At 38.6% G+C, this 144179-nt stretch overlaps 1 protein-coding gene across 5 annotated transcripts; it reads right to left on the bottom strand.

Annotated features, from left to right (window-relative positions):
* Positions 1-40701: 40701 nt before the first annotated feature.
* On the bottom strand, positions 40702-123323 carry shisal1b (shisa like 1b). 5 transcript variants are annotated; one of them, XR_009808944.1, is made up of 8 exons: positions 123048-123323; positions 97678-97867; positions 94906-95119; positions 64587-64748; positions 54697-54869; positions 48454-52711; positions 42686-43009; positions 40702-42402 (listed from the first exon to the last, which is right to left on the bottom strand). XR_009808944.1 is itself a non-coding variant. In XM_061916734.1 (5 exons), exons 2-5 carry the CDS (start codon positions 97727-97729, stop codon positions 54680-54682), a joined length of 618 nt encoding a protein of 205 aa, XP_061772718.1. In that variant the 5' UTR covers positions 97730-97867; positions 123048-123323; the 3' UTR covers positions 54339-54679. The 5 variants fall into 5 exon arrangements, 3 of the variants coding, with proteins under 3 accessions (XP_061772718.1, XP_061772720.1, XP_061772719.1); XM_061916734.1 differs by lacking the exons at positions 40702-42402; positions 42686-43009; positions 48454-52711 and having other exon boundaries at positions 54339-54869; XM_061916736.1 differs by lacking the exons at positions 40702-42402; positions 42686-43009; positions 48454-52711; positions 54697-54869 and adding an exon at positions 80401-80703 and having other exon boundaries at positions 59012-64748; positions 123048-123322.
* Between the last annotated feature and the right edge of the window lie 20856 nt (positions 123324-144179).

Genomic DNA, 144179 nt, shown 5'->3' with positions numbered 1-144179 from the left:
AACAACACATGCAAAATGGCTAATAATGCCTAGAGATATGTATTTTTGTTAGTAGTACTAGAAAAATGATCTTTTGTAAGGTTTCTAAAGACACAAGTTAGTTTTTTTATTCAATATAACAGAGTGACTGTCAACCTAAATATGAAAGGTTTATAATCATAACTCCAAAACCAAACATGAAATTTGTCTAAAAAAGCCTGTAATATTGAATTTATGTGAGTTTGACCTGAATCAGGTATTTTGGAAAGGTTCAAAAATACAAAAATCAGGTTTTACTGGCCTCATATTGGTCAAACTCAAAATGTCAGTTTATGAAACATAACTCCAAAAATACACATGCAATATGTCTAATAATGCCTGAAGAAATGCATCTTTGAGAGTTTTCCTGAAAAAAAAACATTTGTTACCGTTTGCAAAAACAAAAAGTAATGTTTTACTCAATTTGACAGTAATGTACTTAGAATCCTGAGATAATGCGAATAAAGCAATAAAAATGTATTCCAAAATAATTCCTAATCCAAACGTGCAAAGTGTCTAAAAATGCCTGTGATATTGAATACATCTGAGTTTTAGTAGATACAGTTGTTTTTCTATGGTTTGCAAATACAAAAATGAGGTATTACTCAATATGACTGTATACTGTAACACTCAATATGACAGTTATTTAAACATAACTCCTACACCACACATGGAAAATGGCTAATAATGCCTGAAATAATGCATCTTTGGGAGTTTTACTCGAAACATATGCTTTTTTAAATCTTGCAAATGCAAAAAGTAGTTTTTTACTCAATATGACTATAATGCTCTTAGAATCCTGAGATAATGCGAAAAAAGCAATAAAAATGTATTCAAACATAACTTCTAAACAACACATGCAAAATGGCTAATAATGCCTAGAGATATGTATTTTTGTTAGTAGTACTAGAAAAATCATCTTTTGTAAGGTTTCTAAAGACACATGTTAGTTTTTTTATTCAATATAACAGTGTGACTGTCAACCTAAATATGAAAGGTTTATAATCATAACTCCAAAACCAAACATGAAATTTGTCTAAAAAAGCCTGTAATATTGAATTTATGTGAGTTTGACCTGAATCAGGTATTTTGGAAAGGTTCAAAAATACAAAAATCAGGTTTTACTGGCCTCATATTGGTCAAACTCAAAATGTCAGTTTATGAAACATAACTCCAAAAATACACATGCAATATGTCTAATAATGCCTGAAGAAATGCATCTTTGAGAGTTTTCCTGAAAAAAAAACATTTGTTACCGTTTGCAAAAACAAAAAGTAATGTTTTACTCAATTTGACAGTAATGTACTTAGAATCCTGAGATAATGCGAATAAAGCAATAAAAATGTATTCCAAAATAATTCCTAATCCAAACGTGCAAAGTGTCTAAAAATGCCTGTGATATTGAATACATCTGAGTTTTAGTAGATACAGTTGTTTTTCTATGGTTTGCAAATACAAAAATGAGGTATTACTCAATATGACTGTATACTGTAACACTCAATATGACAGTTATTTAAACATAACTCCTACACCACACATGGAAAATGGCTAATAATGCCTGAAATAATGCATCTTTGGGAGTTTTACTCGAAACATATGCTTTTTTAAATCTTGCAAATGCAAAAAGTAGTTTTTTACTCAATATGACTATAATGCTCTTAGAATCCTGAGATAATGCGAAAAAAGCAATAAAAATGTATTCAAACATAACTTCTAAACAACACATGCAAAATGGCTAATAATGCCTAGAGATATGTATTTTTGTTAGTAGTACTAGAAAAATCATCTTTTGTAAGGTTTCTAAAGACACATGTTAGTTTTTTTATTCAATATAACAGTGTGACTGTCAACCTAAATATGAAAGGTTTATAATCATAACTCCAAAACCAAACATGAAATTTGTCTAAAAAAGCCTGTAATATTGAATTTATGTGAGTTTGACCTGAATCAGGTATTTTGGAAAGGTTCAAAAATACAAAAATCAGGTTTTACTGGCCTCATATTGGTCAAACTCAAAATGTCAGTTTATGAAACATAACTCCAAAAATACACATGCAATATGTCTAATAATGCCTGAAGAAATGCATCTTTGAGAATTTCCCTGAAAAAAAAAACATTTGGTACCGTTTGCAAAAACAAAAAGTAATGTTTTACTCAATTTGACAGTAATGTAATTAGAATCCTGAGATAATGCGAATAAAGCAATAAAAATGTCTTCCAACATAATTCCTAATCCAAACGTGCAAAGTGTCTAAAAATGCCTTTGGTATTGAATACATCTGAGTTTTACTAGATACAGTTGTTTTTCTATGGTTTGCAAATACAAAAATGAGGTATTACTCAATATGACTGTATACTGTAACACTCAATATGACAGTTATTTAAACATAACTCCTACACCACACATGGAAAATGGCTAATAAGGCCTGAAATAATGCATCTTTGGGAGTTTTACTCGAAACATATGCTTTTTTAAATCTTGCAAATGCAAAAAGTAGTTTTTTACTCAATATGACTATAATGTTCTTAGAATCCTGAGATAATGCGAAAAAAGCAATAAAAATGTATTCAAACATAACTTCTAAACAACACATGCAAAATGGCTAATAATGCCTAGAGATATGTATTTTTGGTAGTAGTACTAGAAAAATGATCTTTTGTAAGGTTTCTAAAGACACAAGTTAGTTTTTTTATTCAATATAACAGTGTGACTGTCAACCTAAACATGAAAGGTTTATAATCATAACTCCAAAACCAAACATGAACTTTGTCTAAAAAAGCCTGTAATATTGAATTTATGTGAGTTTGACCTGAATCAGGTATTTTGGAAAGGTTCAAAAATACAAAAATCAGGTTTTACTGGCCTCATATTGGTCAAACTCAAAATGTCAGTTTATGAAACATAACTCCAAAAATAAACATGCAATATGTCTAATAATGCCTGAAGAAATGCATCTTTGAGTGTTTCCCTGAAAAAAAAACATTTGGTACCGTTTGCAAAAACAAAAAGTAATGTTTTTCTCAATTTGATAGTAATGTACTTAGAATCCTGAGATAATGCGAATAAAGCAATAAAAATGTATTCAAACATAACTTCTAAACAACACATGCAAAATGGCTAATAATGCCTAGAGATATGTATTTTTGTTAGTAGTACTAGAAAAATGATCTTTTGTAAGGTTTCTAAAGACACAAGTTAGTTTTTTTATTCAATATAACAGTGTGACTGTCAACCTAAACATGAAAGGTTTTTAACCATAAATCCAAAACCAAACATGAACTTTGTCTAAAAAAGCCTGTAATATTGAATTTATGTGAGTTTGACCTGAATCAGGTATTTTGGAAAGGTTCAAAAATACAAAAATCAGGTTTTACTGGCCTCATATTGGTCAAACTCAAAATGTCAGTTTATGAAACATAACTCCAAAAATACACATGCAATATGTCTAATAATGCCTGAAGAAATGCATCTTTGAGTGTTTCCCTGAAAAAAAAACATTTGGTACCGTTTGCAAAAACAAAAAGTAATGTTTTACTCAATTTGACAGTAATGTACTTAGAATCCTGAGATAATGCGAATAAAGCAATAAAAATGTATTCCAACATAATTCCTAATCCAAACGTGCAAAGTGTCTAAAAATGCCTGTGATATTGAATACATGTGAGTTTTACTAGATACAGTTGTTTTTCTATGCTTTGCAAATACAAAAATGAGGTATTACTCAATATGACTGTATACTGTAACACTCAATATGACAGTTATTTAAACATAACTCCTACACCACACATGGAAAATGGCTAATAATTCCTGAAATAATGCATCTTTGGGAGTTTTACTCGAAACATATGCTTTTTTAAATCTTGCAAATGCGAAAAGTAGTTTTTTACTCAATATGACTATAATGTTCTTAGAATCCTGAGATAATGCGAAAAAAGCAATAAAAATGTATTCAAACATAACTTCTAAACAACACATGCAAAATGGCTAATAATGCCTAGAGATATGTATTTTTGTTAATAGTACTAGAAAAATGATCTTTTGTAAGGTTTCTAAAGACACAAGTTAGTTTTTTTTATTCAATATAACAGTGTGACTGTCAACCTAAACATGAAAGGTTTATAATCATAACTCCAAAACCAAACATGAACTTTGTCTAAAAAAGCCTGTAATATTGAATTTATGTGAGTTTGACCTGAATCAGGTATTTTGGAAAGGTTCAAAAATACAAAAATCAGGTTTTACTGGCCTCATATTGGTCAAACTCAAAATGTCAGTTTATGAAACATAACTCCAAAAATACACATGCAATATGTCTAATAATGCCTGAAGAAATGCATCTTTGAGTGTTTCCCTGAAAAAAAAACATTTGGTACCGTTTGCAAAAACAAAAAGTAATGTTTTACTCAATTTGACAGTAATGTACTTAGAATCCTGAGATAATGCGAATAAAGCAATAAAAATGTATTCCAACATAATTCCTAATCCAAACGTGCAAAGTGTCTAAAAATGCCTGTGATATTGAATACATGTGAGTTTTACTAGATACAGTTGTTTTTCTATGCTTTGCAAATACAAAAATGAGGTATTACTCTATATGACTGTATACTGTAACACTCAATATGACAGTTATTTAAACATAACTCCTACACCACACATGGAAAATGGCTAATAATTCCTGAAATAATGCATCTTTGGGAGTTTTACTCGAAACATATGCTTTTTTAAATCTTGCAAATGCGAAAAGTAGTTTTTTACTCAATATGACTATGTTCTTAGAATCCTGAGATAATGCGAAAAAAGCAATAAAAATGTATTCAAACATAACTTCTAAACAACACATGCAAAATGGCTAATAATGCCTAGAGATATGTATTTTTGTTAGTAGTACTAGAAAAACGATCTTTTGTAAGGTTTCTAAAGACACAAGTTAGTTTTTTATTCAATATAACAGTGTGACTGTCAACCTAAATATGAAAGGTTTATAATCATAACTCCAAAACCAAACATGAAATTTGTCTAAAAAAGCCTGTAATATTGAATTTATGTGAGTTTGACCTGAATCAGGTATTTTGGAGAGGTTCAAAAATACAAAAATCAGGTTTTACTGGCCTCATATTGGTCAAACTCAAAATGTCAGTTTATGAAACATAACTCCAAAAATACACATGCAATATGTCTAATAATGCCTGAAGAAATGCATCTTTGAGAGTTTTCCTGAAAAAAAAACATTTGGTACCGTTTGCAAAAACAAAAAGTAATGTTTTACTCAATTTGACAGTAATGTAATTAGAATCCTGAGATAATGCGAATAAAGCAATAAAAATGTCTTCCAACATAATTCCTAATCCAAACGTGCAAAGTGTCTAAAAATGCCTGTGGTATTGAATACATCTGAGTTTTACTAGATACAGTTGTTTTTCTATGGTTTGCAAATACAAAAATGAGGTATTACTCAATATGACTGTATACTGTAACACTCAATATGACAGTTATTTAAACATAACTCCTACACCACACATGGAAAATGGCTAATAATTCCTGAAATAATGCATCTTTGGGAGTTTTACTCGAAACATATGCTTTTTTAAATCTTGCAAATGCAAAAAGTAGTTTTTTACTCAATATGACTATAATGTTCTTAGAATCCTGAGATAATGCGAAAAAAGCAATAAAATGTATTCAAACATAACTTCTAAACAACACATGCAAAATGGCTAATAATGCCTAGAGATATGTATTTTTGTTAGTAGTACTAGAAAAATGATCTTTTGTAAGGTTTCTAAAGACACAAGTTAGTTTTTTTATTCAATATAACAGAGTGACTGTCAACCTAAATATGAAAGGTTTATAATCATAACTCCAAAACCAAACATGAACTTTGTCTAAAAAAGCCTGTAATATTGAATTTATGTGAGTTTGACCTGAATCAGGTATTTTGGAAAGGTTCAAAAATACAAAAATCAGGTTTTACTGGCCTCATATTGGTCAAACTCAAAATGTCAGTTTATGAAACATAACTCCAAAAATACACATGCAATATGTCTAATAATGCCTGAAGAAATGCATCTTTGAGAGTTTTCCTGAAAAAAAAACATTTGGTACTGTTTGCAAAAACAAAAAGTAATGTTTTACTCAATTTGACAGTAATGTACTTAGAATCCTGAGATAATGCGAATAAAGCAATAAAAATGTATTCCAACATAATTCCTAATCCAAACGTGCAAAGTGTCTAAAAATGCCTGTGATATTGAATACATGTGAGTTTTACTAGATACAGTTGTTTTTCTATGGTTTGCAAATACAAAAATGAGGTATTACTCAATATGACTGTATACTGTAACACTCAATATGACAGTTATTTAAACATAACTCCTACACCACATATGGAAAATGGCTAATAATGCCTGAAATAATGCATCTTTGGGAGTTTTACTCGAAACATATGCTTTTTTAAATCTTGCAAATGCAAAAAGTAGTTTTTTACTCAATATGACTATAATGTTCTTAGAATCCTGAGATAATGCGAAAAAAGCAATAAAAATGTATTCAAACATAACTTCTAAACAACACATGCAAAATGGCTAATAATGCCTAGAGATATGTATTTTTGTTAGTAGTACTAGAAAAATGATCTTTTGTAAGGTTTCTAAAGACACAAGTTAGTTTTTTTATTCAATATAACAGAATGACTGTCAACCTAAATATGAAAGGTTTATAATCATAACTCCAAAACCAAACATGAACTTTGTATAAAAAAGCCTGTAATATTGAATTTATGTGAGTTTGACCTGAATCAGGTATTTTGGAAAGGTTCAAAAATACAAAAATCAGGTTTTACTGGCCTCATATTGGTCAAACTCAAAATGTCAGTTTATGAAACATAACTCCAAAAATACACATGCAATATGTCTAATAATGCCTGAAGAAATGCATCTTTGAGTGTTTCCCTGAAAAAAAAACATTTGGTACCGTTTGCAAAAACAAAAAGTAATGTTTTACTCAATTTGACAGTAATGTACTTAGAATCCTGAGATAATGCGAATAAAGCAATAAAAATGTATTCCAACATAATTCCTAATCCAAACGTGCAAAGTGTCTAAAAATGCCTGTGATATTGAATACATGTGAGTTTTACTAGATACAGTTGTTTTTCTATGCTTTGCAAATACAAAAATGAGGTATTACTCAATATGACTGTATACTGTAACACTCAATATGACAGTTATTTAAACATAACTCCTACACCACACATGGAAAATGGCTAATAATTCCTGAAATAATGCATCTTTGGGAGTTTTACTCGAAACATATGCTTTTTTAAATCTTGCAAATGCGAAAAGTATTTTTTTACTCAATATGACTATAATGTTCTTAGAATCCTGAGATAATGCGAAAAAAGCAATAAAAATGTATTCAAACATAACTTCTAAACAACACATGCAAAATGGCTAATAATGCCTAGAGATATGTATTTTTGTTAATAGTACTAGAAAAATGATCTTTTGTAAGGTTTCTAAAGACACAAGTTAGTTTTTTTTATTCAATATAACAGTGTGACTGTCAACCTAAACATGAAAGGTTTATAATCATAACTCCAAAACCAAACATGAACTTTGTCTAAAAAAGCCTGTAATATTGAATTTATGTGAGTTTGACCTGAATCAGGTATTTTGGAAAGGTTCAAAAATACAAAAATCAGGTTTTACTGGCCTCATATTGGTCAAAATCAAAATGTCAGTTTATGAAACATGACTCCAAAAATACACATGCAATATGTCTAATAATGCCTGAAGAAATGCATCTTTGAGTGTTTCCCTGAAAAAAAAAACATTTGGTACCGTTTGCAAAAACAAAAAGTAATGTTTTACTCAATTTGACAGTAATGTACTAAGAATCCTGAGATAATGCGAATAAAGCAATAAAAATGTATTCCAACATAATTCCTAATCCAAACGTGCAAAGTGTCTAAAAATGCCTGTGATATTGAATACATGTGAGTTTTACTAGATACAGTTGTTTTTCTATGGTTTGCAAATACAAAAATTAGGTATTACTCAATATGACTGTATACTGTAACACTCAATATGACAGTTATTTAAACATAACTCCTACACCACACATGGAAAATGGCTAATAATGCCTGAAATAATGCATCTTTGGGAGTTTTACTCGAAACATATGCTTTTTTAAATCTTGCAAATGCAAAAAGTAGTTTTTTACTCAATATGACTATAATGTTCTAGAATCCTGAGATAATGCGAAAAAAGCAATAAAAATGTATTCAAACATAACTTCTAAACAACACATGCAAAATGGCTAATAATGCCTAGAGATATGTATTTTTGTTAGTAGTACTAGAAAAATGATCTTTTGTAAGGTTTCTAAAGACACAAGTTAGTTTTTTTATTCAATATAACAGTGTGACTGTCAACCTAAATATGAAAGGTTTATAATCATAACTCCAAAACCAAACATGAAATTTGTCTAAAAAAGCCTGTAATATTGAATTTATGTGAGTTTGACCTCAATCAGGTATTTTGGAGAGGTTCAAAAATACAAAAATCAGGTTTTACTGGCCTCATATTGGTCAAACTCAAAATGTCAGTTTATGAAACATAACTCCTAAAATACACATGCAATATGTCTAATAATGCCTGAAGAAATGCATCTTTGAGTGTTTCCCTGAAAAAAAAACATTTGGTACCGTTTGCAAAAACAAAAAGTAATGTTTTACTCAATTTCACAGTAATGTACTTAGAATCCTGAGATAATGCGAATAAAGCAATAAAAATGTATTCCAACATAATTCCTAATCCAAACGTGCAAAGTGTCTAAAAATGCCTGTGATATTGAATACATCTGAGTTTTACTAGATACAGTTGTTTTTCTATGGTTTGCAAATACAAAAATGAGGTATTACTCAATATGACTGTATACTGTAACACTCAATATGACAGCTATTTAAACATAACTCCTACACCACACATGGAAAATGGCTAATAATGCCTGAAATAATGCATCTTTGGGAGTTTTACTCGAAACATATGCTTTTTTAAATCTTGCAAATGCAAAAAGTAGTTTTTTACTCAATATGACTATAATGTTCTTAGAATCCTGAGATAATGCGAAAAAAGCAATAAAAATGTATTCAAACATAACTTCTAAACAACACATGCAAAATGGCTAATAATGCCTAGAGATATGTATTTTTGTTAGTAGTACTAGAAAAATGATCTTTTGTAAGGTTTCTAAAGACACAAGTTAGTTTTTTATTCAATATAACAGTGTGACTGTCAACCTAAATATGAAAGGTTTATAATCATAACTCCAAAACCAAACATGAACTTTGTCTAAAAAAGCCTGTAATATTGAATTTATGTGAGTTTGACCTGAATCAGGTATTTTGGAAAGGTTCAAAAATACAAAAATCAGGTTTTACTGGCCTCATATTGGTCAAACTCAAAATGTCAGTTTATGAAACATAACTCCAAAAATACACATGCAATATGTCTAATAATGCCTGAAGAAATGCATCTTTGAGAGTTTTCCTGAAAAAAAAACATTTGGTACTGTTTGCAAAAACAAAAAGTAATGTTTTACTCAATTTGACAGTAATGTACTTAGAATCCTGAGATAATGCGAATAAAGCAATAAAAATGTATTCCAACATAATTCCTAATCCAAACGTGCAAAGTGTCTAAAAATGCCTGTGATATTGAATACATGTGAGTTTTACTAGATACAGTTGTTTTTCTATGGTTTGCAAATACAAAATTGAGGTATTACTCAATATGACTGTATACTGTAACACTCAATATGACAGTTATTTAAACATAACTCCTACACCACACATGGAAAATGGCTAATAATTCCTGAAATAATGCATCTTTGGGAGTTTTACTCGAAACATATGCTTTTTTAAATCTTGCAAATGCAAAAAGTAGTTTTTTACTCAATATGACTATAATGTTCTTAGAATCCTGAGATAATGCGAAAAAAGCAATAAAATGTATTCAAACATAACTTCTAAACAACACATGCAAAATGGCTAATAATGCCTAGAGATATGTATTTTTGTTAGTAGTACTAGAAAAATGATCTTTTGTAAGGTTTCTAAAGACACAAGTTAGTTTTTTTATTCAATATAACAGAGTGACTGTCAACCTAAATATGAAAGGTTTATAATCATAACTCCAAAACCAAACATGAACTTTGTCTAAAAAAGCCTGTAATATTGAATTTATGTGAGTTTGACCTGAATCAGGTATTTTGGAAAGGTTCAAAAATACAAAAATCAGGTTTTACTGGCCTCATATTGGTCAAACTCAAAATGTCAGTTTATGAAACATAACTCCAAAAATACACATGCAATATGTCTAATAATGCCTGAAGAAATGCATCTTTGAGAGTTTTCCTGAAAAAAAAACATTTGGTACCGTTTGCAAAAACAAAAAGTAATGTTTTACTCAATTTGACAGTAATGTACTTAGAATCCTGAGATAATGCGAATAAAGCAATAAAAATGTATTCCAACATAATTCCTAATCCAAACGTGCAAAGTGTCTAAAAATGCCTGTGATATTGAATACATGTGAGTTTTACTAGATACAGTTGTTTTTCTATGGTTTGCAAATACAAAAATGAGGTATTACTCAATATGACTGTATACTGTAACACTCAATATGACAGTTATTTAAACATAACTCCTACACCACACATGGAAAATGGCTAATAATGCCTGAAATAATGCATCTTTGGGAGTTTTACTCGAAACATATGCTTTTTTAAATCTTGCAAATGCGAAAAGTATTTTTTTACTCAATATGACTATAATGTTCTTAGAATCCTGAGATAATGCGAAAAAAGCAATTAAAATGTATTCAAACATAACTTCTAAACAACACATGCAAAATGGCTAATAATGCCTAGAGATATGTATTTTTGTTAATAGTACTAGAAAAATGATCTTTTGTAAGGTTTCTAAAGACACAAGTTAGTTTTTTTTATTCAATATAACAGTGTGACTGTCAACCTAAACATGAAAGGTTTATAATCATAACTCCAAAACCAAACATGAACTTTGTCTAAAAAAGCCTGTAATATTGAATTTATGTGAGTTTGACCTGAATCAGGTATTTTGGAAAGGTTCAAAAATACAAAAATCAGGTTTTACTGGCCTCATATTGGTCAAAATCAAAATGTCAGTGTATGAAACATGACTCCAAAAATACACATGCAATATGTCTAATAATGCCTGAAGAAATGCATCTTTGAGTGTTTCCCTGAAAAAAAAAACATTTGGTACCGTTTGCAAAAACAAAAAGTAATGTTTTACTCAATTTGACAGTAATGTACTTAGAATCCTGAGATAATGCGAATAAAGCAATAAAAATGTATTCCAACATAATTCCTAATCCAAACGTGCAAAGTGTCTAAAAATGCCTGTGATATTGAATACATGTGAGTTTTACTAGCTACAGTTGTTTTTCTATGGTTTGCAAATACAAAAATTAGGTATTACTCAATATGACTGTATACTGTAACACTCAATATGACAGTTATTTAAACATAACTCCTACACCACACATGGAAAATGGCTAATAATGCCTGAAATAATGCATCTTTGGGAGTTTTACTCGAAACATATGCTTTTTTAAATCTTGCAAATGCAAAAAGTAGTTTTTTACTCAATATGACTATAATGTTCTTAGAATCCTGAGATAATGCGAAAAAAGCAATAAAAATGTATTCAAACATAACTTCTAAACAACACATGCAAAATGGCTAATAATGCCTAGAGATATGTATTTTTGTTAGTAGTACTAGAAAAATGATCTTTTGTAAGGTTTCTAAAGACACAAGTTAGTTTTTTTATTCAATATAACAGTGTGACTGTCAACCTAAATATGAAAGGTTTATAATCATAACTCCAAAACCAAACATGAAATTTGTCTAAAAAAGCCTGTAATATTGAATTTATGTGAGTTTGACCTGAATCAGGTATTTTGGAGAGGTTCAAAAATACAAAAATCAGGTTTTACTGGCCTCATATTGGTCAAACTCAAAATGTCAGTTTATGAAACATAACTCCTAAAATACACATGCAATATGTCTAATAATGCCTGAAGAAATGCATCTTTGAGTGTTTCCCTGAAAAAAAAACATTTGGTACCGTTTGCAAAAACAAAAAGTAATGTTTTACTCAATTTCACAGTAATGTACTTAGAATCCTGAGATAATGCGAATAAAGCAATAAAAATGTATTCCAACATAATTCCTAATCCAAACGTGCAAAGTGTCTAAAAATGCCTGTGATATTGAATACATCTGAGTTTTACTAGATACAGTTGTTTTTCTATGGTTTGCAAATACAAAAATGAGGTATTACTCAATATGACTGTATACTGTAACACTCAATATGACAGCTATTTAAACATAACTCCTACACCACACATGGAAAATGGCTAATAATGCCTGAAATAATGCATCTTTGGGAGTTTTACTCGAAACATATGCTTTTTTAAATCTTGCAAATGCAAAAAGTAGTTTTTTACTCAATATGACTATAATGTTCTTAGAATCCTGAGATAATGCGAAAAAAGCAATAAAAATGTATTCAAACATAACTTCTAAACAACACATGCAAAATGGCTAATAATGCCTAGAGATATGTATTTTTGTTAGTAGTACTAGAAAAATGATCTTTTGTAAGGTTTCTAAAGACACAAGTTAGTTTTTTATTCAATATAACAGGTGACTGTCAACCTAAATATGAAAGGTTTATAATCATAACTCCAAAACCAAACATGAAATTTGTCTAAAAAAGCCTGTAATATTGAATTTATGTGAGTTTGACCTGAATCAGGTATTTTGGAGAGGTTCAAAAATACAAAAATCAGGTTTTACTGGCCTCATATTGGTCAAACTCAAAATGTCAGTTTATGAAACATAACTCCAAAAATACACATGCAATATGTCTAATAATGCCTGAAGAAATGCATCTTTGAGAGTTTTCCTGAAAAAAAAACATTTGGTACCGTTTGCAAAAACAAAAAGTAATGTTTTACTCAATTTGACAGTTATGTACTTAGAATCCTGAGATAATGCGAATAAAGCAATAAAAATGTATTCCAACATAATTCCTAATCCAAACGTGCAAAGTGTCTAAAAATGCCTGTGATATTGAATACATGTGAGTTTTACTAGATACAGTTGTTTTTCTATGGTTTGCAAATACAAAATTGAGGTATTACTCAATATGACTGTATACTGTAACACTCAATATGACAGTTATTTAAACATAACTCCTACACCACACATGGAAAATGGCTAATAATTCCTGAAATAATGCATCTTTGGGAGTTTTACTCGAAACATATGCTTTTTTAAATCTTGCAAATGCAAAAAGTAGTTTTTTACTCAATATGACTATAATGTTCTTAGAATCCTGAGATAATGCGAAAAAAGCAATAAAATGTATTCAAACATAACTTCTAAACAACACATGCAAAATGGCTAATAATGCCTAGAGATATGTATTTTTGTTAGTAGTACTAGAAAAATGATCTTTTGTAAGGTTTCTAAAGACACAAGTTAGTTTTTTTATTCAATATAACAGAGTGACTGTCAACCTAAATATGAAAGGTTTATAATCATAACTCCAAAACCAAACATGAACTTTGTCTAAAAAAGCCTGTAATATTGAATTTATGTGAGTTTGACCTGAATCAGGTATTTTGGAAAGGTTCAAAAATACAAAAATCAGGTTTTACTGGCCTCATATTGGTCAAACTCAAAATGTCAGTTTATGAAACATAACTCCAAAAATACACATGCAATATGTCTAATAATGCCTGAAGAAATGCATCTTTGAGAGTTTTCCTGAAAAAAAAACATTTGGTACTGTTTGCAAAAACAAAAAGTAATGTTTTACTCAATTTGACAGTAATGTACTTAGAATCCTGAGATAATGCGAATAAAGCAATAAAAATGTATTCCAACATAATTCCTAATCCAAACGTGCAAAGTGTCTAAAAATGCCTGTGATATTGAATACATGTGAGTTTTACTAGATACAGTTGTTTTTCTATGGTTTGCAAATACAAAAATGAGGTATTACTCAATATGACTGTATACTGTAACACTCAATATGACAGTTATTTAAACATAACTCCTACACCACATATGGAAAATGGCTAATAATGCCTGAAATAATGCATCTTTGGGAGTTTTACTCGAAACATATGCTTTTTTAAATCTTGCAAATGCAAAAAGTAGTTTTTTACTCAATATGACTATAATGTTCTTAGAATCCTGAGATAATGCGAAAAAAGCAATAAAAATGTATTCAAACATAACTTCTAAACAACACATGCAAAATGGCTAATAATGCCTAGAGATATGTATTTTTGTTAGTAGTACTAGAAAAATTATCTTTTGTAAGGTTTCTAAAGACACAAGTTAGTTTTTTTATTCAATATAACAGAATGACTGTCAACCTAAATATGAAAGGTTTATAATCATAACTCCAAAACCAAACATGAACTTTGTATAAAAAAGCCTGTAATATTGAATTTATGTGAGTTTGACCTGAATCAGGTATTTTGGAAAGGTTCAAAAATACAAAAATCAGGTTTTACTGGCCTCATATTGGTCAAACTCAAAATGTCAGTTTATGAAACATAACTCCAAAAATACACATGCAATATGTCTAATAATGCCTGAAGAAATGCATCTTTGAGTGTTTCCCTGAAAAAAAAACATTTGGTACCGTTTGCAAAAACAAAAAGTAATGTTTTACTCAATTTGACAGTAATGTACTTAGAATCCTGAGATAATGCGAATAAAGCAATAAAAATGTATTCCAACATAATTCCTAATCCAAACGTGCAAAGTGTCTAAAAATGCCTGTGATATTGAATACATGTGAGTTTTACTAGATACAGTTGTTTTTCTACGCTTTGCAAATACAAAAATGAGGTATTACTCAATATGACTGTATACTGTAACACTCAATATGACAGTTATTTAAACATAACTCCTACACCACACATGGAAAATGGCTAATAATTCCTGAAATAATGCATCTTTGGGAGTTTTACTCGAAACATATGCTTTTTTAAATCTTGCAAATGCGAAAAGTATTTTTTTACTCAATATGACTATAATGTTCTTAGAATCCTGAGATAATGCGAAAAAAGCAATAAAAATGTATTCAAACATAACTTCTAAACAACACATGCAAAATGGCTAATAATGCCTAGAGATATGTATTTTTGTTAATAGTACTAGAAAAATGATCTTTTGTAAGGTTTCTAAAGACACAAGTTAGTTTTTTTTATTCAATATAACAGTGTGACTGTCAACCTAAACATGAAAGGTTTATAATCATAACTCCAAAACCAAACATGAACTTTGTCTAAAAAAGCCTGTAATATTGAATTTATGTGAGTTTGACCTGAATCAGGTATTTTGGAAAGGTTCAAAAATACAAAAATCAGGTTTTACTGGCCTCATATTGGTCAAAATCAAAATGTCAGTTTATGAAACATGACTCCAAAAATACACATGCAATATGTCTAATAATGCCTGAAGAAATGCATCTTTGAGTGTTTCCCTGAAAAAAAAAACATTTGGTACCGTTTGCAAAAACAAAAAGTAATGTTTTACTCAATTTGACAGTAATGTACTAAGAATCCTGAGATAATGCGAATAAAGCAATAAAAATGTATTCCAACATAATTCCTAATCCAAACGTGCAAAGTGTCTAAAAATGCCTGTGATATTGAATACATGTGAGTTTTACTAGATACAGTTGTTTTTCTATGGTTTGCAAATACAAAAATTAGGTATTACTCAATATGACTGTATACTGTAACACTCAATATGACAGTTATTTAAACATAACTCCTACACCACATATGGAAAATGGCTAATAATGCCTGAAATAATGCATCTTTGGGAGTTTTACTCGAAACATATGCTTTTTTAAATCTTGCAAATGCAAAAAGTAGTTTTTTACTCAATATGACTATAATGTTCTTAGAATCCTGAGATAATGCGAAAAAAGCAATAAAAATGTATTCAAACATAACTTCTAAACAACACATGCAAAATGGCTAATAATGCCTAGAGATATGTATTTTTGTTAGTAGTACTAGAAAAATGATCTTTTGTAAGGTTTCTAAAGACACAAGTTAGTTGTTTTATTCAATATAACAGTGTGACTGTCAACCTAAATATGAAAGGTTTATAATCATAACTCCAAAACCAAACATGAAATTTGTCTAAAAAAGCCTGTAATATTGAATTTATGTGAGTTTGACCTGAATCAGGTATTTTGGAAAGGTTCAAAAATACAAAAATCAGGTTTTACTGGCCTCATATTGGTCAAACTCAAAATGTCAGTTTATGAAACATAACTCCAAAAATACACATACAATATGTCTAATAATGCCTGAAGAAATGCATCTTTGAGTGTTTCCCTGAAAAAAAAACATTTGGTACCGTTTGCAAAAACAAAAAGTATTGTTTTACTCAATTTGACAGTAATGTACTTAGAATCCTGAGATAATGCGAATAAAGCAATAAAAATGTATTCCAACATAATTCCTAATCCAAACGTGCAAAGTGTCTAAAAATGCCTGTGATATTGAATACATGTGAGTTTTACTAGATACAGTTGTTTTTCTATGGTTTGCAAATACAAAAATGAGGTATTACTCAATATGACTGTATACTGTAACACTCAATATGACAGTTATTTAAACATAACTCCTACACCACACATGGAAAATGGCTAATAATTCCTGAAATAATGCATCTTTGGGAGTTTTACTTGAAACATATGCTTTTTTAAATCTCGCAAATGCAAAAAGTAGTTTTTTACTCAATATGACTATAATGTTCTTAGAATCCTGAGATAATGCAAAAAAAGCAATAAAAATGTATTCAAACATAACTTCTAAACAACACATGCAAAATGGCTAATAATGCCTAGAGATATGTATTTTTGTTAGTAGTATCGAAAAATGATCTTTTGTAAGGTTTCTAAAGACACAAGTTAGTTTTTTTATTCAATATAACAGTGTCACTGTCAACCTAAACATGAAAGGTTTATAACCATAAATCCAAAACCAAACATGAACTTTGTCTAAAAAAGCCTGTAATATTGAATTTATGTGAGTTTGACCTGAATCAGGTATTTTGGAAAGGTTCAAAAATACAAAAATCAGGTTTTACTGGCCTCATATTGGTCAAACTCAAAATGTCAGTTTATGAAACATAACTCCAAAAATACACATGCAATATGTCTAATAATGCCTGAAGAAATGCATCTTTGAGAGTTTTCCTGAAAAAAAAAACATTTGGTACCGTTTGCAAAAAAAAAGTAATGTTTTACTCAATTTGACAGTAATGTACTTAGAATCCTGAGATAATGCGAATAAAGCAATAAAAATGTATTCCAACATAATTCCTAATCCAAACGTGCAAAGTGTCTAAAAATGCCTGTGATATTGAATACATGTGAGTTTTACTAGATACAGTTGTTTTTCTATGGTTTGCAAATACAAAAATTAGGTATTACTCAATATGACTGTATACTGTAACACTCAATATGACAGTTATTTAAACATAACTCCTACACCACATATGGAAAATGGCTAATAATGCCTGAAATAATGCATCTTTGGGAGTTTTACTCGAAACATATGCTTTTTTAAATCTTGCAAATGCAAAAAGTAGTTTTTTACTCAATATGACTATAATGTTCTTAGAATCCTGAGATAATGCGAAAAAAGCAATAAAAATGTATTCAAACATAACTTCTAAACAACACATGCAAAATGGCTAATAATGCCTAGAGATATGTATTTTTGTTAGTAGTACTAGAAAAATGATCTTTTGTAAGGTTTCTAAAGACACAAGTTAGTTGTTTTATTCAATATAACAGTGTGACTGTCAACCTAAATATGAAAGGTTTATAATCATAACTCCAAAACCAAACATGAAATTTGTCTAAAAAAGCCTGTAATATTGAATTTATGTGAGTTTGACCTGAATCAGGTATTTTGGAAAGGTTCAAAAATACAAAAATCAGGTTTTACTGGCCTCATATTGGTCAAACTCAAAATGTCAGTTTATGAAACATAACTCCAAAAATACACATACAATATGTCTAATAATGCCTGAAGAAATGCATCTTTGAGTGTTTCCCTGAAAAAAAAACATTTGGTACCGTTTGCAAAAACAAAAAGTATTGTTTTACTCAATTTGACAGTAATGTACTTAGAATCCTGAGATAATGCGAATAAAGCAATAAAAATGTATTCCAACATAATTCCTAATCCAAACGTGCAAAGTGTCTAAAAATGCCTGTGATATTGAATACATGTGAGTTTTACTAGATACAGTTGTTTTTCTATGGTTTGCAAATACAAAAATGAGGTATTACTCAATATGACTGTATACTGTAACACTCAATATGACAGTTATTTAAACATAACTCCTACACCACACATGGAAAATGGCTAATAATTCCTGAAATAATGCATCGTTGGGAGTTTTACTTGAAACATATGCTTTTTTAAATCTCGCAAATGCAAAAAGTAGTTTTTTACTCAATATGACTATAATGTTCTTAGAATCCTGAGATAATGCAAAAAAAGCAATAAAAATGTATTCAAACATAACTTCTAAACAACACATGCAAAATGGCTAATAATGCCTAGAGATATGTATTTTTGTTAGTAGTATCGAAAAATGATCTTTTGTAAGGTTTCTAAAGACACAAGTTAGTTTTTTTATTCAATATAACAGTGTCACTGTCAACCTAAACATGAAAGGTTTATAACCATAAATCCAAAACCAAACATGAACTTTGTCTAAAAAAGCCTGTAATATTGAATTTATGTGAGTTTGACCTGAATCAGGTATTTTGGAAAGGTTCAAAAATACAAAAATCAGGTTTTACTGGCCTCATATTGGTCAAACTCAAAATGTCAGTTTATGAAACATAACTCCAAAAATACACATGCAATATGTCTAATAATGCCTGAAGAAATGCATCTTTGAGAGTTTTCCTGAAAAAAAAAACATTTGGTACCGTTTGCAAAAAAAAAAGTAATGTTTTACTCAATTTGACAGTAATGTACTTAGAATCCTGAGATAATGCGAATAAAGCAATAAAAATGTATTCCAACATAATTCCTAATCCAAACGTGCAAAGTTTCTAAAAATGCCTGTGATATTGAATACATGTGAGTTTTACTAGATACAGTTGTTTTTCTATGGTTTGCAAATACAAAAATGAGGTATTACTCAATATGACTGTATACTGTAACACTCAATATGACAGTTATTTAAACATAACTCCTACACCACATATGGAAAATGGCTAATAATGCCTGAAATAATGCATCTTTGGGAGTTTTACTCGAAACATATGCTTTTTTAAATCTTGCAAATGCAAAAAGTAGTTTTTTACTCAATATGACTATAATGTTCTTAGAATCCTGAGATAATGCGAAAAAAGCAATAAAAATGTATTCAAACATAACTTCTAAACAACACATGCAAAATGGCTAATAATGCCTAGAGATATGTATTTTTGTTAGTAGTACTAGAAAAATTATCTTTTGTAAGGTTTCTAAAGACACAAGTTAGTTTTTTTATTCAATATAACAGTGTGACTGTCAACCTAAACATGAAAGGTTTATAATCATAACTCCAAAACCAAACATGAACTTTGTCTAAAAAAGCTTGTAATATTGAATTTATGTGAGTTTGACCTGAATCAGGTATTTTGGAAAGGTTCAAAAATACAAAAATCAGGTTTTACTGGCCTCATATTGGTCAATCTCAAAATGTCAGTTTATGAAACATAACTCCTAAAATACACATGCAATATGTCTAATAATGCCTGAAGAAATGCATCTTTGAGAGTTTCCCTGAAAAAAAACATTTGGTACCGTTTGCAAAAACAAAAAGTAATGTTTTACTCAATTTGACAGTTATGTACTTAGAATCCTGAGATAATGCGAATAAAGCAATAAAAATGTATTCCAACATAATTCCTAATCCAAACGTGCAAAGTGTCTAAAAATGCCTGTGATATTGAATACATGTGAGTTTTACTAGATACAGTTGTTTTTCTATGGTTTGCAAATACAAAATTGAGGTATTACTCAAAATAACTGTATACTGTAACACTCAATATGACAGTTATTTAAATATAACTCCTACACCACACATGGAAAATGGCTAATAATTCCTGAAATAATGCATCTTTGGGAGTTTTACTCGAAACATATGCTTTTTTAAATCTTGCAAATGCAAAAAGTAGTTTTTTACTCAATATGACTATAATGTTCTTAGAATCCTGAGATAATGCGAAAAAAGCAATAAAAATGTATTCAAACATAACTTCTAAACAACACATGCAAAAAGGCTAATAATGCCTACAGATATGTATTTTTGTTAGTAGTACTAAAAAAATTATCTTTTGTAAGGTTTCTAAAGACACAAGTTAGTTTTTTTATTCAATATAACAGAATGACTGTCAACGTAAATATGAAAGGTTTATAATCATAACTCCAAAACCAAACATGAACTTTGTATAAAAAAGCCTGTAATATTGAATTTATGTGAGTTTGACCTGAATCAGGTATTTTGGAAAGGTTCAAAAATACAAAAATCAGGTTTTACTGGCCTCATATTGGTCAAACTCAAAATGTCAGTTTATGAAACATAACTCCAAAAATACACATGCAATATGTCTAATAATGCCTGAAGAAATGCATCTTTGAGAGTTTTCCTGAAAAAAAAAACATTTGGTACCGTTTGCAAAAAAAAAAGTAATGTTTTACTCAATTTGACAGTAATGTACTTAGAATCCTGAGATAATGCGAATAAAGCAATAAAAATGTATTCCAACATAATTCCTAATCCAAACGTGCAAAGTGTCTAAAAATGCCTGTGATATTGAATACATGTGAGTTTTACTAGATACAGTTGTTTTTCTATGGTTTGCAAATACAAAAATGAGGTATTACTCAATATGACTGTATACTGTAACACTCAATATGACAGTTATTTAAACATAACTCCTACACCACACATGGAAAATGGCTAATAATGCCTGAAATAATGCATCTTTGGGAGATTTACTCGAAACATATGCTTTTTTAAATCTTGCAAATGCAAAAAGTAGTTTTTTACTCAATATGACTATAATGTTCTTAGAATCCTGAGATAATGCGAAAAAAGCAATAAAAATGTATTCAAACATAACTTCTAAACAACACATGCAAAATGGCTAATAATGCCTAGAGTTATGTATTTTTGTTAGTAGTTCTAGAAAAATTATCTTTTGTAAGGTTTCTAAAGACACAAGTTAGTTTTTTTATTCAATATAACAGTGTGACTGTCAACCTAAACATGAAAGGTTTATAATCAAAACTCCAAAACCAAACATGAACTTTGTCTAAAAAAGCTTGTAATATTGAATTTATGTGAGTTTGACCTGAATCAGGTATTTTGGAAAGGTTCAAAAATACAAAAATCAGGTTTTACTGGCCTCATATTGGTCAAACTCAAAATGTCAGTTTATGAAACATAACTCCAAAAATACACATGCAATATGTCTAATAATGCCTGAAGAAATGCATCTTTGAGTGTTTCCCTGAAAAAAAAACATTTGGTACCGTTTGCAAAAACAAAAAGTATTGTTTTACTCAATTTGACAGTAATGTACTTAGAATCCTGAGATAATGCGAATAAAGCAATAAAAATGTATTCCAACATAATTCCTAATCCAAACGTAAAAGTGTCTAAAAATGCCTGTGATATTGAATACATGTGAGTTTTACTAGATACAGTTGTTTTTCTATGGTTTGCAAATACAAAAATGAGGTATTACTCAATATGACTGTATACTGTAACACTCAATATGACAGTTATTTAAACATAACTCCTACACCACACATGGAAAATGGCTAATAATTCCTGAAATAATGCATCTTTGGGAGTTTTACTCGAAACATATGCTTTTTTAAATCTTGCAAATGCAAAAAGTAGTTTTTTACTCAATATGACTATAATGTTCTTAGAATCCTGAGATAATGCAAAAAAAGCAATAAAAATGTATTCAAACATAACTTCTAAACAACACATGCAAAATGGCTAATAATGCCTAGAGATATGTATTTTTGTTAGTAGTACTAGAAAAATGATCTTTTGTAAGGTTTCTAAAGACACAAGTTAGTTTTTTTATTCAATATAACAGTGTCACTGTCAACCTAAACATGAAAGGTTTATAACCATAAATCCAAAACCAAACATGAACTTTGTCTAAAAAAGCCTGCAATATTGAATTTATGTGAGTTTGACCTGAATCAGGTATTTTGGAAAGGTTCAAAAATACAAAAATCAGGTTTTACTGGCCTCATATTGGTCAAACTCAAAATGTCAGTTTATGAAACATAACTCCAAAAATACACATGCAATATGTCTAATAATGCCTGAAGAAATGCATCTTTGAGAGTTTTCCTGAAAAAAAAAACATTTGGTACCGTTTGCAAAAAAAAAAAGTAATGTTTTACTCAATTTGACAGTAATGTACTTAGAATCCTGAGATAATGCGAATAAAGCAATAAAAATGTATTCCAACATAATTCCTAATCCAAACGTGCAAAGTGTCTAAAAATGCCTGTGATATTGAATACATGTGAGTTTTACTAGATACAGTTGTTTTTCTATGGTTTGCAAATACAAAAATGAGGTATTACTCAATATGACTGTATACTGTAACACTCAATATGACAGTTATTTAAACATAACTCCTACACCACACATGGAAAATGGCTAATAATGCCTGAAATAATGCATCTTTGGGAGTTTTACTCGAAACATATGCTTTTTTAAATCTTGCAAATGCAAAAAGTAGTTTTTTACTCAATATGACTTGGTTCAAAAATACAAAAATCAGGTTTTACTGGCCTCATATTGGTCAAACTCAAAATGTCAGTTTATGAAACATAACTCCAAAAATACACATGCAATATGTCTAATAATGCCTGAAGAAATGCATCTTTGAGAGTTTTCCTGAAAAAAAAAAAACATTTGGTACCGTTTGCAAAAACAAAAAGTAATGTTTTACTCAATTTAACAGTAATGTACTTAGAATCCTGAGATAATGCGAATAAAGCAATAAAAATGTATTCCAACATAATTCCTAATCCAAACGTGCAAAGTGTCTAAAAATGCCTGTGATATTGAATACATGTGAGTTTTACTAGATACAGTTGTTTTTCTATGGTTTGCAAATACAAAAATGAGGTATTACTCAATATGACTGTATACTGTAACACTCAATATGACAGTTATTTAAACATAACTCCTACACCACACATGGAAAATGGCTAATAATGCCTGAAATAATGCATCTTTGGGAGTTTTACTCGAAACATATGCTTTTTTAAATCTTGCAAATGCAAAAAGTAGTTTTTTACTCAATATGACTATAATGTTCTTAGAATCCTAAGATAATGCGAAAAAAGCAATAAAAATGTATTCAAATATAACTTCTAAACAACACATGCAAAATGGCTAATAATGCCTAGAGATATGTATTTTTGTTAGTAGTACTAGAAAAATGATCTTTTGTAAGGTTTCTAAAGACACAAGTTAGTTTTTTTATTCAATATAACAGTGTGACTGTCAACCTAAACATGAAAGGTTTATAATCATAACTCCAAAACCAAACATGAACTTTGTCTAAAAAAAGCCTGTAATATTGATTTTATGTGAGTTTGACCTGAATCAGGTATTTTGGAAAGGTTCAAAAATACAAAAATCAGGTTTTACTGGCCTCATATTGGTCAAACTCAAAATGTCAGTTTATGAAACATAACTCCAAAAATACACATGCAATATGTCTAATAATGCCTGAAGAAATGCATCTTTGAGTGTTTCCCTGAAAAAAAAACATTTGGTACCGTTTGCAAAAACAAAAAGTAATGTTTTACTCAATTTGACAGTAATGTACTTAGAATCCTGAGATAATGCGAATAAAGCAATAAAAATGTATTCCAACATAATTCCTAATCCAAACGTGCAAAGTGTCTAAAAATGCCTGTGATATTGAATACATGTGAGTTTTACTAGATACAGTTGTTTTTCTATGGTTTGCAAATACAAAAATGAGGTATTACTCAATATGACTGTATACTGTAACACTCAATATGACAGTTATTTAAACATAACTCCTACACCACACATGGAAAATGGCTAATAATGCCTGAAATAATGCATCTTTGGGAGTTTTACTCGAAACATATGCTTTTTTAAATCTTGCAAATGCAAAAAGTAGTTTTTTACTCAATATGACTATAATGTTCTTAGAATCCTGAGATAATGCGAAAAAAGCAATAAAAATGTATTCAAACATAACTTCTAAACAACACATGCAAAATGGCTAATAATGCCTAGAGATATGTATTTTTGTTAATAGTACTAGAAAAATTATCTTTTGTAAGGTTTCTAAAGACACAAGTTAGTTTTTTTTTATTCAATATAACAGTGTGACTGTCAACCTAAACATGAAAGGTTTATAATCATAACTCCAAAACCAAACATGAACTTTGTCTAAAAAAGCCTGTAATATTGAATTTATGTGAGTTTGACCTGAATCAGGTATTTTGGAAAGGTTCAAAAATACAAAAATCAGGTTTTACTGGCCTCATATTGGTCAAACTCAAAATGTCAGTTTATGAAACATAACTCCAAAAATAAACATGCAATATGTCTAATAATGCCTGAAGAAATGCATCTTTGAGTGTTTCCCTGAAAAAAAAACATTTGGTACCGTTTGCAAAAACAAAAAGTAATGTTTTACTCAATTTGACAGTAATGTACTTAGAATCCTGAGATAATGCGAATAAAGCAATAAAAATGTATTCCAACATAATTCCTAATCCAAACGTGCAAAGTGTCTAAAAATGCCTGTGATATTGAATACATGTGAGTTTTACTAGATACAGTTGTTTTTCTATGGTTTGCAAATACAAAAATGAGGTATTACTCAATATGACTGTATACTGTAACACTCAATATGACAGTTATTTAAACATAACTCCTACACCACACATGGAAAATGGCTAATAATGCCTGAAATAATGCATCTTTGGGAGTTTTGCTCGAAACATATGCTTTTTTAAATCTTGCAAATGCAAAAAGTAGTTTTTTACTCAATATGACTATAATGTTCTTAGAATCCTGAGATAATGCGAAAAAAGCAATACAAATGTATTCAAACATAACTTCTAAACAACACATGCAAAATGGCTAATAATGCCTAGAGATATGTATTTTTGTTAGTAGTACTAGGAAAATGATCTTTTGTAAGGTTTCTAAAGACACAAGTTAGTTTTTTTATTCAATATAACAGTGTGACTGTCAACCTAAATATGAAAGGTTTATAATCATAACTCCAAAACCAAACATGAAATTTGTCTAAAAAAGCCTGTAATATTGAATTTATGTTAGTTTGACCTGAATCAGGTATTTTGGAAAGGTTCAAAAATACAAAAATCAGGTTTTACTGGCCTCATATTGGTCAAACTCAAAATGTCAGTTTATGAAACTTAACTCCTACAATACACATGCAATATGTCTAATAATGCCTGAAGAAATGCATCTTTGAGTGTTTCCCTGAAAAAAAAACATTTGGTACCGTTTGCAAAAACAAAAAGTAATGTTTTACTCAATTTGACAGTAATGTACTTAGAATCCTGAGATAATGCGAATAAAGCAATAAAAATGTATTCCAACATAATTCCTAATCCAAACGTGCAAAGTGTCTAAAAATGCCTGTGATATCGAATACATGTGAGTTTTACTAGATACAGTGGTTTTTCTATGCTTTGCAAATACAAAAATGAGGTATTACTCAATATGACTGTATACTGTAACACTCAATATGACAGTTATTTAAACATAACTCCTACACCACACATGGAAAATGGCTAATAATGCCTGAAATAATGCATCTTTGGGAGTTTTACTCGAAACATATGCTTTTTTAAATCTTGCAAATGCAAAAAGTAGTTTTTTACTCAATATGACTATAATGTTCTTAGAATCCTAAGATAATGCGAAAAAAGCAATAAAAATGTATTCAAATATAACTTCTAAACAACACATGCAAAATGGCTAATAATGCCTAGAGATATGTATTTTTGTTAGTAGTACTAGAAAAATGATCTTTTGTAAGGTTTCTAAAGACACAAGTTAGTTTTTTTATTCAATATAACAGTGTGACTGTCAACCTAAACATGAAAGGTTTATAATCATAACTCCAAAACCAAACATGAACTTTGTCTAAAAAAAGCCTGTAATATTGATTTTATGTGAGTTTGACCTGAATCAGGTATTTTGGAAAGGTTCAAAAATACAAAAATCAGGTTTTACTGGCCTCATATTGGTCAAACTCAAAATGTCAGTTTATGAAACATAACTCCAAAAATACACATGCAATATGTCTAATAATGCCTGAAGAAATGCATCTTTGAGTGTTTCCCTGAAAAAAAAACATTTGGTACCGTTTGCAAAAACAAAAAGTAATGTTTTACTCAATTTGACAGTAATGTACTTAGAATCCTGAGATAATGCGAATAAAGCAATAAAAATTTATTCCAACATAATTCCTAATCCAAACGTGCAAAGTGTCTAAAAATGCCTGTGATATTGAATACATGTGAGTTTTACTAGATACAGTTGTTTTTCTATGGTTTGCAAATACAAAAATGAGGTATTACTCAATATGACTGTATAGTGTAACACTCAATATGACAGTTATTTAAACATAACTCCTACACCACACATGGAAAATGGCTAATAATGCCTGAAATAATGCATCTTTGGGAGTTTTACTCGAAACATATGCTTTTTTAAATCTTGCAAATGCAAAAAGTAGTTTTTTACTCAATATGACTATAATGTTCTTAGAATCCTGAGATAATGCGAAAAAAGCAATAAAAATGTATTCAAACATAACTTCTAAACAACACATGCAAAATGGCTAATAATGCCTAGAGATATGTATTTTTGTTAATAGTACTAGAAAAATTATCTTTTGTAAGGTTTCTAAAGACACAAGTTAGTTTTTTTTTATTCAATATAACAGTGTGACTGTCAACCTAAACATGAAAGGTTTATAATCATAACTCCAAAACCAAACATGAACTTTGTCTAAAAAAGCCTGTAATATTGAATTTATGTGAGTTTGACCGTAATCAGGTATTTTGGAGAGGTTCAAAAATACAAAAATCAGGTTTTACTGGCCTCATATTGGTCAAAATCAAAATGTCAGTTTATGAAACATAACTCCAAAAATACCCATGCAATATGTCTAATAATGCCTGAAGAAATGCATCTTTGAGTGTTTCCCTGAAAAAAAAACATTTGGTACCGTTTGCAAAAACAAAAAGTAATGTTTTACTCAATTTGACAGTAATGTACTTAGAATCCTGAGATAATGCGAATAAAGCAATAAAAATGTATTCCAACATAATTCCTAATCCAAACGTGCAAAGTGTCTAAAAATGCCTGTGATATTGAATACATGTGAGTTTTACTAGATACAGTTGTTTTTCTATGGTTTGCAAATACAAAAATGAGGTATTACTCAATATGACTGTATACTGTAACACTCAATATGACAGTTATTTAAACATAACTCCTACACCACACATGGAAAATGGCTAATAATGCCTGAAATAATGCATCTTTGGGAGTTTTGCTCGAAACATATGCTTTTTTAAATCTTGCAAATGCAAAAAGTAGTTTTTTACTCAATATGACTATAATGTTCTTTGAATCCTGAGATAATGCGAAAAAAGCAATACAAATGTATTCAAACATAACTTCTAAACAACACATGCAAAATGGCTAATAATGCCTAGAGATATGTATTTTTGTTAGTAGTACTAGGAAAATGATCTTTTGTAAGGTTTCTAAAGACACAAGTTAGTTTTTTTATTCAATATAACAGTGTGACTGTCAACCTAAATATGAAAGGTTTATAATCATAACTCCAAAACCAAACATGAAATTTGTCTAAAAAAGCCTGTAATATTGAATTTATGTTAGTTTGACCTGAATCAGGTATTTTGGAAAGGTTCAAAAATACAAAAATCAGGTTTTACTGGCCTCATATTGGTCAAACTCAAAATGTCAGTTTATGAAACTTAACTCCTACAATACACATGCAATATGTCTAATAATGCCTGAAGAAATGCATCTTTGAGTGTTTCCCTGAAAAAAAAACATTTGGTACCGTTTGCAAAAACAAAAAGTAATGTTTTACTCAATTTGACAGTAATGTACTTAGAATCCTGAGATAATGCGAATAAAGCAATAAAAATGTATTCCAACATAATTCCTAATCCAAACGTGCAAAGTGTTTAAAAATGCCTGTGATATCGAATACATGTGAGTTTTACTAGATACAGTGGTTTTTCTATGGTTTGCAAATACAAAAATGAGGTATTACTCAATATGACTGTATACTGTAACACTCAATATGACAGTTATTTAAACATAACTCCTACACCACACATGGAAAATGGCTAATAATGCCTGAAATAATGCATCTTTGGGAGTTTTACTCGAAACATATGCTTTTTTAAATCTTGCAAATGCAAAAAGTAGTTTTTTACTCAATATGACTATAATGTTCTTAGAATCCTGAGATAATGCGAAAAAAGCAATAAAAATGTATTCAAACATAACTTCTAAACAACACATGCAAAATGGCTAATAATGCCTAGAGATATGTATTTTTGTTAATAGTACTAGAAAAATGATCTTTTGTAAGGTTTCTAAAGACACAAGTTAGTTTTTTTTATTCAATATAACAGTGTGACTGTCAACCTAAACATGAAAGGTTTATAATCATAACTCCAAAACCAAACATGAACTTTGTCTAAAAAAGCCTGTAATATTGAATTTATGTGAGTTTGACCAAAATCAGGTATTTTGGAAAGGTTCAAAAATACAAAAATCAGGTTTTACTGGCCTCATATTGGTCAAACTCAAAATGTCAGTTTATGAAACATAACTCCAAAAATACACATGCAATATGTCTAATAATGCCTGAAGAAATGCATCTTTGAGAGTTTTCCTGAAAAAAAAAACATTTGGTACCGTTTGCAAAAACAAAAAGTAATGTTTTACTCAATTTGACAGTAATGTACTTAGAATCCTGAGATAATGCGAATAAAGCAATAAAAATGTATTCCAACATAATTCCTAATTCAAACGTGCAAAGTGTCTAAAAATGCCTGTGATATTGAATACATGTGAGTTTTACTAGATACAGTTGTTTTTCTATGGTTTGCAAATACAAAAATGAGGTATTACTCAATATGACTGTATACTGTAACACTCAATATGACAGTTATTTAAACATAACTCCTACACCACACATGGAAAATGGCTAATAATGCCTGAAATAATGCATCTTTGGGAGTTTTGCTCGAAACATATGCTTTTTTAAATCTTGCAAATGCAAAAAGTAGTTTTTTACTCAATATGACTATAATGTTCTTAGAATCCTGAGATAATGCGAAAAAAGCAATACAAATGTATTCAAACATAACTTCTAAACAACACATGCAAAATGGCTAATAATGCCTAGAGATATGTATTTTTGTTAGTAGTACTAGGAAAATGATCTTTTGTAAGGTTTCTAAAGACACAAGTTAGTTTTTTTATTCAATATAACAGTGTGACTGTCAACCTAAATATGAAAGGTTTATAATCATAACTCCAAAACCAAACATGAAATTTGTCTAAAAAAGCCTGTAATATTGAATTTATGTTAGTTTGACCTGAATCAGGTATTTTGGAAAGGTTCAAAAATACAAAAATCAGGTTTTACTGGCCTCATATTGGTCAAACTCAAAATGTCAGTTTATGAAACTTAACTCCTACAATACACATGCAATATGTCTAATAATGCCTGAAGAAATGCATCTTTGAGTGTTTCCCTGAAAAAAAAACATTTGGTACCGTTTGCAAAAACAAAAAGTAATGTTTTACTCAATTTGACAGTAATGTACTTAGAATCCTGAGATAATGCGAATAAAGCAATAAAAATGTATTCCAACATAATTCCTAATCCAAACGTGCAAAGTGTCTAAAAATGCCTGTGATATCGAATACATGTGAGTTTTACTAGATACAGTGGTTTTTCTATGGTTTGCAAATACAAAAATGAGGTATTACTCAATATGACTGTATACTGTAACACTCAATATGACAGTTATTTAAACATAACTCCTACACCACACATGGAAAATGGCTAATAATGCCTGAAATAATGCATCTTTGGGAGTTTTACTCGAAACATATGCTTTTTTAAATCTTGCAAATGCAAAAAGTAGTTTTTTACTCAATATGACTATAATGTTCTTAGAATCCTGAAATAATGCGAAAAAAGCAATAAAAATGTATTCAAACATAACTTCTAAACAACACATGCAAAATGGCTAATAATGCCTACAGATATGTATTTTTGTTAGTAGTACTAGAAAAATGATCTTTTGTAAGGTTTCTAAAGACACAAGTTAGTTTTTTTATTCAATATAACAGTGTGACTGTCAACCTAAATATGAAAGGTTTATAATCATAACTCCAAAACCAAACATGAACTTTGTCTAAAAAAGCCTGTAATATTGAATTTATGTGAGTTTGACCTGAATCAGGTATTTTGGAAAGAATCACAAATACTAAAAATAGGTTTTACTGGCCTCGTATTGGTCACACTCAAAATGACAGTTTTTGAAACATAACTCCAAAAGTACAAATGCAAAATGTCTAATAATAGCAGAAGAAATGTATATTTGAGAGTTTTACTGAAAACAAAAACATTTGGTAAGGTTTGCAAAAACTAAAAGTATTTTTTTACTAAATTTGACAGTAATGCACTTAGAATCCTGAGATAATGCGAAAAAAAAGCAATAAAAATGTATTCCTACATAATTCCTAATCCAAACGTGCAAAATGTCTAAAAATGCCTGTGATATTGGGCGACGTGCCAACACCTGATAAACCCTAAGTCGTGGATGTGGCAAGAGAAAGCAACAACAGATAGCATATAATATACCGTATTGTATTTAAAGTGGAAAAAACACATCTACATTTACTAGATACAGTTGTATCTAGTAAATACTAGTACCTAGTATCTAATGTACTTATAATCCTGAGATAATGCGAAAAAAGCAATACAAATGTTTTCAAACATAAATCCTAATCCAAATGTGCAAAATGTCTAAAAAAATGCCTGTGATATTGAATACATGTGAGTTTCATACGGAGCCCCTAAAGGGACATGGGGATTTTTTTTTAGACATGTGTCTCGTGCGCACGACAAACTATCTCGTGGGCAAGAACATTTTTTATAAAAAGAAAAAAAAATTAAATAAAAACCATCTCGTGGCCACCACAAAATTTCACGTGCGCACGAGATAGTTTCTCCCGCGCATGAGAAAGCCTTGGATTCGTGCACGTGGTTTGAGGTGTGTGTTAAAATGGCAGTTCAGGAGTTAATTCGGCTGTATTTCCAACTCGGACTTCACTTTAAGGACATTGCTGCTTTGCTTGCAAGTCGTCATTGGTATATTGTGTCTGAAAGACATTTAAAACGAATTATGAAGACATGTAGTCGGTTTCGGCGCAAAGGATACAACTCTTTGGATCGCATGGTAGATTTCATTCAACAGCAGTTACAAACAAGTGGCCTGCTGTGTGGATATAGATGGATGTACACTAAATGCAAGGAGGATGGATTACACGTCAAGAAAGAAGAGGCGCGCTTGATTCTTAAAGAACTTGACCCAAGGGGTGTTGAACTCAGAGCAAGGAGACGGCTCCATCGTCGAAACTATTTCGCAAAAGGGCTCAATTATATTTGGTACTTTGACTCTTATGACAAACTGAAACCATTGGGTATCTGTATAAACGGCTGTTTTGACGGATTTTCCCGGAAAATTATCTGGATGAATGCATTTACGACCACCAGTGACTGTTACAGGATGATTGTATGGACATGCGGCGCCACCCTGTGGCAGCCACGGTGCCCGCACCTATAACTTGTCACTGTGTCACGTGTGTTCCCCTCGGTTGTACTTCCTACATGCAGCCTGAATACACGGTACTGACACACAGCAGGACTCTTGTCGTCTTTATACTACAACACGCACTACAACATGGTGTCAGAAGTCCAAGCAGGACCCGATTATGCCCCACATTCTGTCTGTTGTTGAGACAGTGTGCATTTATCTGTCTTGGTGAGTTTTAGCAGTTTCAGTTAGCCTGTTAGCTTTAGCACCGCGTTGGTATAATGGCATCCAACATCCCGCCTCCGGAGCCCATGAAGATGGCTGGAGACACTCACGGCAACTGGAAAAACTTCCGAGCAGAGTTTGAGGATTATCTGCTGGCAACGGGGCTCAACGAGAAGGAGAAGCCCGTCCAAGCAGCGGTGCTGAGACGGCTAATGGGAAACGACTGCCTCCATGTTTACAAATACAACCTGGGACTCACTGTCGACCAACAGAAAGATGCCGATGCTATTCTGGAGGCACTGGAGGGATACTTTACCCCCGCGAAGAACGTCACATTCGAGAGGTACGTTTTTGGAAACTTAAAGCAAGAGGAAGGAGAATCCATAGATGCTTTTGTTACAAGGCTGCGAGAAAAGGCTGCCTCTTGTGAATATGGAGCTATAAAAGATGAACTCATAAAGGACAAGCTTGTCCTTGGCATTGCTGATGAGGGCGCCAGACGTCGTTTGCTAAGAGAAAATGATCTCAAATTGGATCAAGCAATCATGATCTGCCGTACAGCTGAGGTCATGGACAATAAATTAAAGACAATGTCACTGGGCAACTCTGGGCCTGGAGAGAGCATCAATGCCGCGCAGGGGGGACAAAGATATGGACGCAGGTCTGCCGGTAGGTCATCTGAGCCCACCAACACCAGTGCACAGCTCCAGAGAATGAGAGACACAGTGGAATGCAAGTACTGTGGTACAAGACACGCACGTGGGCGAGACCAGTGCCCTGCATTTGGTAAATCCTGCCGCTTTTGTGGCACTGCCAACCATTTCGCCAAAGTATGCATGAAGAGGGGTCAGCACGCACGCCAGTTGAATGCTGTGGATGACCCGTCAACAGGGGAACAGGAGGACAGTGATGAAAGGGATGTGTACACAGCAGAGAGCGTGGGAGCGGTGAACACGCAAGGGAAAAAGTGGTTTGTCAAACTGCCACTGCAACAGGGGGTCCAGAGGTGCCAGCTCGACTCGGGAGCAACCTGCAATGTGATTAGCATGAAGGACAAGATGAGACTGGCGCCCAGAACGCCTCTTCAGAAGAGTCACACCAGATTGAAGCTGTACAACAGTGAGTGGATGAACTCGCTGGGGTTATACAGCACACAGTGTGTCATTAGGGGCAGAACACACAAGCTGGACTTTGAGGTTGTGCATACAGGCCAAAGGCCCTTGCTTTCGGGGGAGACATGTGAGAGGCTAGGCCTGATACGATTCACCATTCCTGAGGAGCTAAATAAAGTGGAACACTGCAGGATGGGAGACCTGACCAAAGAGCGTCTCATCAACACATACCACGACGTGTTCACCAGCCCAGTCGAGTCCCTGCCTGGTGATGTTCACTTTGAGCTGGACAGCAGTGTGGTGCCGGTGCAGTGTGCCCCCAGGAATGTTCCAGTGGCCCTCAAGGCAGCTGTTAAAGCACAGCTCGATCAATATGAAAAGGATGGACATTTAACCACAGTCACACGGCACACAGACTGGATTAGCAATCTGGTCATAGTGAAAAAAACGGAAAAATTGAGACTATGCATTGACCCAAAGCCACTCAACCGAGCCCTGAAACGGTCCCACTACCTCATGCCCACTTTAGATGATGTGTTGTACAAGCTGCCAAAGGCGCGTATATTCACGCTGGTGGATGCGCGTGATGCATTCCTGCAGTGCCGACTGGATGAGGAGAGCAGCCTGATGACAACGTTCTGGACACCATGGGGCAGAAAACGGTGGCTGAAGCTCCCCTTTGGTGTGTCAGTTGCTCCGGAACTGTACCAGAGAAAGCAACATGAGCTCCTAGCTGGATTAACTGGGATTGAGCCCATAGCCGATGACATCCTCATAGTTGGCTGCGGGGATACGGACGAGGAGGCCAACCGCGACCATGACACAAACCTCATTTCCCTAATGGACAGATGCAGAGAAGTTAAGCTCAGGCTGAGCCTGAAAAAGTTGCAGTTCCGAGTGAAGGAGGTCCGCTTCCACGGCCACATACTGTCTGCCGAGGGCCTCAAGGCTGACCCTGAGAAGATCAGGGCGGTTCTGGACATGCCAAACCCCACAGATGCTAAAGGGGTCCAGCGGTGTGTTGGCTTTGTGAACTATCTTTCCAGATTCATGCCCCGCCTGTCAGAGGTATGTGAACCATTGAGGAGGCTGCTAGACAAAGACGTGGCGTGGCACTGGCTGCCAAAACATGATGCTGCCATGAAGGAAATGAAGACACTGGTCACAGCAGTACCGGTCTTGCGCTATTATGACGCCATCAAGCCAGTCACCATACAGAGCGACTCCAGTCAGACAGGCCTGGGCTGCTGTCTGCTACAGGAAGGGCAGCCTGTCACTTTTGCTTCCCGCGCCCTGACCCAGACGGAACAAAACTATGCACAGATAGAAAAGGAGTGCCTGAGCATCGTGTTCGCCTGTCAACGCTTCCACTACTACCTATATGGACGGGGTGATGTGACAGCAGAGACCGACCACCGGCCTTTAGTGTCCATCTTCAGTAAGCCCCTCCTCAGCGCGCCCAAGCGCCTACAGAGCATGCTCCTGACACTTCAGAATTACTGCCTTACGGTGGTGTACAAGCCAGGCCCTGAAATGTACATAAGTGACACCCTTAGTAGAGCCACCACCCCGCCACGGAAGACAGACACACTGTACCGACGAGAAATGGTCTGCAGCATGCAACAGGAGCAGTGTGACGCAGCGGCCATTCAGCAGGCAGACTACCTCAATGTCAGCAGCCAACGCCTGGCACAGATCCGAGCACACACAGAGGAGGATGTGTGTCTCCAAACGCTCAAGGCAGTCGTACTGCGGGGATGGCCAGAACACAAAGAGGAAGCCCCCGTACTCATCAGGGACTACTGGGCCATCAGAGATGAAATAAGCGCACAGGATGGCGTGCTTTTCAGGAGCCAGCGTGTCATCATTCCGAAAGCCATACGTCCGGAAATGCTGAGGAGGATCCACTACAACCATGTGGGTGGTGAAGCATGTTACAGACATGCTCGCGATACATTGTACTGGCCCGGCATGCAAGGGGAAGTCAAAGACTATGTACAGCAGTGTTCTGTATGTAACGAGTATGCGCACGAACAACAAAAAGAGACTATGATGTCACACCCGCTCCCCACACGTCCATGGCAGCTGGTACGCATGGATTTGTACAGCTATGCAGCACAGAACTTTTTGCTCGTAGTGGACCACTACTCCGACTTCTGGGAGATAGACCTGCTCCCTGACTTGTCGGCCGACACCACAATCCGACGAATCAAGGCACAGTTTGCACGTTATGGCGTCCCGGACAGAGCCATCACAGATGGGGGAAGCCAGTTTGCCTGCAGTGAATTCCGGGCATTTGCAAGGGAGTGGAGCTTCGAACATGTCATGTCCTCACCGCGGCACCCAAAAGCTAATGGCAAAGCAGAGTCTGCAGTAAAGATTGTGAAAGGCTTGTGCAAAAAGGCGGACCGTGCCAAAGAGGACCCCTGGAAGGCCATTCTGCATTGGCGAAACACGCCCACTGAGGGCATACATTGTAGCCCAGCACAGCGTCTCATGTCACGAAGGCTGAGAACACTTCTTCCGGTGGCCGACCAGCTCCTTGCACCTCAGGTCATCACAGGGGTTTCCGACAAGCTGAGGGGGAAGCATCAGGCAGCGAAGTTAGTGTATGACAAATCGGCGAGGGATCTTCCGGAGCTGAACGTCGGCCAGCCTGTCAGAATGAAGCCACTCCCGGGGGACAGGACGGGCAGATGGAGGAGAGGGGTGTGCCTGCAGCAGTTGGGACTCCGGTCCTATCTGGTCGACATAGAGGGGACCACATATCGACGCAACAGAATTGACCTTAGACCGGCCGAGGCAATGCCTGAGCAACCGCTGGCTCGACCAGATATAACCCCAGAGCAGCCTGCGAGTGGCAGTGGCAACCGAGACAGTGTTGGCGGTGCTGGGGAGTCTCCAAGGTCTTCACCGGCCCCAAGGTCATCACCGTCTACTCCGCAGGCCAGAGACACACCGCGCCGTGTGCTTCAGGGCCAGACTTTCTCCCGGAGTGGGAGGCTGATAAGGCCTCCTGACAGACTTAACCTCTAGGTCACACATGGACTGTGACACACATATACACACACACACTCGAATACACATACATGGACTGTTTGCACTTTCAAACACACATGGACTGTGGATTTTGCACAAAAAAAAAAAAAAAAGAAAAAGTGATGTTCTGATGGAGTGTGATTTGATGACAGGTGTGCTCTTATCCTGCTACTATGTAATGTTACGTTCTGTTTTGCTATATACTTGATATCTGATATTGGATGTTAAACCGGGTGTCGCTATCTGAGGTTGAATAGTGTGTTGATGGTCTACAGTGGATTTACAGGCAGCATTGTTCCAGTGGGGATACTTTGCTAAAGGAAGGGAGATGTTACAGGATGATTGTATGGACATGCGGCGCCACCCTGTGGCAGCCACGGTGCCCGCACCTATAACTTGTCACTGTGTCACGTGTGTTCCCCTCGGTTGTACTTCCTACATGCAGCCTGAATACACGGTACTGACACACAGCAGGACTCTTGTCGTCTTTATACTACAACACGCACTACAACAGTGACCCAAAAATCATTGGAAGCTACTACATGGAGGCAGTGAAGAAATTCGGTGGTTGTCCGAGGATTGTCAGAGGCGATCGGGGCACTGAAAATGTTAAAGTAAGAGACTTTCAGCGTTTTCTCCGTCGCAACATTCATGACGGCTCTGGTATTGACAGCTACATCGAAGGGGCAAGCACAGCAAATCAGCGCATAGAGAGTTGGTGGGGTTTTATGGCGTCACATTAGTGCCAAAAATCCAAGCGCATAAAAAGTGTTATCGCGCGCAGATTCTCCACTTCGTGCACGCTTGCGACACCCTTTTGCGCGCGATTGGTGCCTTTGTGCGCGCGCGTGGCGCCTTTTTGCGTGCGCCCGGTGTTTTTGTGCGCGCGTGCGGTGCCTTTTTGCGTGCGCGCGGTGCCTATGTGCGCACGCGACGTCTTCGTTTTGGCACTTTGTGGGCGGTTATGCTTAGACCGCCCCTCCTCTCTGATTTGTCAGGCAAAAATAGCTGAGGGCCAATCAGAAGTATAGCAGGGCGGGTCATCGTCAATATGTATCAAGATAATACAGCTCTTGTCGACAAACACATTCTAAAAAGTCCACATTTAGTGGAGTTGTGGAAAATGCCAATTGAATTTTATCTAAAAGTCTTTGAAGAAGGTACTGTCTCATCTGTTGAGAGAACATCACATAGTTAATGTGATTAATTTATTAATTTTATTTCCTCTATCTACTTAAAGTTTACACCAGAGTCTACCCAAACCCACCTATCTATGCGTACTTCATATCAGGACCACATGATTAGCATATGGGCTTAATTATTGATGTTATGATTGCAATGACTATTTTAGTAGAATAATGAATGACAGTTTATCACTACAATTAATGAATATGGTTTTAATATTACTATAAAACGTATTTACGTTTCTGCAAACAACTCAAACTATGGAAAATGAGATATCAGCCCAGATCAGTATAGATGGCAGAGTTAAAAATATGTATTTAAAAATCAACCAAAAAAGCTAGCTCCATACATTAGGCAAATTAAATCTGAGAGATAATAGTGTAAGACTTACTTGTTCAGCCATGATAGCCCCATGGAAAGGTGATTTCCTTTCTTTTTAATCCCAGGGAACTGCCATGGACCTTTCATCATAGATATGAATAAACACTCCATGTTTCTCCATCTTACCTTGGACAGCTGGTCCCCATCATTTTATTGATGTCAATGCTACATCTACTATTTAAATATACATATACATACAATACTCTGACATTTATAACAAATCGAACTGTTTGGAAATTAGTTGAAAATTGAACAAGTTACGGTTATTTAAATAGTACATGTATGGCGTCACATTAGTGTCAAAAATCCAAGCACATAAAAACTGTTATTGCGCGCTGATTCTCCACTTCAACTCATTTCCAAACGGTTCGATTTGTGATAAATGTCAGAGTATTGTATATGTATAGTACATGTACCATTGTCAGAGTATTGTATATGTATAGTACATGTACCATTGTCAGAGTATTGTATATGTATAGTACATGTACCATTGTCAGAGTATTGTATATGTATAGTACATGTACCATTGTCAGAGTAGTGTATATGTATAGTACATGTACCATTGTCAGAGTATTGTATATGTATAGTACATGTACCATTGTCAGAGTATTGTATATGTATAGTACATGTACCATTGACATCAATAAAATGACCGGGACCAGCTGTCCGAGGTAAAATTAAGAAACATGGAGTGTTTATTCATATCATATCATTAATTAATTTGGCTAATGTATGGAGCTAGCTTTTTTGGTTGTTTTTTAAATACATATTTTTAACTCTGCCATCTGTACTGATCTGGGTTGATATCTCATTTTCCATAGTTTGAGTTGTTTGCAGAAACGTAAATACTTTTTATAGTAATATTAAAACCATATTCATTAATTGTAGTGATAAACTGTCGTTCATTATTTTACTAAAATAGTCATTGCAATCATAACATCAATAATTAGGCCCATATGCTAATCATGTGGTCCTGATATGAAGTACGCATAGATAGGTAGGTTCGGGTAGACTCTGGTGTAAACTTCAAGTAGATAGAGGAAAGAAAATTAATAAATTAATCACATTAACTATGTGATGTTCTCTCAACAGATGAGACATTACCTTCTTCAAAGACTTTTAGATAAAATTCAATTGGCATTTTCCACAACTCCACTAAAAGTGGACTTTTTAAAATGTGTTTGTCGACAGGAGCTGTATCATCTTGATACATATTGACGATGACCCGCTCTGCTATACTTCTGATTGGCCCTGAGCTATTTTTGCCTGACTAATCAGAAAAGAGGGACGGTCTAAGCATAACCGCCCACAAAGTGCCAAAACGAAGACGGCGCGCGTGCACATAGGCACCGCGAGCACGCAAAAAGGCGCCACACGCGAGCACGCAAAAAGGCGCCACACGCGCGCACAAACGCACCGCGCGCACGCAAAAAGGCGCCGCGCGCGCACGAAGTCAGGAATCAGCGCGAGATAACAGTTTTTATGCGTTTGGATTTTTTACACTAATGTGACGCCATAGTGTTTCCCCAGAAGAGAATCAATGGAGTTCTACATCGCTATGTTCACTGACCTGAAGGACCGTGGTTTGTTCGGTGGTACATACTTGGACCGAGGTCTAATTCAGTTCTGCTTTATGGGCTTCATTCAGGTAAGCGACAATGCATTGTTTTATCTATTTTCTGTTGTTTTTATTGACTGGCATGCACACATGTAACATAGCAAGTTCATCTCTTTTGTACAAGCAGTCTGCATAGATGGAATGAATCAACAGTACAACATTGCCATCTAGCGGAAACACTACTGAATTACAATATTTTCGTTTTTTTTCTTTTAACATCCTTCCATGAGCAGACAGTGGGTGTGAATATTAGCACTTGCGTCTCATCATGTCTATGTGTCTTCTTAATTACTGTTATTGGTGTCCTACAATACCCTATTAGTTCATCATCAGTGTCGGGGGGTTTGGTAGCCCTAATTCCCCCCCTCCCGTACAAGCATAGTGGGCAGCAAACACTGTTTTTATTCATTTATTCATTCATTTTATTCATTAGGGACGGCGTGGCGCAGTGGGAGAGTGGCCGTGCGCAACCTGAGGGTCCCTGGTTCAAATCCCACCTAATACCAACCTCGTCACGTCCGTTGTGTCCTGAGCAAGGCACTTCACCCTTGCTCCTGATGGGTGCTGGTTGGCGCCTTGTATGGCAGCTCCCTCCATCAGTGTGTGAATGTGTGTGTGAATGGATAAATGTGGTAGTGTCAAAGCGCTTTGAGTACATTGAAGGTAGAAAAGCGCTATACAAGTACAACCCATTTATCATTTATTTATGTTTATTAATTTATGTATTTATGTTAGGCCTTTTCCACTCATTTTCTCCTAACGTCATCAAAAACCTCAAGATTTAACATAATTTATTTGAAGTCATCTCATAACTAAATTAAAGAGCACATGATGAGAATAACAAATTGCATATTAATTTATTTTTCTTTCTTTCTGTACTGTTTTTCCAGGATGAATTAGACGAGACCATCGATGTGTGGGATGCACATGTCATCCAACCATCAAAGAATGACAAGGTGCCCAGTGGTCGCCCCCGAATCATGTACATGTTCCCAGAACTCTACACAACTTGTGATTGCACTTCCCCAGTGGACAGAGCTGATGTACAGTTGTGTCAGAGTAACTGCACATTTCGACCTGCAGTGCCATGTGACACAGACATCTACAACATCTGCAACATTCTGATGGCAGAGTCTCAGCTGCATCTTCCTGCTGATTATTATCAAGCATTGGATTTGTACTTTCACTTGAGGAATGAGATAACATCAGCTCTCTAATTTGAGATGGATTTTTATTCAGGTTATTCAGAGCTACAACATGTCCACACTGACTACACTTGAACAGTGCTATGCCACAAACATTAAGAACGTTTTGCAGCAAAACTGAGGTGCAAATAGGATTGATATGTCACTATATGTACAGTGACTTCAAAGAGTAACAAGGCAGGACATGAAAGATGAAATGAACAGAACTGAAACAACCATTTGAAATGTATTGTACTTGCATTGAACATGAATTTATTTGTTGAATGATGACAAAAATTCTGAACATCATTCAGAATAACAATTGTATAAAAGATACACATGAAAATGTAATAATTGTACAAAAAGGGACATTCACCTATGAGAACAGACCCTGCTGACTTATCAAAATTATTAAAACTGTCTTGTGAAAAAAACTGAATCTCAATGTACTAACAATTTACAAAAAAATAAGATAATAAAACAATTTTAAAAATGTAAACGGTCTCTGTTTTAATAAGAACAATAAATGGAAATCTGTAGAAACAGTTTTGCATCAGACAAATGCCATAATAACCTCAGTGTAGAACAGGGGCCGGGAACCTATGGCTCGGGAGCCAGATGTGGCTCTTTTGATGACTGCATCTGGCTCTCGGATAAATCTGAGCTGATGTTGCTTAAAACGATAAGTAATGAATAATTTCACTTGTAATCACAGTGTTAAAAATAATGTTCAAAATATAAAACATTCTCATGCATTTTTAATCCATCCATCCGTTCAAGAAGTTGCGTTAATGGTAACAAATTATTTAGTTATTATTGGTTAGTGTGGGGCTTGCCCTCCTGGGGGTTCTTCAGACCCCTAAGCACCGACATGAGAGCCCGTTTCAGGGTTACAATATTGTTTTATTTTTCAATAAGTCTCTCAGTTGTTTTCCAGCAATTGTATTTCCAGCCCATTCCCCATCTCTCCTCCTGGCTGCTGCTTATAACAGAGCGACAGGTGATTAGATAAGGCCACGCCCCCCACAGTTAGCTTCAGAATAACAATGTTATTACAAAGAATAAGAGACCTATTATACTCTAGAAATGTTGGTCTTACTTAAAAATGCACAGGTTTAGTTGTGTTCAGTGTTAAAAAAAATATTATATGGCTCTTACGGAAATACATTTTAAAATATTTGGCTTTTCGGCTCTCTCAGCCAAAAAGGTTCCCGACCCCTGGTGTAGAAGATAGATGTGCTTTCCATTCACTACACAATATCCATTGTGAAGCAGTCGCCAGACAAGACATTATCTCAGGGTATGTGATGTAAGTGCATGGTAACTCAAGAACTGCTCCACGTGTGTGTGCTACAGGCCTGCGACTTAAACCACGCAATGTGTTAAAAATTGCTTCAATTGTGTCATCGCACAGCACAGTAGATCCTGTGCAGAAGCGTAAGAAGATCTCCAATTTTCTTTAGTTGATGCCTTAATAGCTCTCTCCGCCAAAAGGTTCCCGACCCCTGGATTAATCCTTTAGTGAACAGAAAAAAAATCAAAGATTTTGACAATCAATGTATCAAATAGAATGCAAAAATGGTGATAATGTTGTGGTTTTAGATTTGCCGCTTTTCTATTTCATACTACGATGCATTAAATTACAAATGAGTTTCGGAATGTTTGGATGAAAAATGAATCTAAAAACATAAGCTTAGGGTGAAAGATCTTCAGATGGTAACGTTGGAGTTTTTGTACATTTTATAAATGTAAAATGAAACAATTTTACAGGACTGTATGATGTTAGTGCTACATTGTACCTGCATGCTGCTCAAGTCGTGTGGATTCCAGGGAAGTGTGGTGTCTTGAGTATCACTATCATCACCAACAATGGGTCCAAACTTCACTTCAGAGTCCTCAAGAGACTGTTGAATGGCAGGATTAAGAGGGGAATCTGAGATATCACTTAACAACTGGTTTGCATCTTGACTTGGCACAGGCATTAAACAGTCATCTTCAGATCCATGCCTTCTTGTTTACTGCTTATTATGACTGCCAACATCCTCAGTAGGTTGTGGATGCAGGAGCTCTGTGTTACTCATCTCAGGAGTTGCTGATCTTGACTGGCTGATTGGCTCTCCTCTCTATTGATCATTTCATATAAAAACAAAGAAAAACAAATGTATTATCCATCCATCCATCCTTTTTCTACCGCTTATTCCCTTTAGCTACAATTGGGCGGAAGGTGGGGTACACCCTGGGTAGGTCGCCACCTCATGGCAGGGCCAACACAGATAGACAGACAACATTCACACTCGCATTCACACACTAGGGACCATTTAGTGTTGCCAATCAACCTATCATATTATCTATAGTTTGAATAATCTCATCCGAGCTGCCGGGTACTCCGGCTTCCTCCCACTTCCAAAGACATGCACCTGGGGATAGGTTAATTGACAACACTCAATTGGCCCTAGTGTGTGAATGTGAATGTTTGTCTATCTGTGATAAATGGGTTGTACTTGTATAGCGCTTTTCTACCTTCAAGGTACTCAAAGCGCTTTGACACTACTTCCACATTTACCCATTCACACACACATTCACACACTGATGGAGGGAGCTGCCATGCAAGGCGCCAACCAGCACCCATCAGGAGCAAGGGTGAAGTGTCTTGGTCAGGACACAACGGACGTGACGAGGTTGGTACTAGGTGGGATTTGAACCCGGGACCCTCGGGTTGCGCACGGCCACTCTCCCACTGCGCCACGCATGAGGTGGCGACTTGTCCAGGGTGTACTGCCAATGTGGAGAAGGTGGTCCTCTCCTTTGGCCTTGATAACAGAGCGGAAGACCAAAGGTCAAGCAGCTCTACAAGGCAAGGGTAGCCAAGACCACCTTTCCGCACTCAGAGGTTTCCATTCCTCTGATTAACTTTTCAGATTCTTTGCCCGAGGAACATAAAAACAACCTCGAGCAGCTGAATAAGTATATCAGGGACCACCACGGCTTCATCATGGCTCTTGGCACTCTTTCAAATGTTTTTGTAATCAGACTATATTTTCGGTATATTTAGATGGAATCTTTACCAACAGCCGGCAGCCGGGATTTTGAGACCGAGAGAGACAACATCCACTGGACTGAAGACACAGCCAAGAACCATTGGCTTCAGCATTTAAACTTGACGTCCCCATAAACCCGACTGTTCTGTCTTGTTTGTTGAATTTATTGATAATATATGTAAAACCACTGTTTGAGTTCACTTTGGAATTCAAACATTCAGGTGTACTTCCTCCTTTAGACAGCGAGGGGCAGCATTGCCTAGTTTACAGTTATATCCATGTTATAATAGAATAGAATAAAAAGTACTTTATTGATCCCTCACTGTATAATGCATATGTTCCTTCTTGACTGCACTTAAATGTAGAATATATGTAGAATAAGTTTATATTATTCATATATCATAAATATAATATATGTTATATATTATTATTATTATTGTCTATTGTGTGTATATGTGATGGTGCACTTAATCCCTTCATACATGGATACACTGTAACTGGCTAAACCTGTTATGAAGACCATTAAGTGTTTCACTGCTGAAGCTGTGGATGAGCTGCGTGCATGTTTGGAGACGACAGACTGGGAGGCAATTGGAACGCCCATAGACAATCTGGACGAGTATACGGACACTGTGACCAAAAACATACAGTTCAATGAGGCGCGCATCATTCCAACGCGCACCGGGGCTTGTTATAACAACGGCAAGCCCTGGTTCACACCCAAGCTATGACAACTGCGCAAGAAAAAGGACACTGCGTGGAGGAGCGGGGACCGGAGTACATACAGAGAAGCAAAGTACCACTTCAACAGTAAAGTGCCGAAAGCTAAATCTGTGTACTCTAACCGTCTACAGGAACAGTTCCGCTCCAATGACTCTGCAGCCGTGTGCAGAGGATTAAGGGCCCTTCCGAACTATAAGCCCAAAGCCCCTCAGGCCCTGAATGACCGAACTCTCGCTCAGGACCTCAACACACATTACTGTCGTCACGAATGGCCTTCAGCTCATCAAAGCTCTACTCCCCCCACCATAACCCTCCCCCCACCAACTCCAGCACTACATTAAAGGACTTAAAGGACTCCAAGGTCATTAAAGGACCCCAAGAACATCACAGGACCTCACAAAAGGCCCTCTCCATCCGAGAGGACGATGTACGCAGGCAGTTAATTCAAGGCTAAGGCAAAATATCAAGATATATATTGTGTAACGTGACATGGCCTAAAAATATCGGGATATTTAAAAAAAGGCCTTATCGCTCAGCCCTACTTGACACCACTCTACGTCAAACAAAGTAATTACTTCAAAGCATACTTGCTAACCCTCCCTGACTTTCCGGGAGACCCCCGGAATTCAGCACCTCTCCCGAAAACCTCCCGGAAGAAATTTTCTCCCGAAATTCAGCAGGAGCTGAATATATATATATATATGAAATATATATGAAATACTCGAGTTGGTGAATTGGCTGTAAATATACACCCCTCCCCTCTTAACCCCGCCCCCTGCCCCAACCACGCCCCCAAACCACCCCCTCCCCTCGTTCAAATGTGTTGTGGGTACTAGTGCTGCCGTGATTAGTCGACTGGGAATTTACACGGTTTTGATTGATTGATTGAAAATTTTATTCGTAGATTGCACAGTACATATTCTGTACAATTGACCACTAAATGGTAACACCCAAAAAGTTTTTCAACTTGTTTAAGTCGGGGTCCACGTTAATAAATTCGTGGTGGGCGAGAGAGAGACGTGAGCGTAACATAGGCGTAGAAATTAACACCGTCGCTGTTTATTTCACTGTATTTTCAAGATAGTCGACCATGAAAAGGCCTTTTTTTTTTTTAGCCGACAGGTTGTTCTACTATTGACCGCCCATTTATTTCTGTTCTCCCGTCCCAAACGGCTCACTGTAATTCACTTCCACAAGTCTGTGCGCTGTGCGTGCCCTGCTGGAAAAGGAGATAAACTTAAAACAAGAGAGTATTAAGACACGTTAATACAATTATTCAGTCTGGAGTAATGGTCTATTACTGAACTGTCATTTTCATGTTTTATGTAATTCATGTTTATGCATTACTTACCAGCACTTATGTTCAAAGGGGTGACTTTACACTAAACATAGTTGTGGAGAGACGCAGCCGACGGGCCGACAGCAGGCCTTGGAACATGATTGTCCTGACAAAGATGGAGGACAGGAGGCGGGGCATGCGGCAGAGAGGAGAGGTGTGACGCACGTAGAGCTGCACGACAGCAGCAATCAGCGCAAGGTGCGTAGGCCACACAGCTGCGCTCAATCACATCATCTGCTCCTGCAGCATAAACCGGGGGAAGTAGGAGAAGGAACCCATCGGAGAACACCGACCACGGGCAACGACGAATGAGACCTGAGAGACAATGAGTCCCGCAACAGACGCAAACCCCGGGCACCGCAAAGTGCACCCCGGCCAGAAGCAGGAAACGCCCGCGCACTGCAAAGTGACGCGACGGTCCGGCGCGCACTGCGACAACCACGCAAGAAGACTTAACAAATATTGAAGTAATAAATGAAAGTCAAACCTGCTACGATGCGTCCTGTATCCATCGTCACTGCAACCCACACATGGATGGCAGGAAGTCCGTCACAGTGGCGCCGACGTGTGAGAGACGATCGGAAGCAGAAGGCGATGACGTCATCTGGGCTCTAGTTGCGAGCTACAAAACGCTGCTCGAAGAAAAGCGTCAGGAGACACAAAGGCTGCTGGCGCTGATGAACCAGGTGGGAGGAAGCAGCGAATATATTCGCGAGGAAAACGCCGGTGGGAACACAGCGAATAACCTCCAAATGGGGGGCGGAGCTGGGCAGGCAGCAGTGGCAGCAGCAGGCGACCAGGGGAAGCTGTTGGCCAAGGAGAAGAAGGACGAGTGCCCCCCAGAAGAAGGAGCCAAGAAAGACGGCGCCGAGAGGCGGGGATGGACCAGCAGGGCGAGCTGTCGGCCAAACAGAAAGAAGACAAAGTGCCTGTAGAAATGCAGGACTAGGAGGAAAAATAAATTTACATGGAAGATGAAGAGGAAGTTGAAAAATTGCAAGAAAAAGAAGAAGTCAAAGAGGAAGGAAAAAAAGGATCTCAAGAAAGTGAGAAAGAAGACAAATAACCTGGAGAAATGCAAGACAATGAGGAAGACAAAGAATAAGTGGAATATCAAAAAAAGTGAGGAAAAGAAGAAAGTTGAAGAAATTCAGGGAAATGATGAAGATAAAGAAGAAGTTGAAGATGAAGGTGAAAATGAAGAGAAAGTTAAAGAATCAGAGAAAGTGAGAAAGAACAGAAAATACCTGTAGAAATGCAGGAAAATGATGAAGGTGAAGAAGAAGGTGAAGATGAAGAGGAAGTTGAAAAATATCAAGAAAAAAAAAAGAAATACTTGGAGAAATGCAGGAAAATGAAGGTGAAGAAGAAGTTGAAGGTACTCAAGAAATTTAGAAAGAGGTTAAATACTTGGAGAAAAGGAAGAAGCAATACTTGGAGAAATGCAAGGAAAGGACGAAGTAATCAAAGAGGACAAAGAAAAAGTCGAAAAGACTCAACAAATTGAGAGGGAAGAAGTGCCTGAAAGAATTTAAGGAAATGATAAAGACAAGGGAAAAGCCAAAGAGAGGGAGGCAACACTGAGGACAGCCGCGAGACCCACCTCAGCGCCCCGCCGTCATCTCGCCCCGCGATGGTGGGGTTGAAAAGGTCCACATTTCCCGGCCAGGATAAAGATCTGTTTTTCAGATATCTGAAGAATTTCATCGCATCACCAGCAAAGACCTCCTGAAGACATTCAATGTGTCCCTTGAGAATTATGTGCCTCGCCTGCTCAGAAAGTACCAGGCTAGAAAGGGAGCTTTTGGTCAGCAAATAGAAGACTTCCTGGATAAGCTTGATGAACAAGTAAGTATTGGAAATGTGTCAGTAAAATGGATCTTATCAGTCAATGCTATATGTTCTTAGTTTGTGCCATTTGATAATCATAACAGTTTTTAATTTGCAAAATTAGAAAATGCACTAGTTCGAAGGCCTGAAGTGTTTTTTTCCCCCTTTTCTTGAGCATGCTACTGGACAGGTCTACTGGTCATTACTGAAAACAACTTTTAATTTTGCCCTTTCACTATGGCGCTGCACTAATGTATATGCTTATGTTTTCCACTGTATACTCTATAGACATCAGACATTGTGTCTCACCGAAAGATGACAGCACTGAGATGCCTCCCCATTTTTGTCCGGGACAACACAACTAAGTTCTTTCTGCAGCATTTGGTAAGTAATAATAACAATAGGAAATTTACTTGAAAATTACAAGTAATTTGGCCTAATGTAGCGTTAATGGAATAGTGCAACATTTTCATATTCTAGCTTGTTGCCCTGCTCTCTGGTTTAAGATTCGATCAATCAATCAATCAATCAATGTTTATTTATATAGCCCCAAATCACAAATGTCTCAAAGGACTGCACAAATCATTATGACTACAACATCCTCGGAAGAACCCACAAAAGGGCAAGGAAAACTCACACCTAGTGGGCAGGGTCCATCCTGGGTTTCGACTCTGGACAGCCAGTACTTCATCCATGGTCATCGGACCGGACCCCCTCCACAAGGGAGGGGGGGACATAGGAGAAAGAAAAGAAGCGGCAGATCAACTGGTCTAAAAAGGAGGTCTATTTAAAGGCTAGAGAATACAGATGAGTTTTAAGGTGAGACTTAAATGCTTCTACTGAGGTAGCATCTCAAACTGTTACCGGGAGGGCATTCCAGAGTACTGGAGCCCGAACGGAAAACGCTCTATAGCCCGCAGACTTTTTTTGGGCTCTAGGAATCACTAATAAGCTGAAGTCTTTTGAACGCAGATTTCTTGCCGGGACATATGGTGCAATACAATCGGCAAGATAGGCTGGAGCTAGACCGTGTAGTATTTTATACGTAAGTAGTAAAACCTTAAAGTCACATCTTAAGTGCACAGGAAGCCAGTGCAGGTGAGCCAGTACAGGCGTAATGTGATCAAACTTTCTTGTTCTTGTCAAAAGTCTAGCAGCCGCATTTTGTACCAACTGTAATCTTTTAATGCTAGACATGGGGAGACCCGAAAATAATACGTTACAGTAATCGAGACGAGACGTAACAAACGCATGGATAATGATCTCGGCGTCTTTAGTGGACAAAATGGAGCGAATTTTAGCGATATTACGGAGATGAAAGAAGGCTGTTTTAGTAACGCTTTTAATGTGTATCTCAGGGGAGAGTTGGGTCGAAGATAATACCCAGATTTTTTACCGAGTCACCTTGTTTTATTATTTGGTTGTCAAATGTTAAAGTTGTATTATTAAATAGAGGTCGGTGTCTAGCAGGACCGATAATCAGCATTTCCGTTTTTTTGGCGTTAAGTTGCAGAAAGTCAGCGGACATCCATTGTTTAATTTCATTAAGACACGCTTCCAACTGACTACAGTCCGGCGTGCTGGTCAGCTTTAAGGGCATGTAGAGTTGGGTGTCATCAGCATAACAGTGAAAGCTAATACCGTATTTGCGTATGACGTCACCTAGCGGCAGCATGTAGATGCTGAAGAGTACAGGGCCAAGGACCGAACCCTGGGGAACTCCACACGTTACCTTAACATAGTCCGAGGTCACACTGTTATGGGAGACACACTGCATCCTATCAGTAAGATAAGAGTTAAACCAAGACAGGGCTGAGTCTGACATACCAATTCGTGTTTTGATACGCTCTAATAAAATATTATGATCGACGGTATCGAAAGCAGCGCTAAGATCGAGGAGCAGCAACATAGATGACGCATCAGAGTCCATCGTTAGCAATAGATCATTAGTCAATTTTGCGAGGGCTGTCTCAGTCGAGTGATTTGCCCTGAAACCGGATTGAAAGGTTTCACATAGATTGTTAAACGCTAAGTGTTCATTTAGCTGCTCTGCAACAATTTTTTCGAGGATTTTCAAAATAAAGGGAAGGTGAGACACCGGTCGGTAGTTTACCATGAGGTCAGGATCGAGGTTAGGTCTTTTAAGGAGAGGATGAATAACCGCTTTTTTGAATGCTAGGGGAACAGTGCCCGAGGAAAGTGATAAGTTTATAATATTTAGCACTGATGGACCTAATAATACAAAAAGCTCCTTGATAAGTTTCCCAGGAAGTGGGTCAAGTAAACATGTTTGTTTTATTCCATTTACATGTAAAAATTCTTCTAGTGTTATTTCATCAAAACGAGAGAAACTATTTTGGATATTTGCAGTATCCGCCGTATCTGTTACTATAACCCAGTTGTAGCTGGGACTCATTGTCTTTAATCTCCTTTCTAATAACTGCAATTTTCTTATTAAAGAACTTCATAAAGTCATCTGCCGAATGGGTGGAGCTACTGGAAGGAGTCCCTTGTTGGGTTAGCGATGCTACTGTACTAAACAAAAATTTTGGATCGTTTTTATTAATGGGGATGAGATTTGAGTAATAATTAGTTTTAGCTAAGGTAAGCATGCGTTTATAAGTTATTAAACTATCACTCCATGCTTGATGGTGCACCTCAAGTTTTGTCGTGCGCCATTTGCGTTCCAGCTTTCTACATAATAATTTCTGAGATCTAGTTTCTTCAGTAAACCATGGCGTACGCCTTTTTGGAGCCTTTTTTAACTTCAGCGGTGCTATACTATCAATGGTTACGCGCAGGGCGTTGTTAAAGTTGTTAGTGAGGTTATCAATAGAGCCCACATACTTTGGGAACGGTGCCATTACCGAGGGTAGTAGGTCAGCAAGAGTCGTCGTTGTGGCAGCATTAATGTTGCGGCTGCTATAGCAGTTTTTATTATTATTAGCTTGCCGAACATGAGTCTGAACTTCGAATTTTATAAGGTAATGATCGGACATTACTTTAGTATACGGGAGTATCATAACTTTGGAAACGGTGATACCTCTGACAAGCACTAGGTCTATCGTATTACCGCTGCGATGCGTCGGTTCATTTATTATTTGTGTAAGACCACAGCTATCAATTATAGTCTGGAGCGCCACGCATGGTGGGTCCAATGGGGTATTCATATGGATATTAAAGTCCCCCATTATAATTATATTATCGGTGTATATTATCTAGTGTGTCACTAGATCAGCAACAAACTGAGAATTCACTAATAAAGTCCGAATAGGGCCCTGGGGGGCGGTAGATAATGGCCAGGCACAGAGGCAGAGGTGTGGCAGACTTCATAGAAAGCACCTCAAACGATTTATATTTATTATTTAAGTTAGGACTAAAGTTTTCGTTGTATATTAGTGCGACTCCCCCCTCCCCTTTTAAGGGGACGGGCAATATGCGCATTCGTATAGTTAGGAGGGGATGCCTCATTTATCGCAAAAAAGTCGTTTAAGTTTAAGTTTAAGCCAAGTTTCGCTAAGACCGATGACGTTAAGGTTGTTGTCTCTAATGACCTCATTAACTAATAATGTTTTGGGAGACAAAGATCTGATGTTTAGAAAGCCCATATTATAGGTAGTGGGCTGTTTTAAGGAGTTGTTGATAAAATTATCCGTAGTAGCAATATTAATAATGTTGCGTTTATTATGCGCAGTGTACTTAAAATAATTACGACCATATCTAGGAAGTGATATGACGGGAATTTTCAGATTATCTACTTGGTGCTGCGATAAACTGAACGCATCATAATTTGCCACCTCAGTAGAACGCATGTCTAACTCTGACGTAGTCATAGTCATAGCAAAAAAAACATTTTGTGAGTTGTGTATTATTCTACGAAAATTGCTATGTGTACAGGGATCATCCAGCCTGGCGCTGGCTAGTTCTAACTTAACTGACTCCATACCCAGGCTAGCAGGCTCTGTAATTGCCTGTGACCGAGCTTGCTCTAGTGCAGTTAGTCAAATGTGGCTCAATGCGAAATCTATGTTCCGAGACAAGAGGATAGCGCCTTCCTGGTTAGGGTGAAGGCCGTCTCTCCTCAGCAAGCCAGGTTTGCCCCAGAAAGAGGGCCAATTATCAATAAACGTAAATCCCTGTTGTCTACAAAAGCTATCCAGCCAGTTGTTAAGAGAGACTAATCTGCTATATCTCTCATCATTGCCTCTCCCAGGCAGGGGGCCAGAGACAATTACTCGATGCCTGGACATCTTTCTGGCGAGATTACAAGCCCTGGCTATGTTTCTCTTTGTAATCTCTGATTGTCTCATCCTAACGTCATTGGAGCCAACGTGTATTACTATATTCGCATAACTAGTGGTGCGGTTAGCCTGCCGTACGTGTTTACTAGACCTGTTGCGAGTTAGCTCCCTAAGATTAGCTTCAATGTCAGGTGCTCTGCCCCCGGGAATACACTTAATTGTGGCTGGTTTGCTAAGCTTTATGTTTCGGGTGATGGAGTCCCCTATGACTAAAGTGTGGTGCCCGGTAGACTGGGGTGTAGGACTAGCTAAAGGGCTAAATCTATTATGCGTCTCAACCGGTACACCGTGGCTTGTAGGCCGCTACAAGCTGGGCTAGTTGGCTGGCTACAGCTAACGCTAGCAGATGTGTCCGCAACATCTAAAGTTACGAAATTACACTGCTCTAACTGGCGGACACGGCTCTCTAGCAAAGCCAACCTATCCATGAGTAAAGTGCACGAAGCGCAGGAAGCCATACTCACAGAAACTTTCCGTCGCAGAGTGAAGTGCCAGCTGTCTTCGGGAAGTGGTGGTCACGGTGGCGGGGGAGTAGCTTCCTTCAGACCGGCACTGCCTTTCTCCGCTAGCCTCATTAGCTTAGCAGCTAGCTAGCTGAGGGCGGAATGGTGAGACAGAGATCGGGTGATTTGCAAGTTAAATTGAACTATTAAATATGTTCGAGAAGTTGTAAATAAAGCTGCAAAACAGTTAAAATCACACAGATAGAACGATACTTAGCTTTTTTGCAACAAGAGCAATCAGCGAGCAGTCATTCACGTTGACCCGGAACCGGTCGATAGAAAACATTCCTTTAACTAACAGTGCATGTATTTTTGAAGAAGAGTCAGCCTATGTTTCCTCATCGCTTGTTAGATTACCGTACTTCCTTGAATTGCCGCCGGGGCGCTAATTAATTTAAAACCTCTTCTCACTCCTGCGCTTACCAAAGGCATGCGGTAAAAGTAAGCATGCGCTAATTATTTTAAAACCTCTTCTCACTACGGCGCTTACCAACAGCATGCGGTAAATTTAGGCCTGCGCTTATTAATTTGAGTGTGATTTAAGAATACCATCATGAAAAGCACATTTAATTAAAAAAAATGTTAATGTACGGGAGCCTGTATTTTACCTTGGGGGGATGCTCCAATTATTCACTATTTCACCAATAAATCTCGTCTAAGAGAGAGTGACGGCTTATATAGTTGAACAATTCACTATATATACCACATAGACATACAATAACCAGACAATAATAAACACACATTAAATACACTCATACATTCGTCCCCACTCACACGCTACCTCCCCAACTTGCGCTGTCCACTTCCCTCGCAGCAATGTAGCCACGATAGCACACAAACTCTTTATAATGTTCCACACTCGCTCTCCAAATAGTAAACAGTCACAGGGGAGAGGGTCTCTTTAACAAACTTAACTAATACGTGACTAAACCTGCCGTTCGTGAAGTCAGTGTGCAGCAAACAAACACACATGCGAGCTGTGATTAGCACACCCGTCCCATCTACTGGATAAGTGAGTGCCCAAATGTCCTAAACTTTAACGAGTGCAACTTTGAAACTGTCACTTATAACACACTGAAATAGGAAGCTTACTGTGGTTATTTTGCTGAACTGCACCCGTGGTGAACTATATTCTGTGTAGTATTACCGACGCTACGTTGCTTGTTAATGCCGGAGCTCTTTTAACACTTTAACGTGCCGGCGGAAAAGGAACTACCCATAACCATAGCAACCATAAACCATAGTAACCAAAGCCATAGCAACCGAAACCATAGAAACTGTTAAACAACTTGAAACAGTTTACCTTTCCAAACGACACGTATGAAATAAATAATAATTAAACCCTTAACAGAAACAATCTCCCATTAGTAGAACTAAAGGAACAATTACATAAATATGCAAACCTTCAGAACAGTTAATATGTGGCATAAAAAATATAGCTGGCCTTAAAACGCCACAACACTCAGTCACCGTATGTAAGTACCCAAAATAAAGACTCGATATAAGTATAAATTCAATCGGATCAGAAACATTGGAGGAAACGGGATTAAAACCCGATGCTAACCGCCCATAGAAAATACATGGGTTGGCTAGTTGCTACTATTAACAAACAAGTTCACTTACAAACTCTGCTTAATATCTCAACATCGACACACTCTTTCGTTGCAACTCGGCCCTGATGGTCGGCACCTATAAGTTTACAATTAGTTGTAAGATGTTGGACGGTTGTTTTTACGAAATGCAGGCAAACAACAACGTTAAAATATACCAGCTTCAGATGTGCCCATGTTTAGCCACCGCCACTAGCAGCCATCTCGGAACGCTGGATTATATACAGCGCAAAAGGCTGCAGCGGGTCACGTGAGCGTCTGTGTTAAACTTGCGAGATTAAACGTGGAAACGGCGCAGGTATATGAGGGGATGCCATGACTGTTAAATCGAAGACGGGTGGAAGGAGACGGCACAACAGTGGAAGTCCAACTCAATATTTATTGAGTAATTAATGATTACGTGGGATGTGTATGCTACAATGTATTTGAGTGTGAACTATGTGCTGGAATTAACATATGGAAATACCGTAAGGAATGTTGTCGTGCGTGTTGGATGGTGGCGTCCAAAACCAGAGGAAGAAGGCAAAAGCAATCCGGTGTCCGGCAGGAGAGAGCGTCCAAAGTCCAGGCAATGTGTCGGGGATCCAGGAGAGCAAATCAGGGTTCCAGAGAGGATGGCAGCAGGAATGGAGACAGGGGCTGTGGGAGGAAGGAGAGACGAAGGAGATCACAAACACTGGGAGGAAGGAGAGACGAAGGAGATCACAAACAAGGCAGGAGGAAAACGAGCACAGGAATAAATCGCTGGTGAGAGTCAGATACGTGAGGCTCACTGCAAGCAATAGCAACGTTCCAACGACGAGGGTTCAGCGGCGGGAATCCTTATTCTGTCGTCCGTAATCACTGCCAGATGTCTTGATTGGTGATCGTCTCCAGCTGTGTGTGTGTGAGCGGTCCGCGCTGCGCGCGTGTCTGGATGTGGCGCGTGTGGACGCACTCAGTGTGGAGCCGCCGAGCGCTCCCGCAGATGATGGCGGGGAAGACTGAGCGTGTGTCATAACAATGTCAGGAAATATGGCTTATTTCCCACCTGCGTTACACACTCATGACGTGATGAGTATGACCCAGCGGTAAACCGAGGCATTCGCAAATTATTTTGCTAAACAAGTTTGACCCGGCAGTAATTCTAGGCATGCACTAATTCTAAGCATGCGCTAATTATTTTGCAAAACGAGTTTGATCCGGCGGTAAAACGAGGCATGCGGATAATATATACCCGGCGGCAATTCAAGGAAATACGGTAGTTCAAATACTGGTAGTGTATTGGTAGCCTGCCTTCGCCAGCAGTCAGAAGATAAACTTTACAACTCTATTCCGACTACATGGTTAGTTTTCAGTTGCAGAAGAGAAGACGACGTTGCTGATGAATGTCTGTTGAATATAAACTAAATTAACCCTGTCTCACAGTTCGACGGCGGCAAGCTAACACTTTCAATTGACTGCTAGCTTTTAAGCTAAGCTTACTTGCGATTAACAATCTTCGCCTATTCCTTCAAAAATGCACTAACAGTTCAAATGAATGATTTCTGTTGCCTTGTCTTGAACCGGAGAGTGGAGCAACAAGCCTAAAAAACTATTACTATTTTAACATTTTGAGTAGGATCTCATAGCTGATGACAAAAATTTTATGCATAATACACTTTGTGTAGATTTCATTTTGTGCCCAGAAATGTTTTGAATGCCCAAATGTCATATTCTTTAGCCAATGCATATAATCATAAAGAAAAGTTCCTGCCCCAATTGTTTTTAAATATTTAATGGTTAATGTTCTGCCTTCAATTAAATTGAAAGTAATTTAAGGGTTTTTTCAATTTTTTTGAACTTTGTAAAATGGTAATCATTCCCAGATGATCCATGCAAGTCGGGCCCTAATTACATCCTTTTGTTCGACCTAACACTAAATCATGCATCTGTTACTATTCCTCAGGAAACTGACCCTGAAGAAAGAGTGTTCAGAGGCGTGTCTGTTGGCATCCTTACAATCCTTGAAGAAGATGATCCTGCTGTATCACCCAACGTACGGGACTGGGCTGTTGTGTTGGAAGGTTCCATTGTGCTACATGACCTGCCAGACCTTGGTACCGCCTTTGCATACCTCTTTGGCCTACTGTATGCCATGAACATTGATTATTCAAAGGAGATGAAGTACACCTTTGAAGCAATTCAGTCTATCTTTTTCGAGTTTGGCTCTGTGCTCTCAGTGGACAAGGTCTCTGAAAACAAAGCTTTTGCTGTGACTCTTAATATGGAAGCCAACCTATGTTTTCTGCCTGTTCTAGTGCATTGTGGTTGGTGCTCATATAAAACTTCACGGCCAGTGATTTGAAACATGCAAGACCTCACGGAAAACAATTATATATATATATTTTTAAATGTATTTACAATTAAGTGAGATACACAATTTTCTTTATTTTATTTTTTTCAAAATGTATTTAAAATTGAGTGAGATTCACAAAATGCCATCCTGCTACACAACCCGGCAGACCTCGGTACTGCCTTTCCATACCTCTTTGGATTACTGTATGCCATGAACATTGATCATCCGAAGGAGATGAAATACACAAATGAAGACAGTCAGACTATCTTTTTCGAGCTTGGCTCTGTGCTTAAGTCTCCTCTGCCTCTGAAATAGAGATTCTTTAAAAAAAAAAAGAAAATAAAAAATTGTTAATCTATTTCAGAGGCAGAGGGGACTTGAGCACAGAGCCAATCTTGAAAAAGATAATTTGAATGGCTTCATATGTGTACTTCATGTCCTTTTGGATAATCAATGTTCATGGCATACAGTAGGCCAAAACAGTATGCAAAGGCAGTACCGAGTTCTGGTGGGTTATGTAGCATAATGGTATTTTGTGAATCTGACTTAAATGTAGACATATATTTTTCTTTACATTTAAGTGAGGTTGACAAGAGGTGCATATTCACTCACTGTCAACTGATCAAGTTTGTCAACTGTTCTAATTTAGAAAACAAATTTTCTCTATGATGATAATTCTATCATCAAATCATTACACAATTATATTGCCTGGCTGCTGTAAAAACATATATTTCTTAGCTTTTAACTTCAGTATTAAAGGGATCCAATTTTACTGTAAGGGAAGTGTCTTATTCACTTAAAAGAAAATACCTGGGAAAGTGTCAAGGTCTCTGACACACCCAATTTAACCCTTTTGTTAAACATGTTTCTGAATGAGAAATAAACAATGTTTTGGATATATTTTGATGTGTGCTCTTTATTTTATTTATTCATTCAACATTTCTTAAAAAAAATTATAGCAACATAAATGTTACTTGACTTGTAAAGGAAGTTTTCTAACCTCAAGTAACAAGAATTTCCGAGTTAGTTGAAGGTGAAAATACATGGAATTGTAGCATGAACTTTATAAATATCATAATTAGGTGAACAAGATCGAGTTGGCATAACTCTTATCTAAACTTGGAAATCTTAGTTAGTTCAACAAGAATATATGAGTTAGTTGAAGGTAAAAACACATGGAATGGAAGCATGAACTTTATTGTTGGTCCGACGTAAATATAATAATTTGGTGAACAAGAAGATCTGAGTTGACAAAACTCTTATCTCAACTTGTAAATCTTAGTTAAGTCAACAATTGTAGCCAAAAGTTGAGAAAACTCAAAAATCTTGTTGCATCACGTTACCTTGAAAATTTGCGTTTTCTCAACTTTTTTTTGTTTTTTACAGTGAAGGTGTTTTGTCAAGAAGACAGACACTGATGCTCTCCTGTATAAAAGCAGCTTCCACCCCAAGCAGTTGGTGAAATCTCAACTGCTGAGGTTTCATAGGATTTGTACTAAGCAGGTGGAGTTTCCGGTGGCCACGAGGGCCCTCTTTTCTGCCCTGACGAGGGGGGGCTACTCTAGGTCTTTCCTCAGGAAACAGACTAAGGTCTTCCTGGACCAGAAGAGGCCTCCCCTGGGTCATCCATGATTCCTCCCATCACCACCTACTCTCCCCCGGCTGTACAGGTTGCCAGAAAGGTTAAAAATAACTTTCAGACTTTTGTACATAGTAGTGGCAAGCTGCAGGACCACTATTTGGTCTTCGGCCTACCCTAAAAACCCAAACCTGGGTGAACTGCTGGTCAGGGCTCGTGTCAGCTCGTTCCGAGACCCGCCCTTGACTCGGAAAAGCGCTCTCTTCCGCCACACACTGTGGCTTGTCAACCTGCACAGCGGTAAGGTGTTCCGTGCGCCCTGCCGGAGTGAACAGCACACTAAATATTGTGGGTACTGCATCTCTTGCCAACGATGTCACACTATGTACGTGGGCAAAACGGGCAATGCAGTCACCACTAGATTTAATCAACACAAGTACAACATCGTCCGGCATGAAGTTAAAAACACAAGTACTCACCTGGTGCAGCATTTTATCCAGCATGGGTGGGCCTCTGTCCGAGCATGTGTGATTGAAGCCAATTCCAGATGGAGCGCCCAAAGTAAGTGGGCAGAGCTACTCTGAATCACCAGGCCGGGGACCAGGCATCTGGGTGGCATCCGGATGGCTTCAGTGAGGCGTGAGTGCCAGCCCGTCGGACTGTTGATGGACAGCGCACACCCTTTTTACTTCTTCTTTTGTTTTCTTTCCATCATCCCATCCCCTCCCCTTGGCCCTAACCCTAACAAACTTACCTTATTCTTTGGCTTCTGTAGCCTTAAATCCTAACCCTAAACCCAACCCCAACCGGCTTCTCGAGCCCTAAACTCTAACCCTAACCCTACCCCCAAAGAGCAGCAGACCGAAGGATTTCAACACACTGGAAAAAGGATAAAACTTTATTTCTCCCTGTTGTGACGATACAAAGTCAACAAGTGCAATAAATGATCCAACTGAGAACGGTTACGCGACACTCTATCTACATTCGTAGTAAATACTCTTAACTTACAACAGTACCACCACACCCTGAAAACAGTGAGGTATCTTCTGACTACTACCAAGCTTCCCTGTGTGTGTGTGTCTACAGGTGGCTATTCAACTGTTACCATAACAACCGGTGGAGAGACTGCAACATTTGTGTGCTCCACATCCCTTTTGTTGTGTTGGGAGGATGGCACAGTGTCACGTCGGGTCAGGCTGCGCTGCTTCAGACAAAACATCAAAAATAAATCAATGTTTAGCAGAATGACAAGATGAGGATTCTGGAATGTAAATTGGTAGAGTTGGCAGACCTACTAATTAAATCCCCTTTGAGCTGCTGCTGTGCAAAGAATCACACACACGAAAACTGCCTGGTTGGCCAGCGAGTGGGAATAAGTGGGAATAAGGCGGCGGCTGCACACAAGCAGGAGCAGGAGAGTGTGAATTAAAAAGCACCGTTGATCTCTGGGGCCAATTATTTCTCCTGGACAAATTGTCTTCCCGTGCCCCTGAAAGCACATGGCGGCCGGTCAACCAATTAAATGTGAGTGTCTCCACAGGGAATGAAATGCTAATATTATTGCAGATAAGGCCAAGACAGTGGGAGGGAAGGCAAGGGCACGCTGGAATTTGTGCGACTTATCGCAGCGAAATGTCGTCGTTTAACCTAAAAGCCCAAAAAAATTTGAAAAATGATGCAAAACAGCATCTCTGCGGTTGCCATGGAGCCCCAGCGTGACCTACTTTCGTGGTCCGTAGCGTACATTCATTCGAACTCACGACAAACACAAAAAATCTGCTCTCTGCAAAGCAAATCAGCCCCAAAGCCAGTAGAGGGCATTATACTAGCAAACAAAAGTGCTTATTTCCCCCAAAAGACACAGTTTGATTCAGTACGGTACAGTTTACTTAAATGGGTTGTACTTGTATAGCGCTTTTCTACCTTCAAGGTACTCAAAGCGCTTTGACAATACTTCCACGTTTACCCATTCACACACACATTCACACACTGATGGAGGGAGCTGCCATGCAAGGCGCTAACCAGCACCCATCAGGAGCAAGGGTGAAGTGTCTTGCTCAGGACACAACGGACGTGACGAGGTTGGTACTAGGTGGGGATTGAACCAGGGACCCTCGGGTTGCCCTCGGGTTGTGCACGGCCACTCTTACACCACGCCACGCCGTCCCCACTTCTAAAACAATTTCTTTGTTGGGATCCAACATTTGTACTCCCGATCCCATATCAGAGCTATGAGTATTGGCCGATACAATATCAGCATCACCCACAGTCCATACTTGTATTATTCTGTAGTGTGCTATGTTAGAGAAGGTTTGATCAAGTAAAATTAGTCAGTGCAAAATTATAGGTAGGAAAATGTATACTTTATGAGAGATTTTGGCGACCCATACTAGTTTCATAAAATCAAGGTCATGACGCAGTAATGATGTGGACACGCTTGTTACTAGAAAAGAAATATGCAACTATAGTTATTCGACTTGTTTATATCGACAAATGTGTTGTCGACTGCAATATTGTTCAATTAAGGACACAGTGCTTACCGTAAAATTCGGACTATAAGCGGCTAGTTCATGGATTTTTTTTTGGTAACAGCCATCATGTTTTGTATTCAACAAACAGTTTTCAACAGGCACTAAAAAGGTTTGTGCTCTGGCGCCATCTTTTGAACAAGTTCGCTCACTACAGGCGCTGCCGGGTAAAGGTCTCCAGTATTTCCTTCTGTGTAGTGCTCTCGATCGGAAGTGCCGTTCCGTCTCCCAGTTGTCCATAGTGGTTCTACTCGTATGGTTTCCATGTTTGCAAGTTTTACAACATAGCTATAATATTTCACACTTACTACACCATCCCATGTATGATGTCTGTAGGAGTGTTTTCATGCATATTTGTACTTGCTATTGTAATGTAAGCAACCTTGCGTTGTTAGCATTAGCTGATATGCATTCTTTTAGTTTTGTTTAGGTTTGGGAAATTCACCAACACGTCACCGCGGAGTTGAGTCTGTTTAGCTGATTGGAGAGCTAACTTGCGCAGCTAGTAGGTCAATGACAATGATTTCTGTTTTGTATGATCATCCGTTTAATGCCGTGTTACATGCACGGTTTGGAAACAAATAAAGGTATGTAAATAAACATTTACAAAATATTTCTTTGTAAATAACTCATTTTACAACGTATATATCTGCATCTTACAGTCCGGTACGGCTAATACATGGGAAAATATTGTTTTCTTCTCAAATTTAGTCTTTGCGGTGCGCTCTACAGTCCGGAAATTACGGTAGTTATTGTGTAGCTGCTAGCTCATAGTAGCCTATGGCTTACCATGTTTATATTTTTGTAAATTTCTTCAATAAAATACAAAAAATTACTAACTTTGTGTGCGCATTGGAGCACATTTAGATGTTGACTGGTGTCCAGCTTTACAAGTGAACTGAACTGCTTGTATCGGAGCTTTAAGTCGATACTGTTTTTTATGCTGATATCTCAAATATCCAATATCAATAGTGTGTGAATGTGAATGTGAATGTTGTCTGTTAATCTGTGTTGGCCCAGTGATGAGGTGTCGACTTGTCTAGGGTGTACCCCGCCTTCCGCCCGGTTGTAGCTGAGATATGCTCCAGCACCCCCTGTGACCCCGAAGGGAATAAGCGGTAACAAATGGATGGATGGAATATCAGATTAGCACACCCTTATATATTTCTGGTTTACAAACAAAGTCAAATCACAGCATTATGTTGTCGCGTTGACCTTTAAGACAAGGTTACGCTGCAATAAGATGACCTTTACCCTAATGCCATCCCGACCGACTTGGCTGGCCTCACAGTGAATATGCAAGATAAGCAGGGCTCTAAACAGTATCATGCACGCACTGAACTGCTGGCTGGAAACGCAACTAATCTGTCCATTTTTTTTTTTGTGAGTAGCTATCATTCTGTAAAACGTACATTTTAACATAGGCGCTACATTTCCATATAAGGGCGTAAAATGTACGTTTGTAGAGCTGACACTAAGGATCGATAAGTATGTTGTATATTTTATGGAGGATTTACATACAACACCATGAGTAATGCTTTGAATGATATATGACGTTATCTTCGTGTTCCCATGAGAATTTTGCTGGAAATTGTACAAAAAGTAAACTACTTTTTCTTTTTATTGTAATGTTTTAATTAAATTAATAATATTCATGTATTATTATAATACATTAATAGTGTATTAATAATGTCATTTAAATTATTTGGTAGCTTGACTGTTTAGAAAGGTGTCTATGAATACAATAAATTATTTCAATAGTACTATATTAAAAGAAAACTAACGTACAAAAGTACATGTGCTAATTTCACAAGTTAATGTTTTCCCTCCATACATTTTGTCATTACAGTCGTACCTCCGCTTTTGTCTGATTGTGTTTTTGATATTTTGACAGTTTTTTTTTTAACATTTTGCCAAGGTGTTCGTATACTGTCTTGGTTTTTGTAGGACCAAACATTGCACGTAACAACTAGTCGGTTTGCCTGCATAAGTGATCCACATCCAAATCGCAATTCTTACTTATTCCAATTATAAATTGATTTATATATTTTTTTTAAATCGATGTAAAAAAAAAAAAAAAAATGTAAATGCATTTTTAAAAAGATTTTTCATGTGCCATTTTAGCGTATACGTCAGCAGTCACGCTGCAAGAGCTGTAGAAATATAAGATAAAAAGACTAAATTTTAGAAAATAATTACTAAAAACTAGTGGAATTAACGAGCTGCATGGATACATAATTTTAAATTAAGATATGTACAGTATATCTAGAAATGAGCAGGCCTTTTCGGCTAAACATTTTTTAATTTATTTTGAAAACCAGCAATACTCAACTTGTAATTCTTAATCTTCTGTGTATGCGAGGAAAACCACAATATCTTCTTTTAAAAGTTTTATTTTTTTACTTAATTCTAACATTTTTAAACTACTATGGAAAAAAATAAAATTTTTCATGCTAAATTTAAGATTAGTCAATGATAGCTCTAAAAATTTTAAATCTTGGCAAGTGGCAACTAAATTGCAGTGCAAAAGGTTCTTTTGTAACCTGTTGGGAAAAGTTTTACAATAATTTACATATAAAATAATATATTAAGAGAATCTGTATGAATTGAGAACTCTGTTGAAACGAGAATCAATTCTGAATACAATCATTACCTCAAAAAGTGAAGTGAAGTGAATTATATTTATATAGCGCTTTTCTCAAGTGACTCAAAGCGCTTTACATAGTGACACCCAATATCCAAGTTACATTTAAACCAGTGTGGGTGGCACTGGGAGCAGGTGGGTAAAGTGTCTTGCCCAAGGACACAACGGCAGTAACTAGGATGGCACAAGCGGGAATCGAACCTGCAACCCTCAAGTTGCTGGCACAGCCACTCTACCAACCGAGCTATGCCAACTTGTGAGTTGTTTTAAGATTCACACCCCTAAAATAAAGTCCCCAAACAAAGAATCCCAACTGTTAACTCAGTCCCTGTGCTTTTTATTAATTGAGTAGGACTCCAACGTACTCCACCATGGGGCCACAGAAAATTGCAAGTTCCAGTACTTTTAGCAAAATTATCTCTCCCCTTGCAACAACAGTCTTCAATAAATGTAAACAAGGATGTTAAATGTTCATATAGCATTGTTTTTTCCATGAAATCTAAAATGATTTGACATTAAATTGGTTTTATGCTACATCTTTAAAATGTCTAGATTGGATTAGCTGGATTTACATTATTTCTTGTCAGAAAAAGCTTTGCTTTGTACCACTTGGTTTTTGTTATTACAAATTAATTTCAGAATATCATTGATAAAAAAATCAGTTTTTGTACAAACTCCTTCCAAGTTCTCAGGAGAAGAGTCAGTACCCAGTGCATTGTGACACCTTGTCATTCTTTACTGTAAGCTACTGTACATTATTGCTTATTGTTTTTCTTCATTTAACTCAATGCCATAGGACTTCTTGATTGTATGATGTCAATTTGTGTATTGCTACAGGAACATGAGGTTAGGTGACCATGGCAACCTGTCCCAAATGGTAAGGTGATGCTCTGGCATCCCTGATCCCTCACTGAAATAACTCACCTCCTTTAAAATAAACACAGCTTACGATATTGAGAAAGCACTGGTGTGGAGACTCCAAGCACATAAGATAATGTCGCTGACAAAAGGCTTCCCTAGTCTACGTGAGATAGATGCTCAGCATCAAGCTAACTGCTCCACGTGTTCCCAAACGCTAACGACCAGCTCACATAAATAAACCAGTAAATACAGAAGAAGTTTGTCTAACTGCTACGCAACACAAACTGTCACATCGGTCTTATAAACATTTCAGAGCCCGCTTTAAGTTCATCCAGTTGTTTACAGTAGGGGTGGGTGGGTATTCCACTCCACTTCACTCCATGTCCTCACAGCCATAAGGGTCTTCTTAGGCGTGTCAGTCACTCACTACTTTGTTATTGTTGTCCTGCTGTCAGTCCCTCTGTGCTTTGTGCTCTTCAGAAGGGGTTGCTGAGGGCCGAGGTCTGTGCGAAAGACTCCATGTAGGCAGGCTAAGTGTAGGAAGGCGTTTCCTCTGTACCATGGAAGGAAACAGCGTGTTGCTACTGCTCTGTTGGTGAAAAAAAGGAAAACTGTCAATGATTGTTGTTACTTGCACACATGTACCTATTTTATTTGGTTTGATTGACTGTAATTGTATTTTCGTTCTCGTACTACACAATCTATTCTACTTCCTGTATTTTACCGATGATCTCCCAGCAGGCACAAATACGTTGATTATACACACATGTCCTTTAAAACGGACTTTGATGGAATGTTGGAAAATATTTGAATTTGTAAATTGAAACAACGTTGATGTCCAACGTTGGATCCACGGTGTTGGTTGGGAAATTACCAACTTGCAAAGGTCAAATCAACATCTAAACGTAGTCAAGAAGCATTAACGTTGTATTTGTGTTGTAAAATATTTGTTGGGAAATGACCAAAATTCAGAGGTCAAATCAACGTCTCAAACTGATATTGAATAAACGTTGTCAAAAAGCATGTTGTTTCAACTTTGTATTTGTGGTGGAGAATATTGTTTGGGAAATAACCAAAATGTAATGGTTAAATCAACGTCACAACCTAATATTGAATACATGTCGTCAAAAAGTATGTTGTTTCAAAGTTGTATTTGTGTTGTAGAATATTGTTTGGGAAATGGTCTAATCAATGTCACAACCTGACATTGATTAAACGTCATCAAAAAGCATGTTTTTTCAACTTTGCATTTGTGTTGTAGAATATTGGTTGGGAAATGACCAAAATTCAATGGTCAAATAAACGTAAGAACCCTACGTTGAATAAAAGTCATCAAAAAACATGTTGTTCCAACGTTAGGTTTGAGTTGCTCAATGCCGGGACCTAATTCAACAAGTTCTCAATGTTATTTCAATGTCTTGTGGCTGCTGGGATAGTCCAGGGGACCCCAAACGTTATTACTCAAGGGCCACATAGAATTCGGACAGGGCCAGGCTATATGTCGGACTAATTATATATACTGTATATACAAACCCCATTTCCATATGAGTTGGGAAATTGTGTTGGATGTAAATATAAACGGAATACAATGATTTGCAAATCATTTTCAACCCGTATTCTTTTGAATATGCTACAAAGACAACATATTTGATGTTAAATAAATAAATGGGTTGTACTTGTATAGCGCTTTTCTACTTTCAAGGTACTCAAAGCGCTTTGACACTACTTCCACATTTACCCATTCACACACACATTCACACACTGATGGCGGGAGCTGCCATGCAAGGCGCTAACCAGTACCCGTCAGGAGCAAGGGTGAAGTGTCTTGCTCAAGGACACAATGGACTTGACGTGGTTGGTACTAGGTGGGGGTTGAACCAGGGACCTTCGGGTTGCGCACGGCCACTCTTCCACTGCGCCACGCCAAGTAAGTTAATGATTATTTGCACACAAAAAAAAAAGTTTACGAGTTTGAACATCAAATATGTTGTTTTTGTAGTGCATTCAAATGAATATGGGTTGAAAATGATTTGCAAATCATTGTATTCCGTTTATATTTACATCTAACACAATTATAACACAATTACCCAACTCATATGGAAACGGGGTTTGTATATATATATATATATATATATATATATATATATATATATATATATATATATATATATATATATATATATATATATATATATATGTATGTGTGTGTATATTTTTTTCTTTCTAAAGTTCAATGAATACTTAAACAGTGGTGAAACCAGGTATAATCAGTTACTATGAGTAGGGTTGCCAATCAGCCCTTGAAAAACGGAATTGTCCTGCATTTAGACACAAAAGTTTGCCTAATGGGGACACACTTTGTCCTGTTAATGGAGTTTATGTGCAAAAATAACGGGAGGTTTCCAAGGAAGACTCAGATTTCTTATTATTCTTTTTACAAGCAACAAATGACTGTGTGTGTCATAAACTGTGGTCATGCAGCAACTTACTGTCATATAGGGGTCTCCATTTTTTCATTACATTAGTCTGTGTTTTTATGGTGCCGTTTGTGATGTCTGATGATGTCTAACTTTTATCTACATGTTTTTAATGGACTTTGTTGTTTGCACTATCAACCTGCCTTTGGCTACAACCTAGCACATTTCATTCTTTTATGTGTATTAATAGGCATTGTCCCATGTAACAAATAAAGACACTCTAATCTAAAATATCTTTAGTATTCTCCATTGTTTTTTATGCTTAAAAGTTGATGCATTAATTGGAGCACCATTTTGAAACTTCTATTTTAAAGTGGTTCTGTGTATTGAAAAATTTGCATACTACGACATTCATAGATCCTGCGTGACGAAAGGTTTGCGTGTATTAAAAAACGTGCAAACTTGATAGTGCCTGCAAAGCTGATCTACACAACTCCTGCGTGGAGGATTGTCTCTGAAATGAGCGTAATAGGAAGGGCTATTTTTTTTACAGAAATACACAGAAAGGGTGCACAAAAAAAATTGGTTTACACCCAAATCGTGATTCATTTTCATCCTGATTCTATATCGAGTCATAATTTTCCAAAATGGATTTAAAAAAAGTTGAGTTTTTTTTAAATAAGAATCTTTATATATATATATATATATATATATATATATATATATATATATATATATATATATATATATATATATGTGGAAAACATATTCTGAGTATCAATATGCCCATAATACTGGGAGGAGGAGAATTAATTTTAAAAATTTTAGCACACGCAATATGATTTATTTACACTAAAACAGTTCTGTGGGCGCTGTTTTGCGTTTATATTTACCTCACCTGGGATGCTCGTACAAGCTGGCACAGTTAAGCACAAATAGTTGTGAGACAAGACAATATTTTTGAGGAGCCGTTAGGGACATTATTCATACATTACTGAAATGCTCTCACATAAACAACTGAAATGTTTTTCTCTCACACACACTACTGAAACACTCTTATACACATTACTGAAACGCTCTTATACACACAACTGAAATGCTCTCACATAGACAACTGAAATCTTTCTCTCTCACACACCGTACTGAAACACTCTTATACACACTACTGTAACACTCTTATATACAGTACTGAAATGCTCTCACATAAACAACTGAAATATTTTTCTCACACATACACTACTGAAACACTCTTATAAACACTACTGAAATGCTCTCACATAAACTAAAATCTTTTTCTCACACTCATACAACTGAAACACTCTTACACACTACTGAAATGCTTTCACATAAACAACTGAAATCTTTTTCTCACACACACACATCTGGAACACTTATACACACTACTGAAATACTCTTACATACACTACTGAAATCCATCCATCCATTTTTTACCGCTTGTCCCTTTTGGGGACTCGGGGGACTGCTGGAGCTTATCTCAGTTGCAAATGCTCTCACATAAACAACTAAAATGTTTTTCCCACACACCCTACTAAAACACCCTCATAAACACTACTGAAATGTTTTTCTGTCATGTACACACACACACACACACACACCTGGAATTCTTTTTCACGTGTATTTCTTTTATATATATATATATATATATATATATATATATATATATAGTATATTCTTTTTCACACGGATTTCACCTGTGTGTGTGTGTGTGTGCTTTTTACACATGCTGTGAGAGACAACCAATTCAGTAGTATGTGTGCAAGGATTTCAGTTATGTGTATGAGAGAGGTTACATTCTGGTTCCGGTCACCAATAATCCCCACCCCTTTTCAGACAATTTTTTTTATTATTATTATTTTTTTTAAGTCAAGTTGTTTTTGGACAGGGGAAGCACGGTGGAAGAGGGGTTAGTGCGTCTGCCTCACAATACGAAGGTCCTGATTAGTCCTGGGTTCAATCCCAGGCTGGAGATCTTTCTGTGTGGAGTTTGCATGTCCTCCCCGTGACTGCGTGGGTTCCCTCCGTGTACTCCGGCTTCCTCCCACCTCCAAAGACATTCACCTGGGGATAGGTTGATTGGCAACACTAAATTGGCCCTAGTGTGTGAATGTGAGTGTGAATGTTGTCTGTCAATCTGTATTGGCCCTGCGATGAAGTGGCAACGTGTCCAGGGTGTACCCTGCCTTCCTAGCTGAGATACGCACCAGCGCCCCCCGTGACCCCAAAGGGAATAAGCGGTAGAAAATGGATACATTGATGGATGTTTGTGAACAAAATGTCTGCCTCACTGCCGACAAGTAGCTTAACCGAGGCAGGAGCTCTACTTCATAATTTGAGGGCTTCAGCAAAGAATATAAGAACACTTTCAATGTAACATCGGTGGGGCTGCAGCCGTCGGTTCCACCTGCAGGACGCAACACCTGAGCGGCCACTTTCTCCTCCTGACAGCCAAGCAGCCTGGAGCACTCGTTCCAGTGCGAGTGTGCGCCGCAGCATTATCAAGCGCAACGTTTCAGCTCATGGACATCAAGGCAAGAGGAGGAAAAGGTAATTAGACATTATTTATTTGTAAATGATTGTTGAATCCCACGAAATGTAAGGCAACATGGCATCGTAGTCAGCTAAACAGTTTGCCTTGTGTGCCTCCACTACAAACAAGTTAGCAACTAGTGTTTCCGCGGCTCTTAAGAGTTTGACATCTATTGCAAACTTGGCGTTTGTCTCGGAGGAAGCAGAAACAAGTACACTGTCAAATCAGCTAGTATTTTTTGCAGCGTTGTTGCTATGATAACATGTCGAAATGTGAGTCACGTCGTGGTACGTCAGTAGGTAATCATATACTAATAATAACGGATTACATTTATTTAGCGCTTTTCTATCGACCAGATAAGGGGTCCCCAAACTACGGCCCGCGGGCCGGTTACGGGCTTGGTTACGGTTACAGTTTTGGGGCAACTTATTAACCATCTGATAATGTCGATGTGTGAGGCTTGTTTGTCAAAAATGAACAATATTTTTGATGCTGTCAGGTACTACAACGCACTACTTTACTTGCATTCATGTACAACGTGAGCAAAAAGTCTTGTTCATATTTCTAGTTGAGTGTCATCTTATAGGCAACAAAATGATGTGCTTTAGTTGTGCTCATAATCAGTAGTTGCTTTAGACAAAGACAGAAAGGATATTTTAATGATGCACTCTGGAGAGGAAATCTTATAAATACCAGAATGGAAAGTTATCATGTGACAACATCATCTAATAAAAGATCATAGAATGAAAAAAAAAGGTGTGCTTGTGGCGACACTGGAGGGATTTCTATGCAGATTCTTCTTCAGTCTTGCACATCACACAAACGCAAGCACACACGGCAGCAGTGTGGTGTTAATGAACCGACACCACGTGGTCACTGTTGATCTCCTTTGATGCTGGACTCTCAGGGTGCACATCACAGCTGTGGTTACGTTACATCATTATAATATTATTGTTATCACCACAGGAGCGCATGCAGTGTGTGTGAAGATGACAAAAGGGGAGTTACGGTGTAAACGTTAACAGCGGTGACTCTAAATGGACTAAGTGTGTTTTTAGAGATTTATTTACAGTTGAGACAGATGTTCAACTGAGTAGACCCACTTTTCTGAGCCTGTTCCGTCCTATATGCACCCAAAAAAAAAACAATTTTATGCCACATTAAATGTGACACACATGTACAGTATCAGCCGTCATGGTTAAGTAATACATTTAGGAAAAGCTTGAATAATTCTGCCACTGACAAACTACATTTAGATGATATGTGGGGGAAGTTCTACAGTCCGAGGCTGTGTTAGACCAGGGTTGTCCAAACTTTCTGACTCAAGGGCCACAGTGGGTTAAAAAAATTTTGGTAGGGGACCAAAAGCCGTAAAAAATAAAAAAATAAAAATAATTCACACACACACATATATATATATACATATATATATCTGCGATGAGGTGGCGACTTGTCCAGGGTGTACACGCCTTCTGCCCGATTGTAGCTGAGCTAGGCGCCAGCGCCCCCCCGACCTGAAAAGGGAATAAGCGGTAGAAATGGATGGATGGATATATATATATATATATATATATATATATATATATATATATATATATATATATATATACATACAAACCCCGTTTCCATATGAGTTGGGAAATTGTGTTAGATGTAAATATAAACGTAATACAATGATTTGCAAATCATTTTCAATCCAAATTCAGTTAAATATGCTACAAAGACAATATATTTGATGTTCAAACTGATAAAAAAAAATTATTTTGCAAATAATCATTAAACTTTAGAAATTGATGCCAGCAACACGTGACAAATAATTTGGGAAAGGTGGCAATAAATATTGATAAAGTTAAGGAATGCTCATCAAACACTTATTTGGTACATCCTACAGGTGTGCATGCTATTTGGGAACCGGTGGGTGCCATGATTGGGTATAAAAAAAGCTTCCAAAAATGCTCAGCCTTTCACAAGAAAGGATGGGGCGAGGTACACCCCACAATTGCGTGAGCAAATAGTCAAACAGTTAAAAGGCCTACTGAAACCCACTACTACCGACCACGTAGTCTGATAGTTTGTATATCAATGATGAAATATTAACATTGCAACACATGCCAATACAGCCGATTTAGTTTAATAAATTGCAATTTTATATTTACCGCGGAGTTTCTTGTTGAAAACGTCGTGGAATGAGGACGTGTGCGCGTGACGTCACGGTCTGTCAGGAAATATTAGCGCAGCACCATTTGCAGCTAAAAGTCGTCCCTTTTCATCGCGCAATTAAACAGTATTCCGGACATCTGTGTTGCTGAATCTTTTTCAATTTGTTCAATTATTAAAGGAGAAGTTAAAGTAGAAAGATGGAGTTGGGAAGCTTTAGCCTTTAGCCACACAAACACAAGGTGATTCATTGTTTAAAATTCCCGGAGGTGAAGCTTTACTATGGATCAGAGCGGTCAAGCGAACATGGTTCCCGACCACTTGTCAACCAGCAGGTTTCGGTGAGAAAATTTTGTTAAAAAGTCGCCTCTTACCGGAGATCTGTGGAGTTTGCGCCGTCCTTGTTTCTCTCAGACACTGGCCTCAAGACACCCGTGGACACACCCTTCCGAATATCAGGTACTATTTAATCTCACTAAAACACTAGCAACACAATAGAAAGATATGGGATCTTAGTAAATGTGTCTAAAAACATCTGAATATGTCCCAATGCAATCACCTTTTTTTTGTAACTTTATTTATTTATTCATTTATTTATTTTTTCTAGTCCTTCGCTATCAATATCATCATCCACAAATCTTTCATCCTCGCTCAAATTAATGGGGAAATTGTCGTTTTCTCGGTCCGAATAGCTCTTGCTGCTGGAGGCTCCCATTATAAACAATGTGAGGATGTGAGGAGCCCTCACCCTTGTGATGTCATCGTCTGCGACTTCCGGTAAAGGCAAGGCTTTTTTATCAGCACCAAAAGTTGCAAACTTTATCGTTGATGTTCTCTACTAAATCCTTTCAGCAAAAATATGGCAATATCGCAAAATGGTTAAGTATGACACATAGAATGGACCTGCTATCCCCGTTTAAATAAGAAAATCTCATTTCAGTAGGCCTTTAAGAACGTTTCCTCAAAGTGCAATTGCAAGAAATTTAGGGATTTCAACATCTACCGGTCCATAATATCATCAAAAGGTTCAGAGAATCTGGAGAAATCACTCCACGTAAGCGGCATGGCCGGAAACCAACATTGAATGACTGTGACCTTCGATCCCTCGGACGGCACTGTATCAAAAACTGACGTCAATCTCTAAAGGATATCACCACATGGGCTCAGGAACACTTCAGAAAACCACTGTCACTAAATACAGTTTGTCGCTACATCTGTAAGTGCAAGTTAAACCTCTACTACGCAAAGTAAAAGCCATTTATCAACAACATCCAGAAACGCCGCCGGCTTATCTGGGCCCGAGATCATTTAAGATTGACTGATGCAAAGTGGAAATGTGTTCTGTGGTCTGACGAGTCCAGATTTCAAATTGTTTTTGGAAATATTCGACATCGTGTCATCTGGACCAAAGGGGAAGCGAACCATCAAGACTGTTATCGACGCAAAGTTCAAAAGCCAGCAGCTGTGATTGTATGGAGGTGCTTTTAAAAAATAAAATTCACTTTAGTGCCCAAGGCATGGGTAACTTACACATCTGTGAAGGCACCATTAATCCTGAAAGGTACATACAGGTTTTGGAACAACATATGCTGCCATCTAAGCGTCGTCTTTTTCATGGACGCTCCTGCTAATTTCAGCAAGATAATGCCAAGCAACATTCAGCACGTTTTGAAACAGCGTTAAAAAAAGAGTGCGGGTACTTTCCTGGCCCGCCTGCAGTCCAGACCTGTCTCCCACCGAAAATGTGTGGCGCATTATAAAGCGTAAAATACGACAGCGGAGACCCCAGACTGTTGAACGACTGAAGCTCTACATAAACAAGAATGAATTCCTCTTTCAAAGCTTCAACTATTATTTTCCTCAGTTCCCAAACTTTTATTGAGTGTTGTTAAAAGAAAAGGTGATGTAACAGAGTAGTGAACATGCCATTTCCCAACTACTTTGTCACGTGTTGCAGCCATGAAATTTTAAGTTATTTATTATTTGCAAAAAAAAAAAAGTTTATGAGTTTGTACATCAAATATGCATTCCATTGACTATGGTTTGAAAAAGATTTGCAAATCATTGTATTCCGTTTATATTTACATGTAACACAATTTCCCAACTTATATGGAAACGGGGTTTGTACATACATATATATATATATATATATATATATATATATATATATATATATATATATATATATATATATATATATATATATATATATATATAATTTATATACATTCATGTACATACCTACATTCACCTACATTTCCTTGAATTGCCGCAGGATATATAGTATGCGCCTGCCTTTAGTTACTTTGCAAAATAATTAGCCCATGCTAAGTATTACCGCCTGGTCAAACTCGTGACGTCACGAGAGACACTTCCCCTGTCATCATTTTTAAAATGGAGGAGGCTGATTTCAATACCGGTAATTTGAAATCCCACGAAAATTAAGGCAACATGGCATCGTCTTATCAGTAGGATAAGAATAGCTCTTATCCTACTGAATAAGAGCTATTCAGTAGGATTTAAGGTCCAAGCTTACATCACACTCAAAATTTTACTGCATGCTTCTGGTAAGTGCCGGAGTGAAAAGAGGTTTTAAAATAATTAGCGCATGCTTACTTTTATCGCATGCCTTTGGTAAGCGCAGGAGTGAGAAGAGGTTTTAAATTAATTACCGTGTAACGCACGTGAAAAAACCCCATTAAATATCCTTTTATTTAAATATCCTTTCAAAACCCCATTGAATATCCTTTTTTAGTTAAATATCTTTTGTATTTAAATATTCTTTCAAAATCCCACTAAATATCCTTTCAATTTATTTTCATCGTTTAAGCTGTCCTTGCGTAAGGTCATTATGTCACGCATTCGCGTGACCCAACGCGGGAAGCATAAAACCCGGTAGTGGGCTGCTCCCAGGAAGAGCCAGAGGGACACGTTGGGCGACGTTGCTGCAGGAGTCGACTACTGGAGCCGTGGGTCGTCGTGCGAGAGTGTTTAAGTGTGATTTATCTGCGGAATTGGCCAGGTTGGATGGCAAGCTAGAGCCTGAACTAGAGTCTGAAGCTTTATGCCTGGAAATGAACCAACTGAACTGAATCCACCCAACCGAGCACCGGGCGGGCAGGAGGCTCCTCAGCAGCCGCTCTGTTTTTCCCTTTGTTTACCATAATGCAATTTGTTCATTTCAGTCCTCTTGAACATTCACTTTTCCCCCGTCCATTCACTAAAACCCCTCTGGACACTGCCAGCACAACGTGGACTTTGGACTCAATCAAAATCTCCTGATGATTGAGGGAACCCCTCATGAAACAGTTCTGTAGAGATGAAGTAGTCTTGTGATTTTTCCCACACCTACATATATATCTATATATATATATATATTTACATATATATATATATATATATATATATCCATGAATTCCTAGCTGAATCGGTTATAGAGTCATGGATCGGTTATCGCGAGACTTTGCATGGGTTGGCTAGATTACAATATGCGCCAGCGTCTCTAAAACAACACGAGACCTGGAAGCTACTCGCCAAACGTGGTAGCTGCCTAGCTGGTATTAGCACGAGTGATAAACAAGGGACAACACGGAAAATGAAGGAGGAGGAAAACGAAAGTGTCTGTCTGACCGAAGGTGATAATGGACCGAGAAAGATTTTCAATGCATCGGTGAGACAGAAATTGGAAAGTTTTTGGGTTTTATAAGAAGGAAGGTAAGCTCGACAGAAGCTATGCTATTTGTAAATTGTGTCGAGCATCGTTGACGTACACTGGCAGCACTACAAATCTCGACCAGCATGCAAAGAAGAAACAGGGCCAAGAGTACGGAGAGTTAAAACCCTGTGCCAACGAGCAGGAGTGTGCAGCAAGCAGTAGCACACAGCCAGGGAGCACCATTCCTAACTTATTCGGGCAACTTGGTCACAATTCAGCACGCGCTAAGGAAATCACAGCGTCAATTACGCGTTTTAACGCCAAGGGATTATGTCCTTACAACATTGTTGAGGGGGAAGGATTTCAGGATTTGATTCATATGTTAGAGCCCAGGTATAAGATACCGTCCCGAAATCATATGACCAACACGTGAATGCCAGCGTTGTATGCCCAAGTTAAGAGCCATCTACAAAAAGAGCTGGCAAATGCCGAGCGAGTGGCAATAACAACAGACACTTGGATGTTATGTACGACCGAGTGTTATGTGACGATCACGGCCCACCACATCTCTCCGGATTGGAAGTTCATTTGTTACAGACCAGGGCATTCAAAGGATCCCACACTGTGGGTGCTCTGCTGAAGCAGGCATGTGCTGACTGGAGCTTTCTTGATAAAGAGCCAGCCCTAGTAACTGACAATGCCACAAACATGATCTTAGCTGAAGCAGAAGCAGAGATGAGCCCTCACGTCGTGTGCTTTGCACACACAATAAATCTGGCCACACAGAAAGCCTTCAAAGTGGACACAGAAGCAAGGATGCTGGGGAGGGTGAGGAGAGTGGTTGGTTTTTTCACCGTAGTGTCAGGGCAGGAGAAATTCTACAAGACAAACAGAAACAACTGGCCTTGCCTATCCACAAACTCATCCAAGACGTGTCCACCCGGTGAAACAGTAGGCAGAATATGCTTGAACGTGTACTGGAACAACAGCCTGCCATTTCTGCTGCACTTACAGTATGTCCAGGGATCTCAGAAGAGAAGAAAATTAACACTCTTAAGGATAAAGACTTTTGCGATATTGAAGACATTGTCAAGCTGATGGCATCGGTCAAACTTGTGACCACCACCATGTGTGAAGACAACCGGCCCACACTCTCAATGATTTCCCATGTCAGAGCAAAGCCTAAAAATAACTTTGAAGCATCAGATGAAGACTCGGTGGTGATCAAATATATGAAACAAGCATTCAGAAATGACTTGGAGAAGCGCTACACCGGCCTGGATAGATCGATCTCTTCTACACTGCAGCAGCTCTGGACCACCGGTTCAAATCTCTGCCCTTCCTGACGGACCATGATGCTGAGCGGACGTTCACAAGCATAACAGCCGAAGCTACATCCCTGCATAACAAGGTAAATCCCCCAACACAAAATCATTTACTCAAAACAAATTTCATATTACAATGCATTCTCAAGTCTACTGTCATTCGATGTATTCTGACTGCTGTTACTGTCTTTTTTGTTCAGTCCAGAGAGGTCCACTGCAGACAAATCCATGTCAAACTGAACCTGCCCTTGGAGATCTGGACATCAGCATTGATGCACCCCAGAACCAAGAAGAGCCAGATGGTACGTGTATTTTATAACTTGTAATCAAGAAAGAGTTAAACTTATGCTGCAGCGATGAAATATTGGCATACAACAACACATTCAATATTATGAGAGACTCGGCATGTAAATAAAAACAGTTTAATAATGATGACGATGATAATACAACTTTTACAAATGTGCACAAAAATGTGATTCATTCTGAACCTCAGGTGACAATAGATGAAATGGTAAAGTCAGGTACAAAACAAGCACCACTGAGGCATGGCAAACAAAGCCTGTAATATACGGTAATTGTTTTCTATTTCAGATGATGACCCTCCTGTCAAAAAGAAGAAAATGTCAGCGTTGGACCAGCTGTTGGGAAAATACTTTGAAGTGAGGATGGCGGCTACATCTCTCCCGTCCAAAGGCAAAACCCAGTAACTCAATGTTGGTCAAAACTGAGCTGATAATAATTTTGGAGTTCCTAGGTGATATGCTTTACATTAGTGTATGCGATATTATAATTTGTTCCGTAAGTAAGCTGTTGCGCGCATGGCAGGACTTATCAACTCCCACATAAACGCGCAGATACAACAGAAAAACCTAGTATCTCAAAGGACCAATCGGAGCTTCTTTGTCAGTCGCCTTATTGTCTTTAATGAGACATTTGCACGAATGGGGGCCGACGGTCAACCTGATTATGTGATATTATGGCACGGGGGGATATTTGGAAGATTGGCCCAGGACGTTGCAAGCACCTTCATTAAATGTATTGTTCTTGATTCTTCCCCTTGCATACTCTTTTGGGGCAGATAACTGTGGAGGTCAAAATAAAAACTGGACGCTGTACACGGCTCTTGCCCAATGTGCAAACGCAGAATGGGGCCCACCCGAGATTGTGATAAAATATCTTGAGAAAGGGCACACGTTCATGAGAGCAGATTCAATCCATGGCTCAATTGGCAAGAAAATGAAAGCTCAAGAAAACATCTATAAGTTGGATGACTTTGTAGATCTTTGTAAGACAGTATCAAGATAGATTGGTTTTCCTGTGTTTTCTCAAAATCAGCTAGAAGTGAGTTACTAGGTTTTGCCTTTGGACGGGAGATCTGTCAGAGACAAGGCCAGTGAAGATGTCAAGAGGTAGAGAGAGCGTGATCCATTGCCCCTGCAAAAAAAAACCTCTACAGTGGTGGAAAGAGCAGCAGGATTTGCCACTGCTGTCATCTCTCGCTAAAAGATACCTCTGTATCCCGGCCACCAGTGTGGCATCTGAACGTGTGTTCAGTACTGCGGGAGACATTGTTTCCACAAAACGTAGTCTACTCAAACATGAGCATGTGGATCAGTTGATTTTCCTTAAAAAAAAATCTGCCCTCCAAAAAAACAGAGGACAGTGATGATGAAAATGCACAGGCATAGTGTAAGTGAACTACTGCTTTTTGACCTGGGAAACAGTACCCCACACACAGTAGTTAGATTTTTCTTTTTACATATGTATTTATTTTCTCTATTATTTTACACAAAGCACTTGTTACTGTGCTTATGGTTGCCACATTTTGAGATGTGTTATAGGTGTGTAACTTGTTTACATTGTAAAGTTGCACCTTTGTTACCTACCTCTAGTGTTCAAAACACTATATGCTCAGGCTGAAATATTGCATCTTTGTTACCTACCTCTAGTGTTCAAAACACTATATGCTCAGGTTGAAATATTGAATCATTGTTACCTACCTTTAGTGTTCAAAACTATGCTCAGGCTGAAATATTGCACTTTGTTGTTACTATTCTGTGCTACTTTTACCTCTGGAGTTCCCATCCTACAATTCAGCCAGACTTTTTTTGGTCCATGTCTAAAAATAAATACATTGACATGTGATTTTGTTGTTCTGTTTTTTTTTGACAGTGCCATAAAGCCACAATGCATGGGGATTTGGAGTCTTGAATATTAACCGTCAAATTGAATCGTATCGTTCGGAATCGAAACTAATCGAATCAGTCTGTAATAAAAGGATATCGTTTTTTAATCGAATCGTAACCTGTGTATTCAGATGCATATCAAATCGTTTATCAGAGAAAGATGTACAACCCTAATATATGTATATATATATATATATATATATATATATATATTTTTTTTTTTTTTTAATTTAAAAAATAATATTTTTCTAAAAATGAGAATCGATTCTGTGAGAATCGCGATCCGTATTCGAATGGATTTTTACCCACACTCCTAATATATATGTATATATGTATATATATATATATATATATATATATATATATATATATATATATATATATATATATATATATATATATATATATACACACACACACACATGTATATACAGTCGTGGTCGAAAGTTTACATACACTTGTAAAGAACATAATGTCATGGCTGTCTTGAGTTTCCAATACTCTCTACAACTCTTTTTATTTGGGATAGAGTGATTGGAGCACATACTTGTTGGTCACAAAAAACATTCATGAAGTTTGGTTCTTTTATTATTTTATCATGGGTCTACTGAAAATGTGAACAAATCTGCTTGGTCAAAATGTTTACCTGCAGCAGTGTTAATATTTGGGACAATGGTAGAAAATGGATGGATGGATGGATGGGTTACATGTCCCTTGGCAAGTTTCACTGCAATAAGGTGTTTTTGGTAGCCATCCACAAGCTTCTGGTTGAATTTTTGACCACTCCTCTTGAGAAAATTGGTGCAGTTGAGCTAAATGTGTTGGTTTTCTGACATGGACTTGTTTCTTCAGCATTGTCCTCACGTTTAAGTCAGGACTTTGGGAAGGCCGTTCTAAAACCTTAATTCTAACCTAATTTAGCCATTCCTTTACCACTTTTGACGTGTGTTTGGGGTCATTGTCCAGTTGGAATACCCAACTGTGCTCAAGACCCAACCTCCTGTCCTGTCCTGTCCTTGTCCTGAAGATTTTGGAGGAAATCCTCCTTTTATATTGTCCCCTTTACTCTCTGTAAAGCACCAGTTCCATTGGCAGGAAAACAGGTCCAGAGCATAATACTACCACCACCATGCCTGATGGTGGGATGGTGTTCCTGGGATTAAAGGCCTCACCTTTTCACCTCCAAACATATTACTGGGTATTGTGGCCAAAGGGCTTAATTTTTGTTTCATCTGACCACATAACTTTCCTCCAGAAGGTCTTATCTTAGTCCATGTGATGTCAGCTGAATCAAAAATTTAGCTTTTTGGCAGGTTTGTGGGATGTTTGTTCTCCAAAAGAAACCATATTAATTTCCATACACTTTTGAAAAAGCTCCAGGGAGCCACTCGGGTGGCGATAAAGAGCCACATACAGCTGAATGGATGCAATAAGGCACAATTAAGCATATGAAGTCAAGTTGATATTCAATTTTACTGGTACATTAAAGAAACAGTAAGTAGTCATGCTTAAATGTTCATGTTAGCTGTTTTTACACCAATACAAATTCCTTGAATGTATAAAAATGTACTTGAAAAATAACAGGATTCTGATTCGAAACCCTACCCAACTCTAAACTGTTTCCTTAATGGAAAAAGTAAGCAATTCTGTTGTCGCAATATCTACCCTAGATCACCTACTGTTCTTTAAATATGATCAGCCAGGACACAACCAGCTGTAGTGTGGTAGCACCAGACTCCTTTAACTTAGAGTTCTTTTTTTCGAATTTGCTTGTTTATTAGTAAAAGAGCTTAAAGCAGAACATCTGCTCTCGAGGGAGTTGTTCTATAAATATATGGACTGAGATGAGTGTCTCATGGCTCCGTCTTTCTAAAGTAATTTCTGATGTACACTTACTGTTTACGCCATAAATTGGTTGAATATTGTGGCCATGTGTAGTCGACAGTGACTCACCATGCGGTGGATGTGTTGTAGGGCAGCAACGTGGGGCTGTGCCTCTCCCCTCGCAGGCTGTGTCTGGGCTGGTAGTGGCCCGCCATCATGGGCTGAGCCTGGGCCTGTGCTTGGCTCTCCTCCTCCATGGCCCTGTGCCACTGACTGCGCGCCTTCTTAAGCCAGCGGCCCCCGAGACCCCACTTCTCCAAGTAGACCCGGCACAGCTCGTAATTCATTGCCGAGTAATAGAGGAAGTCCAGAGCCAGCAGAACCATGACGAAGAAGCCGTAGATCCACACTCCCACCAGGGCTGTGTAATTACTGCAGGATGGATACGCGTGGACAATAACATTCTGTACTTTCAAAAGACTTCATCATAATAAACAAACACTGGATGTGAATAAAACTAAAATATATGAAATATGGTTAAATGTAATTCATATATTAAATACATTAAAGGTCATTAAAAGATGCTATGTAAAATACAAGAGGACGTCTTCTAAACTAGAAGCATATTAGAAGTACAGTATGTCCAATTTGTATTTTACTCAGTCATTAGATGCTTAATTTTTAGGGAATTTTTTTAGGAATGTGCCGATCAGGATTTGGGGAAAAAAAGTAAGTGATCGCCATTGCCCAATGTGCCATTGTTTTGCCCTCAAGGGCTACAGTGAAACTGTGCCAATAAGATGCGGGCCACACTTTGGGCACCCCTGACTTAAAATCATACTTGCCAACCATCCCGATTTTCCCAGGAGACTCCCGAATTTCAGTGCCCCTCCCCAAAATCTCCCAGGGCAAACATTCGCCCAAATTTATTGGGGGCGTGCCTTAAAGGCACTGCCTTTAGCATCCTCTACAACCTGAAACCTTCACCCCTTAACAGCCGCATGCTGTCCAGGCGTCCGCTTTTCATCCATATAAACAGCGTGCCGGCCCAGTCACATAATAATGTAGCGTTGGATGGGTTTAACAATGGTTTTTACTCAAAGATGTCAAGAAATGCTGACACGTTGTATGATCTTTTAACTGGTTTAATGATAATGTTAATATCAAGCACACACACACACACACACTAACACACAAGTGAATGCAAGGCATACTCAGTCAATAGCTATACAAGTCACACTGACGGTGGCCGTATGAACAACTTTAACACTGTTACTAATATGAGCCACACTGTGAACCCAGACCAAACAAGAATGACAAACACATTTTGGGAGAACATCCACACCGTAACACAACATAAACACAACCATACTTGCCAACCTTGAGACCTCCGATTTCAGGAGGTGGGGGGTGGGGCGGGGGCGTGGTTAAGACGGGAGGAGTATATAGCTAGAATTAACCAAGTCAAGTATTTCATGTATATATATATATATATATATTTATATATATATATATATATATATATATATATATATATATATATATACGTTTGTATAAGAAACACTTGACTTTCAGTGAATTCTAGCTATAAAAATATAAATGAATAAGAGAAATACTTGAATTTCAGTGTTCATTTATTTACACATATACACACACACATAACCCTCATCTACTCATTGTTGAGTTAAGGGTTGAATTGTCCATCCTTGTTCTATTCTCTGTCACTATTTTTCTAACGATGCTGAACACCCTCTCTGATGATGCATTGCTGTGTGGCACGCACAAAAGGGATTTCATCAAATGCACTACAGTCTGGAATCTTCCATCTCTCCCTAGCATGGCCCAAAAGCGGTCAATCTTTGCTTCCTGAGGAAGATCTTCACGGCAAAGCAATTGGTAGTCCACTCCTTCTTCCCGGAGGCTATCCAGGTCCGATCACAGCTGTGGCTTGGAACTTACAAGCGTATTTCTTCATCTTACTCGTCATCGGTGTCGCCATGGCTGGGAGGACGTTAATGAAACTGCCTAACAATAAACCCGCATAAGAAACCAAGAACTCGCCCTCGATCATTCTACAGTTATAACGTCATTGGGCAGGCTCGCTGTTTATATTGTGGGAAAGCGGACGTGAAAACAGGCTGTCGACACGTCACTAAGGTCCGCACGGAGCTGGAGTAGGCGTGGCTTCCAGCTCCGCCTGATTTTCGGGAGAAAATTTGTCCCGGGAGGTTTTCGGAAGAGGCGCTGAATTTCGGGAGTCTCCTGGAAAACCCGGGAGAGTTGGCAAGTATGAACACAACAGAACAAATACCCAGAACTCCTTGCACTACTAACTCTTCCGGGACGTTACAATAACATCTACGGCTTTTGAAGCTCAGTGCACAATTGCACACACAACGAGAAGGAGACGAAGTAGAAGAACGAAGAGGAGACATGGCGACGACGAATAAGAAGAAGAAATACGCTTGCAAGTTCCAAAATGATTGGAAAAAATAATTTCATTTCATCCAGGACAGCGTGAAGGGGAAGGGGTATGTTGCCTGCACCTCAACCACGCCCCCCCACACCACACCGCAAACCCTAATCTCCCGAATTCAAAATATGTTACACACCGTGAGGAGTATAAGGATCAGGCATACAACTAGCTAATCTAACCGCTGAGTTAGCTTAAAACAACACCAAAAAATGAGTGCTTAGTAAAGTTTAAGAAGTGTAGATGGAAGCAAGTTGCAGCAGAAGACAGGAAACAAATAACTAAATAGATTAATAAGAGTTACAAAGAGGATAATTCTCTAAAAATAACTGTTAGTATGTCAGCATTGTTACAGTCAGTACACCATACATAAGAAGACAGCGGATTGATCCATAAATTTGTGGTGTCGATACCAAGGGAAGAATCAGCGTATGATCGATACTAAAGCGATTACATTTTTATGTAAATGTGATCGGCGTCACGGTGGAAGAGGGGTTAGTGCGTCTGCCTCACAATACAACGGTCCTGCAGTCCTGGGTTCAATCCCGGGCTCGGGATCTTTCTGTGTGGCGTTTGCATGTTCTCCCCGTGAATGCGTGGGTTCCCTCCGGGTACTCCGGCTTCCTCCCACTTCCAAAGACATGCAGCTGGGGATAGGTTGATTGGCAACACTAAACTGGCCCTAGTGTGTGAATGTGAGTGTGAATGTTGTCTGTCTATCTGTGTTGGCCCTGCGATGAGGTAGCAACTTGTCCAGGGATATACCCGCCTTCCGCCCGATTATAGCTGAGATAGGCGCCAGCGCCCCCCGCAACCCCAAAAGGGAATAAGCAATGGAAACTGGATGGATGGATGGATGGATGGGATGTAAATGTGATCGGTATTGTTATCATTGATGACTGGCAGCATTAAACCCTGAGCGAATATCCCTATAATCATCTCTAATTGTGTGAAAAAATACTAGTCTATACTATAATTTATTGTATTTTAACAATTCTACTTAACGTATTGTCAACAATGATATTAATCTACATTTATAAAAAGTCTCATGTCATATTCAAAGCATTAATATTTCATAGTTTGGTGTTGAAGTGGCAGTGTCCTTGTGATTGCACTCCGGTTTAGAAGTTAAGAATCTGTTGTCACCATGGTAATGTTGCTTCACGAACCAGCCAGGTCACCTCTCACATTGTAAGTGTAACAACAATTAACCTTCCTCTGCCGTTTCCTCAGCAGGGCATAACGGATCCGACACTGTAGAATGACACTAATTAGCTGTTCCTGCATCCCACAACAATACCAACAGACTGACACCGATCCAAAGTATGTCAAATGACAGTATTTATGTATACTTTTCCTCCTGATGACCAATAACAAGAAGGTCAAAAATAATAATAATGATGTTATTACAAACACGTCATTGATGCGATCAAGCCCTGCTTGACTTTTTACGGCAGTTACTGGCGCTTTATGGCACCGTATATAAAAGCAGAGCAAACTAATTGAGCACAGGTACACCAACATCAAGGATTTTGTTTGAAGCTAAATTCCTATTTCACTCGAGGGGAAAGGAATAAGTCCCGTGGCAAGTCCCTTGGAGTGGATAACATACCAGCAGAGCTGGTAAATAGCGGAGGAGAACACAACTTCAAAGCCCTAACAGAAATATGCCAACGTATATGGAAGGAAAATAAGTGGCCGGAACAATGGAAACAATCAACTTGTTATTCCCCTTCCAAAGAAAGGAAACCTCAAGAAATGTGAGAACTATAGGACCATAAGCCTTATTATTCACACAAACAAAGTGATGCTACGAATAATTATCAACCGCCTCAAAGCAAAAGCTGAATAACTATTATCAGAAGAACAAAAAGGTTTCAGAGCAGGACACAGTACATTGCAGGATACTCATGGAAAAACACATCGAACTTCAGAGACACCTGTTCCACAACTTCATTGATTTCAAAAAGGCATTCGATCGTGTATAGCACGGAGGTCTCTGGCACACACTAAAATAATTCAATATCGAAAACGGGCCCATACAAGTCATCCAGGCCCTCAATGATAAAGCCACCAGCACAGTCCTCCTAAAAACCCAAATAGGACAGTTCTTCCACACCACAGTAGGTGTCAGTCAAGGATGGATTCTCTCCCCCACCTTGTTTAATGTATTCCTAGAGAGAATCATGCAGTAAGCCCAACACGAGCACCAGACTACAATGTCAATAAACGGCAGGCCCATCTGCAATCTATGTTTTGCAGATTATATCGACCTCATGGCAGGCTCAAACTCCTAACTGCAGGACCTCGCAAACAAATTATGCACAGCAGCTAGTGCCTATGGAATGGAAGTCAGCATAGCCAAATCAGAGGTACTGGTAACACCTCAAATAACTCAAGGGCCAACATAACGATGGATGGGGAAGAACTGGAGGAAGTATCCAGATTTAAATACCTGGGAGCAACACTGGCTAAAGATGCCACATGCGATGCAGAAATCCGGATCGCCACAGCAACAGCAACAATGACCAAACTAATCAAAATATGGAAAAGTAAACATCAACTTCAAGACAAAGTTCAAACTTTACAAATCCCTAATAACATCAATATTACTGTATGGATGCGAGACCTGGACACTACTGGTAGAATCAGAACGGAAAAATACAAGCCTTTTAAAAAACAAATACCAGAGAAGAATACTCGTGATAACATACCACAAACACTAAACCATTGAGTGTGTGCGAGGTGAAGTCGAAAGACTCTTTGGTCACCAAGAACCCCTGTTCGCAACAGTCAAAATAAAGACATTAGCTTGGTTCGGCCACACATGATGCCATGACACCCTGTGCAAGAACATCATGCAGAGCACAATAAAGGCTGGAAGGAAGCGAGGAAGACCACAGAAATCCTGGACAGAACATGAAGACATGTCGACCTCAAAGCTATTGACGGCCACTAAGGACCGTGAGAACTGGCGCAGACTGGCTGCTTCTTCATTGCAGTTATCCCCCCGACGACTTGAAAGTCATGGGAAAGACTGAGATTGAAATTCCCATTAAATACAACAAAATTGCAAATATACATCCATTTCAGAAATTACTGTATAATCTAAACCTCTTTCAACAAAGCATTTATTATGTCCTATATGGCTCTCACAGATACTATAGCAAATAGATTCATAACCTCCACTTTGCTGCTTTTTAATTACTTATTATTAAACAGTACACAACGAAAACATTGTTTAATTCTATCTGGACTAATTTACAGCGCCCCCTTGGGTTTATTGGGATTAAATGATGTATTTAAATAGGGCGTAGCCCTGGGCGATATGGCCTAAAAATAAACCATTTAAATAAACCATTCAATACATATGACATATATGATTCGAAACACATTTTTCTTTTTTTGGATCAAAAAATGGTACGGGTATTTTGAAATGACACTGCATACACTGCATCTTACTCTTGGCAAAATTCAAATTGTATTAATGTTGTTCTTTTTAGATATAAATTGTACCTTGTATGAAATATTTTTCTAAATAATTAAATTAAGAGCTTCCCTTGCTTGAATAGAATAATTATGGTAACAAAAATGTAGCTTTGCACATTGCATGCAAAGAAACAATCTCTAACCTTGAGATTAATGAAGTGCAAACCTTTGTATTGAAAAACATACTTCTGTAAATAAAAAATGTAGTATCATGCATTGTATCCAAATAAAAAAGTAAACACTGTGAGGACTTTAGTTTGTTTCAGTGAGATGATGAAGTAAAACACAATATTTTTAATTCATACTTCTTAGTGATTGCTTTACGCATTGTGCTTATACTGTGCTCTCACCATACATACTTGCTGTAAATGATTCCACCATAACAAAGTGATTATTATCCCGTAGTTTGCTAGTTGTTGCGTTTTGTTCGCCTCATAAAGAATTCTATTTTTCGCACTTGGCTGGAGGCTTCGGTTGCAGATGTTGGAATAAATTTGTTGAAATAAACTTTGCACCATGCAGTCACACATTTTGCCACAAAACCAAATATTGGTGACACTTTTCTTTTCTTTGAAACAAACGTCTCGTTCTTGTTAGCGTTAGCATTAGCCATGTTTTGCTAGGTGAGTCGCTAAGGAAGTAAGGGGACGGCGCAAGCTACGGAAGCTCCTGAGGAGCAAAATGTATGCCGTAGCAGGAGGAGGAAAAAATATATAGATTTTTACATTTTTAAAGGGTCTACTACAAAGAACTTGTATATAGCGATAAAAAAACTATATATTACGCAGGCCTAATGGAGCGTATTGCGACATTTGATTTGGTATGTTATTCTTATTTATGTATGGAGAGTTAATTGATGTTAGGCAGGAATTCTTATTTACATATTATCAGGTCACATTACCGCTGTTTTCAAGTAACACATTTGTTGTATTGTAATTTATTGTGTTTTATACGGTCCCTCATTTTGGTATGGTTTCCGTGTGCCCGAATAGGGAAAGGACGGAGTAAAAATAAAGAAAAAGATAAGATAGCGCGAGACGTGTGGAGTGTTTGCTGTGCTGTACTGTGCGCGAAATAAAGTGTCCTGCTGTTGTGGTACTTCTAGCAAGGAAGACAACCAAACTATCATCCAATAAACTCAACTGTAACCCGCCTTTAACCCACAGCCGCCAAAGTTGATGAGAGACCAAATAATAGCGTTACAGTATCATAGGAACTCTCCATAGGTAATGCAAAGCAAGGTAAAAAGCTCCCACAGAGATTTGATCTGCGGCCAAAGAATCTGGGGTATAAGCATCTCTGAGTGTCATGTGTCTATTTATGTTCGGAGGAGAGGCCATTTAGCTGAGAAATATCACTAATGTAAGGTGATAATGGCGGATAAGGGCGGAAAGTCATCATATTCAAATTTCACATAGCTCTCTTTGACCAAGTGCAGATGTCCCTTAGTTTGTATAAAAAAGGTCAAATATAAGCATTTATCCTTTGGAGGTTGGAATGATATTTATGTTTGAGTTTGAGTTTGAGTTGGATTTTGAGTTTATTTCGAACATGCAAGCATACAACATGATACATCACAATTTCCAGTTTCTCTTTTCAACATGTTCGAAAAGGAGTAGGAAGAAGCAGAGCTTATTTAATCCTACTCCTTTTCTTTTCATAACAGTTGCTAAAACTTTTGTTCACTTCCTGTTCTCAATGTATTCACAATGTATACTCCATAAGTAATCACAATAAAAATAAATAAATAAATAATTGGTGAAGTAAGTTTTATTCCATACGATGAGATAAGTAAGATTATTTTGAGAATGAATGACTGAAAAAAATCAGAATGTTTATCATGGTTTTTCTTTTTTGTACTTTGTAAACACTTCCAGTTTGAAGAGTTTCTTCGAGTGGATGATATTAGTACATTGTTTGATTGCTTTGCTTAATCCATTCCATAATGTAATCCCACATACTGATACACTGAAGGTCTTAAGTGTTGTACGTGCGTACAAATGTTTTAAATTACAATTTTCTCTAAGATTATATTTCTCTTCATTTGTTGAGAAGAATTGTTGTATATTCTTGGGAAGCAGGTTATAGTTTGCTCTGTGTATAATTTTAGCTGTTTGCAATTTCACTATGTCGTGGAATTTCACTATCTTTGATTCAATAAATAAAGGGTTTGTATGTTCTCTATATCCAACATTATGTATTATTCTAACTGATCTTTTTTGTAACACTGTTAGTGAATGAAGTGTACTTTTGTAATTATTTCCCCATATTTCTACACAGGAACTCAGATATGGTAACACTAGTGAGCAGTTGAGAATTTAAAGTGATTTTTGGTCTAGAACATATTTGGCTCTATTCATTACTGACGTATTTCTAGCTACTTTATGTGGTATATTTTTTACATGAGATTTCCAGTTCGATTGATCTTTAATCGTTATACCTAGAAATGTTGTTTCATTTACTCTTTCAATTTCTATTCCGTCTATTTGTATTTGTGTTTGACTTTCTTTTCTGCTGTTACAAAATAGCATTATTTTAGTTTTACTGAGATTAAATGATAGTCTGTTTTTTTCAAACGATTTTTTTAATTTGTTTATTTCTTCTGTTATTATTTGTATTATCCTATGTGTGTTCTCTCCTGAACAAAACGCTGTTGTATCATCCGCAAATAATACTAACTTTAAATCTCTTGTAACTTTACAAATGTCATTTATATAGAGATTGAATAATTTAGGTCCTAGTATTGATCCCTGAGGTACACCACAGGATATATTTAGCATTGTAGAAGTGTGTTCGCCTAGCTTCACATATTGTTTCCTGTTCGTTAGATAACTTCTTATCCAGTTTAAGACCAACCCTCTGATGCCATATAATTCTAGTTTTTTGATTAAAATATTGTGATTAATTGTGTCAAATGCTTTAGTTAGATCCATAAACACTGCTGCCGCACATTTTTTACTTTCTATTGCATTGGTAATTTCTTCTGTGATTTCAATTAAAGCTACTGAAGTTGAAACATTAGTGCTGTATCCATATTGGTTCTCTTCGAGTATTCTATTTCTTTTTATGAAACTCTCTAATCTGTTATTGAACAAATTTTCAATGATTTTAGAAAATTGTGGAAGTAAAGAAACAGGTCTATAACTTGTAAATAGATGTTTATCTCCAGTCTTATAAATTGGTGCAACTTTAGCTATTTTCATTTTGTTTGGAAATGTACCTGTTTGAAATGATAGGTTACTAATATACATTAATGGTCCTGAGATCTCATCAATAACCTTTTTTATCGTATCCATATCAATTCCGTTACAATCAGTTGAAGTCTTTGATTTACATTTTTTCACGATTTTAACTATTTCCTCCTGTGTCACATTTATGAGGAACATGGAGTTGGGATTTTGCTCTATGGTATCATTATAGTCTTCAATTACACTGGGTCTGGAATCCTTTCTTCCAATTTTGGTCCAATATTTACAAAGTAGTTGTTAAAGCTTTCAACTACTTCCTTCATGTTGTCATTATGTTTATTTCCATCTAAGAAGTATTGGGGGTAATCCCTCTTAGTGCCATTTTTAATAATGCTATTGAGAATGCCCCATGTTGCTCTCATATTATTTTTGTTCCTGTCCAATAATTCACTGTAATATTATTTTCTACATGATCGTAGTATGTTTGTTAACTTGTTTTTTTTATACTTTTTGTACTTAACTTCTGCCTCTGTAGTTCTTTGTACTAAACATTTTCTATATAGTGTATTCTTCTTACAAGCATTTTTTAATCCTTTTGTCATCCATGGTTGATTATTCTTTCTCTGTTTACTACCGAGTTGTCTCCATGGACAATGTTTTTCATAAAGTATTATGAACTTGTTTAAGAAATGTTCATATGCTTCATCAACCTCTTTTCCATTGTACACATTGTCCCAATCTTGCTTTTGTAGCTCCATTTTGAAAGCAATCACCCTCTTCTCTGTGCAGTCTTTGAAATGTCCTTTTGTTTCCATGTTCTTATTGCAGTTTCCATCTTATATTGTAAAAACTGGCAGATGATCACTAATGTCGGTTATAAGTAGACCACTTGTAGTGTTATTATCAGAATCATTGGTAAAAATATTATCAATAAGCGTGGTACAGTGTCCTGTGATTTTGCTTGGCTTTGTGATTTTAGGATATAAACTGATGCTGTACATTGTATCAATGAAGTCATCAATAGACTTTTGCTTGTTAGGGTTCAATAAGTCAATATTAAAGTCACCGCATAAGAAAATTATTTTTTTACCATTGTCCATGTTGCTGCAAACTTCTGTATATAATGTCAACTATTTTATAGCATGCATTCAATATCCATGTACGCAGTTGTTTTTCCAGTCCAAGGGTGGGGCACCGTGCAGGGTTTGAAATAAAGTCAAGTTGAGGGCCAGAAACAAACAATACATACATTAATTGATTGAATATTTCAATCATAACCTTGCGATGTTATTGAATATTCAACACTGTAAAAAAACACACAACTAATGTGAGCATAAGAGCAAAATTATGGATAAACCCATGTGTGTGTGTCGCTCCTCTGAACTAACAGCAGGATAGAGCAGCACAAGACAAAGAAAGGAAATGTCACATGCTGCTGGGCCCAGTGGCCTGCTATGAGGGCATCAGTGGTATTGTAGAAGCTGCCTTTTTGTCACCCGATTCTCCCACTGAGAGTCTGCCGGGCAACAGGCGCTGTGTCCTTTGCTCCACTTGAAATGTGTTTACACTGCCTTTGGATGAATGTGTCTGTCATATGTACCAATGTTAAAATGACTATTATAAACACCTGCATGTACCGCTTCATTGACTGGATTTGAATTTCAACACATTTGGCTCAGAAGTGTTGAAATTCAAATCCGGCCGCTGTCAACTTGACAGTTGCTCGCAACATCTCAATACAGCTGATTTTAGCTTGGTGGCCAGGGATCAGACTTTTTAGTGAAATAATACATTAATTTACCAAAATTAAATAAATATAATGTCAAATAAACAGTTCAAATTTAAATGACTAATTATTTTGGCTTTTTTTTTTTTTACCTCTGCATGCGCTTTAAAATGTTGCCAACACAAAGTTGTTGATGTGAAAGTCATGCGTGTTAGACTTTTGTACTGTACGTCGCTTACAATCAGACATTACAATCAGATATTCGTCGTTTACAATCAGATATTCATCAGATATTTGAGCTGGATTGGTCCTCACTGTTACTACAACATTGGTTTTGTTATTGCTAATCTGTGAAATATACTTAGTTATTGCTAATCTGTGCAACATACTGCAATGATGTGCAACACCAGGTGAGGCACGGATGTCGTGGGAGGTATTTTTTAGTCTATTCCTGTTGTTCTCTGCATTTTCGGGTCCTAAATGACTGTGAAAGTGTACCAACTTGTCGGAATATCTACTCAGACTACTGTTGTCCAGGTGAGAGGCATGATTTATAATTTACAATAAACTTACAGGCAGCAAGGAAGCGAGGAAACAGCAGACCACGCGATGATGTAAACATAGGCACACAGGAAGTGATCACGGCGCTGCTATAAATAGTTTGTCTCTGTTAGTGTTTATGATAACAATATCACTAATACTTGTTAATATTTATAATAAAAATATCACTAATACTTGTTAATATTTATAATAACAATATCATTAAAAGGATACCAGCGCTGTAGAAAACATCCTGCATAGTGTCGGTGCCCAAGAAGCCCATCCAAACGGGCTTGAATGACTTCAGACGGGTTGCCCTGACGTCTCATGTCATGAATGTCTTCGAGACACTTGTGCTGGATCAGCTGAGCCCCCTGGTGGCTCCTTCCCTGGACCCTCTACAGTTTGCTTTTCAGTCCCATGCAGGAGTGGATGATGCTGCATCATGCTCACTCTCACCTGAATGGTGGCAGGGGCACTGTGAGGATCATGTTCTTTGATTTCTCCAGTGCCTTTAACACCATCCAGCCAATTCTGATGAATGACAAGTTGCTCAGGCTCCTGGATCACTGATCACTTGTCTGACAGGCCCCAATCTGTGCGACTGGGGAGCTCCCTGTCGGATACTGTTGTCAGTGGTGTATGTGCTCCACAGGGGACTGTCCTGTCTCCTTTTCTGTTCACCCTGTACACATAGTTCCAGGTCCTGCCACCTGCAGAAATACTCTGATGACTCTGCTGTGGTCAGGTGTATCGGAGAGGGACAGGAATTGGAGTATTGCTGATTTGGAGTGGTCCCAGGCGAACCATTTGCTCCCTAATGTGGACAAGACCAAGGAGATCACTCGACATATAGCAATAGATGATTTTTGTCTTATACCTGACCGCTTCTATGTTAGCTACCTCTTTTTATTTATAATGTATATTTTTGCTGCTCTACTACTCTCTATTTCATGCTGCCCTTTTTTTTTTTTTTTTTTGCTGCAGCTGTAATATTGTACATGGTAATTGGGAGTTGTTATATATTGTATATAACATATAAAATATAATAATATATTATATATGTATATATTATATAATGTATATATACTATGTAAATATTACATTTATGTTATATTTTATATATTGCTCCTATGGTACATTTTTAGTCTACTTTAGACTAAAAATGTAATGTATCCTTTTAACTGAGCTACTGTGTGGAACAATTTCCTTGGTGGATCAATAAAGTTTTTCTAAGTCAAAGTCTAATATTTGTAAATGGAGTTTTGTTGGTTGTTGAATGGTTATTTTACATTTTATGGGCAAAATAGTGAAACTTTCATTGGGTTCGCTGTAAGCAAACTTTTGTTTACAATTGTTGAATATTTAGAAAGCATTAAAAAAAATCCATCCCTGGTTATGTCTTTCATAATGATTGTGAATGATGGACAAAATTCCCAAAAACAAATCCCATTTCAATTCATATGCTCTAATCCAGTGTTTCTTAACCAAAGGAGCAACAAATATTTAGTTCTCGGTACTCAGTTGTAATACATGTTTTCACCACTTGTGGCAGAAGTGACAACCTCAACGGGAAAAAATGCCGTTAAAGTTATAGAGAAGTGTTTTATGAACCAAAAATTATCACCAAAGTGCTGTAGCCGTATTTTCATTTGTGCTTTATTCTAATTGGCATTAAGAATTATATTCATTATTATTTAGTTGATTTATTTAACCACATAATAATTGTACGTATATTTATTTTTCGTTAGTTAATTATGAGCCCTTTTTTATGCCCTGTATTTGGTTAGTCCTTATTTTTCTAATCAATCTGACCTAAGCCTTAATAACAATCTTTGTGATTAGCACATGGTTTTCATTTCATTTGACAAGGTTGTAAACCGTAAGTAGGTTAGATAATTATAATGAAATATGATTAAAGAGATTAGAGAAATTATGTTAATATTAGAGCGGGCTCAGACCCATCTGTCGTAGAAAGGTTGGGACCCGAGGACAAAACGAGTAAGAACTCCTGCTTTAATCACAAGTTGCTCATTGAGATGAAACGAGAAAAAAGCAGTATATATGCTATTATCAAATACTTCTTGGTCATATATTTATTTGATAACATTAAGATAATATACTTTTGGATATTTTCTTGTATATGCACTATCCTCCAAGAAAACATACTTTGCATTATCTCCTCCATTTTTTCTGAAAGTGATCTTGGAAATATATTACCCATACTGTCAGCCGCTTTCATTCATTCAAGTGGCTCTAGCGTACAGTGCCTACCTATAGTTTTATTTATAGCTTGATTATTAAGAATGATGATGTCACACTTCCATTACAAAACATTAAACAGATCCTATAGTAAAGAAACTGTACATTCATAGCATAAAAATATCCCTGCAAGCATTATTTTGGCGCCAATGAAACAAGCAGACCAGCCAGTAAGCAAGGCCTGCATCGTCTTCATCTTCCACACAGACCGGCATAAAAGGCAAAACCCAGAAGCCTCATGTTAGGTTGGTGTGTACATTTAGTGATTTTTACTCATGTAAAAGTTCAAAAAAGAATTGTAATCATACAAAAAATATATTTATAACAAATATTAATGGACAAGTATTAATCTTTTTTTTATTAATTTTTTTTATAAAGGGACTTGCCGACCCTGACCACCTGTGCCTGCTTTGTGTTCAAAAGGAGCTTTTTAACTTCTGATAATATCATTCTAAAACATACTTTCTAAACATAATGAGTTTTCCAATATGGGAAAAAACAGTTGTCGCATGTTTACATTTAATTTTTTTTATACGGTGGCCTATAATTCGAGCATTCGTGATATTTGCAATTTTTTTAAAGCACATTTTTCTTTTGTTTCTGCCAATTTTTCAGCCGCGTGCAAAAAACATGTTCCGTAGTTGAAACCAGGGCAAGTGTGTACATTCACCAAGGCCAGAGAAAAGAAAATTGCTTTGGCATGTTATTACAGACCAGGGCTCAATATTTTATGATTTATTCCACTATCATGTTCCAGTTCCTGTCCTACAGAAGTTCAAATGTAGGGGTTTCTTCCGAGTTTCCTCCAGGGATAATGATATTGTTTTGCACTTAAATAGTCCATCTGACTTTTTAGCCATTTTGCAATGAACACAGTCTAGTGGTAGTAAAACTTTGCAGTCTAGAAAGTGCTACATGACATGCTTGTAAAAAAAAAAAAACTTCTCATGACTCACTTGTGTGAATATCCATCCGCGTTGGTAGTGAGGTTGATCTGCATGACCATTTGGAACTCGGTGTCATTGCAGCAGTACTTGAAGGCGGTGTTGTTGTGGTGGCAGCAGAACATGTAGGTCTTGTTGTCTGACAGGCGGGGGCAGTGGAAGCCGAAGTGGTAGCGCCCCTTGTGGTCGGAGTAGGGCTCGCACACTCGGTAATGAGCGGAGAGCGCTGCAACAGCGGGAGAGTTGAGATGGGAAAATAATGCTGTATATATTTACAGTACTGTTTTAATGAGGCTCGCCTTTTAATGTAATCATTTTAAAGTGCATTTCTGCATATGCTTTCATCGTTGGAACTTAAAATTGAGCAAAAGATTCAGATCGAGGTTCACTCGTACAGCAGGCTGATAGAAGCCTCTCAGTCAGCGTTTGGAAAATAGATTATCTCTGATTTTTTATTATTTTTATCTGCAAGCAGAATTGAATGGGGCAGAAAAGGAGAAGATGAAAAGCAAGGGAGGACTTATGTCCTAACAAAGCATTTTGTCCAGCAACTTGAGGGTTTCCAGGTTCGCCAACCATGGCCACCTGCTCCCAGTGCCACCCACACTGCTCTAAATGTAGCTTAAAGATGTAAAGCGCTATAAATTGTGTTTAAAATGTACAAACTTTTACTAAAATATGGACTTTTGTCCAGGCTGGAACCCATTATTCATGTTTCTTATAAATGTGCTTCAATATACAAACTTTTCTATTGAAGAACCCTGTTTAAGAACCAATTACTTTTGTAAATGAAGGTTGCACTGTGCTCTTAAATGTACCACAATTGACTTTTTAAATAAAATAAAAAAATCAGGCTTCACTACACATCTGACAATGAATCTTCAACATGTGCCAACTATATGTGAGTGATCTGCAGACGTGAAAGCAGTACGTTTTGTAATTTTGCTTCTCTCCACAGAATAGGCTAACTAATCGTTGTTATTTTGTCGTTGTGGCTTGTGCAGCCCTATGAGACTCTCGTTATTTAGGGCTATATAAGTAAACATTGTTTGATTGATTTTTGGTCACATGTAATGTTAGCATCGTAGCTAACATAGCTATGCTAGTGTTGCTAACGTTTTTGTCCCACTGTCCTACTTTTTAATGCTATGTTGTTTGTGATGTAGTTAATCTATTACAGTGATTCTCAAACAGTGGTACTAGTGGCACATGGGCTCTATCTAGTGGCACGCCAAAGAAACACTTCATTAAATATTCCAACACAGTGCTACTGTTCAAACTGTGCGTAATGTTATAGCAGTGATGTGTTGTCAGGGGAGTCAAATGAGGCAGTGCCTCACCTGCCACCATGTGGCTTAACCATAAGATGTTCCAAAACAAAGAAATAAAATAAAATAAGTTTTAATATTTCTCTTTTGGTTTATGCTTTCTATGTGATTTTGGTGTGGTTCCTGTATATTTTGATAATGTTCATGGTCAAAATGGTGAAAAGTCCATGTTTCCTGATCAAAACAATGCAGCAGATGAGAAGTGAGGCAGACACGCGGGGCCTCCACGGCTACACGCAGTGTGTATTGGGCGTGCGTGCGAGGGGGCGCATGCTTGTTGCCACGTGGAAAAGGCAGGTCTTGAGGCAGCAAGACCTTAAGGTTGGGGGCGATATATTGTCAACTTGCAGTTCAATACCTCAGCAGTACTCTGACTCGCCACACTGGGAGAAGTGGGGGCGCCTAAGCTAGCAGCAGACACAGGTCTCTCCAGCTGATGCCAGCATTTTTATCTTTTCTTTTTTTTAAACTGTATTTATAACAAACTTTGCATTTTTATTAGAGTAAGCCAGCGTTTGTGGGTGTTTTTTGTCAGATGCAAAAATATTGTTTAATTTCTTGTAATGAAATTGAATTTAATGAATGTTTCTGCCAATATGGGGGATTATATACTGTATCCAAGATTAAATACTTCTCTAAACTGGACTTTAAGACACAATGAATGCGATCATACAAGGTACGTTTTCATGGAAGATAGCTATTGCTACTTCAGATACAAATACAGAAAGGTAGGATACACTCACAAGGCTTGATTTATTTTGTTAAAAGCAAATGGGACCAAAAGGTATTTAATCACAACTGTATCAAATAGTTTTTGGAGCCATTTATCATATCATAATATCACTATGATAAAGTTTTTATGAAAGCGAATAACTCCCCTTTTTTCCCTGTAACTCGAATGTGCAACCTAAATCAACAATGACTAGAGCTGCACATATGAATTTCAGTAAAAAATAAAATAAAATAAAGAAGAAAAAAAAAATATGTTTGCCTCTCCTGGTGTTTACAAACGTAGTTCACCGCACGTCACTGTGTTACAGGGGCCACAATATAAAATATACTTGTTAAATCAAAACTAGGCCTTGTTCTTAATGCATGTTTGAGCCCACTATGCTCCTATATTTTAATGTTGGTAATTTTGGTGGTGTTTTCTGAGGTGGTACTGATCTCTTATGTGCAAATTACAGTGTATATGTAAGAAAGTGGGTATTAGCACTTTTCGGAGATACACACACTTTTGGAAAGGAACGCAACTCAGTGTTTTACAAGCAGAGCTTACTAAAAGCTCTTGTCTCAATTCAGGAATCAAGGCTAGATTAATACACTATTGTGGCACGTCACACTCAAAATTGGTCAAAAATTGTTTATCATTAATAAAGAGGTGTGTCTCTATTCTTTTGTTTGTGTTTCATAAGTATGGACCTTCTAAAAAGCAAAGAACAAGTGAAGTGTTGACCTGCAGTGGACAGAAGAAGGAAGATGAGGGACTGTCGACTGGTAATAGTCATCTTCTCGTCGTCATGTGAGAAAGGAGGGAGACTGCAGTAGGCAGGTAACAGATCTACTTCAGCTTGAACTGGTCATCCTCTGCGTGCTGAGGGCTCCTCTCACATGACTGCTGTTGATGATGCTGGGAGTGAGGACTCCTGATGGGGAAGACACAATGATTAGATTTGGAGGGTTTCCTGGATGGGACTGCATGCTGTGGCAGTGAGCGCCCATGGTTTGTTCTAGAACAGTGGAGGTACCGAACCCCACCAGTTTCATATGTGCATTCACCGAACCCTGATATGTGAAAAATAAAAGGTTTTTTTTTCAAATTCAAAACAAAGTTATATGTTTTAGTATGGGGAACATATTCAACAGTAAGTAACAAAAACTTATTTTAGAGTTATTTGGAGTCTATGGGAACATATTCTAAGTAATAAAGACTTAATTTAGAGTTATTTGGTTAGGGTAAGGGTCAGAGGGTTAGGGTTATAATAAGGCCATACCGAATAAGGCATTAATTAGTACTTAGTGACTAGTTAAGAGAATATGTTACTAATTTGCATGTTAATAAGCAACTAATTAATGGTGAATATGTTCCCTAGACTAAAGTGTTACCATGTTTTTTTTACTGGTGCACAGAATGACCGTGCATGAACATCACCTTGTTCAAACAAAACCAAGACAGTGCATAAACTCACAACAAATTACACACCTGCAAATCAGTCAGCTGTTGCCATATTTGTAATATGCCGATAGGGAGAAGTTTGTATTCACACAAAGAGCCCGGTGTGTTTCGACCTCCGCCAAACCCCTGTGGCCGACTCACCGTACCCATGGGGTTCAATCGAACCCAGGTTAAGAACCATTGTTCTAGAAGCTGCCTGTTGGCGTGTACATAACAGGGTGACTCCAATGCTACACTGGCAGCAGCAACACCACTCTAATGCCTTCTAATATCAATCAATAGCCAGGACTGCGTCAGATGGTCGCGCAGCAGATTGTTGTTTTTTCATTTTACAACATTTATTTACACTTGTGAAGTAGCCCATGTTACTTATAAGGAAATTTCAATTTCAGGTGCCATGCTATGCAATAAGGATGCTTGGCCTTATGCATAAGACAAAGACGTTTTCAAAATGTAATACCCGCCAGAAGAGTGCAAAATAACTCACTATGTGGACAGTGAAAGTAGGTTGTTATAGCATGTAAGCGCTAACTAGCACGCATGTGTCATTACGTCAGATGATGTGAATAAAATTGTGTGGGATGAGTACCCAATTCAGTACTTTTATGAGCACCAACTGGATTATGCCGGCACCACCAGGTATCGAGTCACATAAAATCAAATGATCGATACCTTTGTTGCACGTCATGTCACGTCGGGGTGTAGACTCGGATGGCGATGAAACAAGCACTCAAGCACCCTCGGAGTGGACTCAGCCAAACTACTTTTAGATAATGACCAACATTAAAACACAGTAGTGTATTAGACCTAAGTATTAATTAAGTACCACCATAATGATAACAACATTAAAATACAGTAGTGTAGTAGACCTGAGTAGTCATCAAGTACCACCGTAATGACAACATTAAAATGTAGTACCGGAAAAGGCCTAAATGTGCATAAAAAACAAGACAGAGGTTTTATTTAACACGTATATTTAATTAAGTGGTTATTTGACGTCCCACTAGATCAGGGGTCTCAGAGACGCGGCCCGCGGGCCAATTGCGGCCCGCGAGACTTTATTTTGCGGCCCGCACCTTGGTATGTAAATTTAGTGTTAGTGTGGCCCGGAAGTTTTATATGAATGGCGCTTGACAGCGTCATATTTGCTATAATTACCAACCCTCCCGAATTTTCCGGGACACTCTGGAATTTCAAGGAAATCATTAAAGGGTAATCATTCCCGCGAACATCCGTCAGTTTTCACCCAAACAACAATGTTCAATGGGTGCCGTGTTGACACTGCCTTTGACGCCCTCTATATCTTGTACTAACAGCGTACCATTCCAGACATTTCTGTATTTGGCTTTTATGAACACAAGTCATAGCATCCACCTTTTCATCAAACATACAGCATACAGTCCCAGCCACATGTTCTGTAAGGTTCCTGCAAACACGTGTCAGTGACTGAAAGGCATACTTACAGGTCACTGTTACAAATATGCGCCACACTGTGAACCCACACCAAACACATTTCGGAAAAACATCCGCACTGCAACACAACAAAAACACAACAGAACAAATACCCAGAATCCCATGCAGCCCTGACTCTTCCGGGCTACCACCAAACCCCCGCCTCCCACAGTGTGGCGCATACTTGTAACTGTGATAAAGTTGTTATACGTCCACCCTCAGTGTGACCTGTATGGCTGTTGATCGAGTTTGTCTTGCAGTCACTCACGTGTATCAACCAAAGAGTTTTAGCTGATTATATGAAGGCTGGCACGCCGGTAATATAATGTTAAGTGATAGCGAGGACATGTAGTAAAAGGCGGTAAAGGCAGCGCTAACACGGAACCCTTATGGTATTCTTAAATGGGTGTAAATCAGGACTAATATTTGGACAACGCTTTTCCCGGGAAATTGTCGGGAGATGCACTTATATTCGGGGATCTCCTGGAAAAATGGGGAGATTTGACTATGTATGTTGCCAGAGTGCAGAGGTGGGTGGAGTAGCCAGAAATTGTACCCAAGTAAGAGTACTGTTACTTTAGAGATTTATTACTCAAATAAAAGTAAGGAGTAGTCACTCAAAAAACACTACTCAAGTACTGAGTAACTGATGAGTAACCTGTTTGTTTAATGATTACGGCAACAAATAATGCACAAAAACATAAAAATAGCAATGAGCAAATTCAGAGCCACGAATATCTCTTAAGCAACTAAAACAATAATATATATTAGATAACAATACATTAAAATAAAAAAGAATTAAGGCAAATTGAGCCACACTAACTTAATAGCACCATAGGCTCAGTAGGCATTGATTGATTGATTGATTGATTGATTGAAACTTGTATTAGTAGATTGCACAGTACAGTACATATTTCGTACAATTGACCACTAAATGGTAACACCCGAATAAGTTTTTCAACGTTAATCAATTACTTAATAAATGACCAAGTCGAGGTGATCTACCTCATATATACATACACCCAGATCATATATATATATATATATATATATATATATATATATACATATATATATATATATATATATATATATATATATATAAATATACACATACATACATACATTTATATATACAGTATATAAAATGCCGTTTTTGTTCACATGTTAAAGGTGTTTTAATAAATATACATGCATGTTTAACATATAGATTCCTATCTTTCATGAAGACAAAAATATAAGTTGGTGTATTACCTGATTGTGATGACTTGCATTGATTGGAATCAGACAGTAATGCAGATAACGTCCACGTTTTCAAATGGAGGAGAAAAAAGTTCCTCCTTTCCATCTAATACCACATAAAAGTCGTAGGTTTTTAGAAATCGTATTTGTCCAGCTTCCATATTCGTTTTTATACACTTTACAAGAAATACATTGGCGGCAAACTCCGTAGCTTGCTAGCTTGTTTGCGCTGGCTTTCGGAGACTCTTATTTTGTTAGCGCAGACACGATGGAGTGGCACTTTTATTGTGAAGACAAGAACTGTGCGATCAGTCTTTAGGCTTTTGACGGGAAGTACAGTTAAAATAAAAAGTGTTGTTTTTACTTTACACTTTTGATTGATTGATTGAAACGTTTATTAGTAGATTGCACAGTACAGTACAAATTCCGTACAATTGACCACTAAATGGTAACACCCCAATAAGTTTTTCAACTTGTTTAAGTAGGGTTCCCACGTGTGACGGTCATGTGACCGCCTGGCTCTGTTTGATTGGTCCAACGTCACCAGTGACTGCATGTGATTGGTGAAACGCAGGCATGCGTAGATCCTACTTTGAAGGTCTGTGACAGACCAAAACAAACATTAGCAGATCAGTAAAAATCAGTAGTGAGTAGCGAGCTGAATGTAGATAAATGGGGCGGAGTAAAATCAGCGTTTCTTTTCTATAAATATACTCAAGTAAAAGTAAAAGTATGTTGCATGAAAACTAATCTTAGAAGTACAATTTATCCCAAAAGTTACTCAAGTAGATGTAACGGAGTAAATGTAGTTACCCACCTCTGCCAGAGTCGGTAAGCCGTTCAAAGAAGGTGAATCCATTAAACGTGCATGTTTGAATTTTCTAGTAATCTTTTCTTGCGGCCCAACCTCACCCAGTGTCTGCATCCAGTGACCCCCAGGCAAATTGAGTTTGAGACCCCTGCACTAGATGGATCCTGTGTACCACTAGCAGTATGTGTACAAATGTTTGAGAATCATGCTTTTTGTCTAAACGCTGTGTTTTAGTCTTTTTACAGTGGGCACACTATAACTTTACACATTGATGAAAGTACTTACCATATTTTTCAGACTATACGTCGCATTTAAAGTCCTTTAATTTTCTCAAAAATTGACCTTGCCCCTAAAAGATGGAATAATTCTGGTTGTGCTTAGTGACCTAAAAGCTATTTTCTTTGGTCCATGGTGTAATAATAAGTGTGACCAGTAGAGGGCAGTCACACATAAGATAGGATGTGGACTGCAATATGACACCAGTAATCAACACTAAAACTTTCAATGTTTCACTGAGAATACAGAACATTACACACGGTGCTCAAAAATCTCGTCAAATGTTTTAGTGCATATTTGGAAAGCTACAAAGCTGCACCGCTTGATGGATTGTTGGACCATTACGACTAGTCAGTCGTAACTCCAAAGGTAAAAACTTTGGTTTTACATAACAGGTTCCCTTTAAATATAAAGACTGCTAAGGCCTCCGGTAGGACAGTTTAAAGATGGGAACTTTCTAAACAATGGGATCTTTGCTTTCATCCCGACACAAATCAGTATTCTGCTGCACAAGCACTAGGACTAATTGATGCTCCCTTTAACCGTCAATATAATAAAGTGAGTATTGTTCACTTGGAGGACATCACAGAATCACTCTAAAAGTCTATGCACTGGATCATGTATGAGCTCACAGGATCATTACAAGATCTTGTGATGATCACTAGCACTGGGAGTGTGCAAAAAACTGTTACTGTACCCACTTATCCATTTTTTTATTAGCAGTGTTGATGTGATGCAGTAATCAAACAGTGCACACGTTGATTCTTCATTGGGAGCTGTAGTGACAAACAGGTCCTCCTTAGTTTGCATGATCAGTCGTCAACTGAATACATTTTCCAGATCAAGTATTCTAAATAAAGACCAAGACACTGTTTTGGTCAGGTGGTTTGATGTTGCCTGGGAGACATTTACGTCATGTGAGGGGATGAGTGTAACATCAATTAATTAGCCGTAGAAAATTGAGTACAGTGCGGCGTAAAAAGAAAAAAACATGGTTGCCATAGCACCATAAAGGCTGGGTCATTGTGTACTGCAGACATCTAACTGCACGGGTGGCCTGTTTCTGTTTCACACCGCTAATGCTTTGTTAGCTTTGCGAGCGCACATGAGAGAGCGGTTATAAAGACTGCTTGCTGTGTTCCTACCTGCTGAGAGCTGCCAGAGAAGACATTCTGCCGTCGCCGCGCTTACTCTATTGGTCTGCCAACTCTTTGAATAGCCAAGGCCGACTGGAAGATAATAGCCAGATTTGTCGGGAAATACCCCACACCTGATTGTACTTATAATGGAGGTTGTAAAATTTGCAAGTTGCGCAAAATAGACGATTTAAATGATATAAATAGGTCAATGATGGGGTTTTTAAATCTATCATTATATGGTGACAATGATTGTTTAAGACACATTCTAGCGCCACGCACTGTGGCATTCTCGCTAGCAAGCGAGCGGCTAATGTCACTTCTAGTGCAAAGCCACTTCCAAGTAAAGCTGGACAATATGGCAAAAGAAAAACGATCGAGATTGATATTACATTTTTTATTTTTTAATCAAGCAGATTTTCCAGCGAAGGATTTTACCTAGTACCGCATGTTTACTATCTTGAAACAAACATGGAGGGTTGGGGGTGTGGTTAAGAGGGGAGGAGTATATACACCGCTAGATTCAAAGTCAAGTATTCTTATGTATATATATATATATATATATATATATATATATATATATATATACATATATACAGTTTTTGTCCTGGTCTTGGAACTGTGGATCAGCTCTATACTCTCGGCAGGGTTCTTGAGGGTGCATGGGAGTTTGCCCAACCAGTCTACATGGGCTTTGTGGACTTAAAGAAGGCATTCGACCGTGTCCCTCGTGAAGTCCTGTGGGGAGTGCTCAGAGAGTATGGGGTATCGGACTGTCGTAATTTGGCGGTCCGCTCCCTGTATGATCAGTGTCAGAGCTTGGTCCGCATTGCCGGCAGTAAGTCGGACACATTTCCAGTGAGGGTTGGACTCCGCCAAGACTGTCCTTTGTCACCGATTCTGTTCATAATTTTTATGGAAAGAATTTGTAGGCGCAGTCAAGGCGTTGAGGGGTTCCGGTTTGGTGGCCGCGGGATAGGTCTCTGCTTTGTGCAGATGATGTTGTCCTGATGGCTTTGTCTGACCGGGATGTTCAGCTCTCACTGGATCGGTTCGTAGCCGAGTGTGAAGCAACCAGAATGAAAATCAGCACCTCCAAGTCCGAGTCCATGGTTCTCGCCCGGAAAAGGGTGGAGTGCCATCTCCGGGTTGGGGAGGAGACCCTGCCTCAAGTGGATGAGTTCAAGTACCTAGGAGTCTTGTTCACGAGTGGGGGAAGAGTGGATCGTGAGATTGACAGGCGGATCGGTGCGGCGTCTTCAGTAATGCAGACTTTGTACCGATCTGTTGTGGTGAAGAAGGAGCAGAGCCGGAAGGCAAAACTCTCAATTTATCGTTCGATCTACGTTACCATCCTTACCTATGGTCATGAGCTTTGGGTCATGACCGAAAGGATAAGATTATGGGTACAAGCAGCTGAAATGAGTTTCCTCCGCCGGGTGGCGGGGTTCTTCCTTAGAGATAGGGTGAGAAGCTCTGCCATCCGGGAGGAGCTCAAAGTAAAGCCGCTGCTCCTCCACATCGAGAGGAGCCAGATGAGGTGGCTCGGGCATCTGGTCAGGATGCCACCCGAACGCCTCCCTAGGGAGGTGTTTAGGGCATGTCCAACCGGTAGGAGGCCACAGGGAAGACCCAGGACACGTTGGGAAGACTATGTCTCCCAGCTGGCCTGGGAACGCCTCGGGATCCCCCGGGAAGCGCTAGACGAAGTGGCTGGGGAGAGGGAAATCTGTTCTTCCCTGCTTAGGCTGCTGCCCCCGCGACCCAAACTCGGATAAGCGGAAGAAGATGGATGGATGGATGGAAAAATAACTAGCAATGCACACAGAGGGTGAGGAGAGGAAACAGACAACACTACACGGACTATAGCCACAGGAACAAGAAGACTTAGTGGAGCCAAAGCAGAGACGATGAACGCGACTGGAAGGGTGAAACTTTAGGAATCTACTGGCCTCGGGTGAATGGAAAGGAGAGCTTAAGTAGTCAGGAGGAAATTAGTATCGGGTGTGCGCACAGGTAGCTACACCTTGTGACCAAGAAACCAGGCACTGCAACAAAAAGCAGACAGGCGGCAGCAGTACTGCCAGATCCCTAGTGTTCTTGTTATTTACATTTTTAAAGGAGAGCTGAACTTTTTTTTTTTCCAATTTTGCCTGTGGTTCGCAATCATTATGAAAGACATGACGATTAATGTATTTTTTTAATGCATTCTAAATATTAAATAAACGTAAATAAAGGTCCGCTTATTAAGGAGTCAATGGGAGGTCCTCTATTCCGCCCATAAATCCCTCTAAAACATAATTCAAAAAGTGCCAACAATAATCCCTTTACATCTGGTGACTTGAATATTAACCAAGTATTAGGGATATTGTTATTATAAGCGCTAACGCAGACAAACTACTGATAGCGGCGCCATGATCAGAGCGAGCGAACAGCTTGTCTTGCTGCATCGCTTTCACGCCTCAGAGCTGCAAATTTTATTTCAGATCATAAATAATGCCTCACACCTGGATAGCAGGAGGGTGAAAACATAATTTGATGAGTTGGTCAACTTTGGCATACAATTTAGACTTACAAATGGCGAGAAAGACATGAAAAGACAATTGGTCTTTCTTCGTGAGGATTATTGAATTGAATTTAATTTAACTGAATTATATAATGTTTTTCTCTAGAGACTCAACACGCTTTACATTTTGAAACCCATTATTTACTTCTTTAAGCTAGATTTTAAACCAGTGTGGGAGACATAAGGAGCAGGTGGGTAAAGTGTCACAATGGCAGTGACTACGATGGCGGAAGAAAGGATTGAAACTAGAACCTACATGTTCGCTCTACACATTTCATCTAAATAGGAATATATGAAAATCCTAGCAGTCGACATCTTAATGACAGCAGACATTGTACAGTATGTGATGTTTAATTATATTTTCTGACTCAAGAAGTCTGTAGTCAGTAATAATCAGTGAGGTTGTTGGAAAGATATACGAACAACAAGATGCGTTTTTGAAATTTGGGCCATGAATGTATATTTCTGGCCGGAACATATGGTACAATACAATAGGCAAGATAGGATGGAGGTAGATCGTGTAGTATTTTATACGCAAGTAGTAAAACCTTAAAGTCACATCTTAAGTGCACGGAAGACAGTGCAGGTGAGCCAGTATAGGCATTTACTGTATGTAGGTATATATGTATGTAGGTAAATAAATGTATATATATATATATATATATATATATATATATATATATATATATATATATATATATATATATATATATATATATATATGTGTATATACTGTATATATATGTATACATTTATGTAAGAAATACTTGACTTTCAGTGAATTCTAACTACATATATATATATATATATATATATATATATATATATATATATATATATATATATATATATATATATATATATATATATATATATATATATATAAATAAAGGCATAAATAGTATAGGTATGTACTGTATAGGTATATAAAGGTGTACACAGTGTAGGTATATAGTGTATGTATATATATATATATAAATAAAGGCATAAATAGTATAGGTATGTACTGTATAGGTATATAAAGGTGTACACAGTGTAGGTATATAGTGTATATATATATATATATATATATATATATATATATATATATATATATATATATATATATATATATATATATATATCTTGATTGGATTATCCAGAGAATAGTGCTCGATACCGTGGTAGAGCGCAATATGTAGGTGTGGGAAAAAATCACAAGACTACTTCATCTCTACAGATCTGTTTCATGAGGGGTTCCCTCAATCATCAGGAGATTTTAATGGAAGCATTCACATACAATGGTTTGTATAGAGCACAGAGTGGGTGGGTACAGGCAGGCGTAGGGTGTGGTGATTGGCTCATGTGTTACCTAGGAGGTGTTTCCGTCTGTGGCGGCATGTTGAAATGATTTCACTGCGCTTGTTGAGGGATGATAGCTCTGGATGATATATAATAAACAGTTTCTCTTTTAAGCATAGGTTGCATCTTTTATTACCACTGTTGTAAGGTGTGCTGGATGCAAGAATTTGCCATGTTATTGAATATTCAACATTATTGTCTGTGAGGTTCCAAATGTGTTTGCTGAGTTCTGTAGAATTCTGCAAAGTCTGGTTTCTAAAGGAGGCGTTGTGATTATTCCATCTTGTTTTGAACGCTCCTTCGGTTAATCCTACGTACGTGTCGGATGTGTTAATGTCCTTGCGTATTACCTTTGCTTGGTAAACGACTGATGTCTGTAAGCACCTTCCGTTGAGAGGGCAATCAGGTTTCTTGCGACAGTTACATTCATTATTGGTTTCAGAGTCGTTTAGTCTGGGGGTAGGCAGTCCTTTTGCAATTGCTTTGTTGTGGTTTGAAATTATTTGTTGCATGTTATTCATACAGCTGTAGCTCAATTTAATGTTGTTCTTGTTGAATATTTTTCTTAGGGTATTGCCTTTGGGGAAGTGTTTGTCGATCAGAGTGAGGAACTTGCGGCCGATGTTGGTTAAGACGTCTTTGCTGAATGGCGGATTGTACCAGATGATGTTGTTTCGTTTTCTGCTCTTTTTTGTTTGGTTTCCTGGAGTGGGTTCATAGGTGAGGGTGAAGTTGTATCCGCTTTCATCAAGTGCTTTCTGGTACGGGGGGGTTGCTTGGTCGAATTCAGCTTTGCTGGATGACAGCATCGATAGCCTTTTATTAATTCCGGTAGGTATTCTTTTCGTGGTGGTGGGTGGGTGGTTGCTGTCATGGTGCACGTATTGGAGTGTTGTGTTGGGTTTCGTGAATGGTTGGTAGCTGTTATTTCTCAGGTTGAAAGTGACGTCGAGGAAGTTGACGGTTTGCTTGTTGGCTTCAATCGTGATCCGTAGGCCGTTTTCTTTGAAGATTTGGCATATGCGCTTCTTGGTGTTCTCGCTGCTCCTTGGCGAGGCGCGGCACACTGCCAGTCCGTCATCACGGTAAATACCAAGGTTCAGGTTGAGGCTAGCAAGCTGGGAGAGGAGGAAACTCCCAACGAGTTCGCACGTTTCTGCTCCGTCAAAACTCCCCATAGTAACGTCAAATGTTGAATTGTTCTTTTTTTGCCATGGTGTACTGTTGTGGATTAGTATGGAGTTCTTTGCGTGGATGATGATGTTTCTTTCGTTGCCTGTGATTGAGTCGTAGTCCGAGGCGAAGTTTAGTGCTTGGGTCAGTAGGTCTTGCGTGATGGAAGGGTAAAATTCTTCGATGTCGAAGGAGATAAAGTTGTGTTGTTGTTTGTCTTGGATGTTGTTAAACCATTTGATTACTGCTGCTGTATTTCTCCATTGGTTGAGTGGTGTTTTGTCCTTGATTTTTGCGTTGATTCTGTCCAGGATTATTTTGCTGATTTTTCCCATTTCGGATTTAGTTGGGTTTATTAGTCGGCATGTTGGGTTATTTGCGAAGTTGGGTTTGTGGTCCTTCAATGTGATGAAGGCTTCTTTGTTGGCTGTGGCGTCCACCCTGTCCTCAATGTCCAGTTCGGTTGCGATCCGCTTGTTTTCCATTGAAGGACCACAAACAGAAAGCACTTGATAAAAGCGGATACAACTTCACCCTCACCTATGAACCCACTCCAGGAAACCAACCAAAAAAGAGCAGAAAACGAAACAACATCATCTGGTACAATCCGCCATTCAGCAAAGACGTCTCAACCAACATCGGCCGCAAGTTCCTCACTCTGATCGACAAACACTTCCCCAAAGGCAATACCCTAAGAAAAATATTCAACAAGAACAACATTAATTGAGCTACAGCTGTATGAATAACATGCAACAAATAATTTCAAACCACAACAAAGCAATTGCAAAAGGACTGCCTACCCCCAGACTAAACGACTCTGAAACCAATAATGAATGTAACTGTCGCAAGAAACCTGATTGCCCTCTCAACGGAAGGTGCTTACAGACATCAGTCGTTTACCAAGCAAAGGTAATATGCAAGGACATTAACACATCCGACACGTACGTAGGATTAACCGAAGGAGCGTTCAAAACAAGATGGAATAATCACAACGCCTCCTTTAGAAACCAGACTTTGCAGAATTCTACAGAACTCAGCAAACACATTTGGAACCTCAAAGACAATAATGTTGAATATTCAATAACATGGCAAATTCTTGCATCCAGCACACCTTACAACAGTGGTAATAAAAGATGCAACCTATGCTTAAAAGAGAAACTGTTTATTATATATCATCCAGAGCTATCATCCCTCAACAAGCGCAGTGAAATCATTTCAACATGCCGCCACAGACGGAAACACCTCCTAGGTAACACATGAGCCAATCACCACACCCTACGCCTGCCTGTACCCACCCACTCTGTGCTCTATATAAACCATTGTATGTGAATGCTTCCATTAAAATCTCCTGATGATTGAGGGAACCCCTCATGAAACAGATCTGTAGAGATGAAGTAGTCTTGTGATTTTTTCCCACACCTACATATTGCGCTCTACCACGGTATCGAGCACTATTCTCTGGATAATCCAATCAAGACATATTCCGCTCCAAATTGACATATGTTGAGCACTGTACGACGATCCGAAATGGAAAAGTTCAGCATCGACTACTCCACGAAGAACATTCCTATACCTGCGCAGAAGGACTACAAGCAAAGACTCATAGAAAAGACGGAACACTTCCTAAGAAGGATGCGGTGGAAAGCACACTTTTTCCTCCACCCTGAAACAAAAGGAACGCAAAAGGAAACTTACGGATTCAAATCTACCAAGAACCCACCCACAGTCAAGGAATTAAAGGACTTTGAGAACGACATTCTCAAAATGATACAATCAGTCAAATTTAGGCCAGCCCGCAACCCATTCCTCACCAAGCTGAAAAATGACACGGAGCGCATCAAGAAAGTAAGCAACCTCATCATAGCCGCCGATAAAACCACAAACTTCTACAGAATGGACATACCAGAACATAACTCTTTACTGGACAAAAGCATCACCAAATCATACAAAAAAGCGCAACCCAACACTTTACAGAACATCCACCTGGAAAACAAGCGGATCGCAACCGAACTGGACATTGAGGACAGGGTGGACGCCACAGCCAACAAAGAAGCCTTCATCACATTGAAGGACCACAAACCCAACTTCGCAAATAACCCAACATGCCGACTAATAAACCCAACTAAATCCGAAATAGGAAAAATCAGCAAAATAATCCTGGACAGAATCAACGCAAAAATCAAGGACAAAACACCACTCAACCAATGGAGGAATACAGCAGCAGTAATCAAATGGTTTAACAACATCCAAGACAAACAACAACACAACTTTATCTCCTTCGACATCGAAGAATTTTACCCTTCCATCACGCAAGACCTACTGACCCAAGCACTAAACTTCGCCTCGGACTACGACTCAATCACAGGCAACGAAAGAAACATCATCATCCACGCAAAGAACTCCATACTCATCCACAACAGTACACCATGGCAAAAAAAGAACAATTCAACATTTGACGTTACTATGGGGAGTTTTGACGGAGCAGAAACGTGCGAACTCGTTGGGAGTTTCCTCCTCTCCCAGCTTGCTAGCCTCAACCTGAACCTTGGTATTTACCGTGATGACGGACTGGCAGTGTGCCGCGCCTCGCCAAGGAGCAGCGAGAACACCAAGAAGCGCATATGCCAAATCTTCAAAGAAAACGGCCTACGGATCACGATTGAAGCCAACAAGCAAACCGTCAACTTCCTCGACGTCACTTTCAACCTGAGAAATAACAGCTACCAACCATTCACGAAACCCAACACAACACTCCAATACGTGCACCATGACAGCAACCACCCACCCACCACCACGAAAAGAATACCTACCGGAATTAATAAAAGGCTATCGATGCTGTCATCCTGCAAAGCTGAATTCGACCAAGCAACCCCCCCGTACCAGAAATCACTTGATGAAAGCGGATACAACTTCACCCTCACCTATGAACCCACTCCAGAAACCAACCAAAAAAGAGCAGAAAACGAAACAACATCATCTGGTACAATCCGCCATTCAGCAAAGACGTCTCAACCAACATCGGCCGCAAGTTCCTCACTCTGATCGACAAACACTTCCCCAAAGGCAATACCCTAAGAAAAATATTCAACAAGAACAACATTAAATTGAGCTACAGCTGTATGAATAACATGCAACAAATAATTTCAAACCACAACAAAGCAATTGCAAAAGGACTGCCTACCCCCAGACTAAACGACTCTGAAACCAATAATGAATGTAACTGTCGCAAGAAACCTGATTGCCCTCTCAACGGAAGGTGCTTACAGACATCAGTCGTTTACCAAGCAAAGGTAATACGCAAGGACATTAACACATCCGACACGTACGTAGGATTAACCGAAGGAGCGTTCAAAACAAGATGGAATAATCACAACGCCTCCTTTAGAAACCAGACTTTGCAGAATTCTACAGAACTCAGCAAACACATTTGGAACCTCACAGACAATAATGTTGAATATTCAATAACATGGCAAATTCTTGCATCCAGCACACCTTACAACAGTGGTAATAAAAGATGCAACCTATGCTTAAAAGAGAAACTGTTTATTATATATCATCCAGAGCTATCATCCCTCAACAAGCGCAGTGAAATCATTTCAACATGCCGCCACAGACGGAAACACCTCCTAGGTAACACATGAGCCAATCACCACACCCTACGCCTGCCTGTACCCACCCACTCTGTGCTCTATACAAACCATTGTATGTGAATGCTTCCATTAAAATCTCCTGATGATTGAGGGAACCCTTCATGAAACAGATCCGTAGAGATGAAGTAGTCTTGTGATTTTTTCCCACACCTACATATATATATATATATATATATATATATATATATATATACATATATATATATAATGTATTAACAGACACCTTCAAAACAGTATCTAATATGTTTTATATCAATCAATCAATCAATGTTTACTTATATAGCCCTAAATCACTAGTGTCTCAAAGGGCTGCACAAACCACCACGACATCCTCGGTAGGCCCACATAAGGGCAAGGAAAACTCACACCCAGTGGGACATCGGTGACAATAATGACCTAGTGGGACGTCGGTGACAATAATGACTATGAGAACCTTAGAGAGGAGGAAAGCAATGGATGTCGAGCGGGTCTAACATGATACTGTGAAAGTTCAATCCACAATGGATCCAGCACAGTCGCAAGAGTCCAGTCCAAAGCGGGTCCAACTCAGCAGAGAGAGTCCCGTTCACAGCGGAGCCACCAGGAAACCATCCCAAGCGGAGGCGGATCAGCAGCGCAGAGATGTCCCCAGCCGATACACAGGCAAGCAGTACATGGCCACCGGATCGGACCGGACCCCCTCCACAGGGGAGAGTGGGACATAGAAGAAAAAGAAAAGAAACAGCAGATCAACTGGTCTAAAAAGGGAGTCTATTTAAAGGCTACAGTATACAAATGAGTTTTAAGGTGAGACTTAAATGCTTCTACTGAGGTGGTATCTCGAACTGTTACCGGGAGGGCATTCCAGAGTACTGGAGCCCGAACGGAAAACGCTCTATAGCCCGCAGACTTTTTTTGGGCTTTGGGAATCACTAACAAGCCGGAGTCCTTTGAACGCAGATTTCTTGCCGGGACATATGGTACAATACAATCGGCAAGATAGGATGGAGCTAGACCGTGTAGTATTTTATACGTAAGTAGTAAAACCTTAAAGTCACATCTTAAGTGCACAGGAAGCCAGTGCAGGTGAGCCAGTACAGGCGTAATGTGATCAAACTTTCTTGTTCTTGTCAAAAGTCTAGCAGCCGCATTTTGTACCAACTGTAATCTTTTAATGCTAGACATGGGGAGACCCGAAAATAATACGTTACAGTAGTCGAGGCGAGACGTAACAAACGCATGGATAATGATCTCAGCGTCTTTAGTGGACAGAATGGAGCGAATTTTAGCGATATTACGGAGATGAAAGAAGGCCGTTTTAGTAACGCTTTTAATGTGTGCCTCAAAGGAGAGAGTTGGGTCGAAGATAATACCCAGATTCTTTACCGTGTCGCCTTGTTTAATTGTTTGGTTGTCAAATGTTAGAGTTGTATTATTAAATAGAGTTCGGTGTCTAGCAGGACCGATAATCAGCATTTCCGTTTTTTTGGCATTGAGTTGCAAAAAGTTAGCGGACATCCATTGTTTAATTTCATTAAGACACGCCTCCAGCTGACTACAATCCGGCGTGTTGGTCAGCTTTAGGGGCATGTAGAGTTGGGTGTCATCAGCATAACAGTGAAAGCTAACACCGTATTTGCGTATGATGTCACCTAGCGGCAGCATGTAGATGCTGAAGAGTGCAGGGCCAAGGACCGAACCCTGGGGAACTCCACACGTTACCTTAACGTAGTCCGAGGTCACATTGTTATGGGAGACACACTGCATCCTATCAGTAAGATAAGAGTTAAACCAAGACAGGGCTAAGTCTGACATACCGATTCGTGTTCTGATACGTTCTAATAAAATATTATGATCGACGGTATCGAAAGCAGCGCTAAGATCGAGGAGCAGCAACATAGATGACGCATCAGAATCCATCGTTAGCAATAGATCATTAGTCATTTTTGCGAGGGCTGTCTCCGTGGAGTGATTTGCCCTGAAACCGGATTGAAAGGTTTCACATAGATTGTTAGACGCTAAGTGTTCATTTAACTGCTCCGCAACAATTTTTTCGAGGATTTTTGAAATAAAGGGAAGGTGAGACACCGGTCGGTAGTTTACCATGAGGTCAGGATCGAGGTTAGGTCTTTTAAGAAGAGGATGAATAACCGCTTTTTTGAATGCTAGGGGAACAGTGCCTGAGGAAAGTGATAAGTTTATAATATTTAGCACTGATGGACCTAATAATACAAAGAGCTCCTTGATCAGTTTCCCAGGAAGAGGGTCAAGTAAACATGTTGTTTGTTTTATTCCATTTACACGTTGTAACAATTCCTCTAATGTTATTTCCTCAAAACGAGAGAAACTATTTTGGAGGGCAGTATCCGCCGTATATACAATCGTGTCAGTGTTAATAGAACCCCGTTGTAGCTGGGACGCATTGTCTTTAATCTCCTTTCTAATGACTTCAATTTTCTTACTAAAGAATTGCATAAAGTCATCAGCTGAGTGGGTGGAGCTACTGGAAGGAGTCCCTTGTTGGGTTAGCGATGCTACCGTACTAAACAAAAATTTAGGATCGTTTTTATTACGGTGGATGAGATTTGAGTAATAATTAGCTTTAGCTAAGGTAAGCATGCGTTTATAAGTTATTAAACCATCACTAAATGCTTGATGGTGCACCTCAAGTTTAGTCGTGCGCCATTTGCGTTCCAGCTTTCTGCATAATAATTTCTGAGCTCTAGTTTCTTCTGTAAACCACGGGGTGCGCTTTTTTGGAGCCTTTTTTAACTTTAGCGGTGCTATGTTATCAATGGTTTCGCGCAGGGCGTCGTTAAAGTTGTTAGTGAGGTTATCAATAGAGCCCACATACTTTGGGAATGGTGCCATTACCGAGGGCAGTAGGTCAGCAAGAGTTGTCGTTGTGGCCGTATTAATGTTGCGGCTGCTATAGCAGTTATTATTATTATTAGTTTGACGAACATGCGTCTGAACCTCGAATTTTATAAGGTAATGATCGGACAATACTTTAGTATACGGGAGTATCGTAACTTTGGAAGCGGTGATACCCCTGACAAGCACTAGGTCTATCGTATTACCGTTGCGATGCGTGGGTTCATTTATTATTTGTGTGAGACCACAGCTATCAATTATACTCTGGAGCGCTACGCACGGTGGGTCCGATGGGGTATTCATGTGGATATTAAAGTCCCCCATTATGATTATATTATCGGCGTGTGTCACTAGATCAGCAACGAACTCTGAGAATTCATTGATAAAGTCCGAACAGGGCCCTGGGGGGCGGTAGATAACAGCCAGGTGTAGAGGCAGCGGTGTGACAGACCTCATAGTAAGCACCTCAAACGATTTATATTTATTATTTATGTTAGGACTAAGGTTAAAGTTTTCGTTGTATATTAGTGCGACCCCCCCACCCCTTTTAAGCGGACGGGCAATATGCGCATGTGTAAAGTTAGGAGGACATGCCTCATTTAGCGCAAAAAAGTCGTTTGGTTTAAGCCAGGTTTCGCTGAGACCGATGACGTTAAGATTGTTGTCTCTGATGATATCATTAACTAACAACGTTTTGGGAGACAATGATCTTATGTTTAAAAAACCTACATTATAGGTAGTGGGCTGTTTTAGGGAATTTTTGATCAAATTATCCGTAGTAGCAATATTAATAATGTTGTGTTTATTATGCCCAGTGCATTCAGTATAATTACGACCATATCTAGGAATTGATACGACGGGAATGTTCCGATTGTTTGATTGTTGCTTTGATAAACTGCACGCATCATGGTTAGCCTCCTCAGTAACGGGGATTTTCCGATTGTTTGTTTGTTGCTTTGATAAACTGCACGCATCATAGTTAGCCACCTCAGTAAAACACATGTCCAACTCTGAAACACTCAAAGCAGAAAAAACTTGTTCTAATTTAACTGACTCCTTACCCAGACCAGTAGTCTCGCATTTTCCATCTAAATCCGTCTTCAGGGTGGAGGGAAGTGGTGTACTGTGGGGATTAGCCTTCTGCTTTGTTTTTAGCCCCGCTCGGCATCCGCGTTTCCGAACACACCGCTGGCGTCTGCTCCGTAGACGGCCCCCGCTGCTACTAGACTCCGCTGCTTCACAGGCCGCTGGATGTAGCCGCCGACGTATCCCCATGCTAGTTAGCATGTTTAGCACGCCCGCGTCTATCAGTCCAAAACGGCCCGATATGTCCATATCCAGAAGTGTCTGGCGGTCGTACGTGATCACGGAGTGACCACGATGCGAGCCAGCCATGAAGTCTGCAGAACTGTCCGGCATTTCCGCCAAATGTTCCATCTTTAGCAAGAGCACCGCAGTGTCGCAGCCCGTCCGGGCGCCGCCATCTTGCCAAAAAATATATTTACCAGCGTCTATTACCAGGTAAATATATATATACTAATATATGTGTGTATCATATATATATATATATATATATATATATATATATATATATATATATATATATATATATATATATATATATATATATATATATATATATATATACACACGTAAAAAGGCATATACAGTATAGGTATAAAAAGGTATATACAGTATAGGTACACTTTGAGGTATATATGTAAATAGGGAGATATATATAATGTATATAATGTATATATAATGTATATATAATGTATATATATGTATATATATATGTTTATATATATATATAGATATATATCTATATATATAAATATATGTTTGTAGGTATATAACGATATACATAGTCGCGACCAAAAGTTTACATACACTCGTAAAGAACATAATGTCATGGCTGTTTTGAGTTTCCAACACTGTCTACAACTTTTATATTTTGTGATAAGAGTGATTGTATGACGTCTTGGTGGCATCGTGGTGCGAGTGGTGCTCTTCCTGGATGCAGTTCGGGCTCGGACACAGCGTAGAGGTAAGAATTAAAGATTTATTAAAAAACTAAAAAACAGGCTAATAACAAAAAGCAAAACAAAGAGCTAACTAGCATAAGAGCTAGGGGAACAAAAGACGGGTTTAAGTACAGAAGCATTAGCGAGTACACACATAGAAACAAAGAGGCTAAGCGTGGAAGCTAGCGAGTCCAAATACAGAACCGAGTCGTCACATGTGAACACAAACAGTGTGTAACACAAACTACGAGCAGAGAATGAGTGAACAGAAAGGGGCGGCTTGAATACAGAACGTGATTAATAAACACAGGTGTGCGTAAGGGCAGGTGAAAATTAAGTTACCATGGTGACAAAACAAACAAGGAAGTGCACAAACTAAGAGATCGGAAGAGTCCAAAAATAATCACAACACCAAAAGTGACTCAAAACACAGACTAAAGATGTGATCCGGGAACCGGATCACAACATAAGCCCACCCTTAAGGGACAGATCCCAGATGTCCCCAAAAAAACTTGAACTTCCCCCCCAACAATAACAGAGTGCAAACGTGAAGGGAGGGCGGAGGGAGGACACGGTGGCGGGTCGCCAAGTCGTGTGTCCCCGAATCCACCAAGGACACATCAGGTGGCGGCGGCGGATGGAACGCCGCTTCCGCAGAAGTCTTGGCGGGCGACCTTGTAGAGGCCACATCCGAGGCCGACGTGGAGGTGGATGCGCCCGACGAGGAGGACGATCATGGCACGGCCACACCCTTGGCCAATGTGGAGGAGGGCGCATCGAAGTAGGTATGGAAGCAATAGATGAAGGTGCGGGGGCTGCAGCCAAAGCAGGCAATGATGCAGGAGATGGCCGAGGAGCAGATGCAGGTGACGGCCGAGGAGCAGACGCTGGTGCTGGGCAAGGAGCAGACACTGGTGCCGTGCGAGGAGCAGATGCTGGTGCCGGGTGAGGAACAGACGCTGGTGCTGGGCGAGGAGCAGACGCTGATGCAGGGCGAGGAGCTGACGCTGATGCCGGTCGAGGAGCAGACGCAGGTGCTGTCGTGGGTACCAGCTTTGGAGCAGGCGCCGGTCTGAGCTCCAGCCTTGGAGCAGGCGCCGGTGTGGGCTCCAGCCTTAGAGCAGGTGCCGGTGTGGGCTCCAGACTTGGAATAGGTGCCGGCTTGGGCTCCAGCCTTGGAGCAGGTGCTGGTGTGGGCTCCAGCCTTGGAGCAGGTGCTGGTGTGGGCTCCAGCCTTGGAGCAGGTGCCGGTGTGGGCTCCAGATTTGGAGCAGGTGCTGGAATGTGATCCAGCCACAGGTCGGGTACTGGAGTGGGATCCAGCCTAGGGCCCGGTGCTGGAGTGGGATCCAAACCGGGGTCAGGTGCTGGTGTGTGAACCAGCTTAGGACTAGGACTCGGACTACAACTAAGACTAGGACTGAGACTATGACTTGAACTACGACTAGGACTATGACTTGAACAAGGAACTGGAAAGGGACTTGGACAAGGACTAAGACAAGAACTAGGACTAGGACCAGGACTCGGACTACGCATCAGTCTACGAGTCGACTAGAACTTGGACTGTGACTACGACGAGGGCCAGGACTGAGACTAGGACACAGACTACGACTAGAACTACGACTACAACAAGGACTGAGACATTGACTAGGACTAGCACTACGAACAGGACTGGAACTAGTACTAAGACTTAGACCAGGTCTCGGACCAGGACTAGAACTAGGAACTGAACTAGGACTTGGACTAAGACTGAACACCGGTGGAGGTGGTCTAACTGGGGGTTGGGGCTTGACAGAACGGAACACTGGTGGAGGAGGTCTAGTAGGTCATTGCGGCTTAGTGGGTCGCAAGACCTGTGGTGGAGGTCTGGTGGGTCGAAAGACCGATAGAAGAGGTCTTGTTGGAGGCTGAGGCTTAGCGGGAAGCAGCTTTGCTACCTCTGAAGCACAGCCACCAGCACTAGCCCCCCCCCCCCAACATGCGGATCCCAGACGCGCTCCCTGTGGTCAGAGACTGCCTCACAGGGTGGGCGGAGGGAGGCCAGGAGGAAGGTAGACTCCTCCCCTCTAAATCGTCCAAAATCTCCTCTCGGAGGAGAGGAAAAGGCCACTGACTTGGGTGGGGATTGAGACCCCAAAATGAAGGGGACTGATAACGGCTAGAACTGCAGTCACTAAAAATGTCTTGATAATGTTTGATATTAGTATTACAGTCATTAGTGAGTGGCTGACTAGGGTTGTAATAATAATATTGTCCTTGTAGAGTTTTTTCAACGAAAGCAAGTCCTTAAGGGATAAGTGAGGAAATGAAGTTAAAAAAAATTCCTCATCAGAGCTGTCCTCAAAGAAAGGCTGAGAAGAAGAGTCTGAACAAAAGTCTCCGGTGGCGTCATGGGGGGGCGTTAACGGAGTGACGTCACCGTGATTGACAGGTGGGCTCGAGAAGTCCTGAGGAAAACGAACAAAGGAATTACCTGCCGAATGAGGAGAATATTGGAAAGCCTGTTGCAGGCTGTGTCCTGGGGGAGGAAGTCGCGGAGCGTGAGCATCACCATCGCGAGGCGAAGCCTTTTTGTGCAACTTCCGCCTATGTGGACGCGAGCGAGCTAGCTGGTCGTCGTCCTCACCGGGCCAGACGGAGGTGAGCGGGGCCAGAACCCCACCAGGGCCCCAGACCATCTCCACGGCGGAGCGACTGCTCCTCCATCGCTCGGAGTATGGCCCACGTTTCTCTGTCGTCGACTCTTATTGAGCCCGTAGCGAAAGAGCCTTGTGCTCTCCTCATATTGTGACGTCTTGGTGGCATCGTGGTGTGAGTGGTGCTCTTCCTAGATGCAGTTTGGGCTCGGACACAGCGTACAGGTAAGAATCAAAGATTTATTAAAACTAAAAAACAGGCTAATAACAAAAACAGTGGGTACAAAAGGAAACCAAAGAGCTAACTAGCATAAGAGCTAGGGGTACAAAAGGCGGCTAAGCGCGGAAGCATTAGCGAGTACACACATAGAAACAAAGAGGCTAAACATGGAAGCTTGCGAGTCCAAATACAGAACCGAGTCGTCACATGTAAACCCAAATAGTGTGTAACACAAACTACGAGGAGAGAACGAGTGAACGGAAAGGGGCGGCAGGAGTACAGAATGTAATTGATAAACACAGGTGTGCGTAAGGGCAAGTGAAAATTAAGTTACCATGGTGACATAACAAACAAGGAAGTGCACAAACTAAGATATCGGAAGAGGACAAAAATAATCAAAACAGCAAAAGGGACTCAAAACACAGACTAAAGATGTGATCACAAAAGATTGGAGCACATAGTTGTTGGTCACAAAAAAATATATGTTCATGAAGTTTTTTTTTTTTTTATGAATTTATTATGAGTCTACTGAAAATGTGAGCAAATCTGCTGGGTCAAAAGTATACATACAGCAATGTTAATATTTGGTTACATGTCCCTTGGCAAGTTTCACTGCAATAAGGCGCTTTTGGTAGCCATCCACGAGCTTCTGGTTCAATTTTTGACCACTCCTTTTTACAAAATTGGTGCAGTTCCGCTACATTTGTTGGTTTTCTGACATAGACAGCATTGTCCACACTTTTAAGTCAGGATTTTTGGAAGGCCATTCTAAAACCTTAATTTTAGCCTGATTTAGCCATTCCTTTACCACTTTTGATGTGTGGTTGGGGTTATTGTCTTGTTTGAACACCCAAATGTGCCCAAGACCCAATGGTGGTTTTAGGTTGTTCCTTAAGAATTTGGAGGTAATCCTCCTTTTTCATTGTACCATTAAAAGCACCAGTTCCATTGGCAGCAAAACAGGCCCAGAGCATAATACTACCACCATAATACATAATACATAATACACCATAATACATCAGACCACAGAACTTTCCTCCAGAAGGTCTTATCTTTGTCCATGTAATGTCAGATAGAACAAAAATTGAGCGGTTTGGCCTCAATACCCAGCAATATGTTTGGAAGAGTAAAGGTGAGGCCTTTAATCCCAGGAACACCATACCCACCGTCAAGCATGGTGGTGGTAGTATTATGTTCTGGGCCAGTTTTGCTGCCAATGGAACTGGTGCTTTACAGAGAGTAAATGGGACAATGAAAAAGGAGGATTACCTCCAAATTCTTCCAGACAACCTAAAATCATCAGCCCGGAGGTTGGGTCTTGGGCGCAGTTGGGTGTTCCATCAGAAACATACGTCAAAAGTGGTCAAGGAATAGCTAAATCAGGCTAGAATGAAGGTTTTGGAATGGCCTTCCCAAAGTCCCGACTTAAAATTGTGGACAATGCTGAACAAGTCCATTTGGTCACATTTTCAGGAGACCCATAATAAATTCATTAAAGAACCAAACTTCATGAACGTTTTTTCTGACAAACAAGTACGTGCTCCAATCACTCTATCACAAAACTGAAAAAGTTGTAAAAATTATTGTAAACTCAAGACAGCCATGACATTATTTTCTTTACAAGTGTATGTAAACTTATATATTATATATATATATATATATATATGTATACAGTATATGTATATAAACACACAGCAAAGGTATCTATAGGTGTATACAGTATGTATATATGTGTATATAAATGTATATACATTATAGGTGTATATATATATAGGTATATATGTATATAAAGGTATATACATTATAGGTGTATATATATAGGTATATATGTATATAAAGGTATATACAGTATATGTATATAGGTACACACTGCAAGTACTTAGTAACAGACACCTTCATAACTATATGTAATGTTTTATATACACACTGCAAGTATATATATATATATATATATATATATATATATATATATATACTGCGATGAGGTGGCGACTTGTCCAGGGTGTACCCTGCCTTCCGCCCGATTGTAGCTGAGATAGGCGCCAGCGCCCACCGCGACCCCGAAAGGGAATAATCGGTAGAAAATGGATGGATGGATGGACCTCTGAAATGGCAATGGTATGCGTCCATCCATCCATCCATGAAAGAAGAGAAGCAAAAAAAAAAAATATATATATATATATATATATATATATATATATATATATATATATATATATATATATATATATATATATATATATATAATGTATTAACAGACACCTTCACAACAGTATGTAATATGTTTTATGTACACACTGCAAGTACATATATAATGTAGTAACAGACACCTTCATAACAATATGTAATATGTTATATACAGTATACACACTGCAAGTATATATATAGTAACATACATCACGTCATGTGTTATTACAACTACAGTATATACTCTTTCTGGCAGATTGTGTATAAACAAAACATGAAATAATACTTTACAGATACTGTAATATGATTGTTCATATTTTTCACTCAGTACAGATTAGTGTTCTATTACAGTGTTTTGTATTACAAACTCAAACCTCTTTCATGTTGTTGTTGAAGGTTGCTTATCTCTTGCTAGCTAGCTTTTACAGCTAATACCGTAGCACGCCGATGTGTTACTACGCTGGAAAAAGACTTCCTCAGTGTTCACTTTTACAATTACAATATTGCTTTAGTTTCGTTATTTCTACAGGTTACAGACCGTAAATGAAGTATTGTTGACAGTTTTTGAATGCATTTTTAATGTGATTTAGAGGTAGAATTTATTGCTCCCATTAGCTGCATTGCTCGCAACCTCGAACGAGCAGATTTTTATAAGTTAGAATGCAAAAAAATAAATTTGTGTCTTGTCTCTCCTAATGATTGTGAACGATAAGACCATCATACAGGGAATCTGCTTCATCTATGCACACAGTTAAAGACTCATCACATCCTCATGCGTAACATGCTCTTCAATGCCCAAACAATGCTCACAGCCACGCCAAATCATAAAAGCTGACAACTGCTGCCAGCTTGTAAAAGAGAAAAATGAGACTTTGGAGAAGGCTTTTGTGTGAATGAACAAAGGGAATCTCCTTTCCACCCCTAAACCCTGTCATGTGCCACCAAGCGTCTTTTTCCGAGGTACAGCCGGCAATGATGCCTTATCTTGCTGCTGCCTTGCAACTTCTCCCTTTCAACTTAACAGACTAATAACATCATCACTTCAATAAAGTGATGCATAGGAAGTGTTAAAAAGATACGAACCTTGCTCCAGCATGAAGAAACAGGAAACCTCCTCTTGATCGCTTCGAACCACCCTGTTGCTCCTCTTCTACCATTCTCTCTACGATTCTTCTCACATGCAGAGCCTCCTCATCTTCTTCCAAGGTTGGGAGGATAGTGATGAGGTGCTCATGTGGAGAAGAAACAAAGGAGAGACTCTACTGGCCCTTGAGTCTTCCACCTCGGCGGTGTCTCCCCATCTGTCAGAGCTCAATGATGCCGAGTCTGTTTTAAGAGCAAGCGAGAGGCTGAGCGAGATGAAAGATACACAGGCTGATAGAGGGAGGGAGGGAGAGAGGGAGAGAGAGAGAGAGAGAGAGAGAGAGAGAGAGTGGATGCACTGGAAGTAGATCAGCTCTTGTTTAGCTTACTGTCATGCATTCCTTCTGCAAAGGAGCCACTTGTTTTTATTCTTCCCTACAGAAAAAGAGCGAACAGGTGCTGTTAATATGACAAAGTTGGCTTTGGTCTGGTTTGTACGGCAGAAAATGACCAGTTTTGCTAGATAGAAACTTTTTTTTACCAATGTTTTGGTCATGTGTTTATGGCCGACAATAAAGAGCTTTGCTCCATAAAGTGACCGATGTCCTCCTTAAAGCGTCTCGACAGAAATTACAATAGTTTAACAGTGATGACGAAACCGTTTTTTTCTGTTGTAGCCGCGTGTCGTCAGTTACATTGAAAATTGTTATGCGCTTATTTTCGTATTTGATTTTGTGCGTGGTATAGATTTGCTGTGCACAATTGCACAAGCGTACACATTAGAGGGCATAGGCGCATATCCCGTGCTTCGGGGCTACAGGGCCCGAGCACCCACGGACAATGCCGAGCACCCACGTATGATTGATGGCAAATTATTTCTCACCACCAAGCAAAAACCACGCATGCTCAGAAAAGTAGCGCCCATGTTAGAGGGAACGTTGATGGTAACTGTGATCATTTTGGTCACATTAACTTTATTTAACCATTTTATTTATTGTTTTGATTTTGTAAGTTTGCAGGTCCCTCACCCCCTCCTTAACAGAGACAGAGCCTATTTGATTACTTTTGGTTGGGATTTTTATCTAAGTGCAAAACTCTGTTAACAGAGTATATTTTACTTGGATTATTTTGTTTGTTTTATTTAATTCAGATGTTTAAACGTTTACATTAATATTACAATGTTAAATTACATGAAAAATACAAGTTTATGGGATTGGGAGAGATATGCATAAATTATTATAATTTAATTTAGTCTCACAATAATTTTGACAATAATATCGTTTATAGGCAATAATTTATAGGTCAATATATCGTCCAGCCAAATTTAAGGGTCCTTTCCTCAGTTAATGATGCTTGTTGCCAAGCAATGAGTTTATTCGCCCAAACCAGAAGGGCGTCGCTTCAACATCAGTAATTAGAAGATTCAGTCATCAAGCGCTCAGCCAGCTGTGATATAATATTAGTCATATTTCTCACACATAGGCTTGTCTTCAAAATAAAAGGCAGGCATGTTAATTAAGCAGAATGTGCTACTACTAGATCAAATCTTTGTTTGCCAGGAGTCGTTTTCATTCCGTGACGCTCGAATCTTGTGTTTGAGCGACGTTGAGTGTGTGTGTGTGTGTGTGTGTGTGTGTGTGTGTGTGTGTGTGTGTGTGTGCACGCGTGCTTGTGTGTGGATGACAAATCGGTTCTGGCATCAAACTGAAACTGCTTGTCGCTGTCAGGGTTGGTGCGTCCAAACTCTGCTAACTGTCATCATGCTACCAGGCCTATATGTCTATTTATACAAGCTACTGTGCAAAAGTCTTGGGCCACCATCAGCTTTGTTTAATACAATGGAACCTCGATTTACAGACTTATTTGGTTTGTAAACATGGTTCGTAAACCAAAAATATGGTGATGCAGAGTTCCTCATAAGAATCAATGTAAACATGAACAATCGGTTCAAGCCTCGACGAATGTCCATATTTTAGTAAAAAAATAACGTAAATATATATCCATCCATTCATCTTCCTCCGCTTATCCGAGGTCACGTCGCGGGGGCAGCAGCCTAAGCAGGGAAACCCAGACTTTCCTCTCCCCAGCAACTTCGTCCAGCTCTTCCCGGGGGATGCCGAGGTGTTCCCAGGCCAGCCGAGAGACATAGTCTTCCCAACGTGTCCTGGGTCTTCCCCGTGGCCTCCTACCGGTTGGAAGTGCCCTAAACACCTCCCTAGGGAGGCGTTCGGGTGGCATCCTGACCAGATGGCCGAACCACCTCATCTGGCTCCTCTCAATGTGGAGGAGCAGCGGCTTTACTTTGAGCTCCTCCGGGATGGCAACGCTTCTCACTCTATCTCTAAGGGAGAGACCCGCCACCCGGCGGAGGAAACTCATTTCGGCCACTTGTACCCGTGATCTTGTCCTTTAGGTCATAACCCAAAGCTCATGACCATAGGTGAGGGTGGGAACGTAGATCGACCAGTAAATTGAGAGCTTTTCCTTTCGGCTCAGCTCCTTCTTTATCACAACGGATCGATACAGTGTGCGCATTACTGAAGACACCGCACCGATCCACCTGTGGATCTCATGATCCACTCTTCCCTCACTCATGAACAAGACTCCAAGGTACTTGAACTCCTCCACTTGGGGCAGGCCCTCCTCCCCAACCTGGAGATGGCACTCCACCCTTTTCCAGGCAAGAACCATGCATGGACTCGGACTTGGAGGTGCTGATTCTCATTCCAGTCGCTTCACACTCGGCTGCAAACCAATCCAGTGAGAGCTGGAGATCCTGGCCAGATGAAGCCATCAGGACCACATCATCTGCAAAAAGCAGAGACCTAATCCTGCAGCCAACACACCAGATCCGCTCAACGCCTTGACTGCGCCTAGAAATGATGTCCATAAAAGTTATGAAATGAGTCGGTGACAAATGGCAGCCTTGGCGTAGTCCAACCCTCGCTGGAAACGTGTCCGACTTACTGCCGGCAATGCGGACCAGGCTCTGACACTGATCGTACCGGGAACGGATCGCCATTCTCTCTGAGCACTCCCCACAGGACTTCCCGAGGGACACGGTCGAATTACTTCTCCAAGTCCACAAAGCACTGTGGACCAGCTCTATATATATGTATACGCTTACGCAACAAACAGCAGTTCAGAGTACCCACACTTTTTGGGTACACTCGAGGGAGTACTGGAAAGTGCTCCCCCGGGTGATTCCCTTGTCCTACTGGGGGACTTCAACGCTCATGTTGGCAACGACAGTGAAACCTGGAGAGGCGTGATTGGGAAGAATGGCCGCCCGGATCTGAACCCGAGTGGTGTTTTGTTATTGGACTTTTGTGCTCGTCACAATTTGTCCATTACAAACACCATGTTCAAACATAAGGGTGTTCATATGTGCAATTGGCACCGGGACACCCTAGGCCGCAGTTCCATGATCGACTTTGTAGTTGTGTCATCGGATTTGCGGCCTTATGTTTTGGACACTCGGGTGAAGAGAGGGGCAGAGCTTTCTACTGCTGCGATGGTGGGGGAAGATACCGGACCGACCTGGCAGGCCCAAACGCATTGTGAGGGTCTGCTGGGAACGTCTGGCAGAGTCTCCTGTCAGAGAAAGTTTCAATTCCCACCTCCGGAAGAACTTCGAACATGTCACGAGGGAGGTGCTGGACATTGAGTCCGAGTGGACCATGTTCCGCACCTCTATTGTCGAGGCGGCTGATCGGAGCTGTGGCCGCAAGGTAGTTGGTGCCTGTCGGGGCGGAAATCCTAAAACCCCTTGGTGGACACCAGCGGTGAGGGATGCCGTCAAGCTGAAGAAGGAGTCCTATCGGGTCCTTTTGGCTCATAGGACTCCGGAGGCAGTGGACAGGTACCGACAGGCCAAGCGGTGTGCGGCTTCAGCGGTCGCTGAGGCAAAAACTCGGACATGGGAGGAGTTCGGGTAAGCCATGTAAAACGACTTCCGGACGGCTCCGAAGCGATTCTGGACCACCGTCCGCCGCCTCAGGAAGGGGAAGCAGTGCACTATCAACACCGTGTATGGTGCGGATGGTGTTCTGCTGACCTCAACTGCGGATGTTGTGGATAGGTGGAAGGAATACTTCGAAGACCTCCTCAATCCCACCAACACGTCTTCCTATGAGGAAGAAGTGCCTGGAGAATCTGTGGTGGACTCTCCTATTTCTGGGGCTGAGGTCGCTGAGGTAGTTAAAAAGCTCCTCGGTGGCAAGGCCCCGGGGGTGGACGAGATCCGCCCGGAGTTCCTTAAGGCTCTGGATGCTGTGGGGCTGTCTTGGTTGACAAGACTCTGCAGCATCGCGTGTACATCGGGGGCGGTACCTCGGGATTGGCAGACCGGGGTGGTGGTTCCTCTCTTTAAGAAGGGGGACCGGAGGGTGTGTTCCAACTATCGTGGGATCACACTCCTCAGCCTCCCCGGTAAGGTTTATTCAGGTGTACTGGAGAGGAGGCTACGCCGGATAGTCGAACCTCGGATTCAGGAGGAACAGTGTGGTTTTCGTCCTGGTCGTGGAACTGTGGACCAGCTCTATACTCTCGGCAGGGTTCTTGAGGGTGCATGGGAGTTTGCCCAACCAGTCTACATGTGCTTTGTGGACTTGGAGAAGGCATTCGACCGTGTCCCTCGGGAAGTCCTGTGAGGAGTGCTCAGAGAGTATGGGGTATCGGACTGTCTTATTGCGGCGGTCCGCTCCCTGTACGATCAGTGCCAGAGCTTGGTCCGCATTGCCGGCATTAAGTCGAACACATTTCCAGTGAGGGTTGGACTCCGCTAAGGCTGTCCTTTGTCACAGATTCTCTTCATAACTTTTATGGACATAATTTCTAGGCGCAGTCAAGGCGACCGGAATGAGAATCAGCACCTCCAAGTCCGAGTCCATGGTTCTCGCCCGGAAAAGGGTGGAATGCCATCTCCGGGTTGGGGAGGAGACCCTGCCCCAAGTGGAGGAGTTCAAGTACCTAGGAGTCTTGTTCACGAGTGAGGGAAGAGTGGACTGTGAGATCGACAAGCGGATCGGTGCGGCGTCTTCAGTAATGCAGACGTTGTACCGATCCGTTGTGGTGAAGAAGGAGCTGAGCCGGAAGGCAAAGCTCTCAATTTACCGGTCGATCTACGTTCCCATCCTCACCTATGGTCATGAGCTTTGGGTCATGACCGAAAGGATAAGGTCACGGGTACAAGCGGCCGAAATGAGTTTCCTCCGCCGTGTGGCGGGGCTCTCCCTTAGAGATAGCGTGAGAAGCTCTGCCATCCGGGAGGAACTCAAAGTAAAGCCGCTGCTCCTCCACATCGAGAGGAGCCAGATGAGGTGGTTCGGGCATCTGGTCAGGATGCCACCCGAACGCCTCCCTAGGGAGGTGTTTAGGGCACGTCCAACCGGTAGGAGGCCACGGGGAAGACCCAGGACACGTTGGGAAGACTATGTCTCCTGGCTGGCCTGGGAACGCCTCGGGATCCCCCGGGAAGAGCTAGACCAAGTGGCTGGGGAAATGGAAGTCTGGGCTTCCCTGCTTAGGCTGCTGCCCCCGTGACCCGACTTCGGATAAGCGGAAGAAGATGGATGGAGATGGATGGATATATATATTGTTTATATATATATATATATATATGAAGAGTTCATACGCAAAAACCGATAAACGCCATTTTGATAAAGTTTAGCCCAGCCTTGGTAATATATAGTCCGCCACCTCTATTGTGGTATACCAAAATCAATTTGTTTGCAAATGCGGACAAATGTCGCTTTTAACGTCATTTAGTTCAGCGATTTATTGCAAAGGCCGATAAGCGCCATGGATCATCTACCACAAAAGCCGATATATCCGTTTGCCCAACCAGCGCTGCATTACGGGATCACGTGACAAACAAAATGGCGGCGCGCACGGAGTCACTCAGTGTTGTTATCCACGCATGAATAATTTGGAAGCTTCTCCTGTGAACACTGTTAAGACAACGAAAAAAACTGACGTGTTGAAGTTATTTGATGTTGGCGCTAGCACGCGTGTCCGTGAGTTTTACACCGCTGCGTTAAACGATGTTGTCGAGCATGGAGCTAATGTCGATAGCGATGATGAGTGAGCTGTTATCTGCACAGGAGTGTTTTTGATAGGCAAACCAGGTTGAGCATTTGCGGTTGTTTTATTAATAAAACATTGTCTTCATTGCAACACTGTTTTTTTTGTTTTTTCATTTTGTGCTGAAAAGCACAAGGTAAATATGTGAGGTCACAGTTCCAAAAAAGCATGTCCGGTTATCAAGTACGAAAAAACAATGTTCGCAGGGACAGCTAGATTTATACGTACCAAGGGATCGAAACTGTTAAATAATGAAGTAAAGAAATGTGAACAGTTGTTACGTTGAAATGTGGCTTTCGATAAATTTCACGTTCTGTTTTTCTCTCTATCTTTATCTTGAATATTATGCGAAATAACGAACGAAAAGAAAATGATTTTGGAGATATCTGTTTTTGCAACATATCATAATTTGGATATATCTGCTTTTGCGATGAGGTGGCGACTTGTCCAGGGTGTACCCTGCCTTCCGCCCGATTGTAGCTGAGATAGGCGCCAGCGCCCCCCGCGACCCCGAAAGGGAATAAGCGGTAGAAAATGGATGGATGGATATATATATATATATATATATATATATATATATATATATATATATATATATATATATATATATATATATATATATATATATATATATATATATATATATATATATATATATATATATAGGTTTCACGGTGGAAGAGGGGTTAGTGCGTCTGCCTCACACTACAAAGGTCCTTCAGTCTTGGGTTCAATTCCAGGCTCGGGATCTTTCTGTGTGGAGTTTGCATGTTCTCCCCGTGAATGCGTGGGTTCCTTCCGGGTACTCCGGCTTCCTCCCACCTCCAAAGACATGCACCTGGGGATAGGTTGATTGGCAACACTAAATTGGCCTTAGTGTGTGAATGTGAGTGTGAATGTTGTCTGTCTATCTGTGTTTTCCCTGTGATGAGGTGGTGACTTGTCCAGGGTGTACACCGCCTTCCGCCCGATTGTAGACGAGATAGGCGCCAGCGCCCCCCACAACCCCAAAAGGGAATAAGCGGTAGAAGATGGATATATATATATATATATATATATATATATATATATATATATATATATATATATATATATATATATATATAAATATATATATATATATATATACAGTATATATATATATATATATCACATTTATACTATATTTGTTCACACATTATAGCGTAATATTTTTTAATACTTCTAAATAGGTTCTAAATTGGTTGTGTTAGCGGTTATAATAATATCACTAATACTTATTAATATTCATAATAATAATAGCACTAATAATTGTTAATATTCATAATAATAATAGCACTAATAATTGTTAATATTCAAGTCACGAGATGTAAATGGAGTATCGTTGGCGCTTTTTGGATGGTTATCTATTGCGTTTTATGGGCGGAATAGAGGACCTGCCATTGGCTCCGCTGTATTTATTTACGTTTATTTATGAGTTAGAATGCATTCGAAAAATAACTTCCATTGTCATGATGACCATAATGATTGTGAACGATAGGCAAAATTCCCCAAAAAGTGCAGTTGCCCTTTAAATGTCAACACGCACGCGCACATTTTACCTTGTGTGTGCGAAAATGTGTGACATTGTTGAACAATGGGAATTTTGGAATGATAAAGAGCAGTGACTTCGTGTAGTCACCACAAGCATTAGCACAAACTAGCAGTGTGAGACAATCCTGTGTCCTGGTAGTGTCTTCTCCTCTGCTGTAATAAGGGCCCGCTGTGGCATCTTTTTCTGTTTCATCACGATTAAAGACTTTTTACGAAACAAAGTCCCCTTCGCTGATAAAATCCTCGAGGCTGGAGGCTAACAAGCTAAAACGCTAGGTCAAAGTGGTTGTCAGGCAACAAAAGGCTACACAGCGAGACTGTGAGAGTTTGAACACATTCAAAGCGTTTCTGATCACACAAAGTGATCTCTAAGAGACGCGGACACCGCTCTGACCGGCGCTAATCTACAACAATTGCAGAAATAAACACATCAGAAGTGCCGCTAGCCGTCAAAGATCTTCAAAATGGCCTCACCCGTGTGTACAGGAAGCGATGTCATCAAAATGGCAGCCCCCGATGGCTTCAGGCGACATGCAAAAATAATAAATTAATGAAAGGTTCTTACTACGAGACATGGTTTGCACACAGACGCATATTTGATGTGATGCAAAGGTTTCACTGTCAAACCAGTCAGACTGTTGGACAGATGTTGCCAGAAAGTTGATAAGGGGGGCAACTCTAATGTCAGAGGGGACAGGACGGCGCCATTAAATATTTAAAAGACGTGCTCTTTCCATCCTTGCTGTTGTGTACACAACAAAGGCTGCAAGCCCAGTCACCTATCTTTGCGCCTCTTCACTCTGAAGGCTGCGCACCGCAACCAACTGTCACTCACATCCATGTGGAAGTGAAGGCCCATGAGCAGCTCTCAAAAACATGGGAAGTGCTCCTAAATGGTTCAAAATCCTGCTCTGGTTGAATCACATCTAAAAGTCTTACTATCGATAAAAATTGCCCCGTCTGACATTTAGTCTCAGCTTGTGCAAAGTTTAACAGGCTCTCGTTTCGACAAGCACTGTGCGTTCGTTGCCGATTGATGCCCAACCTGTCTTTACTGGAGGATTATTAGCGAGTCAAGTATTCCATGATTGCATTTTCTGCTTACTTTACTTACTTTGTTAGGTTTGAATAGGTGCCACACCAAGACCATATAAATGTGATTAAAAGATAGTTTAACCTTGAAGATGAGAGTTGAATTGTGCACAATTCAAATGTGACATATGACCATTGTTCTCCTTTTCTGGCGGGCATGGGGGGTTTAATTTGCAATTTAAGGGAACACCACCGCGCACACACTGTTTGCAGGCAAAGGGCTTGCTGTACTAAGATCCAAATAACGTGCTAAATAGCATGTGCAAAGTGGGTGGCTCTACTAAGCCTGTGTGCACAATTGATAACAGGTCCAAAAGTAGTGCAGGTGCCATATTTAAATGAGGTTTTTGTCGTAAATGACACAGGCTGTGCCCAAAGTGACAACTTATTTCCCCTCAATATTCATGACATGCCTGCGACATGTTTCAAAAAAGCTGGCACAAATGACAAAAAAGACTGAGAAAGTTAAGGAATGCTCATCAAACACTTATTTGGAACACCCACAGGTGAACAGGCTAATTGGGAACAGGTGGGTGCCATGTTTTGGTAGAAAAGCAGCTTCCATTAAATACTTAGTGATTCATAAACAATGATGGGGCGAGGGTCACCACTTTGTGAACAAATGTGTGAGCAAATTGTCAAACAGTTTAGGAACAACATTTCTCAACCAGCTATTGCAAGGAATTTAGGAATTTCACCATCTACGGTCCGTAATATCATCAAAAGTTTCAGAGAATCTGGAGAAATCACTGCACATCAGCGTAAATGCCCGTGACCTTGGATCCCTCAGGCGGTACTGCATCAAAAAGCGACATCAGTGTGTAATGGATATCCCCACATGGGCTCAGGAACACCTCAGAAAACCACTGTGAAAAGTGTTCTGTGCTCTGATGAGTCCACATTTCAATTTCTGGGGTAAAACTGTGGACCAAAGAGGAAAAGAACCATCCGAACTGTTATAGGCGCAAAGTTCAAAAGGCAGCATGTGTGATGGTATGGGGGTGTATTTGTGGCCAAGGCATGGGTAAAAACTTACACATCTGTGAAGGCACCATTAATGAGAAAAGGTACATACAAGTTTTAGAGCAACATATGTTGGCATCCAAGCAAGGTCTTTTTCATGGACACCCCTGCTTATTTCAGCAAGACAATGCCAAGCCACATTCTGCACGTGTTACAACAGCGTGGCTTTGTAGTAAAAGACTAGACTGACTGGACTTATGGCCTGCCTGTAGTCTAGAACTGACTCCCATTGAACATGTGTGGCGCATTATGAACCCTAAAATACAACAGAGAGTCCGGACTGTTCAACAACTTCAGCTGTAGATCAAGCAAGAATGGGAAATAATTCCACCTGAAAACTTCAAAATATTGTCTCCTCAGTTCCCAATCGTTTATGGGTGTTGTTCAAAAGGAAAGGCCATGTAACACAGTGGTAAAAAATGCACCTTTGAGAACTTTTTTGCAATGTCTTGCTGCCATTGTAAGTGTATGATTATTTGCAAAAAAAATTAAAAAAAGGTTTCTCAGTTCGAACATGAAATATCTTGTCTTTGCAGTCTATTCAACTGAATACAAGTCGAAAAAGATTTACAAATCATTGTATTCTGTTTTTATTTACCATTTAAACAATGTGCCAACTTCACTGGTTTTGTGTTTTGTATTGCACTCTCTACTTTGCTCTTTTAAGAGAGACAATACTCTGTGTACGGGTTTAATAGATCAACTTTGCATGTGCTATCAAGTTTATACATGTTTAATTAGGGCTGTCAAATTTACAGAGTTAACTTATTGGATTCATCATGAAAAATTATGAACACACTTAGGCTAATCATGCAATTTATTTTTGACTGTACAAAATATTTTTCCGTAATGGCTATACGGTCAGATTAAGGCATACGCCAGTACAAAGATGAGTGAGGAGACTGACTGGTGGATAATTTCACTACAAAATACGGCCTGAAAGAATTTTTTCATACCACTGTTGTCGGGTTGACATGCACTCAAGTAAAATGTTTCTGGATGACATTTTGGCAATAAGATTGCATTTTTGTACACATATTGGGGTCTTTTCTTATGCTCATTTCAATTATGCAAGCAAGTAATCAGCTGTGATTAATACTGATTAACCCAAATTTCGCAATGTGATTAACTTAATTAAAAAAAATTATTTTGACAGCCCTAGTTTTATACATGCAAACCTTTGGTAGATCAGGCCCACACTTAGAAAGTGGCTTCAATATATGACTTCGGAAAAACATGTACTCCTAATCATATCTAATACGTATTATTTAGACCAAAAGGAAGTGTGATAAATAAAGATAATCATAACTCTCCTTTAACTCTGCTTATAGGTTATTTGTACAATAATCTGTTTTGAGTCAAATAACACGATCTCGAATATAAAGATTCTGGTTGTACTATTTTAAAATCTTTCTTACAGCATTTTGGTAGTGGGGCGCTGTTTGCAGTTTAAACACTAAACCAGGTCATTTGTTTGTTTGAAAAGACTAAACCAGTGGAGCTTATAAAGTTAGACACATTTCAACATGCAAATTGGATTTGTTTTGGAGGGAACACAAAACATCAGAGTTCAAACTACTGAGGGATCTCCGCTCGGTAAGCATAACATATGCTTGAATTTTATTTTCTTTTTTACTTTTTTGCTGCAAAAGAAGGAGCAGTCTTGAACAAAAGGTGTTGGCCAAGAAGTTTTGGGAAGTGACTGATTGGCAGTCTTCTTGTTTGAGAAGAGCACTCGACTAGCTCCTGATCGGAACGCCTTCAAGAAAGTAAGAAGCTTGTTTATCAAAATTCAAAGGGGCTGTTTGCAACATTTACACAGAGGGCGCCAACTTCCCAATTTATTTTACACTCTATATTCCGCCCTCTTACGACTTCCCTTTCAATCAACTTTATTTATAGAACACATTTCAGAAAAGGATAAATGTTTCACAAAGTGCTGCACAGGAGTTAAAACACATTTAGAAGCAGATTAAACTGAGGACAGTCAACCAACATTTAACTTAAAAGAAAATAAATAAATACATGAATTACAAAAAGACTAAAATCACACAACTATCACACTGGTTTAAAAGCCATGGAGTAAAACTATGTTTTAAGTTGTGATTTAAAAGTCATTAAAGATGGAGCCGTCTGAATAACATAAAGGATATTGTTCCAAAGTTTTAGGGAAACAGCAGAAAATACACGATCCCCTCTGGGTTTTCATCGTGTTTTTCGGACGACAAGAAGAAACTGATCAGCTGACCTTAGAGAACTGTGGGGGTGTAGGTTTTTAAAAGGTCTGACATATATTGTGGCGCCAATCCGTTAAGAGATTTAAAAACAATTACATTTCAAAATTAATTTTAAAGTTAACTGGGCCCCAGTGAAATTATGCTAAAATGGGTGGGTGTGAATGTTGTCTGTCTATCTGTGTTGGCCCTGCGATGAGGTGGTGACTTCTCCAGGGTGTACCCCGCCTTCCGCCCGAATGCAGCTAGGATAGGCTCCAGCCACCCCCCGCACTCCGAATGAGACAAGCGGTAGAAAATGGATGGATGGATGGATGGATGGGAGGAATGTATTGTTTTTTTTTTAACAGTTAAAAGACGCCTGCTTCATTCCAGCATAGTCCAAACGTGATGAAATAAAAGCATGGATTACCTGCTCAAAGTCCTAAAATAATTACATTTTTGCTAAAAGTGAAGTGAAGTGAATTATATTTATATAGCGCTTTTCTCAAGTGACTCAAAGCGCTTTACATAGTGACACCCAATATCTAAGTTACATTTAAACCAGTGTGGGTGACACTGGGGGCAGGTGGGTAAAGTGTCTTGCCCAAGGACACAACGGTAGTAACTAGGATGACACAAGCGGGAATCGAACCTGCAACCCTCAAGTTGCTGGCACGGGCACTCTTCCAACCGAGCTATGCCGAGCTAAGTCTTAGATGATAAAAACTGGAGCATACAGCATAATTAATCTGCTGTTCCAATTTAAAATCATTGTTCAACTTAAAACCAAGATTTGTGACTGTAGGTTTCATACGGCGGCATAGCTCGGTTGGTAGAGTGGCCGTGCCAGCAACTTGAGGATTGCAGGTTCGATTCCCGCTTCCGCCATCTTAGTCACTGCCGTTGTGTCCTTGGGCAAGACACTTTACTCACCTGCTCCCAGTGCCACCCACACTGGGTTAAATGTAACTTAGATATTGGGTTTCACTATGTAAAGCGCTTTGAGTCACTAGAGAAAAGCGCTATATAAATTTAATTCACTTCACTTCACTATACAATGCATCAGGGGGTCCAGGACACTGGGGTGAGCATTCTGGTTTACTTTTGAGTCAAATAAAATTACTTCCAACTTGTTCTCACTTAAATGTAAGAAGTTTAATGCCAACCATTTAAAGGTGATTTTAAACATGTGTCACTTTTTCTGTTTAGAGGGACTTCGATTTGCGTATCATCAGCATAAAGATGATACAATTTTTTTTTTTTTTAAATGTGCACTGAAAACAGGATTGGTCTAAGGATCAAGCCCTGAAGGACACCACAGGACAAGGGAGCACAGGCACAAAGTTCTGTTTGTCAGATATGACCTGAACCATTTCAAAGGCGTGCCTTATAAACCCGCACATTGTTCTAAGCGACTAATGAGAGTTGCCTGATCTACTGTGTCAAATAAAGCGGTTAGATCTAAAAGAATGAAAATGGAAGAATCGCCAGTCAGTGGACATTAAAAGGCTGTTAAAAACCCTTAAAAGTAAAGATTCAGTGCTATGCACTGAATCTATGCACTTAAAACCGGACTGAAAAACAATCGAGAATAAATAAATATAAAACTGAAATTGTGAAAGCACAGCTCCGTAAAAAAAATTTGAAATAAAAGGAAGCTTTGAAATGGGACTAAAATTATTGTGCGTAAGGAGGTAATTTGTGCGTACGTACGTACATACGACATGTGCATTAGCAGGTGTTGTTGGCTAATAATAGTGCAATAACAATAGTGCAAAAACAACAAAGGACGAATATACAATAATTTTCTAGCGGCAAACGAGAGCATATCAGTCATCATACCGTAATAATAGCAATACAAATTAATTAGGGATGATGTTCAAAAACCGGTTCTCCCGATTGTTCGATAAGAAAAGAACCGATTCCATGGTTTTGAATCCGTTTTTGAGAAACGGTTGCCGTTATCGAAGCCAGTTTAGTAAAGAAAAAAATGTGGTTCTTTATTCGAATCCCTTGGAGCGAATCCCGTGTCACAGGAAATGTCCTGTGACACATCCCAGGAAATGACGTAGCTCAGTCTTTCAGCTACAGATACAGAAGCAGCAAAAATAATGGACCAGAAAAAACGCTCCAAGGCTTCGATTGATTGATTGATTGATTGATTGATACTTTTATTAGTAAATTGCACAGTTCAGTACATATTCCGTACAATTGACCGTTAAATGGTAACACCCGAATAAGTTTTTCAACTTCTTTAAGTCAGGGTCCACGTTAATCAATTCATGGCATGGCCTCTTTACTAAAAAATATGACGAGGAAACAGCTATCTGCAATTATTGCCAGGCTTCGCTTTCCTGTAAGAGGAGCAGTACAACAAACATGTTGAAACATGTTCAGGCCGTACATAACCTGAATGTTAGAGAAACGTGTCGTGTCTGCGACACATGGAGAAGCAGCGACAGAGATGACGGAAGCACGCCCCTTTTCCTCTGCTTCAACCTGCAGTCCCACTGATAGTGCCGGTGATTAACCAACGTTAACTGTTGCCAGTTAATTTCTATATCTGCTCACTTGTAGCCTTTAAGCTAAAATAACATTACCTCTTATTTCAACCAGGACTGCAGTAATGTTAGCTAGACTAGCGTTACCAAAGCATAGTCAGTGCCTAACGGTAACTTTAACGGTAGCATTTTTTGTATGTGTCTGATAAGGTTAACTGTATCTTGTAGCCTACACCACTCCAGAGTTTGCAGATCCGTCTAATAAACTAGTGCTTGAAAGATGTGAATTAAGATCATGTTAACGTTATCCAATTTCAGATGATGAAATTCATGACAGCCAGAGTGACCAGGGCAGTGTTTGCTCTATTTATAAATTATATATATATATATATATATATATATATATATATATATATATATATATGTATATATATATATATATATATATATATATGTATATATATGGATATATATATATTATATATATATGTATATATATATATATATATATATATATATACATATATATATATATATATATATATATATTTATAGTGAGTCTTATTCTGCGTTGTGTAGTTTTTTAATATGAGACACTCCACCATTCCGTCGTCTCATCATTTATTGGCCACCTTTGTTGGAAATATGAAACACATACACAGGGCTCTACTTTTCTGGCGGAGTGATACCTCATCAGCAAAAGTCCGATAGAAGAGGAAGTAAACAACAGTCATTCATATAAAAATAATAATTTAAATTACAATAACAAAAACATTTTATCACAAAAAAAATAATAATAATACACAAATCCACATACCTTTGTTGGAAACATGAGACACATACACAGTTCTTTACTTTTCTGGCGGAGTGATACCTGCGTAAATACCATGTGTAATTATGACCAAACATTTCAAACATCCGACGCTCTAATCCTTACTTAACAAAATTGTGCATAAAAAATACTTAAAACAACACATCACTTATACCTACAACATTAATGTTTTACCTTTTAAAGTATTATGAAAGTTTAGAAATAATATTTACACAAGAAACACAGAGCAATGAATAACTATTACCTCATCAGCAAAAGTCCAATAGAAAAGGAAGTAAATATCCGAAAAAACCGCAGAGTAACTTCCTGCACCGGACATCCGGTTCTTCAAAATAAAACCAATACTTCAAAATAAAACATAACACCCTGTCTCGTTCATAATATAGCGCAACAACATCACACTATTACATATATATATACACATATATATATAAAGCGAGCTTTTGTTAAACCAAGTATTGTTTTTTTTTTTCCAGGGACGGTGTGGCGCAGTGGCAGAGTGGCCGTGCGCAACCCGAGGGTCCCTGGTTCAAATCCCACCTAGTACCTACTTCGTCACGTCCGTTGTGTCCTGAGCAAGACACTTCACCCTTGCTCCTGATGGGTGCTGGTTGGCGCCTTGCATGGCAGCTCCCTCCATCAGTGTGTGAATGTGTGTGTGAATGGGTAAATGTGGAAGTAGTGTCAAAGCGCTTTGAGTACCTTGAAGGTAGAAAAGCGCTATACAAGTACAACCCATTTATTTATTTATTTATTTATATACAACAACCTATCTGGATTCGATAAGAGTATCGATAATGAATCGGTTCGATAAGAGGATTTGATAATGGCATCGAAAATGATAATTTCCTAACAAACATCATCCCTAGTATTAATGCTATATTAATTCTGTTTACTTGCTTATTGTTTTGATACACTACTAGTTGTGTCACACCTAGGTGAAGTATAGTCTGGGTTTCTTCTGGTTTCATGTTTCGTCATTTCCTGTTTTATTTTTAAAAAAAACTGACCCTCCCTCTAGTTTCAGATCACTTGCCCTTCCTCCTGTTTCACTGGTCTTACGTCTTTCCTGATTGCCTGATTGTGTCCACCTGTGTCACCCACCCTCATGTGTTTAAATGGCTCGTCATCCTTCTGTCCTGTGCCAGAGTGTTTTCATACCTATTGTGCAAACCTCCAGCGATCCATGTCCACAGCCATTGCCACGTTTGTTATACCCTTTTTGTCAGTTAAGATACGTTGTTTTAGCATTACTTCCCTTGGAGTGCCTTTTTGTTATATTTTGCATATTGTTCTCTTTTTGGGCCCTTTCCCTTGTTTGAAATAAATCTTTGTTTTCAAACTCCTGCATCTGTGTCTAGAGTCCTGTTCAAGTCGTGACAAGTTGTACACTCCACAGTTGACAATGTGACTTTTGAAGTTGCTTTTGCAGATCATGAGAGCTTCATGAAGGTTACAGCTGGACTCTGGAATGTATTATTACAATTTATAGCTCGGCTAACTTCAAATTGCGTTTGACTTTAGATGTTCCTCAGTAAACAAATTCACATTCATCAAACTAACCAGAAGCATAAAATCAATCTCCAAGTGAACACTACGGCTGCAATAGATGTTCAGTGGAGCAGCGGAAGAGGAAATTCAATTCAGTGACCCAAACATTAACCTCTGCTGAAGTCGAGTCCAGGATGCTTACTTGCTAGCCAAATAACTATTTATGCTACTTTTGTAAGGTTTTTAAAGCCCAGCTTAGTCGTGTGTGTGACAGCTCGAAGTCACACAATGCAAGGTTGCCGTAAGGACCAAATTTTTCAAACGTCCTCTGTAACTACAGCAGAAGCAGACATTGAGGGGTCTTTTAAAAGCTTCTCTTACCAGCAAGTTTACAACCTCCTGAACTTTCCATTGAGACATTCTTTGAGGATGAACAAAAGACCACAAAATGTCCAATTTGAGCATCTTTCGGTGTCATGTTATTAGAAAAGGAATAATAAGCACGAAAGGCATTTGAATAGCTTTATGATGGTCGTTGGTGAGTCCTTAAATGGTAAATGGGTTGTACTTGTATAGCGCTTTTCTACCTTTTTTAAGGAACTCAAAGCGCTTTGACACCATTTCCACATTCACCTATTCACACACACATGGCAGGAGCTACCATGCACGGCACTAACCAGGACCCATCAGGATCAAGGGTGAAGTGTCTTGCTCAAGGACACAACGGACGTGACTAGGATGGTAGAAGGTGGGGATTGAACGAATAACCCTCAGATTGCTGGCACGGCCACTCTCCCAACTTCGCCACGCCGTCCTCAAAATCACGCCAGGGGTGTCCAAACTTTTAGACTGGCCAACAAAATTTGGCCGTGGGTCAAAAGCATACAGATTAGGGCTGAAAAATTAGTAAAATGTTAATTTGGGTTTCGATGATGACAATTATAAAAATATAATAATGAAAAAAAATAGTGCGCTAGATGATGAGCTAATGAGCAAAAAAAGAGCACGTCTACTAGAAGTTTGGGATCTCACGATGGTTGCTCTTTTTTATTTGGCACAGTGCTGGTATGCCTGATCAATAGTCACTAAACTCAACAAAAAAGTAAGTCACATGATTTCTGCGTTCACTGAACCGCGCACGGAGTCACATAAGCGGCCAATAAAACGGAATTTGATGTTAAACGAAGACTATCAGGGAAATTGACATAGATGTGAGTGAAATGTTGTCATTTTGAGGAGAAGGAACATTTGTTTGGGAAAATAATGTGTCCTGGGCTGCTCATTCATCCCTAACATACTCAACCGCACCATCCTGAGTGTGGGGACGGCCCCTTGAAACAGCGACTAAACTATGGAACTAAATCTAGCAAGAACAATCCATCCCATCCATCCATTTTCTACCGCTTATTCCCTTTGGGGTCGTGGTGGGGGGGCTGATGCCTATCTCAGCTACAATCAGGCGGAAGGCGAGGTACGCCCTGGACAAGTCGCCACCCCGCTCACATTCACACACTGGGGCCAATTTAGTGTCGCCAATCAACCTATCCCCAGGTATGTCTTTGGAGGTGTGAGGAAGCCAGAGTACCCAGACGAAACCCACGCATTGACGGGGAGAACATGCAAACTCCACACAGAAAGATCCCGAGCCCGGGATTGAACCCAGGACTACTTAGGACCTTCGTATTGTGAGCCAGACGCACTAACCCCTCTTCCACCGTGAAGCCCACAAGAACAATCCATACACCCTAAACACATCTCATCTGCTCATGTTGTTATGAATGACATCATAGATGTAACATAAATGTACAAACAATCATACACACACATCTCATTTGCAGTGATGTTCTGAACGACATCATGGATGTAATATCGATGTACATTGGTCGCAACTTGGGGGGAACTCTTTTTTTTCAACAGCCTCAAGTCCCCTCTTTACTGGACAAGCTGAGAACAACAGCACAGCACACTTCCTCCTTCACAATAAAAGTGCAGTGTGCCACATCCGCTCTGACTGCGCTAACATTATAAAGATTTTCAAAAAGTACCTTCCACAAGCATAATGCACTTATTGATACATTTACAAAATGATTATGCTTAGACGTAAAATACTGGTCAATATTGTCCAAATATATATTGCACCACTGAATGTGAGGGTTTTTCCATTTAATTAAGAAAGAATTGATTGGAAAACATTTTTTACACAAATAGCCTATAGTCTATGGTGAGGTTAAAAAAAAAAAAGTTTTACACTCTTACAAACAAATAAAACAAAAACTTGAATTTATTGTTTTCTTATATTGCTATTGTTATTTAAATGTGTTGTTATTGTTATTATTGTTTTACTTGTTGTGCTTTATTCGTTAATCATTTACATCCAGATTATTTAGAAATTATATTTAAAGTTAAGATTTGGTGGTACAATAAATGCTCATGTTTTCTAATTAATTAGTCTATGTGGTAGAAAATGAGTAAAACATCAATACATTATTTACATTTAATTTAAATATTGTGCTTTTTTAAAACATTGATAATAAATAACTAAAATCACCAGATGATTCATGCTAGTGAAAAAAAAAACAGTTTCAAAAAATGTGCCTTTCAAATACTCAGTATATCAATTTTCAGAGTTCAAATATGCATCCAGCACATATATATATATATATATATATATATATATATATATATGTCCTGTTGCGTTTTGAGGTGACATGAGTAGTTTAAACATAACTACATAAGCAGGAAGCTAACAAGACAATCTCTCTAATTATTGTACCATTTTCAGCACATATATATATATATATATATATATATATATATATATATATATATATATGCCCCTATATATATATATATATATATATATATATATATATATATATATATATATATATATATATATATATATATATATATATATGTGCTGAAAATGGTACAATAATTAGAGAGATTGTCTTGTTAGCTTCCTGCTTATGTAGTTATGTTTAAACTACTCATGTCACCTCAAAACGCAACAGGACAGAGAGGTCAAAAATCCTGATGATTAATTATGTTTTATAGACACACTGAAATGACTTGCGTACGCCATGTCATGTCGTCTTTTTAAATTACGATGACAACTCTGACTTGTTGGGAAACCGCAAGGAAAATGGTACAATAATTAGAGAGATTGTCTTGTTAGCTTCTTGCTTATGCAGTTATGTTTAAACTACTCATGTCACTTCAAAACGCAACAGGACAGAGAGGTCAAAAATCCTGATGATTAATTATGTTTTATAGACACACTGAAATTACTTGCGTACGCCATGTCATGTCGTCTTTTTAAATTACGATGACAACTCTGACTTGTTGGGAAACCGCAAGGAAAATGGTACAATAATTAGAGAGATTGTCTTGTTTACAAAATGTAATATATATATATATATATATACATTCAGCACATATATATATATATATATATATATATATATATATATATATATATATATATGTCTTGATTGGATTATCCGGTGAATAGTGCTCGATACCGTGGTAGAGCGCAATATGTAGGTGTGGGAAAAAATCACAAGACTACTTCAGATGAAGTAGTCTTGTGATTTTTTCCCACACCTACATATATATATATATATATATATATATATATATATATATATATATATATATATATATATATATATATATATATATATATATATATATACATTCAGCACATATATATATATATATTATGATGGCGGCGCCCGTACGGGCTGCAACATTGCGGAGCTGCTGCTAAAGATGGAACATTTGGCAGAAATACCGGACAATTCCACACACTTTATGGCTGGCTCACATCGTGGTCACTCTGTGATCACGTACGACCGCCAGACACTTCTGGATGTGGACATATCGGGCCGTTTTGGACTGATAGACGCTTGCGTGCTAGACTTGCTAACTAGCATGGGAATACGTCGGCGGCTACATCCAGCGGCCTGTGAAGCAGGGGAGTCTAGTAGCGGCGGGGGCCGTCTACGGAGCAGACGCCAGCGGTGTGATCGGAAACGCGGATGTCGAGCGGGGCTAAAAACAAAGCAGAAGGCTAATCCCCACAGAACACCACTTCCCTCCATCATGAAGACGGATTTAAATGAAAGATGCGAGACTACTGGTCTGGGTAAGGAGTCAGTTAAATTAGAACACGTTTTTTCTGCTTTGAGTGTTTCAGAGTTGGACATGTGTTTTACTGAGGTGGCTAACTATGATGCGTGCAGTTTATCAAAGCAACAAACAAACAATTGGAAAATCCCCGTTACTGAGGTGGCTAACTATGATGCGTGCAGTTTAT

Source organism: Nerophis ophidion, linkage group LG12, assembly GCF_033978795.1.
Source record: "Nerophis ophidion isolate RoL-2023_Sa linkage group LG12, RoL_Noph_v1.0, whole genome shotgun sequence".
Taxonomy (NCBI): Eukaryota; Metazoa; Chordata; class Actinopteri; order Syngnathiformes; family Syngnathidae; genus Nerophis; species Nerophis ophidion.
Note: the sequence above shows the minus strand (reverse complement) of the source record. Positions and strands in the feature narration are given on the sequence as shown.

Bases quoted from the DNA above. Each gene is read 5' to 3' on its own strand.
- shisal1b (XM_061916734.1), bottom strand. From the start codon at position 97,729: ATGACTATTACCAGTCGACAGTCCCTCATCTTCCTTCTTCTGTCCACT. The intron at 95,120-97,677 runs GTCAACACTTCA...CCGCTGTTGCAG, and splicing joins CCTTCTTCTGTCCACTGCAG to CGCTCTCCGCTCATTACCGA. The intron at 54,870-64,586 runs GTGAGTGACTGA...TTCCTCCCACAG, and splicing joins AGGACAACAATAACAAAGTA to CCCCTGTCTCCATTCCTGCT.